The sequence below is a fragment of the Pteronotus mesoamericanus genome, unplaced genomic scaffold (genome assembly GCF_021234165.1).
Source record: "Pteronotus mesoamericanus isolate MK-2021 breed Mesoamerican mustached bat unplaced genomic scaffold, CSHL_Meso_final contig_269, whole genome shotgun sequence".
Taxonomy (NCBI): domain Eukaryota; kingdom Metazoa; phylum Chordata; class Mammalia; order Chiroptera; family Mormoopidae; genus Pteronotus; species Pteronotus mesoamericanus.
The window spans coordinates 3,903,265-4,046,606 of record NW_026555114.1 but is presented as its reverse complement, the minus strand read 5'-3'; the positions used below and the strand labels follow the sequence as shown (position 1 = coordinate 4,046,606).

At 44.0% G+C, this 143,342-nt stretch overlaps 5 protein-coding genes across 7 annotated transcripts; all 5 read right to left on the bottom strand.

The window, feature by feature from the left end:
* Positions 1-16,993: 16,993 nt before the first annotated feature.
* Positions 16,994-27,293, bottom strand: METTL2A (methyltransferase 2A, tRNA N3-cytidine). Its single transcript, XM_054574823.1, has 9 exons — positions 27,167-27,293; positions 26,867-26,958; positions 24,667-25,025; positions 23,560-23,609; positions 23,180-23,240; positions 21,621-21,760; positions 19,901-20,007; positions 18,490-18,555; positions 16,994-17,730 (listed from the first exon to the last, which is right to left on the bottom strand). The coding sequence occupies exons 1-9, from the start codon at positions 27,277-27,279 to the stop codon at positions 17,573-17,575; spliced, it is 1,146 nt and encodes a 381-aa protein (XP_054430798.1). The 5' UTR covers positions 27,280-27,293; the 3' UTR covers positions 16,994-17,572.
* Positions 27,294-30,070: 2,777 nt separating this feature from the next.
* On the bottom strand, positions 30,071-30,979 carry LOC129071527 (60S ribosomal protein L6-like). The gene has a single exon (XM_054574822.1). The coding sequence runs from the start codon at positions 30,963-30,965 to the stop codon at positions 30,099-30,101; it is 867 nt and encodes a 288-aa protein (XP_054430797.1). The 5' UTR covers positions 30,966-30,979; the 3' UTR covers positions 30,071-30,098.
* A 1,193-nt stretch (positions 30,980-32,172) lies between these two features.
* EFCAB3 (EF-hand calcium binding domain 3) lies at positions 32,173-49,747 on the bottom strand. Its single transcript, XM_054574821.1, has 9 exons — positions 49,665-49,747; positions 47,275-47,351; positions 45,029-45,172; positions 43,911-43,982; positions 42,700-42,820; positions 40,171-40,364; positions 39,651-39,835; positions 35,270-35,392; positions 32,173-32,499 (listed from the first exon to the last, which is right to left on the bottom strand). Exons 1-9 carry the CDS (start codon positions 49,736-49,738, stop codon positions 32,173-32,175), a joined length of 1,317 nt encoding a protein of 438 aa, XP_054430796.1. The 5' UTR covers positions 49,739-49,747.
* A 17,651-nt stretch (positions 49,748-67,398) lies between these two features.
* Positions 67,399-113,121, bottom strand: ITGB3 (integrin subunit beta 3). Of its 3 annotated transcripts, none has more exons than XM_054574900.1 (15): positions 113,033-113,121; positions 101,295-101,380; positions 91,072-91,267; positions 90,398-90,650; positions 89,462-89,624; positions 88,437-88,598; positions 86,807-86,902; positions 86,309-86,398; positions 85,461-85,595; positions 83,878-84,307; positions 78,242-78,464; positions 76,883-76,983; positions 75,338-75,457; positions 70,552-70,718; positions 67,399-68,990 (listed from the first exon to the last, which is right to left on the bottom strand). In XM_054574900.1, the coding sequence occupies exons 1-15, from the start codon at positions 113,103-113,105 to the stop codon at positions 68,925-68,927; spliced, it is 2,361 nt and encodes a 786-aa protein (XP_054430875.1). In that variant the 5' UTR covers positions 113,106-113,121; the 3' UTR covers positions 67,399-68,924. The 3 variants fall into 3 exon arrangements, with proteins under 3 accessions (XP_054430875.1, XP_054430873.1, XP_054430876.1); XM_054574898.1 differs by lacking the exon at positions 113,033-113,121 and adding an exon at positions 111,497-111,555; XM_054574901.1 differs by lacking the exons at positions 101,295-101,380; positions 113,033-113,121 and having other exon boundaries at positions 91,175-91,197.
* A 17,513-nt stretch (positions 113,122-130,634) lies between these two features.
* Positions 130,635-142,358, bottom strand: MYL4 (myosin light chain 4). Its single transcript, XM_054574820.1, has 7 exons — positions 142,123-142,358; positions 138,953-138,980; positions 134,117-134,266; positions 132,521-132,694; positions 131,958-132,035; positions 131,346-131,390; positions 130,635-130,807 (listed from the first exon to the last, which is right to left on the bottom strand). Exons 1-6 carry the CDS (start codon positions 142,249-142,251, stop codon positions 131,362-131,364), a joined length of 588 nt encoding a protein of 195 aa, XP_054430795.1. The 5' UTR covers positions 142,252-142,358; the 3' UTR covers positions 130,635-130,807; positions 131,346-131,361.
* Between the last annotated feature and the right edge of the window lie 984 nt (positions 142,359-143,342).

Here is a 143,342-nt window from a genome sequence, read left to right as displayed (position 1 = left end):
TATTGTGTTTCCTTGGTGTCCCTGGGCTCTATCCTAAGTCCAGACTTAGTTGCAGAGTAAATGTGATGCTGTGAAAGGAACAGAAGACACAGAATCCTAAGTCCTGGGCTGGAAACTGAGCTCTGCCATGCGCTCTTGGGGAGGTACAGCCAAGTGTCACTCATCTGCCTAAGCACCGGCCTCCCCAATGGTAAAATGGGGACCTGCCCCTCCGAGTTACTGTGAAGACAGGATGAGGTAACCTGGGTTAAAAAAGATTAGCATAGTATCTGGCATGTGGAAGAGACTCTAAGATGCTTGTTTAAAATAATAAAAATATCGGACCATGGGCATTGATTTGTCTGATGAGAGAAAACAGTTTATTAGTAGTCTTCTCTTCAAAATGCTTGCTTTCTTCAGAGGTTTCAATTTTGGCCTGGCATACCACACTCTTCTTTTGCTTGTTCAGTAAGAATATATTTTGTCTTCTTATCCTAACAAAATATTTGGATGCCAAAATAGGTAACTGGGCTGGGGGCTTTCTTGGTTACTGTTTTGGCCACTCAGAGAGGGGTGTTTAGCCTTCAGGTTTCTGACATGGAAGTAGGGCAAGGCTTTACTTTTGCTCTGACTTCTAGTACCCAGCATCGATGTTGCCAGGATGTCACATAGTAACAGGTTCCCCAATCTGATTACGAACTTGGCATCTTACTGCCCAGCTGAGTCTGTGCCACTCCTGTATCAGAGCAGGAAACACACTGATAGTCCTCTCCTCTCACAGGGACGTAAGACTCAACATACCACCCAGTATTTCTTCCCTAGGGGGCGCCCTGATTCAAACCCTCACAATGACAACCTGGGAACTGGACAGAAGGAGCTGTGTGGCCTGTGGTACTGGTATGTAGCACCAACTAAGCGTTCAGCTTGTGCCTGTGAGAGCTGGTCCTGTGCCTCTGTGGGCCCTCCATCTCCAGTCCTTCCCTCACTGCGCTCCCCCAAACGATTGCACACCCCCAGGATACAGGCCTGAGCTGAGCTTCCAGCAGCTGCTGTCCTGTCTCCTCCACTGGAAATAGTATGAAAAGTGTGCATGTTGCGTTAACAGAGTCCTGTGAGGTGCCCCACTGTCCATAGGGGAGTTTCTGTCTTATAGAATTGTCCTCTCTTTCTCATTTTAAAAAATTGTCCTGGAATTGTCCTCTCTTTCTCATTTTAAAAAATCCACCTTCCTAATTGTGTTAACTGTTATATATTTATCATGCATAAAATTTTCTGTATTTAAAGTTTTCAGGGAGTCCCCAAACTAGAGCTGAGCCCCAGCACCTAGCTGACTTAAGTTTAGCTGCCAGAGACCCTAGCAGCACCAGCCACAGAGGTGGGATCCAAGGGGGAGAGGCACTAGCCTCTTCCCAGCCCCTACTTCTTGGGGGACAGCAATTTTTTCTATAAAGGGCCAGACAGTAAATATTTTAGGTTTCGCAAGCCACGTTGTCTCTGGGACAACTACTCTACTCTATTGTCATGGAAGGAAAGTAGCCACAGACGATATGTACAGAATGACTGGCTATGCTCTAATTAAACTTTATTTGCAAAGATAGGCTGCTGGTTGCAGGGGACTTTGCCAACCCCTGCATGATTCTCAAACTTTACCATGCATCAGACTCACCTGAGCAGCTTCTTCAAACACAGGTTGCAGGACCCCACCTCTAGAGTTCCCGACAACCCCCAGGTGAGGGAAGCAGCCTTTCCTGCCCTCTTCTTTCTCTGTGCACCTAAAACACCTCATCCCCGCTGTGCATACAGCATTTATTATGTTCTGTAATGGTCAGTGGTTGGTGTATGGGTCTCTGGGATCCTTAATCACCCTACTATCCTACAACGACAGCAACTGCTCATCACTGACTCCACTCAACGAGGGTCCTGCCCTGCTCCTTGGAGGACTTTTCTCTCTGGAGCTCTGTGCAATGTGAGCTCAGCTTTGCCACAAAGAGGAAAAAGGGACTTCGCCCCCTCTGCCTGTCTAGAAACAGACCAGGAGAGGAACCATTCCCTGCTCAAACTAGACCTTGAACCTGGACTGTTTCCTGAGGAAATAAAAGGAAGGTGAGTGGGGGGTTTGGTTTAATTTTGATACTTTTTGCTTCTAAGCAGACTATCTTACTTTGTGACATGTGAGGTTAAATTGAGATAGCTGTCTGCTGCAAAAAAAAAAACACTATTTCTGAGTACAGATTCAGAAAGCATTTAAAATGACCAGCAATCAGGACAAATCACATCTGGTCTTCATAAAAGAATATTTGAGTCCTTTCCCCATCTTGAGTGGCATGAGCCACAATTCCTGGCTCCACCTCCCTGTCTTGGAAATTACTGCCTGCCTCCTGCTTTTTATTCCCAAGGATACTCTGCAAGGAGTGCCAGGTGTGGACCCACACATGCTCCCCACGTCTCTTTGCTGGTGGGCATGGAGGAGGCATTGGCAGGAGTTCACCAGAGACAGGGGACCACTTAGTCATGGACTTGCTGCAAACAGCAAGAGTAACAATGACTTCTCTTTCCAATTCCCAGGTCTGTTTGATGGAGGCTTATAGAAGAGTTCCTTTGATCTCTGAAGTTTCAAGACTATCCCTACCTAACTAACCTTCCATGCCTCACTCTTTCCATTCCAAAATAATAGACAAAGCCAGGATTAGGGACTCCTTCCCCTTCCCGTCTATTGTTTCCCCTCCCCATCTTGATGGGCTCCGTGAACAATGTCCAAGGTACAGACATTTGCTGCTCATTTAGACTGTAGTGCAGAGGAGCTGGGACACGGAAGTTAGCACAGCAAAGGAGCAGCACTGACCCCAAAGTGGTTTCTGATATTCCCTGTCCCCAAAATCTTGTTACTCCTGCCTGCCAGTCAGTTTTGCATCAATAAACATTATGCTCCCAGCATTGCCAGATGAATGAAAGGAGGGCAGCCAAGGACTGATCTCTGACCTTGGCATGTAAACAGCCTATGGATTGCACTTGACAGTTAATAAAGGAAAGGCCCAGCAATTTTCTGATGCCTTTTTGCCTTAATTAGATTGAGCATTCATAAGCTATGGGGAAATCTTCAATTTTGAGAGAAAGACCCCACAAGACAGGAATTCACATTTCCCCTCATTCATCCATTCTAACTGTCAGTCCCTGTGTCAATACTGATATTTGTCGGAGTGTCCGATTACCTGTGCTCAGCACTAGGCTAACCTCTTTCAAGCAAAGTGGATGCAAGAACTCCCAAAGTCCAGAGGATGCTCTCCTGGAGGACAACGTCCAGCCAGGAAGTCAAGAGCACAAGCTTCCATTCAGACATATCGGAACTTGAATCTGGTTCTGCTGGGTGATCTTTAGCAAGTTATTTAACCTCTCTGCCCTCAGTTCCCTCTTGGGGTTAATAATATCAACCGCCAATGGTTGTCTTCCAAACTAAGTGAGACCATCTGCATAAAGCAGTCTGCACAGAGCCACCCCATCACAACGCCCTTGGCTCACGGGGCTGGCTCTCAGGCTGAGAGTCTCCTTCCCTTCCCTGGCACCCTGCCATTCACCGGGGAGCAGATGACGCCCACGGTATCTGCCTTCAATGATAGTAGAAACCTGCTGTTGACAATGCTCTTAGTTTCTTCATCTATAAAATGGGGTAGCGGTGATAGCCCCCTGAGAGGATCTGGAAAGAGCGTTAGTACAGAAGCCCGAAAGTGCGCCTTGCCTGAGGAAAGGACTACAGGAATATTAGATTCCGGTAGCAGCCTGTGGCTTGTCGTCAGATGCCACTGCAGCCCTGAGGGCTGTCTTTAATAATAGATATTTTAAAATTCCTGAACCCACTTCATACTATATTTGCTCACACACAGAGGTTTATTCAGTGTTAATCACATTAATGTGCTGTTTCATTTCATGCTGTGCAATGCCAACTTCAGCAACAGCCAGGAGGGAACACAATTTACTCTCAAAGGGACCTCGTACTGCGTTCACCCAAAGGCACCTCGTCAAAACATCTCAGAACCCCAGTGACCTCCAGGCGACCCCCTCAATCCCCCAGGGTGCCCAGAAGCCTTAAGCAGCCTGCCTTTCAAGTGTCTCTGTACATATTAGTTTTTACCTCAACTGGGAAATTCTTAGGCTTTTTACTTGCTATCTTTAATTCTTTAAACAACCCAAATACATGCTATGCTATTCAGTCAAAGCTCCCCATCAGGTGTCATGAAGGGACTCTGAGGGTACAGGAATTTGGAGGGTCCTGTGAGAGCTCCCAATTCAACCCCCTTGTGTTACAAATGTAAAAACTGAGGCCCAGACATGTAAGGATTTAAATCTCTGTTGGCTCCTTCCCTAAGTCAATATAGATAATCTTTATTCAGTTCTTAAACATTAAAAAAAAAAAACCAAATTGATCAGTTTTTTTCTTGGCTGTGTGTTCCAACCTACTTGCCCTCCTGGCCTTTGTCAACCAAGAGCCTCAGATCCTGCTTTGTGAAGAAGACATCGTGGGCCCTCCACATGCTCAGGACCGTGACTTGCCTGCCCAAGAGCTTTGCTCTGAGGTCCTGGCCAGGCAGTTCAGTTGGGTAGAGCATCGTCCTAATACACCAAGGCTGTGGGTTCCATCCCCTGTCAGGGCATGCACCAGAATCAACCAATGAATGGATGAATAAGTGAAACAGCAAATTGCTGTTCCTCTGTCTCTCTCTTAAATTTAAAAAAAAAAAAAAAAAATGTAAGGAGCTTTGCCCTGCATCTCTCAGTCCTTTCTTGTATTACCAATTTTCCCTTTCCACAAAACCATTCCTGTGAACAAAATACATGCTCATTTTTTAAAATTTTGTATAAAACCTCCCTTGACCTCACATTCCCCTCCAGCTACTTATTATACCATTTTTCACTCTAGAAACTATGCTGTTTCCGCTTCCCCATCACCTGCTATTCACTCTAATATACTTTTTCCCATTTTTTGAGGACAAATTTAAGCCTACAGCAAAGTTGAAAAGTGTTAAAATATGCTCTACCTAGATTTTTTCAATGAGCATTTTGCCACATTAGCTTTCCTTCTCTGATAGATAACATGCTTATATATAAGTGTAAATATAATTTATATATAAATAATAGATATGTAGATACATGTACGTATATATGTTTAGTTTGTTGTTATTATAACCACTGGAAAGTATCAGGCACCCTGCTCCTTCACCCGTAAATACTACAACATTTGTCTCCTAAAAACCAGGATTTCCTCTTACATAACACACAGCCCATTATCACACACAAGAAATTGACGCTGATACTATACTATCTAATATAAAGTCCACTTTTAGATTTCCCAGTTTGCCCCCAAACTGCCCTTCACAGCATTTTTAAAATGGGATTCCAGTCAAAGATGTGGCCCACCCAATTTTACTTCCAGATCCACCGCTCCACCCAGATTGTCCAAGGTCAGGGTAACTTCATTACCAGATATACAGGGGTCCTTCTCTGACACAGCAGGGACTCAACCAGGGCTAAGTGGTCTGAGTTTTCACCCTCCTTCTTTGCCCCTTCCCCTCTACTAGTTGGGGACTACAGGCCTTTGTGCTGGGCTCCCAGGTGCTCTCATCTAGATCCTGCCTTCAACACCCGTCGCATGCTGCTGCCACCCGCATTCGCAGCATCCCAGGGCCGTGCACCTGTGACCCATCTCCTCCGCTCCAGACTGACCTGCCCCGCTGTCTTCTTCTGAACAACTCCCAGGGACGTACCATCAACCCCAGACTTAACATGTCTATATGGAAGACTCGATGTCTTCCCTTCTTTCTCACCTCGGGAACAGCATCACCATCATCTGCCTTCTGTCCTGATTCCACCCGTCCCTGTCCAGGCGTCCCACCATTGAGTTCCGTCTGGACTCGGCTCCCTCCGTCGTCACCACCCTCACTGACTTCGGGTGCGGGTGCGCCGTTACCTGCCTGGAGACCGCAGGAGCCTCCAAACTGCTCTCTACTCTTGCCCCCCACCCCTAAGTACATTGTCCACCTGTGCTAATCTTTGAAAATGTCATCCACGTCAGGTCAATCCGTCTCTTAAAACCCTTCAACAGCTTCTCACTGTAATGAGAAAACCCCCAACACGGGAGGGCTTAAGAGATCGTGGTCCACCATTTTTCCTGGTAGCTCGATACTGCCCTTCGTTGGCTCCTTGCATGAGGAGGCTTTCACCCCTCCGGGCTTTTGTTGTATTGGCTTTTGCCTTCGTCTGCAATGCTTACCTGGAGTCTCTGTGGCTGCCTGTTCCTCGGCTGTCATGGCTGTCCGCTCAGGGATGTCCCGGGAAGGGCTCTCATTGGCTTAGCCAGTGTCACATGCACACCCTTGTCCAATCATTTGTGGCCACAGAACAGGTCACTGGGCAGAAACATGGCTGCCACAAGCCGCTCTGGTTCCTTTCGGGATTGGAGGGCCTGAATGGGGAGCTGTTCTCACAGGAGGGCCTGAACGGAGTGCAGTTCTTATTTGACTCCCCAAGCTGTGTCTACCTATCCACTCAGTCTTCAGGGTCCTGGGCTCTCTATAGCAAGTAACCTATTAGGAAACCTCCCCCCCTCCCACCGGCCCCGCCTTCTATTTCCCAATAAAGTCTTGTTTACGGCTCATTACATTCCCTCGGCACCCTCAAGCTCTTCTTCCTTATCTTCATTGAAGCCCTTATCATGGCATCAACAGTCGCCCAGGGTGAAAGCCCTGAAGCGTTAAGATTATTCTCAGTTTCTCGCTCAGCCTGCTTCCCACACCTCACACCCATCACCAGGCCCATCCACTGTGTGGGTTCAATGTGGCCCCACCCTGATCTTGCCTTTCTGCCCCCATTTCCACAGCATTCGTTCATCCCGCCTTCTTGCAACTAGTGGAACATTTTGTTCACTGACTTCCCAACCCTGGTCCCTGTCACGCTCCCCACTCCCCACCCCCCACTTCCACCCCCCACCCCCGCACACAGACCCCTTCATCTCCTGTGATTCTCTCTCCATCTGAATTGCTTTCAGAGGTGACTTATATATCCATGTAATGATCCTGTGTCCTTTTTCAGTTTCTACACTGGCCTTCTGCTGCCTATAGGATAAAGCCCCAACTCCTCAGCAGGACACCTGAGGCCTCCACCCTCTGCCTGGGAGGCACAGATTGGAAGACAATTCTAATTCTCCTGAGATCTCAGCACTGCCCCACCCACTGTCCTTCTGGAACAGCCCATGATCCTGTCCATTAGCTACTCCTCCCTATACAAGGGTTTTTGTGAAATTCTATCCCTTTGGCCAGACACCACCACCCCATCCCACTCACCTGGAAAAATCTTTCGTCCTCCAAGACCCTGCTGGAGGGTTACCTGCTTGGTGACATCCTCCCCTGAGAAGTCCTGCTCTTCTGTGGTCCAGGAAAATGCAAGTCATAGCAAGAAACTTATAAATAGAAATCATTTCCATAAGAATAAATGTAAAAAAGCCCGGATTTCACTCCTCGATGCTCTGAATGCCATCATTCCAAACTCCTTACCTACTGATATTTCTCCCACAGTTAGACTGCCCACATGCATAAAGAAATGCTAAAGACTTTACACAACAATTTTTCCCACACATTTCCCTGAGACGGCATGACTTGGGCAGAGGGGGGAAATGTGGAGTGAAGCGTTCACCTGCCTCTGCTTCCATCAACTCTGCCCCTCCATTAGGGAGGCTGATGCCCACTGAGGCCACATTTGTGACTTTCGTGGGGCCTGGGCACTTAGGCTTTCATGGGCTCTTTCTTCCATGAAAATACATACCATGTTTACACACACACACACACACACACATACACACACACATAAACATGTATATATACACATGTATATATATACACAATTATATATATATAATTTTTTTAAAGATTTTATATTACTTTTAGAGAGAGGGGAAGGGAGCGAGAAAGAGAGGGAAAGAAACAGCAATTCTGCTGTTTCAAAAAATTCTGCTGTGCAAAAGAGATACATCAATTGGTTGCGTCTCACACTCCCCTAAATGGGGACCTGGCTTGCAACCCAGGCATGTGCCCTGACTGGGAATGGAACCAGAGATCTTTCAGTTCCTTTCTGTTTACAAGGTGGCACTCAATCCACTGAGCCACACCAGTACCTGCCTCTCTCTCTCTCTCTCTCTCTTATATTTTTTAAATCTTTTTTCTCCTCTCTTTATATATTTTATAATCTCGGTGCTGTAAAAACAAACAATCTAGGCTGCCTTCTTTATCTCATATTCATTGCTCTCATATTCATCTTTCCTCTGGATTTAAAATAAATTTAAATTAAAATATTTTCCAGGGCCTCTAAAGAAATGGGCCTCATGCGCTGTGCCCTAATGGAGAATGTGCCCTGTGCCTCATAGAGAAGCTGATGTTGACTGAGGACAAAAACCTGAAATTCATTAGAAGCCCAAAGGTCTTACCTCCCTCCTCACTGTTCTTTACGACCTTAGAGAAGAAATGCAGATTAGTGTTTTCTGCTACAACCTTTTCAAGACTCAATGTTTATATTTTCTCCAGGCAAAAGTTGCCAAGGGACATACCATTGATCCATCTGCTAAATACACAACTTATAACAAAGTGTGTCTTACACAAATAAGTCTTGTAAATATAGGATAGCCCAGAGAGGTTGGCATTTGATGCTGTTCTCTGTGAGGAGTTAGGATTGAGTTATGGGGGCCTCTAGGGCTGCGGGATTATTATTATTATTTATATCTGATTCACAGTTAAGGAAACCAAGAGTCAGAGGAATTTTGTAACTGGGCCAAGGTGACACAGAGAGCAAATGAGATCCAGGATTTCAATGCCAGTCTATGCTTTTATGAGTTGCTTCGGACATTTTGAATTTGAGGTGGCCAAGGGCCTTCCAAGGAAGAGAGAGAAACAGGAGGTATTTAGATAAACTAGTTCAAGGGTTAAATGAGACCCTCAGCTTGTGACATAGACTTGGAAATTATCTGAGAACTGGTGGCATTTAAAGATTCAAAGTGGATCAGCTAAAAAACAAAAAAACAAAAAAAAAAACAAAGTGGATCAGTTCATTCATTCCTTTGCATGGTGGGGCCCAGGCCAGTGGGCATCCTTAGATTGTTTCTGCTCCTTTCAACCATCCTGATCGGGCCTCAGCCCTCAGGGAGCTGAACAGCTTTGCTCTCTTGCCAGATGTCATCCTATTCTTTCCCAGGTACACCTGGCTTCTGAGAAATATTTAGACATCACTTCTGTCCACAGATCCTGGGTTACCAGGTGTGGGCTTTCTGCTCTGCCCCCATTATTTCTCACTGGGTCAGATGACAGAACTTGACTTTTCCTTACTTTGATGCCTGATGCTGTCTACAGACCCAGCTCCTGGGTGGCATTCTATGTACTCACCCCGTACTCCATAAATATTTACTGAGCACCTACTATGTGCCAGACACCATTGTAAATACTGAGGATACAACTGTGGACAAAATAAACAAAGTCCCTGGCCTCAAGGATCTTATAGTCTAGAGGAAGGAGGCAGATAATAATAAAAACAGTGTGTCATGAGGGCTCTGGCTGGTGTGGCTCAGTGGATTGAGTGCCAACTTGAGAACCAAAAGGTCACCAGTTCAATGCCCAGTCAGGGCACATGCCTGGGTTGTGGGCCAGGTCCCCATTTGGGGGTGTGTGAGAGGCAACACATCAATGTATATCTCACACATCGATGTTTCTCCCCTTCTCTTTTCCCCTCCCTTCCCCTCGCTCTAAAAATAAATAAATAAAATCATTAAAAAAAAAAAAAAACCAACAGTGCGTCATGAGGAAGATAAAGCCACATAAGTAGGATGCCTGAGGGAACAGAGAGAGTTCAGAGGGACAGTGGAGATGCTGGTCAAGGGTTTCATCAGGGAAGGACTCCGGGGAAGAGGGAGGCTGTTCGAGCTGAGACGTGCATGAGGAAAAGTTACCAACCAAGAGAACACGGGGAACATAGGCTAGAGCAGAAAGTCCCGAGGCGGGGTCCAGGCTTGGCATATCTGAAAGGTTTGCCTGATGGGAGAGCGCAGAGGGACTGGGAAAGGCAGAAAGAGCCAAAGGTGGGCAGAGGGTCCTGTCCTGAGGAAGAAGGTCCAACCCAGGGCAGCCAAGAGTCAGCTGAGAAGGTGGGAAGGGAAAAATAAGAGTCCAGAGAAGACATTTTCCTAAGGAAGGAGAAAAAGTGAGAAAGGAGCAAGAAAGAAGCAGCAGCAGGACTGGCTACACAATTTGCAGGATCTCATCTTTAAAAATTGTCAAGAATTTCAAGACAGGAACAGCAGAGCACTGAGCCCAGGGTGAAAGAGCCTGGCACTGTGCGACCGAACAGGACACACACACAGTTTGTGATGCTGGCTGCAGAACTGGGTCCTCCCTTCACCCCAGGCTGAGCTAAGCCTCACAGGCACGGCCCCCACAGGGTAAAGGTGGAGGATGAAAAATTTCTAATTTGATGAAGATGTCGTGATTTGTACTATGTTGTAAAACTAACACAATTTATGTAGCTGATTTCATGGACTTTTTAAAAAAAATTTATTTATTTATTTTTAGAGAGGGGAAGGGAGGAAGAGAGAGAGAGAAACATCAATTGTATGTGCCCTGATTAGGGGATGAATCCGCAATACAGGCATGTGTTCTGACTGGGAATTGAACCTGCGACCTTTTACTTGACAGGACAATGCCCAACTGAGCCACACTAGTCAGGGTTGGACTTTTTTTTTTAAATAATCCTCAGCTGAGGACATGTTTCCATTGATTTTAGAGAAAGGAAGGGAGAGAGAAAGGGAGAAACATCAATGTGAGAGAGAAACATGGATTGTTGCCTCTGGTACACTCCCCAACTGGGATCAAACCTGAAGCTTAGACATGTGCCCTGACTGGGGATCAATGCAGCAACGTTTCAGTATACAGAATGGTGCTCCAACCAACTGAGCCACATGGCTAGGGCTGATTTCATGGACTGTTGATAGTTATATTACACTTCTGATAGTTGTAGTTTTTCCCTTTTTCTTAGGAGGTTTGGCGGCGGGGGGGGGGGGGGCGGTGTGGGTGCAGGCAACGGGGCACAGGCAGAAGCCAGTGCCATCTCTCTTCTCTTTCCCCCCAGCCCTGCAGGCAACAAGGTTAACCTCTGAGCAGATGTACCATTTTCTGATTTCTGGGCAGGCACAGTTGTTTGCAGCCAATTATACTGAAATCCATATATTATGTCAAATATCATTTATATCAAACTAACCCTCCTTAATCTTAGGCTAATTACCTTACGATTAACACTAGTGTCTGACCTTGGTAAACCATTTACCCTCTGTGAACCTCAGATTTCCTCATCTGTAAAATGGAGATAATTATACTCCACAGGGGCACTGTGAGGATTAAGTATATGAAAAGCTTTTAAAAGAGCATTAAGGGCTAAACAAATGCCCATTAGTGTTACTACAGATCTGCTCAGCAGTTGCTTCATTGGTGCAATAGGAAACCTCGGAACAGCCAAGGTTTGAAAGAAACCTCTCTTGCTATCCTCCTCCCAGGCTTTGGTGTATTCTTAACAATCAACTTCTGATCTTCAGTTCCTCAAGCAGCTTTCTTTCATGGGGAGATCCCCTCAGCTTATCAGTTATGTCTGAGATCACAGGCTAATAATCCTGGTTTTTACCCCAGACTCTTGTGAGTTGGTCTGGCTTCATAATTTTAACGATCCGAGAAGAATCCAGACTCTTACTGGACGTGAGGATCAGTACTAGACACATGATCATTCTCACTCATTTCTTAATAAATAGTATGCTGGATGATACTCTTATTAAAATCTGCTAGAGGCAGATACATTGATTACCAGAGTGAATAATGGCTCCATAAGCTTATATCTGTGATGCAGTGTTCCCCACGTTGCGGGGTGGAGAGTGTGGAAGTCTATCATGATTCTCGGGCCTTTGCAATGAATGACTATTTCTTCTGCCTAGAAGGCTCTTCCCCGAGACATCCCGAGTGATGTCAGCTCCTCCAGGAGACCTTCTTTGACTACTCTGTCCCAGAGAGTGCTTTCCTCTGCTCCCTGCCACCTCTCTCTGTTTCCTACCCTGCCTAATTTTTTCTAGCACATGCCTACCTGATACACATTTTATGGATTTGTTGGGATCACCCCATCCGAATGTGACCTCCAAGAGAGCTGATCCTGTCTGCTCTGTTCACTGCTGTTTCCAGGTCTATGGATCAGAGCCTCTGACCAGCAATGGGATCCAGCTAGAATTTATACTATGCTTTTGTTTTCATTCTTTTTATTTTTTAAAAAGTACCTTCTGTTCATGACAATTGATACTGTTTTGCATTTATAGCACTGATAATTTCCTTAAAAATAAATTTAACCATGTGAGTAATTTTAAAAGATCAAAATTCCCCTGGCTGGTGTAGCTCAGTGGATTGAATGCCAACCTGCAAACCAAAAGGTCTCAGGTTCGATTCCCAGTCAGGACACGTGCCTGGGTTATGGGCCAGGTTCCCCAGTTTGGGGTATGCGACAGGCAACCAATTGATGTATCTCTTGCACATAGATCTTTCTCTCCCTCTTTTTCTCTCTCCCTTCCCCTCTCTCTAAAAGGTAAACAAAAAAATTTTTAAAGATCAAATAATTGTGGTACTTGGAGGTCAATATTTAGGAAGATGAAACAAAAACAGTACTCTGCGATTGTTTTTGGGGGACTCTGCCTGGCCTGTAAACCCACCTGGGAACTGAACACATCACACCTAAACATACACATACACACCACAAACACACACATGACATGCCTGTATTACTGAGACATCAAGCCTTCAGAGGTAGGTTATGGTCTCCTCCTCCAAATAGTCTGAGGGCAAGAGAGAAGAAGGTCCTTAGAGAGCCTAGTGGAGTAGTGGTGAGTCACACTTCCAAGGGCTCTTCTGAGGCCTCGCTACATTTCTACCCTGGGAGTCCGCGAGACCCTATCTTCTCCTACCTTGTGTTTTCTCATTCAGCCAGCTCGAGCTGCTGGTGCTTGCGACCACAATCGCTTATGCTGTGGTCTTCTGTAGTTAAATGCAAACTGTGTCAGTGGGTGTCTCTGGAGATAGGAGGGTACTGGCACAGCAGGAAGAAGGAACTAAGTCATTCAGTTCTCCTTCATGAGCTCCAACCAAAGGCCAAGTGCTGTGCTAAGTGTTGAGAATACAAACATCCCCCAAGGAACTCATCATTAGTGAGCTCCATTGAGTGTCAGCCTTAATCACCCAATAAATAGAGTAATGGGAAGCAAGGTTGAGGAGGGCGTGGGGGCTTACCAAGAGCAGGGTACCTCAGGGATTCCTCCAGTCCTGGCCATCCCCTGGGAAGTATTTGTCTAACATGCCATTACTGATCAATGTTTAAAACAATGGCTCTTTCTAAGGCTATTTCAAGTTTTAATGGAGAAATCCGAATACAGAGAAAGAAAAGTAGGGAATGAATGAATAAATGAATGCAATTTGGGGCTCACCTCAGGAAGAAGATGCCAAGCTTGAGCTTTTGGTCAAGGCTTCCGGCTACTGTGTCTTAGGGTCCCCGACTGGAGCATAGGATCTGATTGTGTGGCTATTTGTCCTGTAACTTGATTACACAGTGCAGTCCCCTATAGTCGAGATAAGGTCCAATCTTGAACCTAGAAATTCATTGAAATAAAGTGATGTGACTGTGACCTATTTTTCAGTGTTTTTACCTGTGAGACTCATCATCAGCACTTCCTCCACCTCTCAAATCATAACCTGCACACAAAATTAAGAAACATACAAAAATCTGTAATGCTTCGATGCAGCCAGACTCTGAAAATAGCAGCTGCAGCCACAAACCAAAGAACAGGCCTTTGTGAAGAGTGAAAGAAACTATTTGTCCTGAGCTCACCTTGTAAGGCACAGATAGAACTCACTATTACTAAAGTAACATCTTTAAGTAAAGAGAGGAATCAATTAGAGGAAAGTAGGATGTCTTAGTCCATTAGAGTTTCCTTTCTTACTAAGTTTCCAAGGTCCTAATTTTCCAACCAGAGCCCAAGAGAGTATGAACTTATATGAGGGCAGGTAGTGGACCAATTACAAAGCATAGGTTTGACAGTATTAGCAGAGGCCAGGCTCAAAATACACAAAATCAGAGATGAATCACTTTTGTGGTGTAAGGACCCATGCTCTCGGGGTGATTGTGTTACACCCTGACCTGGACATCGTCTTCAGGAACATGGCTCCACTCCAATCGTTCCAGTGCACCTGTTTTAAATTAAACTGTCTCTCATTTTTCAAACATCACAGAACTTCATCTCCTCAGCTGAATTAACACTGCTTAGGAAGATCAGTCAGTTTCAGAAACACTTCTCTATTATACTCGAATCTAAACCACACAACTTCCTGAGCAGTTTCACACGTGGAGCTACCTTCCCAGCCAACGCAGCACTTTTCTTTTTTCCATGAAAAATATCAAGAGATGCCATTAAGAGTCAGCATGATAGTCCAGTCTGTTTTTTTGAGTGGCACTAAGGTCATACTTCAATCTACCCTGACCATGTTTAATTGTCCTCTGCCCACCATTAGCAAGTCTAAGGCTGAAAAAATTATGCAAAATCCCTTAGGGAGTTCAAGTTAGCCTGACAGGTAAGTCAGATAGCAAAGGGAGAGCTTAGCAGATGGCGAATAAAATGGAGCGGGGCGGAGGCGGGGAGCAGGAAGAGGCTCATCTGTTTTACCTAAGGCCCAAGTCAGGTGTTAGGAACGCGAACTAAAACCTGTTCCTGTTGCTTTGAAATGCTTCAGAGATGCCAAAGGAGGGTCCTCAGTGGACCACTGAGTTAATGTATCTGTTCTTCATTTCAAAATATATATAAAATACCATTCCAGTGACTCAGTCTATTCCTTTTAAATAAATTCAATGTAATGGAAAAGACAGAGCTCCCTTGCCTCCCACCTTTTCACTCATTAAGTGAAGCCAGGCAAGGTAGATGTTAGCACAGGGGCCAAGGGGTGGTGGCCCCAGGGGATTACTGGGCCCAGGGCAGGGTGAAGAGGGTGTCTATATAAGGAAATGGTGGCGACAGTGGCTTGGAGTGTCAGAGCCTGAGAGAGGTGAGAAGGTCATCTATGTGTGGGTGGTAGCACATTGTTATGTATGAGATCGGCCCAATACACTATATTTTGCTGTGTTTAATGCACATTTTTTTGCTTAAAATTTTGAGGGAAAAATAAAGATCCACATTATACATAGGTATGATTACATAATCCTGTGCATGTGTGCAAAAATGTGGGTGCACATTATACACAACAAAATACAGTAATGGGGATCATGTGAGTTTGGGATTGTTGGAAAAGGGAACTCTTATGTATAGGGGGAGAGAAAGGGAGAGAAAGATCTATTGGTTGCCTCTTGCATGTCCCCAACTTGGGACCTGGCCCACAACCAGACATGTGTCCCAACTGGGAATCAAAACAGGTGCTCTATCCACTGAGCCACACCAGCCACAGCTGAACTGACGGTTTTCAATACATATAAGTATAGAACCATAGATGCAAATGTTTATATACATACATACATCTATTCCTCGGCTCCATCCAACTAGGTGGCCTAGGAATGGAAACATCCCAATAGTAATGAGCACATTTAGCTTGGTTTCTAAATACCTTTCTCTGCTCAAGAAACAGAACTCCTTAAGGAAAATGGCCGATTCAGACTGGGGCAAAGTGCAAGATGAGCCTAGAACAACCTGTGCAGTTTTCAAGAAATAATAGGAACGTGTCAAAAGATTACAGCAGCTTTGCAAGGGGCTCCCGCTGGCCAAATCTGGGATACGAGCATCAAAATAATGATAGTATATTCTCATTGCATTAAAAGTACCCCATCAGTTCATCTTAAGCAAATGGATGAAAAAAAGCACTCCTTATAGAACACCAACAAATAAATATAGAAGCGATGGGATCAGGAAAGACAGCCCTAGCTGGTGTGGCTCAGTGGATCGAGTGCCAGCCTTCAAGTTAAAGGGTTGCTGGCTGAATTCCCAGCCAGGGCACATGCCTGGGTTGCAGACCACGTCCCTGGTTGGGGGAGTACAAGAGGCAACCAATGTATCTCTTGCACATTGCTGTTCTTTCTCTTTCTCCCTCCCTCCTTCTCTAAAAATAAATAAAACCAAACCAAAATAAAATACACTGTGACAACCATCAGATGAGTAATAAGCTAAGAAAAAGCAAAAGCTGAAACCAGGGGGTAAAGTTTGGTAAGGAATGGGGTTTTTATAGTTTCAAAGCACTACTCTACAAAATGCTTATTAGTAGCTTTTCAGTGGAGAATCCCAGCAGACAACACCTCAGTGAAGTGATCGAGGTTAACATCACCAAAGGGGCAATTCAGAAGCATGTATCCCAGTAGGAAACAATGGAAGAAGCATAGCTTCACTTCTGATATTCTTGCCAAAATGGTAGAGCTTGAACCAAATCATGAGGTTATAGCAGTAAACCCAATTTGAGGGGCAGTCTGCAAAATAGCCTGTAATCTTCAAATGTCAAAGTCATGAAAACAAGCTTGAAGGATGCTGAGACATGACTACTAAGCAACAAAATGTTTTTTTTTTTTTTTAAGTGATAAAGGATATATTGAGAATATTGAGAGAACTTGGTTTTCTGTGGATGGCAGTGTTTCCACGTACGTTTCTACTTCTGATGGACTTATTTGGTTATGTCCCATAACAGGAATTACATATTAAAATATGTACTAGTACTGAGACATTACCTTCCAACTTACTATTAAAAACGACTCAGAGAAAAACTATCCTTGTAATATTCCTGATACTATACTTTTCTGTAAGTTTGGCCTTATTTAAAAAATTGCTTGTGTCTTTTCAGATTTTCACATATGTAACTACAATAATAAAACAATTATGAGAATGTTAAAGTTTAAGTTGAAAATCCAAAATGAAGGAATGAAGAATTGAACATATCCCACAATTTATGGACCACAAGAGAGAAACATGTGAAAGTAATAACTGAAAAAAAGCATAACATAGAAAAAATTAACACTGATATCGATCACATTCAGAAGTGATAAAGTTCTCTCAATTTCTTTGCAGCAAACATTTAAGAGCATAGCAATGCCAAAAATAAACGAAAATGATCCATTCAGTTTTTAGACACAGGTTACTTAGAAGGAAAGAAATACTTAATATACTTTGAAACCACATATTTGAATTCCCAAATAAGGTAATAAATACAAATGACACTTTATCACAGATGATACTTTCACATGGAAATAAATTCTTGATGCCTTTAAAATTCCTAATTTCCATGAATATTTCAGTTATGAAGATATTACAAAATGGCAAGAGAGATTCTTTGAGATCTCAAATTAATAAAAAGCTGGAGAAAAGTATACATTAAAGGTCTTGACAAATATGAAGCATGATCGTTGGAATCTTGGTAAAAAGTAGTTTTTCCTAGCTTCAAGGCTCAATTTTGATTCCTTGAACTGTCCAACATCAACAAGACACCATCGGTGGATGTTCTTTTAAGAAAGCCAAGGAGCTGCCCTCCTGTCAGGAGCCCGTGTTGGACTGAAGAGGTTTGCGATATTTGCACTGAATCCAGACTCGGTACATTGTCAGCTGTTTCCCTCGGTTCACTTGCAATCGGCGATCCACTAGGTTCTGAACCTTTTCCAGTCCAGCAGTCGTGAAAAGTGTGTCCAATTCATCTAGTTTGGAAAAGACATGTTTATTATATTTTAAGTGGTTTCAGTGGGGCTGTTTAGCTATAAATGCAGCCGTGACATGGAAACAGCAAGTTCATGTTTAGGTAGGGAAGTCAAACCATCCGTGAGGGGTGGCCTCGAACCCGGGCGAGAGCCTCTCTCAGAGTCAGCTGATGGGGAGGAATTTTCACAAATAAACCCCTTAATATTACATGTAAAAATCTACATATATGTATATCAAAGCCGTGGGTTTTTTTGGGTTTTTTTAAGGGGAGAGGTCCCATCACTTTAACCAAAGGTTCAGAAAAGCCCTGCTGGCCGGGGGCTCAGCAAAGGAGTGATCCTAAGGCGCTGGTGGAGGAGGAAACCTGCAGCTGGGCAAGCAGCAGAGGAGGGCGGCTCTGGGGGGCAGCTGGAACCCAGTGAACGCTAAGTTCACCCTAACGCTCCTGGGGCACAATCCACTTACACGGTGAAACAGCGGCTCTAGAGTCTTGCAAAACGGGCTATTTTCCCATTTTGAACACAGTGACAGGGAAGGACAGAGAGCATAAGAACAAGGTGGAAGACTGAAGGCTTATGAGCTGAGCCTATCTGGAGAAGAGGGGGTGGTTCAGGTTGGCTGTGAAGGACAGAAAAGGCCAGGAAAAGGCTGCAAAAGGTGGGAGGAGGGCCGGATGGTCTTACTCCTGAAAGTCCACGGACGAACATTTAATATGATTTTTGGGAGTGTTAGCATAAAGGTAAGTGTTGCTTTCATACCTTGTGTGAAGAAGTAAACTCTGGTGCCATCACCTCTCACATAGAAATTTTCAGATAGACATTGACCTGCAGAGCGATGTGGCAAAAATCAGAGAAACTTTAACACATGCGACTGAGCCCCGTTAGAGTTCTGTTTTGTGCTCAAGCAGGTTGTGTTTCCCCCTTTCCCTGATTAAATAAATACCATATACTTTTTGTTAAAAAAAAAAAAGAAAAATAAGCAAACATGAAGCAATATAGCTACATTTAAGGAAAGGAAACTTAAAACAGCCACCAGTATCATTTTAGTGACTGCCATTTTGCATGTCTCTCCACATGTCCACACACATATTCATAAGTATGATGACACACACGTCGTTTTTATCTTGGACGCATTCTCCCTTCTGCTGCTCACCGCCCCCTGACTTTATGCTATTTTGACATCCTGGTGTGCAATCTTTCACCTTTTAAATGTCAACATAATCTTATTTGCTTTACTTACTTGTGTATCTCTCTCCAGCCAGTGCTATCTGTGGGATCAAGTTTGAAATACTCGTCTGCACACTGCTTTTCTCAATTGGTAATACAATGGAACCCCCGTCCGACACCCACCCAAGACCAGTGGAATGGGATCTACCTCAAGTGACAAGCATTACATTCCCCTATCCAGAAGCATTCACTTTGTTTCCAAGGCTTAGCTTATGTATATATTATGGGCTGGTTCTTGAGAAATTCCCCAAAGGACTGTTGACTCGAATAGATAATACATGGTGCTTTTATTTATTATTTTAAAAAATTACTTATTTTAGAAAAAGGGAGAGAGGGAGGGAAACATTGATTTGTTGTTTAGATACACCAGGGTGCTTTTAAAAAGGTTGTTAACAATTCTTATTTTACCTGTAATTGAAGAACATATCTCTTTGATTTGGCCAGCAGTAGTTTTAAGAACTGGTATCTCATTGTTATTTTTATTTCCTCCAAGTTTTGTTTCTGGCCACTTAAATATGTTCTTCTGTGAATCAGTCCTAAAATATCCCTCCCTGTGTTTTGGGTGGGTCACTGATCTTTTCCGTATCAATTTGCTAAGAGTCCCTTGAAAAGCACAGATGTTATTAAGTCTTTATCTGTTTTACACACCAAAAATATTTGTCTTTTAACTTATTAATGGCATCATTTGCCATACCAGATTTAAAATTATTTATGTACTCAAATGTCTTTTTTTCTACAAATAGCTCTTGTAAAAGTAGCTCTCTTGGTTAAAAAGACCTCTCTAATACCTAGATTATACAAGTCTTCAAAAACAGACCAGCCCTGTAATGTATTAAGTGGCTTTGTATGTGGAGCTATAATTCTAGAGTCTCTATTCTGTTCCACTGATTTTTATGTCTATTCTGATGACAAAACCATTGTTTTGAATATAGTAGCTAAATACCTTTTTTAAACCGAAGCTGAGCCATATCATGGCGGCCATAGTCTCGCAGAAGTATCATCCCTCCAGGCTTCAGAAGCCCACTCAGCCTGTCGATAGCCTTCTGCATCCTGTGAGGTAACAGGGAGTGAACATCAGGTCTCTTTAGGGACAGGATTCCTTTTCCTCACTGCATATTCTGAAAACCCAGTGGACTTCGTAACCCTGAAATCTTAGATCCTCTGTCCTTGCTTTCGTTAGAACTGGAGCACACATCCGAATTTACGATGTGTCTTCTCACAGCTGCGGATAACATGCTTCTGCCTTAGGGCTCCACAAGGGGAGTACATGCTCTGCCTGGCTCATTTCCCACGCTTCCTCGGCTCGCCTCCTGCGGAGCCATCTCTGCCCTGACCACTCACTGCGGGACTAACAGTGGACTCATCTGCCTGCCCCACCAGGCCCAAGCTCTTTGAACACAGAGACTGAATTTTTCCATTCGTTAAATAAAGACTGAACCTTAAGAACTTAGCATTTACATAGTGACAGTCAGTATGCAAATAAATACCATGGCCAGAGCGTTTCACATTTCCTTCTACACCTTCTATATCGAGGCCTGGGACAGGTTTTGGCTTTTCTTACTTAGAAGTATAAATGCTGTAAAATTACAAAAAAACATTTGAAAGTTTATTTAAATAGTTAATAATTTATTTTTAACTTTAATGCTTTGTTTCAGTCCGTGTCAGTTTTTAAAAGTTTGTAGCACTCAAGCTTCTGCAGTCATTCATGTTTTGAGCCAGACCAGGCCCTTTGGGCTGTGCTCCATCGGCCTTCACTGCACACTCACAATATCCCTGTCAGGTCAGGGGACTCAGTGCTATTCTGGAGGAAACATGGGCTAGGGAAAACCAATCACCGCCCCAGGCTTCCAACCAACACTGCTTCTCTGAGACAGTTACTTCACCAGGAAGACAAGTTGCCTATGTCTATGAGGCTTTAATAGTGTCCTTTAGAGTATAGTAATTGTCTTTTATCTAAATTGATTTTATGAAATTCTACTGAACTTCAGTTTTCCATAGAACTTAAGTATCAGAGAACGGCAGAGTTAAGCTTCACTGTAAATGTTATGCTCTTGATAAGTTTCACTTATTCGGAACATTTTAAAAGGCCAATAATGAGGCACTATCTAACAGTGGTGGCACTCACAGTTCTAAAACAGCATGCTGTGAGATAACAGGAAATTTCTCCATACACCCATTAAGAATGGCTCCCTCCTTTTTTGGGGATATTACACCATAAAAATGAAAAGAAGAACCAAACACTAAAGTCAATAAGCAGAGGTTTAGAAGCTGAAACAAAAGCTGAACTTCAGGACAAATTTAGGAAAATGGTTGAGATGCTTCTATTACTTTAGATGGAGTGGCTTCTGTCTATCAGCCTTGGCTGGTGTGGCTCAGTGGACTGAGTGCTAACCTGAGAACCAAACGATCACCTGTTTGATTCTCAGTCAGGGCACATGCCTGGGTTGCCGGCCAGGTCCCCAGTAGGGGGTGCATAAGAGGCAACAACACATTGACATTTCTCTCCCCCTTTCTCCCTCTCTTCCCCTCTGTCTAAAAGTAAGTAAATGAAATCTTAAAAAAAATAAAAAAGAGGACTTTTTATTCAGGGTCCAACTCTGATAGCAAGGCCCCTCACTAAAGCTGTTTTTGTTACACTACTAGTTAAGGGACCTATAACTTACTTGTCTGGAATAATTGCTGAAAGAACAAATATGAGGACGATGATATCAAGACTATCCCTGGGAATTGGGTAATTCTTATCTTCATCACACAAGTCGTGAACAAAGGCAAAACACCGAGAAGGATCATATGCTAAATTTGTCTGCAGACAGTTGGGAGAGAGAAACACGGGTTAGAAAATGTTCACAGAGCCTCAAGACAAGTTAATCTTGCTTTAAGTATAACTGTGGCTACTTTCCTCTGAGGGGTAGAGCTCGAATCATTAAGGCACACGTTCTTACTCAAAGGCTAAGAACCAAGAACAACTCTAGTGAAGAGCCTGTGGAATCTAACTGGTGTTTTTAAAATGGACTGTTCCCGATTCCTCTACTTTATACTGATGCAGAGATAGATCTGAGGACTAGAAAATGATCAGGTAGGTAAGTGACCAAGAGGAAGAAGAACCTCATAAGGAGAAAGACAAAACATATTGAAAAAGCATGATTTAAAATGACTCCTGATCCAACTATAGCATATTACACTGACCACAGAATTCTACAGGAAAATGTTACTTGTAGCAAATGCAGTTCAGGGAAACTTTTCTTTTCACATCTCTTTTCTCCAAAAATCTGACTTTGTTCCTCATTGGTCACAGCTAATTAAAAAGAGCAAGCAGCTGGGCTGGGTCAGCCGGCCTCTTCCTGGGGACTTTGGATCAGGGACAGTCATTCTGGTGAGATTCTGAGAACTTCCGAACAGGGTGGACCTGCAACAGGCTGGGAGGGACAAACATGTTGGGGCCACGTGCAAAACCAGAAGAAACCTATTACTGAAAGCTAGTCTGCAAAAAGAAAACAAATTTTAAAAAGGCAATGGAGCACTGGGCAGCGAGAGATAAGACACTGTGAACTTGAGGGAGGTGTAGTAATAGAAGGGGTGGCAACATCTTACTGGCCAGTCAACTTGCCTTGGTATATGACACCTTTTCATGGCTGAGTTTCAGTCCTGGCTACACTTGACACTCTTGGGTTCTATGACATTTCACTTTATTGGCTGAATTTGTCTACATGTTTCTGTGACTTGCAACTCAAAGAAACTTGACTGAACAATCATCTCATTTCAGTTCTTCAAAAATATGTTTGGAGAGGTCAAAAGACCTGCCCTGGCTGGTGTGGCTCAGTGGATTGAGTGCTGGCCTGCAAACCAAAGGGTCGCTGGTTCGATTCCCAGTCAGGGCACATGCCTGGGTTGTGGGCCAGGCCTCCACTGGGGGATGCTCGAGAAGCAACCACACTTTGATGTTTCCCTCTCTTTATTCCTGCCTTCCTCTCCCTCTAAAAATAAAAAAAATCTTTTTTAAAAAATTAAAAACAAAAAACAAAAAATCCTGCCCAAAGTTCTACAGCTGGAAAGTGGCAGATTCCATATTTATGTCTGACCCTCTCCCTTATTCCAGGTTGTTTCAATAAATCTTTGACTTTCAGACCACAGTACAATAAGAATATAGCTAGAAACCATGATTTTTTTAGGAGACCCTTTCCCTTTAATTAATGAAATTTACTGATAGGGTCACTGTACTTACCTGAACCAGTTGTATAGCTGTGGAAGAAAAATCACAACAGTAAACAAAGAGTCTTGGGTCACTGAAATGGGCAGGAAAAACAAACAGTAGAACAATTACATTACAAACTGGATTATGCCTATTTTCTCTCCTGATTAAGAGTGAAACTATAAAAGGTATCACAAATTAACAATGTGACAGGTTTCAAATCTCAATGGTTTCCCTAATGATAAAGGTAACTTATAAATCAGATTAAATAAAAACAATCCATTAACAGATAATGTAGAGATCCAAATCCCCTATAACCCACTGTTATAGTTGATGCAGTAAGAGCTTTGATAAACAAACCCCACTTTCCTCCTCTTTGCTGTCATAGTTAAACTTTATTACAACATACTTACTTGTTGGTTTGTAAAATTGGAAAGACTGTGTTTCCCACTCCACAACCAACCTGCAGACAGAAATGAACTATTAATCACAGAGCTTCCCAAATTAATTACCTGAAGCTAGGTAAGTAATCAACAATAGGTAACCTTACCTAACTGTATTTGGGATGAAGTGGTGGTCAGAGCTAAACAGTACCCATGACATTTCCTGACCTTGACCTCAGGAGCCCTTAAAGAGGTAGCATGGGCTTTCATTAGCAGGAGGAAGCTGGTCTCAAAAAAGGGCATGGGTTGTACTTTCTGAATTCTAGTGAATGGTCCTGTAAATGAATTCTTTTCTTACTGAGCTCCATAGTATCGCAGAAAAACATTTCTAATAGACTGGGCTGAAAAATTGATGAAAAGGGAACCATTATTTCACTGTCCTAAATAGTGTGCTGGGTGTGATAATAATAAAAACAGTGACTATTTACTAAAGGCTTACTACATGCCAAACACTGTTAGCTATTTTACATACATTATTTCAATTAATCTTCATAAAAATTACGAGACAGAGAGAGCCAGAAGTCCCCTTCTGTTTGGGGATGTGAAGAGACTAGTACAAGGTCATACCACAGGACTCAGTCTTAAGCCTAATGAGCTTCCAGTGGAGTATGTAGTCACCATTTGTGAATTTACATTACAGTACCCACCTAGACACTTTTCCAGGTCTAGCCTTGCCTCTGCAACACTGCGCAAACTCAAAAGACAAGGATTCTCCCATGTCTGAGAAGCAGGCACCATTCCAACTAACCTCTCCACTTTATAACTGTATCATAAGAGAAGTAACAGAAATCATCTTGGGACTCTTGTCACAGATGACACGTGCAACATGACCTACAACTTCCAGATGCAATATGGTGTTCCCAGGGAGCCCCTTGGGAGATCTTTCTTTCTTTGCCTCAACCACCAGGTATCTTGGTCTGCATTTAGGGCATTTCAGTTAAAAAATGGAGGTGTTTCTTGGCCAGCATTAAGAGTCAAATCTTCATCAGACACATGTCACTTACGGTCGGCCCCTCTATACTGACCATGTGCACATTACTTTGCTAACCCTACTACCAGACAATAAAGGGAGGTTACCTCGAATATGCGGTAGGTGGCTGAGGATCCAGGAAACTCATCAGCAGGCATCTCCAAGTGACTGAGTTTCTGAGTTACATTCTCTACCACAGGTAGGGTCTGTGTTTTATGCCCAAGGCTGTTTGAAGAGCACTCGTGCTGTTCTTCTGTTATGAAACCGGGTCCATCCTCACTGCTCTTACATCCAGGCACTTGACTCCTCTTGTTCTCTGAGAGCAAATCCACCAAGTGATTCTGGTTTTGACTAGGGGCTAGCTCTGGGAATTCAGTGAAAAGCCAATGTCTGTCCTTGAAAAAGCCATTTTCGTGGATTTTGTAGAAGTCATTCCAGTATTTGTGGGCATTTATCTCATAATCAACTGTAAATGTTTAAGGGAAAAAAAATTTAAGAACCATTTCTCAGTATTTTATTTGTATCTAATGTCAATTGTCACCTTGCTTCATCGAATATCATTTTATATTAAAAGTATGCTCAATTAGAGCCATTGCCTTGGAGATGGAGATCATTTAGTCCTACCACCTGTCCTGCTTGAATTCTCTCCATAACTTGTCCTTCCATGGAATCCAACTTCTGCCATGACACTTACTACCTACCAATTATTTTCCCACATCTTTCAACGGCTCTTAACTATTAGAAAATTCTAATGTTAAACAAAAAATTCTGTCTAATCACTTTTGGTAGAAAGGCACTACCATTTCTCAAGGCCAACAAAACAACTCTTTTGTGTTTGAGGGCGATTATTTTCCCCTCTAGATCTTCTTTCACAAGCTAAATATCCCAGGTTACTCAGTTTGTTCCCATGTGAACTCAATGGTTCTGATATAGGCAGTTCTTCAAATATGTCTGTGGTTCTTTAGAATGCAGAGCCTAGAAATGAATTCTACTACTAATAGATACTAAAAATAGAAAGAAGGCTAAAAGAAAAATAGAGAATGCTAACAAGGAAAAAATGTCTTCAGATGAGAAGAGTTTTGATGTCAGAGAACAGACTATACTAAAAAAGTGTTGACTATTTAAAGGAAAGCTGTTGTTTAAGGTGACCAAGGTTGTCCTAGATTTCAGTTTTCTACTCTTTGTTAATACAGGATCTTGATTAACGTCGTAGAAAAGAATAAAAATCTAAGAAATTGGCCCTGGCTGGTGTGGCTCAGTGGACTGAGCGCCAATCTGTGAACCAAACAGTTGCCGGTTGGATTACCAGTCAGGGCACATGCCTGGGTTGCGGGCCAGATTCACAGTAAAGGTGAGTGCGAGAGGCAACCACACATCAATGTTTCTCTCCATCTTTCTCCTTCCCTCCCCCTTTCTCTAAAAATATACATAAATCTTATTAGAAAATATCTAAGAAATTGGATAGTTCCACCACTGCTACTACTAACTGCTTACCTCTGGGCAAGGCACTTAGTGTCCTGCGGTCCAAGTTTCTTTAACTGTAAAAAGAGGATATTGGACCACATGATTTTCAAAATCTCTTTAAACTTTAACTTGCTTTGATCTAGTCCCTGTCAAACTATGTAGGGTAAATATTTTGTAACTGGAATTTTTTAAAATGTTGTACAAAAATCTTTCAGTGGGTACTACTCCCCAATTTCTAGTCCTACCTTCAATTGTCTCTTAGGATATAGGCCCAGCCAGTCCTAGTTTTACTATCTAGGGATATTTTTCAGCGAAATCATCCACCTCTTCAGAAGCAGTTTCTTTTTCTTTGGCTAGACTTATCTCCATTCTGTTTCACCCATCCTTCCTTGGCCTTAAATCCTCACAGCCGACACACAAGGAAAAACACGTAATTCGTTAGTCATTAGTCCCCTCCTCCAAAAACACTTAGAATATAACCACTTGAATCTAGCTTCATTGGTAGGTAACATTTCCTCAAAGTGTAATCATGTGTTAAATACATCCTCTAAGACAATCTTATGGAGGTTGCCAAAGGCCAGCCATATGAATATGGGTCTAATCGATGTAACTAAAAGCTAAAACACTAGAAAATAATATCAACCGAAAACAAAACGTCCTCTACACCCTAACAAGATTTTACCTGTTTAACCCTTTTCCATCCTTGCACATCCCCTCCCTCTCCGGTTCTATCCCCGAGGCCAGTAACAAAGGCTCTTAGCAGCCTCGGTTCTCTGGCCTCCCGGAAAGCGCATTCAGCAGCACGCTGGCTATGGATACCATCGAGGGTCGCCTTAGGCTCACCTTGTTTCTCCTGGCACACCCGCTGGGTACTGTTCTCCTGGACTTTCCTCTCCGCCGCCTCGGCCTGCTCTTTCGACCACTCCACATTGTCCCTGGGAAAAGCAAACAGGCAATTTAGGGGCCTCATGTTCCAGCTGCCGGCAGGGTGAGTGGCTGCCTTCGGGGCGCCTCTTCTGGGGAAGCAGAACGACTCGAGTTAGGGCAAGGGGACTCGTAGCTGGCGGTCAGGGGCTTCTCGGAGGGTCCAGGGCGGAAGGACAGAGGACGAGCCGCAGACCGGAGGAAGGGAAGGGCGGTTACCAGGCATTGTAGTGGAAGACACGCGCCGGATCGCTCAGCAACCGGTTCCCAAACTGCTGCCTCTTCCCGTTGTCCGCCGTGGGCGCGCCTTCAGGACAGGAGCCTGCCATCATACCGGAGCCGGAAATACCTGCCTCTCGGTAGGGCGAGAACTTCCTGCGGGACCACGCCCCCTTCCGGAAGGCCCGGGATCTGGGCGGGAAAAGACGGAGGAGGGGCCGGGCTGCCCGGGCCGTGGGTGTCGCGGTGGCGCTCGAATTCTGCCGTGCGGGGCTTGTCTCAAGTTGGGCAAGGGTTCTGGTGGGCGTGCGTGGCGGCAAGAAAGTGAGAGACGTTTTTCGCTTGAACCTTCTTTCAATGCTGGGATCCTCTAACAGGTTCCCCTGTTTCACTCAAGTTGTAAGACAGGAAAAATTTTGAATCACATTGAGAATTATGGATATCAAATTCCACTGTAGAACTAATAATGGCCAAAAGAAGTGAGGAAGATAGGTCGCAGAGTGAAGAAATAGGGCAATTTTCCAGCCTCTAGAATCAGTTTTTCATAGTGTGCAAAGCTATTCCTTAGGCTTTTCTCGGGGAAAGATATGAAATAAATAACAGAAAGGTCGCCGCTTTTATTCCCAGTCAGGGCGCATGCCTGGGTTGTGGGCGAGGTCCCCATTTGGGGGCGGGCGTGAGGGAACCCATCCGCGTATCTCGTACATCAATGTTTCTCTCCCTTTCTCGCTCCCATTCCCTCTCTAAAAATAAAATAACATCTTTAAAAAAATGTACAGCCTAATAACCTGTTTGAATTAATCCATACCCAAGCTTATTTGCACACTCAAGATTGTAATTCATACACAGATACAGTTTTGTTAATACATTTCAGCCTTACATTTCTGTTTCAATAATTGCTACAAACTGATTCTCTGAAGAGCCTCTAAGAAGAAGGTATGCCGTCAATATAAGGTTAGTTGAGAAGACTTCTAGAAGAGTGATGATTACCATTTGGAAGGAGAAAAGAAAAGGGTTCATTATTTGAGTAGTGCGGTACTGGACTTAGCGCATGATGATAACCTGTGGTCATTTACTCCATTGCAGATTCTTTTCCGTGGTCAAAACTAGGGGGAGCAATGAGAGATTTTATACCTCTCCCACGAAAGAAATGGGAACAATCTCCAAATCTTCTCTGATCACAAAGAAAAATACATGAGTGAATTAGAAAAGATAGTAAAGAACTTGTATTTTATTGGAAGACAAAATAGTTTTGCCATTGTCGTGGTCTTTTGAGCTGAAAAATTTTGAACAAAACCTCCCTTCCAAGTAAATACAAGTATTCCTATCTTTTCTCAAGGCCAGCTGTTTGCAGATATGATGGTTCATTTATACTTATTCTTGGCATCTTGTTCTCTCATCTAAAAGCTTTTCTTCTCCCCACGCCAAAAGCCGTTAGGTCTCCCAATCAGCAGTCCCACTGCATAACTTCTTGCAGAGAGCTTACTCTTGACTTTACTTATTATTGTATTAGTTCCAACAATTAGAATCATTTAAAATGTCAAACAACTTGGGCTCTGTTGATGAAATGTGTTAAAGTATCCTAAACTTAACTTTTATGCCATTATCTTTGCTTGGTCTGTACAACTCATTTTTCGTCATCTTTTGAGGCACTTCAAATATTTTTTTCCCCCAAGTAGTTTGGAAGCCTAGGCTGAGTCGTGTGTGGTGAGCCGACCGCACGCCGCACTGCGTTTCAGAGGAGCTAAGGGGCCCCCTGCTGGTGAGTAGTGAGAACTCTCCTAGCTCAGCGGGTGACATGGGTTCAAAGCATGTAAAAGGTTTAGTACTCCAGTTTGGATTACTGCCTTGGGTGTCAATCCGGGACAGCGTAGTTAATCGTTTCACGTTTTTCTTTCGGTTTCAGTCAGTGGAAATTCTGGTCTCTGGAGGTCTGCGTTCTGGAACTGAAGAGCCAGGGAAGGCACCCTTGGTATCCCAAATTGCTCTCCTTAAGGTTTCACAGAACCTGGACAGCATTTGTAGCAGCCCTAGATAATTGAATAAGCTGGTTTAAAAACTTTAATTTTAAAAGAGGTTTTCTCCTTTTTTCTTATTGCAAAGTAAATGTTTATTGTAGAAAATTTAGAAGATACAGGTAAGACAAAAGAAAAAAATACGACATCCCATATGTAATTTAACCCATTGAACACTTTGGTTTATATCCTTCCAGTCTTTTTTTTCTAATTTACTTATAGAAATAACTTATAAGTTAAAGTATTTTTAGAGCAAATTGCTTCGTGCCCCTATTTTTAACAGCTTCATTGAAGTATAATTTACCTATAATTAAACCCATCCATTTTAAGTGTATGGTTCGATGAGTTTTTGTATAAAATCTATATTTGTGCAACCACCACTATAATTAAGTTTAAGAACTAATCCATAAAGTTTCCCCATGCCTCCTAGCAGTTGTAGCCTGCTTGTAAACTTAATAATAGTTTGTGAATATCATTCTTTTACAGCATCATTTTAATTATTATGGTATTGTTTTACATAGCTGTACCATGATTTATTGGACATTTAGTCTTCTTTAAGTTTCTTACTTAAAAATTCACATGATAAACACCCTTGTAACAAAATCATTTTGTATATTCATGATTATTTCTTTAGGAATAATTTCTAGAAGTGGAAGTACTAAAGTCAGTGGTTATAATTAGCTCCATTATTAAGCTCTGTGAGGTCAGGGTATTTTATCTGTTTGTTTACTGTTGTTTATCCAGATCCTATATAACTCAATAAATAATTGGTGAGTGACTGGCTGAGTACCCGTTGCTATCCTGTATTCCATCAGAGAGATGCCAGTGTATACTGTCACCAACAGTATATGTCAATTTATTTTTTTTTATTTATTTTTTAACAGATCAGTTGTTTAATTAGGTTTCTCAAAAGAAATTTAGAACTTCATTTTGTGAGGATAAAGCCCGTTTGTAAGAGCAAACACAGAGCAGAGATAGCCTTGGAGCTGAGGGACAGCTTTGATTTTTGGCAGAATTTGTGAGTCCACGGCTTTCTGATCAACCTTGCGTTGCTCTGTAATCTCATATTTCTCCTTCTTGGTGTCGAAGATCTCCCCCTCCTGGTGCCTGGGCTTGCGCAGCTTCTTCTTCTTGAAGTAAGCATCAGTGAGATGCTTGGGGATTTTCACACCACTGATATCAATTTTGGTGGAGGTGGCGATGACAAATTTCTGGTGTGTTCTACACAGAGGAACTTGATTAAGGGCCAGAGGTCCAGTCACAAGTAGCAAGCCACTGCTCAGCTGCTTCAGGAAAACCACCCTCTTGCCTCTGTGGCGCCCAGTGAGGATGATGAGAATGGTTCCAGGAGTGATGCTGGCCCGCAGTTTTCTCACATGTTGACTGAAGGGTTTCTTGCCGTGGCTCAACAGCTTTCGAGGCACATCTTCAGTAGGATAGTATCTAGGCACTTTGCGAAGTTTAACCACTCGGGTACCACCATTCTTGTCACCACCAACTGGCTTTGTGACAGTAGCCATAACTTTCTCCTTCTTTTTCTTTTCAATCCTGGATTTAGCTGCGGAATACTTCCTCTTGTACATGGCCTTTCGGGAATACATGGCTGACCGGGAATACCTGCCAATTCCTCTGACTAGGACAGGGTTTCGGCTGCAGAGGGGTTTCCCCTTCTTAGGCGTCTTGGCCTTAAGGTTACCCTTCTTAACCTTGCCACCAGCATCAGCCTTCCTGGCTTCAGGTTTCTTCTCCTTGGTATCCGGCTTCTCAGTTTTTTCGCCTGCCATCTTGCAAGATGGGAAAAAGATATATGTCAATTTAATAGAGAGAATGTATTAGTGTACATTTTAGATTTTCCAGAAGAGATCTACTTAAAAATATTATGTTATTATTCCATTGATTCAAGGAAATATTTCAAGAATTCTAATATCTTGGCATCCAAACTATATCTTTTAGATTTCCAATTACACTTGCAGCCATACCCCACCCCCCAAAAAAATCTCTTGTAAAACCATAAATCGTGTTTTGTTTGGGGGTTTTTTTTGGTCAGAAAACATCATCATTTATCTATAAAGTTAGTTATTTTTCCAAACATCACAATACTATAAAGAACGGCAAGTATATTTATATGGTTTTGAATATTCAAGGTAACACAAAATTACATCAAGTCTTTTTCATTAAACAGTTTTGGGAGTCATTGCTTTTTCCTGGAATGTTATAATTTTAAGTTATAAGCCACTGGCACTATCAATATGGAACATGTCTTTTCCTTTTTCTATAAGAGAAAAAATGGAATGGATGATATACACTCAAACATGATTCAAATAGCAAGTTATATATATATTTTTCCACAATAAAACAATTACAACCACCCAACTTGTAATGTAGTTATATATGTGCTGCTTTATTAAGTACATTAAACAACAACAACAACAAGAAATGTAATGGATGATATCAGCTATTTTTAAGTGTGTCCCAAGAGATTGTTCTGAAGATATGTGGCTAAGGAGCCTTAGGAACACCCAAATTTAATCAAGATTCCCTGGGGGATGTTGACATCATAACCTGAAATTGAAAGGTCATTGTCATCCCCTGCCTCCCGTCAGTTTGACAGATGATTAAAAAACTTAATGCCATTTATAGTCCCATAAACCAGATGCTTATTGCTGGGAGGGCCCTCATGAGCTCTCAAGGGCAGCCTTCTGTCAAGGTAACAGCCTGCTTTCATCTTCCCCTTTCTGCCCAGGCAGTGTTGAGCCAGGTGGGGGCCCCAGAGTGCAGCTGTCGCTAGGGGAATAACAGAATGGCATCTATTTATTAGTAAGAATTAGAAAAGGGAAACCATATTATGACTTAAATTTTTTTACTGGTCAGAATTCAAAAGATACCAACATTTCCAGCTGCTAAGAATGTACTAGACAAAAGCAAGAAACCATAATTTTGATATCTATGAAAAAGTAGTTTGCAATGAGCTGCTTAGAAAATGTAGAAATTTCATTGTCGAAACCCTTTGAAACCTTTCCATTTTCTTTTTCTTTCTGCCTCTGTGTCACATTCACTGATATCCGAAGAGGAAGAGAATGAAGAATTGTGGAAGGAATTTCTATTCACGTAAGCATCATATAACCTTAAGTCCTTTGGGGAAAGTAATTCTTGGCAAACATTCCAGGACCATGTGTAAGTAGAAAAGGCGTCATAAAAGGACTCATTTTTAGTGTCCATTTCAATCAAATCTCCTCGGATCTTCTGCCAGAGGTTTAGCATTTCTTTCCGGTGCTCAAGAGCAGTTCCTAAGTTATAAGTATCTATAGCTCTCTTCACCTGCAGTGAGAAAGCAGAAGTTTACAGTAGTTACCTTAAAATATCTTTGCTTTGTGGAGCACAATTCTAGATATTCCGAGAGTTATGTTCCCAGGCCACTTGAAAGTCACTGAGTTTATACATTGGGTAGTGCCTCTTGAGGAATTAGGAGTTGACAGAAAATGAAAATAAATTATTTTGGATTAATGAGACAATACATTTTATAAGAATATTAAAAACACAAGAGACTAAAACAAGGAGGAAATGCAGGAGGGTAGTAGGTTCTGAATATAATAGGAATTGCAAGGATGGCTCTCAGTCCACCCTAGGTCAGGGAGGAGAAAATGCTCAGCGGAGTAGGTCCTCAAAGATTCAATTAAACTGAGGGAGTGGTGATGGGAAGGTATTTCAGGAGATGGGAGAGCATAAGCAAAGGCTCAAAGGCAATAAACATCCTGGAGTTGGTGAGGGAAGCAGGTAAAGCGCTTTGGGATTGGTAAAGTGTCAGGTTCAAAGTGGGAGGGAGTGATGAAGGCAAGGCAGGCAAAGCCTGCGGTCATCAGGCCCTTAGACTTGGTTTCCTGAGGCTGGGAGGTCCTTTCCTCAGTGCGGATCATGCTGTAGTGAGCCACTCTTTCTGACGGAAATGAGATAAATTCCTCCGTTGTGTATCGTTGGTGAGAGGGAAGCATTCATTCTTAAGCAGGACAGTGACGTAGTTGGGTCTTCCTGTTAGATCATTGGCAGCTGTGTGGAGAATGGGCAGAGGGGAGCAGCTGCGAGGCAGGGACACAGGGGCGGAGGCTGTTATCCAGGCTGGCCCTACTGAGGGCCTCAGTTAAGGCAGTAGGGAGAGGATGGAGTGAAGGGGACAGATTTGAAAAATCTTCCGGGGAATGAGAGTACCCAGACTTGGGGATGGTGCATAGAAGGAGTGAGGAAAATATGTAAGTTAAGACTGGCTCCTGGCTTTCTAGTTTCAGTGGTCGGGTAGATGGTGGTATCAACAACTGAGATACAGATTCCCTAAGGGATAGCCACTTTGATGAAGATGCTAAGTTTGGTTTTGGACATGTCAAGTTTAACATGCTATGAGACAGCGATGTCTAAATGTCAGGTAAGACAGAAGTACTGGAAAGAAGTCTAAGCTAGTGACAGATTTATGAGTTATCAGTATATAGGTGGCAGTTAAAATAAGGAGGATAGATTGACAGTCCAAAGAATACTTGTCCTAGTTTTTCCATTACTTAATGCAGAGATCCCCAATGTTCTGCTGTGACTGGGTGACAGGTATGCCAAAGTACTGATCTTCCCAAGCATCTCAGCCCTTGGGGCAGCTGCTGCGCCAGGCTGGAAGCCTCGGACTATAAGTAACGTCCACTTAAGCCAGTGTAAGCTGTGCCATGATAAGACAGAGGATGGGAGCCCACTCCTTTGTACTCCTGTGACAGGCAGCGCAGACCGCCTGTGGGTCCATTTATCCCGGCATGTTACTATTGCTCATTTCTTTCTCCATGTCTTCCATCCTTACTCTAAGCTCACTGAAGGTAGAAACTGTGTGGGGTTTTTTTCCCTTCTGTGACCTCTAATCCCAGAACTTTGTTAACACTGGATAAATATTTACTGAAGAAATGGGTAGATGAGTGTATATAGTGCAAAGAGCAGCAGGATAAGACTAGAAAACAAGGATGTATCAAGACCTAGGGGATGAACATTCAGGAAAGAGAAGAAAGAGGAAAGGACACAGAACTGCAAGGGGAATTGAAGATGCAATTTGTAAAGGCTAAGGAAGTAGAAAGTGTCTAGGAGAGTTTGATCATTAGTGTCAAGTACAGAAGGGAGGTGACATAAAATAAATATGCCCCAGTATGTCTCTGTGAAGTACAAAAGTTGCTAAGAAGTCAGGACACAAAAGTAGACAGGCAGCATAGAGTTGTGGTTAAAAGGGTGGATTCTGGAGACAAGCTGCCCATGTTTGTAATTCTGGTTCTATTATTGCCCAGCTCTGTGTCTTTGGGCAAATCACTTAACCTCTCTGTGCATATCTGTAAAATGATAAAGAATGATAATGGTGCCTACCTCAAAGGGTTGTTGTGATAAGTAAACGAATTAGTACATGTGATTTAGAGCACTTGTAGAATACACTGCTGGGAACCTAGGAAGCTCACTTAAACTATTATTACTACTCTTTTTTAAAATTCTCACCTGAAGACATGTTTACTGATTTTTTAGAGAGAGGAAGGGGGAGAGAGAGAGAAAGAGAAACATCAGTCGATTGCCTCCTGGACATGCCCCAACCACAGATCAAACCCTCAGCCTGGGTATGTGCTCTGACTGGGAATCAAACCCACAATCTTTTGGTGTCTGGGACAATACTCTAACCAAATGAGCCACACCATCAGGGCCTATTTTTCTTTTAGCTGCTGTAATAAAGATTCTTAAACTCATTATGATTTCCTGCATACACCACTCACCGTGACTGCCAGTTTAATATCTTAACTAGTTGCCATTTCCAGCATGAAACAAATTAATGTCCCAGCAATGATGCAGGATATGGCTCCACAGGTGAATAACAGGATGATTTATAAGTTAACATTTGAATCCATTTGATTATAGAGCAAGAAACCTCATTACAACAGGTAGAAATGAGGAATGATCTTGTCTCATTTCAAAGACATAGAGGAGAAACAAAACCTCTTGATTTTACGGTTGTAGTAGTACGGTTTTCCACTGAAGTGGAAAATACTTTTGTCAGTGCTTTCTGGGAAGGCATTCAGCAGTGACTACTCACATGCGGTTTAATAGTAGCTGCTTCAGTCACTGTCCAGTTCTGTTTTTTCCTGAGTATTTGGTCAATGGCGAGGATGTCAGTTGGGTAGCCTGAGGCAGGGTCAATAGGCTTTATTTTTGCTGCCTTGATGCACATTTAAAAAAGAAGATTAGTGATGTATTTTAGTTTGAATTATGTAACAAAGACATAACAGACAAGTATATTATATTATGAAAGAGTCTGTATATGATTTATAAAGTCATTGCTTAAGCAGTTACCAGGTGTTTTGGGGCACCTGGTATTTTCCCATGTGTAGATGGGTTTTTAGCAAATTCCCTTTCATAAGGATGAAGGCTACTCCTAAGAGAAGTATAGACCAGCAGATTTGGAGTGGATATGGAGGGTAGAGAGGAGCCAAATCCATCCTTACCCAAACTTTCCACGCCATCAAAAGCACTGAAAATGAACGTGCCCTCCACAGAATACAACCTATATTACTTCCAGATTTCTCATGGGAACCAGCCATGTCTGCCCTGCTCCTAGGCTGCTGAGCAGTGCGGTGGAAATCATGAGGATATGCCAATTGCTTTCTTTGAAAATGTTTATTGCCTCATTTCGTCTAGGCCCATAGTACTGTTCAACATTACCTTTCTTCATTCACTCTTAATTCTCTTATAATCTTCATAATGATCATTGGAAAACCAGACTTTTGACTCCCTCAGCTTGTCTCTTCAAGGCCATATAATCTAAATTATTTTTTCCTTCTTTCTACTTTAGGATCTCTCCATCCTTAACCTGTTTTTTCCTCCTTCCCTCTTATATGCATTTCTCTTAATTTCCAAGGCCAAATCTCCCCCTGTATCTTCTATTTATTTGCCTCCAGGACCATATCCCTTCGGTTGTCTTCTTTCCAGGCGAAACTTCACGGATGTGTGACCTATGAAATTAATTACATAGGACCTCAGGCTCAGAAGGGCCATGAATTTGGTTTAATGTTCTGCTGTTGCTATCTTTATATTCTTAATTGTTTTTGGACAAGGCGCCTACATTTGCATTTTGCTCTAGGCCTTGCAAATTATGTAGACAGATCTGCCCCTCTGATCCTCAGTTTCTCTTTTCATTGGGCAGTGATTTTCAGCTTTGGCTGCATGTTAGAACTTTAAAAGATACTGAGGCCAGGGCCCCATTCCCAGAGATCTGGTTTAATTGGGTAGGGCTGTGGCCTGGGTATGAGGTTGTTTTTTAAAGTGCTCCCATGGTGCATCCAGGATTGAGAACCATGGCTCTAAGGGTCCTTCCCTCCTGGCTACAAATGCGCTCAAGTCTCTCATGTCCTGAAACAACTTTTTCTAGACTATGATTCTACAGCAAGCTGTATTTCCCCATCTTTCTTAACAGTTACATTTTTTGTAAGAGGAGTTGATTTCCTTCATTGGGGGCAAGGTGGGGGTCTGCTTTATTAGTTTCTGGAGATGCATGATAAAAATTTCCCTTTGTAATGATGGATTTACCTATTCATTTAGCAATTATCCTTACATTGGATAAAAGTGAGAAATTTTAAGGCATGCATAATGCCTTAAAAAGTCTAGAGTTAATTCTTCCAATTTTGTTAGTTATCTTATCTGTCAATTGGCTAGGTACACACAGGCTCAGGATAGTAGTATCTTCCTGATGCTTTTAAAAAATCTTTTTTTAAAAAGATTTTATTATTTGTTTTTAGAGGGAAGGAAACATCAATAAGTGAGAGAAACATCAGTTGCCTCTTGCACGCCCCAACCATGCAACCCAGGCGTGTCCCATGACTGGGAACTGAACCAGTGACCTTCTGCGCTAAAGGATGATGCCTAATCCACTGAGCCACACCAATGAGGGCTTAAAAATCTTTATATAGCATATTTATCTTTAGCTATTTTTCCTTAAATTTTACTTCTTCCATATTAATCTATCGCTGCCAGCTTATTTTGATTTGTATTTGCTCCATGTATTTTTGCTGTCCCTTTACTTTTAAGCTTTCTGAGTCATATTTTAGGTGTGTCTCCCATAAAAACTTCTATCTGAAAATTATTTTAAAAATCAGAATTCTTATATTCTATTTGGAGAAGTTGGCAATAAATAGTCAGGCATCACAGGTGGAGGGTTCATCATTGGGAAATACGTTTACAGGGAATGAATGTCCTCTATTTCTGTCTTGTCAGTGGTACTTGCCTGTGGGTGTGACTTCACTTGGAGAGATAAAGACAAAGTCTTAAACTTTAGATCATTTTTGATCATCATGGACTGTTTATTTTATTTATATTTGATTTAAACAATGTAAGAAATGTACTGTCTCATTTATGTGAAAATTCTAGAAATGGGACTTCAGGCATGGGTTTGATCCAGATGTTCAGAATGTCATCAGGGTTTCAGGTCTATTTCTTCCTGACCCTACATGTTTTGGCTTCATTCTTAGATTTTCTTCTCTTCTGTCACATGGCTGCCTGCTGCTCCAGGGATATAGTTTCCTCATTCACATCCAGGGGGAAAGACAGTTTCTCATGCCCCAAATATCAAACAATAGTTATAAACTTACCTCTGGTTAGACCAGTCTGTCATGGGCCCCTCACTGAAATCACTGTGACTAGGGAAATCTAATTCCTTGATTGGCTTAGTTCAATCAAGACTTACTTCTGCAGCTGGGGGTAGAGTTAAAGCCTCTGAAGCAACAAAACTGGGAAATTTCTGGTCTTAAGGATGCGGGAGAGGAATGGATATTGAGGAGAGAATCCACTGGCAAATCCACTTCTTTGGTTCCCTCTTTTCTTCCTACACATACACCTTTCAAAGTTCATGCCTCCATGAACCACATGTATCTCTTTTTCAAAAGGAGTTACCCCAGGTCTCATCTTGAACTTCAAATCCAAGATCTGTGGTTGATGTGTCCTTCTCTAGATCAGTGTTTAGATGGAGCTCTTCAGTCATCGTGGGACTCTTTAAATTTTTAAAGAAAGTTTTACTCTGGTAAGAACTCTTAACATGAGATTGACCCTCAACACAATTTTTCGTCATCGTCTTCACTCTCCTGTATAGTGTACAATACAGTATTAATTATATGTGCAAAGTTGTAGAGAAGCTCTCTATGGCTTATTCAGTTTGCATAATTTTGACTTCATGCATGTTGATTAGCAGCGCCCCATTTTTTTCTCCCTCCTCCAGCTTCTGGGACTCTTAAACGTATGCCTGGAGGGAACTTTTAGGTATTTCACAGTGATGTGAACAACACGTGGACCTCTGGAACCCAGAGATACTCCACAGGGTAGGCTGGTCTCCAGTCAAATTTTAAAATTGTTTCTCAGGTGGCAGGACATCTGATAAACCTGGATGAGGCCAGAGCTTCCTGAAAGAACATCCAGAAACTAGGGCATACTTGCCTGGGACCTTAAAACTTGCGGTGATAAAGTGTATCTTTGGCGGGTGGTGGGGTTAGGGTTAGGGCAAATAGATTAGAGGCAGCAGAGCTTGAAGCAGGGTCAGAAGGTTCAGCTGGGATTATAAACAGGTTCTAGCCCAAGGGCAAGCTGGCCCCTCCATCACTACGTTGCTTCATTGCATTGTAGACCTGGCCCTCTCATCCCATGGTGTGTGGCTCAACTGTTTAGAGCCAGTTGAAGGAGACCAAAATACAGCTTCTGGTCCCTGAGATGATGGGAGAGCAGTTGGAGGTAGGACCTGAAATCCACTTTATTATTATTCTTATATTCCCCACCCCCCACCACAAGCCTAGGATTGTATTTTTCAGTAAGTTTAACTCTGTTGAAAGTAAATGATTTATATCTGAGCTTTAAGTTAGGAATATGTCTGTGGAATGTGGTTTGAAATATAATGACTGAAAATATTTGTCATTGAAAAGCATGTTACGTCCTGGTCAGGTAGCTCAGTTGGTTAGAGTGTCACCCCGACATGCCAAGGTTGTCTGTTCAGCCTCTAGTAAGGGCATATACAAGAATCAACCAATGAATGCATAAGTAAGTGGAAAAACAAATCTATCTTTTTCTTCCTTTCTTTTTTTCCTTCCTTCTTTCCTTCCTTCCTTCCTTCCTTCCTTCCTTCCTTCCTTCCTTCCTTCCATCCTTCCTTCCTTCCTTTCTTTCCTCTTCCTTCCTTCCTTCCTCCCTTCCTTCCTTCTTTCCTTCCTTCCTTCCTTCCTTCCTTCCTTCCTTCCTTCCTTCCTTCCTTCCTTCTTTCTCTCTCTCTCCCCCTCTCTCCCTCCCTCCTTCCTTTTCTCTCTCTCCCCCACTTCTTCCTTCTCTCACTCTAAAAAAATCAATCAATAATTTTTTTAAAAAGCATATTACTAGTTCTATTAAGTTAGAATTTAAAAACACAAGTATTTAAATGAACTGATGTGACACAATTGAAATCCCACCTGCATTTTCCAATCTCTTTTATGGAAAAAATAGTTCTCAAAGAATTTCAGAGGCTCCTTTCTCCTGAGCATTTCTAATTTCTGTATGTCTTTGAATGGCTTTCCCATTACCAGCCCATCCACATTAGGAAACAATGGAAAGATGGGTATTTTTGAATATGGATTATCTGAAGGAGGACTGCATCCTAAAAAGATAAAAAAAAAATGTTACCACAAATAAGAAATTCACATGAAAGACATACATGTATTTTGCTTTCTGTCCATTCTTCTCAGGGCCATGACCCATCGTCTTCACTCTCCTGTGCCTCCACCCCCCGCCCCTCCATAGACTCTCAGCTTCACTTAGGTGTCTGAGGATTCAAGTAATATATACATTTGCTATCAAATGATAGCTGAGTATTGGAGACCAGTCACTCACAACAGGCTGTGGTCCTGCTCTTATAGCACTTGTCCTCTGGTATTTAGTTTTGACCAGTAATATACAAATAAATCTTTACAACAGTGGGGAAATGGCTCTTACTCTTGAGCTCCTCAAGATATTTAAATAAATCCTTTTCTTTCATTATTGCAATCCGGGCAGCATTAGCAAAGGCGGCTGTGCTTGAGCCCAGAGGTATGCATATGTCTGGTTTAAATCTCCTTTTTCCATAACCCGCAGTGTAGGGACTCCATAGTATTCCTGAGGTGGTTTCTTGGAATTTTCTTCGGAAATACCTAAAAACATAATCCAAAAATGAATACAAAGTGCTATAGTTCTACTGAAAAGGTGCCTGAGTGTTAGACAAATAGGGGAAAAGGTTAAGTTACAAGTTATATATGCTGAATAAATTTATTTTAAATTTAATTTGTGTATTCATTCACTATTATTTATTGAGTGTCTGTTTCTGTGACAATTACAGACTATCCACTGATAACTGTCACAGGCCATTTGGCTATATATTTTTTTAAAAGAAGATTTATTAGACAAATTTTGCTTGGCACCATACACCTAAAAACAAATCACAATACAATGAAAGGTTTAATCAAGACCTCAGAATTTCATACAAACACCAAGAACAAAATCTTAATGTATTGGTATTTGCATTTCAATTTTTTTCCATTAACTTAAAAAAAAAGCTTAAATTTACGCACCTTAGAAGTTATTAAATGAAACTAGAATTAACAAACATGCCAAATGTTTCACTTCTGATTGTAGCCACAGCTCCTATACTGAGTTTTCCAAAAAATAAACATGTCTTTCAACATGCGTCCAAACAGTGTTCAATGTAATGTGATATAAGAGCAACATAATTCAACCGCTTTAACTTAAATATACTTACGGCTTAAGTACATCCTACAATAGAACTAACTTGAGAAAAGCTAACAGTTTTTTAAGTTATATTTTACTCAAATTAGTTGTTATCCATTTTACTATTTTATAAATGTAGTCCCTGGGCTTTGGCTTCCTCTCCCTTCCCCAAGGCATCCCAGTCTTGTCTAGAAAAATATCTATCAAGTATGATCCTTGGCAAACCCTTAATTGGTACTGGCTTAAATACAAATATTAATCATGTCTACTTTGTGTTGGATTTTTAAATGCAGTTGTTTTGGAGAATTTTTATAAAAATATTTGAGCCAACTGATGACATACGTTGGTTGGGGAGCAAGATCTCAAGTAAAATGCAACATTTTTTAAATTAAAAAAATTATCATTGCAGAGTGTTTGGAAAATAGAGAAAACTATAAAGAATAAAACATTACCAGTAATCTTACTATCCACAGTAAATCACTATTGATTGCAATTCTTTGCAATTTGTGTATGTGCTCATGTGTATGAATACATCTAGGAGATATGTTACAATGTGTTTTAGGTTATAAATTCTTTATGTATAAGCAGAGCAGGCTACATGATAAAGAACTCTAATTCACAGTACAAACATCCCCAAATGTGTAAAGATCTGATTTACAAACATGCACAGCTTATATATCAATGACAGATCTTTTTTTATTTATTGGCTGATTTGAGAGAAAGAGAGAGAGAGAGAGAGAGAGAAATATCAATTTGTTATTCCACTTATTTATCCATTCATTGGTTGATTCTTGTACGTGCTTTGACTGGGGATCGAACCCACAACCTTGGCATATTGGGATGATGCTCTAACCAACCAAACTACCTGGCCAGTGTCTGCATTTGCTTATCAATTATCCATACATCATACTAGTGCAAAGTGGCTGACTACCACGGCTGATGTGTATTTTGGGGACACTGTTACATCAGTGTCACATTTTCCACAATGAAGAAGCTCTGATAACAGACTCTTCCTTGGGAGAGGAAGGAAAGTGGGTAGGCGTTCTGCTCATACAAGCCACAGCACCAGGTGAGATTTTAACTTGAGCCTGATAGAAAGCCATAGGACACTTACAATCTGAATTATGTTTTAAGAATATCACTCTGACTGATGTGCTGAGAGGTATTTTGGGAGGTATGAATGAGTAGAAACCTAGTTGTTGTTTTTTTTTGTTGTTGTTGTTTTTGAGATCAGACAAGAGGTAATTAGGTGAGGATATTGGGGCCCAGAAAGTTTGCATGGCTGGTTCCAAGTCACCCTGTACAAGTTTGGTCCCAGCTTCCAGGGGTCTCAGGGTTGGCTGCACACAGGTTTGGGGGATACGGCACATTCTCTCAGAGGCCCTCACCACCCTGTCCCTCACAGCTGCCCCTTTGAACTGGGACAATTCTAACATTGGATGATAGACAACAAAATTGAAAGGGCGTGCAAACTGCACGGTGCTTCCAGGGTAGAAATGGCTGGACTTTCTTAGCTGTCTTAGGCCCCCAGCGGGGAGCTGAGGTGGTCTGAAGTTAGCCTTGCAGTTTCAGAGCTGGGCAGCACTGTGTGATGGAGGAATCAAGCCTCATGCTCTGGCATGTGACCATCTGCCCCGCACCTTCTCCTTTGTTTTGGAACAGACCCTGTGACATAGAATGTTAGTGGGAGGTGACGGCCTTGTTAGTATCCTCATATGTGCTTCTGAGAAGATCATTTTTGCTCCTTTCTTTTTCACTTACCTTACTATTTCCTTTATAGCCTTTTTGGGTAAGGCTGAAGTCTCTATAAGCTTTGATAGGATTTCAAATAACAGAATCCCTGGGTTGCCAGCTAAATCTAAACATTTATCTTTTTCTGGAACTATAAAGGAAAGAAAAGATTCAAAATAGCTTCTGAAAAAATCATCTATCAAAAAAGCACTAAAATGACAGCCTTTTTATTGTATTTACAAAATTAATACCAAACCAAGGACTTGAGAATTATAGAAAAACATTTAACATTTGTTCTATTGCAGAAGGTAGAAAGGTCATTTTTATTACTGAACAGACAAAATAATCATGAGATGGAAACACTACTTTTAGTTCAACAGCTTCTAAGTAAATATAGTGATACATTTAACATAAACATGAATTATATGTTAAGGACTGCTGTCCTGTTCTAAGTAAAAGAGTTGTTGGCAAATATATCTCAGGTTTGCAGGCAAACCCTTGTTACTATAGTGATACTTGAAGGAGTAATTCTGTTTGTCCTAAGGACAGTTCATAGCCTACAAATGGGTATATTTTCAAAATAATACACAGCATCTGGAATTTGGAATACATTTATCCTAGAAAACATGATATGAATAGGATTAGATTTTCCAAGGCGCCTGTTAAACTCATAAACAAACCATTAGAGGACTAATAAAAATATTTCAAGTTTACCTGCACATCATTTAGCACCTTAGGAGAGAACCTGCTCTTTAACCTGCAGCAGGCAGACTCCCCGGCCCTCTGCACTGAGGGCGGAGGCTCCGTCCGGCGGAGGAGGATATTCTTCAGGAACAGTAGTTTGTCTACACCCAAATCGTGTGAGAGAGAGCATTTTGCTTTTTCTAATTTTTTTTTTCTTTTGTAAAAGCAGTGCCTCTTGCAGTGGCTCATGCACTTGGTAAAGAATTGAAATGCTATAAAGGGTAACCAAATTTTTCTACACCACTGCAGAGTGCTCTCATTACAGATCAAAAAGTAGTATCTCCTGCAGAAGGGCTTGATGCATTTAAGTTAAAATTCCAAACCTGTATCAATTTGCTTAGCAAATGCTGTTTTGGAGAAGCAGTACAAAAGTAAATCACATTCCAGAGCACCCATTCTTGATTTGTCTCCTGATTGGAGGTTGAAATGAATAATATTTACTTTGCAGTGAATTGCAACTACCCATCCGCTATCTATTCAGTAATGTCTCTACTTACCCACAGCCTTTAGGAAGCGGTTCTTATCTGTTAGCACCTTTATAAAGTCTGAGAAATTCACTTTCCCATCTCCTGCAACAGAAATCTAAGGCTTAGGACAAGAACATAAGATGTATTTTCATTATCAGATTATATATTAAATATAAAAATGAACACACTATGGATCATTCAGGACTTAACCCCAGAGCATTTTCGAGCTGGAGAGATGCTTGGGGAAACACTGGTCTTCGTGAAGCGGCCTTCGCACTATCACACCAGCCCTCCGCGCCCGCTGGGGCACCGGCGGGCTGCACGCGTGGACCCAGGGGTTCCCAGCCGCGGCCGTCCTCTCCATTCTCCTAGAGACTAGTCATTTCTGCAAAGCACTTCTGTTATTATAACATCCCCAAGTTGTACCTCGTTTCCGCTAAAATTAAGCAATATTAGAGTCATGTGTATGTATTTCCAAAAAATAATAGAAAAATTGGGCAATTAGTGGCAAGTGAAGATTTAACTCACTGGTGCCTTTAACTCACATGTGGAACGGATGCTGATTGAATGGGGCACTGGCAAGCTGGGTGGCGAGAGGTGCGAGGAGATAATATGCTGAATATATTTCCATACAATGTGTCGGTTTGGGCTACCAATCACTAGGTTGGTATATTCAAAGAAAACATTTTCTATGTGCTGTAAAAATACCAGCAAACATGCCGTGGCATTTGAAATTCAGTGTAGGTGGGTTGTAATGATGGAAGGAAGATTTGAACTAATATGATTCATACGGAAACAAAGGGCTTGGATTTCCTTGGCAACGTGGCAATTTGAAATCATCAGTGCCTTTGTAAATATCTGTTATTTAAAGGCATCCTCCAAAATGTACATCATGACAGGTCACCTGAATTCGATATTGAAATATGACAGCCACTTTTAGTTTCCACACAGGCTTTTTCAAAGAAGCATTAAATTGATTGTATAACTTGTACATATACCTCACTGATATCCTTAAAGAGGAACACATATATATGTACTTTTGGGAAATAAGTGAGGTTTATTTCTCATATTCATACTGTATATGAGAGAAAACTGTATATTTACAAAAAGCTTTTATGAGGAAAATAATGATAAGTCAAAGTACTCACGATCAATATCAGCACATTGTAATTCATTAGAAACATCATGCTTGTTTAGATTCATTCCCAACTTAGCTAAAGTACACATCAATCCATGTAAATCAATAGAACCAGTTTTATCCTTGTTGAAGAAGTTGTAGGCATCTTGGAAAGCTGGAGAAATGGAGTTAAGTTAGTCAGGACAGTTATTCAATCATAAATATTTATTCTAAAGGAACTAGGACAGACAATACAGTTGATTGGAGATGCTGTTCTGAAAATACATTGAGAGAAACATGAGTACTTAATAGACATTTCTTAAGAAGGACAGTGAAGGGGGGGGGGAAGGCAGAGACAAATGTATTTAAAAAGTAAATAAATTAATTAAAAAAAAAATAAAGCCTATTTTATGATTTTGAGTGGGAAAAGGACAGTGTCCTTCTATAAGATTTGAACTGGAATAACTTATTGGTGGAAAACCAAATATGTAGGTGAAATGACCTTTGAAAGGTATCCCACACCCTAATTATTGGAACCTGTGAACATATCACTTCACATGACAAAAAGGATTTTTCAAATGTAATTAAAATAGATTACCCTGCATTATCTGAGTGGGCCCAAACTAATCCTGGGGTCCCTTATGCATCTAGAACAAGAGAGATGTGGCAGGAGAGGTGAGATATTCAAAGCAGGAGAAAGATGTGACCCACCGATGCAGGTTTGAAGAGGAGAGGGTGGTGTGATGTGGAAGGCAGGCTTAAGGGGCGGAGAAAGGCTCCTGGCTCACAGCCAGCGAGGAAAGGGGGCTCTCAGCCCTACAACCATAGGGACTGAGTTCTGCCAAAAACCTGAATGCGCTCAAAAGCAGATTCTCCTCCAGAGCCTCCAGAGCCTCCAGAGACTCCAGAGCCTCCAGAGCCTCCAGAAAAGATGCCAGGCTGGCCAGAGCCTCCCTATACCCCAGAGCTGCTGAAATTATTTGAACAAGCCAATTCTAAGCCTGCTCATCCTGCCTTGCTTGCTTCTTCCTGCCGACACCACCGTGAAGGCTCCTGCGCACTTCCCCCGACCGTTTGCCTCCTGCCCAACTCTGGGGCTTCCCTGTGTGGTCCTTCACAGTTTGTGGGGCCTCTTATGTATAAGGGTCAGTGAGTATAAAATCTTCTTCCTCCCTGACAGTCATTTCTGTGTCTATATGTCTTAAAATACTTGATCCAAACAAATCCTGGGTACCCTTAAAACAAGCACCAGTGCACATTAATGTACTTTAGAAACCTTACAATTTATAAAGCCATAAACTATTATTATTATTATTATTATTATTAAGGCATGTATCTCAGTTTATAATAAAAAAATGCAGTTTTGATCTTGACAATCTTTTGTGTTCTTTAAACTAGCTTTCCCAGCAATAAAGGTGATTCTTTGATCCTTTTCTGTCTCTGGCCAGGGCATTGGGGAGGGCGAGACAGGGTAGCGGCGCAGCATTCGCCTTACTAGAACCCAAACACAGCCATGCTTGTTTTTAGTTGTTTTCATGTGTCATGCTTTCTCTTTTCTTTGGCCCTTTTCAGAGTCCTCCCTTTCTGCCCAGGATCCTCCCCTCTGGGCTCTGACTGACTGATTTCCCCCCTCCTTAGTCAGCCTTCGCTGAGACTCCCTTCCTAGCCTCACAAGGCTAAGTTAGGAGACTTTCTTTTATGCTCCTGTAACATTCCATACTTCCCCTATCATAACTTGGGTCATATTATAATTTAAATGTTATAATCAACAATTTCCTGGCTTAACTGACTTCCCTGTAAGACTTCCTATTGGGACAGGGTCCACATCTGATTTGGTGCCTTCCTCTTGCCTAGTACAATGTTGGCTTTGAATAGAATTTTATTGTTTGGATTAATGAACTGTAGCCAATGTAGCTCATTTTATCATTATAGTTTTTTTTTCTATGAGAAATCCCAGGATTTTAGTTGTGGTTATACTGCTTCATTACTTGATTTGTGTTTGACCTTGCTTTTGTTCTTTTCCACATCCACAAGTTCTTCTTTGAATAAAAATATTTGGCCAGTACTGTCTCAGTTCTAGGAAGATGTTTATTTCAAAGTAATCTCCTTTCCTTCCCACAAATTAGACATTGAATTAAAAAAAATTTTTTTTTGCTCTTAAATAACAGAGTGCTGGAGACAACCCGTGAAATCTCTAATCTCTCTTAGAGGAAAAAAATGGCCAGACATATTAAGAGGCTTTTGTTATGTTTCCATTTGGGGGATGATTCTCAGTACCTCGCATCTGTGAAGCACTCAGCTTCCTTTCTTTGTGCCCTGATTGGCATGGGAGAGATCCTGGTAAATCTTTATCCCTGAGAAAAGACATGAGAAGATTTAATGCACATCTGAAACCAGCAAATGTTAGTTGCACTCATCAGTTTTTGCCAATTGGAATAACTAAGTATCACAATATATCTACTGTCATACCACCTAAGCGACCTGTTGCTGTCACTTGCCAGTAGCTTCAGGATGGACAGTGAGAAAGTGCTGGCCATGGGAGGTCCGCCTCTGTCTACCCTATACTTGCCCATCACTCTAGCCCCCTTAAAAAAATCTGATTCCTCCCACTTTCCAAAAGAGAAAACTGAGCCTCAGAGGGATTAAACAACTTGTCTGAAGTCACACAGATAATAAGTAGAAGTCCTGTGAGTGACATCCAGGTTTCCCTGGCTCCAAAGCTCAAGAACGTTAGCCTTATACAGTTTCTATTTTTAGAGATAGCAGTTGTTTCAAATTTTTAACTAATGTAAATAATCTTATGGTGAATATCCTTATAGCAAAATTTTGTATTCATGATTATGTTATGACTTTGCCAAAGTATATTCTTAGCGGCAAAGATGAGAGGCATAGAGATAGTTCAGTCTCTCGTTCTACCCGTAGATATTCTGTATAAATTTGCAGTATTTATTAGTTTAGGGACATGAAGGTGTATTATGAAAAAATGGGTTTGCTTAAATATGGTAATTTCAAAGTAAACTTATAATAATCATAATTTTATAAGTTAACTTTATTTAAAATACACTTAGTTTTGATATGAATAGAACTAAAAGTTTTAAAAATATGGAATTTCTTAGTTTTTGTTTTTACAAGATGCAGTTTAAAAACAAAACTAGTAAAAATTCTAAACATGGTAGTTACATTTAAAACTTGATGGTTTATAAATTTGGTATCCTCTACAGTATATAGTAGATTCTACTTATTTTCAAAGAGAGACTTAGGGGAGGAGGCAATAATTTCTCATAATGCATCATTCTCAACTTATTCGACATGGAATTTTATCTAATTAGTCTTATTTTCTCAGCCTTTACTAATACTGATTTCTTCTTCTAGTGTTTTCTTTTTATTACCTACTTAAACGTCTGAAAACTTAAATTTGCTTTTATTTGGATAGATTAGTTCATATTTGTTGTATTTCTAAATATAAATAAACTTTTTTGCATTAAATGAAAGATGTAGCTGATGGAAAAATAGGAAGTTCTCAAGAAACAAGAGGAAAATAGAAGGCCAGGCAATGTACAGTTTTTGTTTGTTTTATTTTGTTTTAGCTGCATTAAAAAAAGGATAGCCTTGGCAGGAGTTCAAGCCTTATCTTGGATCAAACATGGGAAATAGTGTTATTATTTTATAATGTTTTAAAGGGTTGAAGAACCTTAGATTTGTATCAAGCCCAGTCTAGCCTCTCATCTCATGTAGGAAATCAATCTACATGTGGCGTTACCTAGTTTTTGCTTGCCAACTTTCAGTGACAAGGAAGTCACTACTTCAATTGAGGGAAATGAGATCAAGGGACTTGTATACTCTAAGGTTGTCTTACCCACATCCCTCTAAAAAAGTAATATATTCCTGCAGCAATGGCATAGTCAAGGATCCTGGGAGAACTACTCTTACAGTGACAAAGAAAACGGATAATTGTGAGAGAGGAGAGAGGTTTTTTTCTTCTTATGATCTGATAAAGTATAGATCAGTTATCGGCGGCTACTGTATATTGGAATTTGTTGTTATCAGACTAAGAAGAAACTATTGCTAGTGTCACCGGGCACACCTCCCTTCCTAATTTTAGTACAACCTTAGTCATCGCTAATTTACTGGATTTCATTTTTTTATGTCGTCCTGCCTAAACGTTCACACGACAGCCCATAGTGCTGCTCTTCCCACAAGCCCGCCACCTGCCCTGCTGCCACCTTACGCCAGATTTCACTTTACTGGCTGTATTTGAGCTCCAGGTCCTTTCTCTACTCTGACTTGCTTAGGGGTTTAGTCCTTCTTTTTGATCCTCAAATTTATTCTCCTTTAAATTGGCACTCAAAATATCTTACTGTCTAATTGACAGCTTCTTAAACCCTCAATGGTGCCCTGTCCCTTCACACAACAATAGCCTCTCATTTGGTAGAACAGGAAGGATAACTCTTTGTCTCTGTAATCAAAAAGGGTATATATATATTTATTTTCATAAAAATCATTGTCTTTGATTTAGATGTTTACTTTATAAATAAATTTATCACAGAATAAATATTTGAAAAGCATTCTAACATTTCTTCCTAGCCTTTATGGGTATTTAATATATTTATCATCTTAATAATTCTTTATCTTAATATATTTATCACCTTAATATGTTCATTACTTACCTCTTGCCATGGGAGCCGGGTACTTTTGTTAGAGGATTCAGCTTAAATTTTGACTTGATACCAGAAACTTCCATGTGGCCAGTAACTCTGTCTGGAATTCAGAAGGTACAATTAAAGATCACAGATTAATTTCTTTATATTCTTTTGCAATCTTCCCAGCTTGAGACCTGGAGTTTGAAGTCCAGGACCTCAAGGAATGGTAATATATATACATTCAAGTTAGAGATTTGTGCATAATTGGAAAGCATGTAGAAGAACCCCTTATTCTATTTCAAGGTCTCTAAACAAAATTTCTTGCCATTGTTCTCCCTTTGAATAATGTCATGCTGATTCTATATAAATATAAATGGCACCACATGACACAGATAAAGTATCCTGGGAATATGTGGAAAGAGTTAAGGACATTTATTTTTGAAATCAGCAGAACGTTTCATGCCATAATTCACAGAGGATAAAATGTTATAGCACTTCCAAAATATTTACCTAATTGTTTGTATCTTGGATACCTGCCTAGTAATAAGGACATTTTCCCACAGTTTCCTTCTAGGAGACCCACCGGTGCCCTGTCATTTATTATGAACACACAGGTCTTAAAAGTAGGAATGAAAGCGGGATACAATGCTGTTTTGCTACCCTAGACTCTCCTGAATGGATTCTACCACTATTTCCTCCCCAGTCCTTCTTTTCCACTTCTGCATAGTTAGAGAATTAGGGCCTATGGCCCAGAAGCTGGGTTGGTAGGGCTTCCCACTTTTATTGTTGGTTTTACCTCGCCAATGATCTTTTCAAAATGTAGAGTGTATTAGGTGGTTCACTGAGAAGAAAACTGGGTTCCTAACTCAGGAATATTAGACAGTCATATACTATTAAACGGTGAAGAAGTACTCTCTGAATGTTTGGTTAGAGATCAATCAATTTTCCCAGGTCTTCATCTCAGTGCCTAGAAAGAAGTTGTTTCTACACAACTCAATGACGTGTGCTGAAAATCTGGAAACCTACCACAGAGCTGGGCACTCCGGAGAGGCTCAACCATTTAGGCACTTGACAGGTGCTGTGAAGTCATCCTCGTGGCTCAGAATGATCGTTACTTTAAAACACTACCTTCAATCTCTCATAGAGATGATAGAGTTTTGAAAAAGGACTCAGTGTAGATTCCCACAAAATTTGGGTATTTGCTTACTTGTAGGCCATGCTACTTACCACTTCTGGGCTTCAGTCAGATCAAGAATCCCATAAAGGGTTTGTTCCATCATACAACTGTGACCTCATTCACTTCTCAGGCTCAGGCCCAGGGTAAGAATGGCCCACATGCTCCTCTGGCTTTCAAGCACCTGTGTTTTTAATGTGGCCCATTCAGTACCCTTGAGGTATGTGTAGGTATGAATTCCAGAATCGGAACATTTAACACTGTTGGAATTTCAAGGAAGGTGAAAATGTTTTTAATACTGTATTAATATACTTTCCTGTTAAACATTAATGAATTGAAAGTTGTTTAAGTAAAAAATTTTACCTAACTGCTGTGACTGAATGACGATTGAGAATGATTTCATTAATTGTTTAAGCCTAGGAAGGGGGACAAAGAAAAAAATCAGACTTTTAATAGTCTATGGTATTATTGAAGTGATTTAAAAAGAGCAGTTATAGAAAGGATTATGATTGTTTTAATGAGAAACATTAATATTCAAGATCAAATATGTCTCATGGTATTGTAAATCTCCTAGCCCGGGAGTTAGGAGTGTCTTTAGCCTTCATGATGGCTAAGCATAGATACCTCTGGCACCCAAAGCTTAGCTTGAGCCCCACTATTGTTTCAGGCTTCACTTAGTGGCTCAGTCCTAGAGATTTCCTATTCCTGCTCTGGGGCCTTGATTATCATGAGCATAGTTAGACTTTTCCCTAGTCTTTCCAAATTTGGTACATTGCCTCCCATTCTGGCCATGGATACACAGGGAAGAAAAGGAAGGTTTAACTTGCAAATTAATTAAATATTTAATAATGGCCTAATATGGTAAGGTCTACCAAGATTTAAAGTGGGGATAATAGCAATTCTTATTGGATGGGGTTGTTGAGAAATAGAATTTTATTATTAAAATTAATTTTTAAAATTGTGGTAAAATACACATAGCATACAATTTACTATCTTAGCAATTTTGAGCATACAGCTCAGTATTGTTAAGTATAGTTACATTTTTGTACAACCAATCTCCAGAACTTTTTCACCTCGCAAAAATGAAATTCAGTACTCATTAAACGATAGCTCCCATTCACACATCCGCTCCCTGGCAACCACCATTCAACTTCCTGTTTCTGTGAATTTGACTACTCTGGAAACCTCATAGAAGTGGAATCACACAGTATTTGTATTTTTGTGACTGGCTTACTTCAATTAGCAATAATATCTTCTAGGTATATCCATGTTATAGCACGTGTCAGAATTTCCTTCCTTTATCAAGCTGAATATTCCATTATATGTTATATATAATGTGGTATATAAAATACCACATTTTATTTATCCATTTATCTGTCAATGGACACTTGGGTTGCTTCTACCTTTTAGTTATTATGAATAATTAATAATGCTGCTATGATACATTGGTGTGCAAATATCTCTTTGACCCTGCTTTCAAGATTTTAGCTATATAGTCAGAATTGGAATTCTGGCCATGGATACAATTGGATAGTAAACTGGATCACATGGTCATTCTATTTTTAATTTTTTGAAGAAACATTATTTTCCATAGTGGCCACCATTTTACATTCCCACCAAGAGTGCACAAAGGTTCTCATTTCTCCACATCTTCACAATACTTGTTGTTTTCTGTTTTTTTGATAGCAGCCACTCTGATGGGTGTGAGATGATTCCTGTGTGATTTGGATTTGCATTTTCTTAATGATTAATGATGTTGAGCATCTTTTCATACGCTTGTTGGTTATTTGTATCTCTCCCGTGGAAAAATGTCTACTCATGTCACTTTTTAATAGTTTTATTGTTGTTGTTGAGTTATGGGAATTCTTTATATATTCTGGATGCTAATCCCTAATCAGATATGTGATTTGCAAATATTCTCCTGCCCTCATTTCAGAACTCTGAACATTTTTAAAAAGATTTTATTTATTTATATTTAGAGAGGGGGAAGTGAGCGAGAAAGACAGGGAAACATCAATGTGTGGTTGCTTCTCATGTGCCCCTTATTGGGACCTGGCCTGCAACCCAGACATTTGCCCTGACTGGGAATCGAACCAGTGACCCTTCCGTTTGCAGGCCAATATTCAATCCGTTGAACCACACCAGCCAGGGCAGAACTCTGAACATTTTATCTCTAACATATTTATTCCTTTCCCCCCAAAAAATGGGAGGCTGGAACCTGAGGAATAGAAACAAAAAAAATGAAGATTCCCCTAAGGTGGGAATGGTGGCAGAATCTATTCAACTTTAAGCAGTTTCAGCAAAATAAGCTACCCACTCAGCCTTGAGCTGGAAAATGAGGGAATGAGGCAGTTCAGTGGAATAACTATAAAACGGCAGCAGCATAATTGAAGAAATGCAAAGCAGACTGAGAATTTGAAGTAGAGAATCTGAACCATTGGTGAATGGAAGAATATACATTCCCCCAACCTACCCAAGAGTCTCTAGATATTAGAGAGATGTTGGGGTTCCTTCATACATAGTAGAATCACAAGTAAGTTTGTTTGTGAAAATTGTTTGCTATATGAAAAACAAGGAGGATCCTTGTCAGATACAGAGATGGTGACAGATGGATTAAAAATGTAAGGGTGAAAGGTAAAACTATACATTTAGAAGTAGTAGTAGAACAAGAAAATGAAATGGTGGCAACTTTGGCAGCCACCACTGGGGCAATGGTAAACTATGGTAACTGTACCAAAGGGATATTGTGTAGCAACCAGAATTAGACTGATTTACAGAAACATGGGTAAATCTCAAAAACAAGAGTGCTGATTCACACCCACTGGGATGGCTAGAATAAAAAAGTCAGTAACAAGTGTTGATGAGGATGTAGAAAAATCAGAACCTTTATACATTGCTGGTGGGGAAGCAAAATGGTGCAGCTACTTTGGAAAACAGTCTCTCAGTCCCCCAAGTGGTTAAATATAGAGGTACCTATGACCCAGCAATTTCACTCCTAGGTATATACCAAAGAGAAATGAAAACATCTGTCCACACAAAAAATTGCACACAAGTATTTATAGCAACATTATTCATAATAACCAAAAGGTAGAAACAATCCAAATGACCATCAGCTGATGAATGGAAACAAAATGTGATATATACATACAAGAGGACATTATTTGTCTATTAAAATGAAATACTAATATATATTACAACATGGATGTTATTTTTGGGCTGGACTCGTGCCCTCAGGCACAAATTAACATATTGGTTGTACTTGTGGCTTAAGAAATGAAAGGTCAGACACAATCTTAATGTATTATTTTTTCATCTTTTAGGTCCTTGATTGGCAAGGTGTGGTCTATGGACCGGTAGCATTGGCATCATTTGGTAGCTTGTTAGAAATGCAGAATCTCTCAGGTTCCACCCCAGACCTGAATCACACAATCTGTGCTTCAACAAGATGCCCAGGCGATTCATTGGCATAGTCAAGTTTGAGAAGCATTGCTTTATGTAACACAAAGATAAAGATCATTGTGAGGATTTTATATAGAAGATAACAGTTCTGGCTGGTATGGCTCAGTGGATTGAGTGCTGGCTTGAGGACCAAAGTGTCATCAGTTCGATTCCCAGTCAGGGCACATGCCTGGGTTAGGAGCCAGGTCTCCACTTGGGGGTGTACAAAAGGCAACCACACATTGATGTTACTCTCCCTCTCTTTCTCACCACTTCCCCTCTCTCTAAAAATAAATAAATAAAATCTTTAAGAAAAGATAACAAAGATACATTTGTAGGAAGACAACAGCGTTAAAACAACCTCACCCTTAAGTGTCAAGTGAGGCATCTGTTCCTTCATGTCTTCTTTTGTGAGCTCAGTCCCCTCACTTGCTGGAAAGTTGTTTATGTCCTGGGTATCAATCACCTCTCCTTAGAAAAGGTGAGAAATAAATTACAGAAACATTATAGAACTATCTGTAAAGGATGAAAAACACTGTCTGTGCTTATTATTCCATTGTCCTTATATGCCCAGAATAGGAAGGTGAGAAAAAAAATTCTGTGTCTTCAATTCTGGTTTAGGGAACCAGAGGTGGCTACAAAGAATAAAGTACATCATGGGTTAGAAATTAACTAGTGGGTCATTGCAAAATCCATAGCACATTAAGCTATATATAAGGATTTGGTTTCATGTTTTCTCTTCCTCTTTGCCCCACTTGAAAATTCAATTTTCACAATACAATATACAGATGATATATTATAGAGTTGTGTGCCTGAAACCTATATAATTTTATTAACCAATGTCACCCTAATAAATTCAATAAAAAAAGCAAGTTTATTTTTTTCTATAGATTAGTTTTTATATTTTTATCTATTTAAAAAAATTTGCTTAGAATTTGCTTCTTGTCACTATGTTTTCCATGAATTTTCTTCATCTCAATACAGTCAGAAGTAATTTTTCCTCATTCATTGTAAAACAATGTAATGACATTAAAAATTAAGCTAAAAGGGAGGAAATATAATTCCACCATTCTACCACAAAAACATTTAGTTTTTCATATTCCATTTCTGGTCTTTGGCAATAAGACAGTTCCTTTACAATGTGGAAATCTAATATTATGCAATTCTGTATTTTGCTTTTCCAATCTAAAGTCAGTGCTTTATAAACTTGTGTCCAAGTTGCCACATAAATCTTACAGTCAGCATTTCAACACAGGATATCACACTAGGCTGGCATGCCATGAACAGAGAATTGACAGCAAAGCTTGGCAAGCGCTAGGTCACTGATGGCTGAGAGCTGGCTCAGCTCAGCGGCAGGGGAGCAAGCGCTGAGAGTGAATGGGAGGGGAGGAAGTGGAGACAATGAGGAATGACAGGGTTTTGAGAGGTTCTGTACTTGCATTATTATTGGAGAGGTTAAACATATTCCAGTGTTATTGGGCATATACAATTCCTCTTTTTGTGAATTATGTATTTATATATTTGCTTATTTTTCTACTCTCAATATGCTTTTTATCAAAAGGGATTTTTTTTTCTACTTTAGGGGTATTAGCTCTTTGTCTTGCAACCATTCTGTGCTCATCATTTGACTTTTAACTTCCTTAATTTTTATCCTAAATGTTCCCATATGCATGAAATAAAAGAATTCATCTTTTCTTTCAGCTCCTTAAGTGTGTGGCATTCCCAGTTCTCCAACATATCTTTTAAAAGACATTTTTGACCTTGGCTGGTGGGGCTCACTGGATTGAATGCTGGCCTGTGAACCAGAAGGTCACTGGTTCAATTCCTGGCCAGGGCACATGCCTGGGTTGTGAGCTAGGTCCCCAGGTGGAGGCGTGCAAGAGACAACCGATGGATGTATCTCTTGGCACATAGATGTTTTTCTCCCTCATTTTCCCTCCCTTTCTATCCCTCTAAAATAAATGAGTAAATAAAATATTTTTTTAAAAAGCATTTTTGGAGATACTATTTCTTCATGAGTCAGGACTAAGTCTTTATATTTACTTCATTATGATACTAAAAGGCCACTTTCAGCAGTTGTAATGGAAGGGCTCAATGTTTCTCTGAAGGGGATAATAACTTCTTTAACACTCATCATTGGCTGACACTTGGGTCATTTTTAGTTACTCAAGTTCCTTATCCTTGAGTCTAATTCCCATGTTTTCCATAGGGTTCTGCTTTTTTTATTTTGTTTCTTGGTCCTTAGGAAAGAAGGGCATGGTTGAACATGAGTGTTGATGTTTAAGAGTAAATAATGCTGATCATGGTCCTGCATCATAAACCCCAACTGGAGATTCAGTGCAGGGCAATTAGTATTACTGAATAAATTGGAAAATGGGATAAAATACAAACAGCTGAAAGCAGAAATCCTGCATAGTGATACTCAGGCTTAGTCACTAGATGGCACCACTTCCCCAGAGTGGGAAGACATTTTAAATCTTCAAAATGAATTTCACACACATGGTTCTACCCCTCTGTAGTAAAGACGTAAGGCTAAGATAGCTTTCAATTTATTTGCACGTGAAAGTTGTTCTAGACTTAGGGATCAATAAGGGAGAAGATTAAAGCCTAACATATCAGCAGTAAGCCAGGCATGTATTCTCCTGATGACCTGCAGGATGACTAGCTCTTCCAGTATGTTATACTGTTCTAAAATCTGTCAAACCATCTGGCCCACAAAAAGCACAGGATGGGAGTGGGGAGGGGACACTGGATGAAAGAAATAGGGATTAGCTGAAGGGATTAGCTAAAAAAAAATATGTGCAGAACCCATAGACTGACAACAGTATGGTGATGGCCAGAGGGATTGGGGGGTCCAGGGGAGGGAAGTGGGCAAAGGGAGGTGGGGATGGGGGCATCTGTAATAGTGTAAACAATAAAAATAAAGTACAAGAAAGAAACCACAAGATATGGTATTCTTACATACATTAGCTTTCAGAGAAGTGCTCCATGTTGCTCATCATAGTATCCTTTAAAATTCACTTTTTTTTGTTGCTAAAGGAAAAATAAAACATTTTCTTCAGTATCTGCAAATATCAAATAATTACAAAAATATTGAATTGTGTAAAATAAGTTATATATTCAAGGAGATAATAATTACATTCATCAGCTAATATCACTAAAAATATATATTTTTAAATACATATTTAAGGTATGGGAGAAAAGCAATTGAACTTACCAGCAAAAAGTAAATACTGAAAAACACCAAGAAAATTAAAGTCCTACTAACAAGTGTACAACATATTAAACTTTTAATGTACATTGTCTTGTCTTAGCCTTGCAACAACTCAGCAAGATATGTAGGTGAAGAATTAGTGTGATACTTTAGTGGGGGCAAAACCCCACTTATATGCGGATATAGTGGTTTTTTCCCCCAAAGTCACAAAAGGAAATGCAAGCTCAGACATTAGAAGCAAGCTCTTGACTCCTAGTGTCTTCCACATGAGGCTTCAGGCTCCATTCACACTGATATCTATTGAAACCATTAAATATTTTAATAGTCATTTTATACCTAGAAAATATCTTTTCTTGATTATATATAATTGCTCATAATATCCCAATGTTAGAATGGATTCAAAATTTTCAAAGGCCACAAATAAAGGTTTTATATAGATATGATGAGCTTTTGACAACCTTAGTCCCTTGCTTACCTCACTGAGAAAAACAAATCTAATGCATTACAGAAGATAAAGCACAGTTTATTCCCTATTCCCAGGAAACTTTGACCAGTTTACTTCAAGGAGCAACCAAATCACTTTGTATTCTTAGTCAAATATTTGGAGACTTAAAAAAAGAATAAGACCTTGAAAAATTCTATGGGAATGTTAGAGTTAGTGAAGATTTACAATCCCTAACAGGAATATGAACTTCTAAAGTAATAAATTCCCCTATTTTTGATAATGTATATTTGAAACATAGAAAGAATACTTGCAAACTATGTTAGTTATGAAGGAGGATAACAAAGCAAACCACTATGAACCCACCACCCAATTAAAAACCATTATTAATACCATTGCACCTGGGCTTTTCCGATTTCATTCTCCTGCTTCCTCCACAATGAGCACATTGCTGAATTTTTAAAATTTACCAATATCTTGATTTTTATCCATAATTTTAAATAGGATAATCAAATTATTCCTTAATTTTGTTTTCGAACTCTATAAATTTCTTATGCTATAGCAATCCGAGACTTGCATATTTATTCAATATTATATGTCTAAGAATCGTCCAAATAGTGTATCGCTACAATTCATTTTCACTGCTAGTATTGCATTATATACCAATGGTATGTACAAAAATTTACTTATATATTCAGTCACTCACTGACCATGTTGTTTGCGGGATTTTTTTGTTTTGTTTTGTTTGTTAATTGTTCATTTTTGCTATTAAGATCAGTGCTGCCCTGATCATTCTTGAACATGTCTCCTTGCACCTTAGTGCCAGAGATTTTCTGGGATTTGTAGTTAAGAGTGGATCTTCTAAGCCATGGGTATTAAAACTTTAAGAAATACCACATTATGTTCTTCAAAGTTGTTTTTACCACTTTTGCCATATTTATTAATACTGGAATGAACAGATTTCTTAATTTTTGTCAGTTTAGCAGGTATAAAAAATATCGCATTGTGACCTAAATTTTGCATTTCCTTGATTACTAATGATATTGAGAGTCTTTTCATGTAATTATTAGCACCTTGTGTTTCTTCATATGGAAATGGATATTCTTTTCATTTAGCCATTTTTCTATTGGGATGTTAACGTATAGGGGTGTCCTATATATTCTCCAGAATAATCCTTTGTTTTTCTAAGTGCTGCAAATAAACTTCCCTCTGTTTTGGTTGTATTTTCATTCTCTTTGCATTATCTTTCAATAAAGACAAATACTTAATTGTAATGTGGTCAAATTTATCAATCTTTTCTGGTCAGTGATTTTGTATCTTAAAAAAAATCCCTTTTGACTCTAAATCAGAAAATTGTTCATCTTTGTTTTTTTCCTAAAACTTTTACTGTTCACACATGAAATCATTACTGAATATGATATATAGTTGAAATCTAGTTGCAAAACTTTAAAATTTGAATAATTAATTATTCCTATACATTTTTAAATGTTGCATCTTTTCCCTTGATGGTCCGCCACTTATTATATGTCTCCATATGTATGTATGAATATGTTTAGAAGTCCCTTCTCTTGTCTTATTGGCCAAATAATCTATTCCTGTGCCATTCGCACCCTGATTTAATTACTATAGCTTTATAACAAGACTTGCTATCTGGGAGATCAAGTTACCCCCAACACCACACACACATGCACACACACGTTTTTCTTCTTCAAGAGTGTTTTAGCCATTCTTGGCTTTTGTTCATGCATATAAATATTAGAATTAAGTAATCAAAAAAAAAGGTCATGGTTTTATCAGACTAGCTTTGGATAAATAAATGAATTAGGAGAATTGACAGTCTGGGGTTCTCTGAGTCCATGAACGTGAGTCATATCCTCATTTAGGTATTTTTTAATGTCCTTTAATGAAATCTTATCATTTTCTCCACATGGGTCTAATATAACTCAGATTTTGTTCTTATTTCTTTTTTACTTTTTAATTGAAAATTTTTAAATATAGGCAAAATATAAAGCATATTGTAATAAACACTCATGTACTCTTCCCTATCTGCAAATATTTATCAACTCATAGCCATTCTTATTTTGTCTAACACCACCCACTTGTCTAACTCACTTTCACCCTTTCCCTTTAGGAAAGCGGTTACCAAGGTATAAGAACACAGAGACTGAAAACTAGCATTTTTATATTGAATTGTGGTCTTTGGCATTATTTAGAGTCCTTCTTGGCCCCATTTAAGGCCTTTTGTCCTAACTTCTACCTTGTCAGAGAGCAAAATTATAAGCCCTACTTTCTCTTTGTTTGCACTTTTAACTAGGAAGATATACCTGAAAAGACAATTCATACTGGTTATTTCTGGATCACGGAATTTTGTTGTGCTTTTGAATATTTTCATACTCTTTTGTATTGGTCTAATTTTAATGGGCTTTTTTCAATAAAAATAATAAAGTCATTATTCTGAGGGGAAAAAAAAAGAAAATGACCTTCTTTACAGATGCATCAACCCAGTTTTCATGAAAATAAAATATGTACTTTATCATGAGCTTCAGTCAACTCTGTGAGCTTCTCCAATTCTTTATAAAGGAAAACTCCAAAATTTTGAAGACAAGTATTAAGATCCTCATAATCAATATTTTTATCTTTAATTTTTATCAATGGGATTAATGACATTAATCAACAATTAAAGCAGTGTGCTAATAAGTATTTAAACATAGGTCAAAAGAAAAATATCAATAGTAAGATAAATCTTAATTCTAACACTAAATTAACAAATACTTAAAACATCAGAAATATTATAAACAAAAGCATTACCAGAATCTTTAATAATACTGAAATCAATACATTACAAAATTAGAGTAAAAAATGTATTATTCTACTTTGTTGTAGTCTCTGTATGTAAGTGCCAATTTAATTGCACTGACATTACCAAAACTAAAAGTACATAAAAACAAAAAAAAATACAATTTCCCCCATTTAATTCTCTAAGAATTATAATTCCTAGGAGACTGTTTCTCAGTAGCAGCAATGATGTGAGGAAAACTAGATTTCACATGCAAAAGAATAAAATTGGACCCTTATTAAAGATCAATTCAAAATGGGGAACATAAAGGAAAAGCTTCATGACATTAGTCTTGACAATTATTTCATAGATACAACACCAAAAATATAGGCAACCAAAACCAAAGTACTCAAGTGGGACTACATCAAAGCTTCTGGACAGCAAAGGAAACCATCAGCACAATGAAAAGGCAGCCTATGGAATAGGGAAAAACATTTGCAAACCATATATCTGATACTGGGTTAATTAATCTCAAAAATGTAAGGAACTCATACAACTCACTAGTAAAAGAACCGCTAAATAACCCTATTTTTTAAATGACTAAGGACTTGAATAGATTTCTCCAAAGAAGACATACAAATGGCCAACAGGTATATAAAAAAATGATCATCACTAATTATCAGGGAAATGCAAATCAAAACCACAATGAGCTATCAACCTCATACCTATTAATATGGCTATAAAAAAAGGAAAAAGACAACCAGCATTGGTGAGGATGTGAAGACACTAGGACACTTGCACACTGTTGGTGGAAATTCGAAATGATGCAGCCACTATGAAAAACAGTATAGAGATTCCACCCCCAACCCTATTTAGAGTCACACCTATTAATGGACTCAGCCCATTTTCCACTATTCATAAAGCATCAATTTCCAATGTGTAAGAATTGTAATGGGTTCAGTCTGTATGCTGATGAACAGATTGTGGATGATTAACAAATCTTGAACACTTGTATCTTTTTAGCACTGAAATCTATTGATACACTTAGTCACTTTTACAGACTCCACTTCTACAGACTCCCAATAGTACCAAAGGTATATTAGTTAGGATTAGATTCTTTTACCAATAACAGAAAATCTCTAAAAAATAGAAACTTAAGCATGATAGAATTTTCTTTCTCTCTCACACTCCAGAGTTTCAGAGATACCCTCCTGGGCTGATCTTAGGTAGCACAGCTATTTTACTGCTCCACTGGCTTTCATTTTAACAATGGTTTAATGGCAGTACCTCAGGGTAGCTTTCAGTCAGACAATAGACTCTCTAAATACCACTTTTAAGGTTAGGTTTCTTAGATCCTCTCATTCAAACAATAAGTTTTCTAAAAAGATTAAATAAAGCCTTTGTTCTTTAGCAGAAGCCCAAAGTAGAGAAAGATTTATCTCCAAGATATTTATGGATATGGCTTTTATCTTATGGAATGAAATCCGATAAGATTCACAGGAGGTTCACAACATTTTAAAGAGCATTATATTGTCAGAAACACTGTCACCTTGGTTTGAAAGAGACAGAGTACAAAAAAGAAAGTGGTCTTTGGATCTTCAAGTTCTACAAGCAGGAAGCAGGCTGAGAAAACTGTTTATGTGTAAACACATGCTACCCTTCCTGAAAAAAAAGGATGACTTAGAGTGTGAAACCAAGCACCTAAAGGGTAGAAACAAAGCCAAGGGGAATTATTATCAGGCCTTGAATGTGTAATTGTAAAACTGTACTCAAGTGAATTTCAGAATTACTATGGACCAGGGACTCGTGTGCACCTCCTGTTTTCTGCCTGTTGGAACAGGAATGTCTATAGCAGTTATCCTTCCTGCTCCACCACCATTTTACATAGGTTGTTTTAGGAAGGGAGCATATGGCTTTTTTCTTTAGTTCACAGGGCTTCAGATTGAGAGGTTCTATACCCAAGGAGCTGTATAAAGGAACTGCATCCAAGAAGCCTCATCTGCGCCTGGACCTATTTACAGGGTAAGACCCCAAACTTTGAGCTGATGCTATAATAGAATAAGACTTTGGGGCCTTGGAAAGGGTGGGTATATTTTGATATTATAAATACTTTGTGGCCAGATGGTGGACTGCGTTTTCAAATATGTTCACAAATACTTTGATGCTTGTGTTAGTTTCCTATTGCTACTGTAATAAATTACCACAAACTTAGTGGCTTAAGCAAAATTTATTGTCTTACATTTTTGGAGGTCAGAAGTCCAAAATAGGCCTTACAGGGCTAAAATCAAAGGCTGCATCCCTCTGGAGGCTCTAGGGGAAAATCTATTCCTTATCCTTTGCAGCTTCCAGTGGCTGTATACATTCCTTGACTCATGGCCACATCACTCTGACCTGCTTCCATTACTGTGTTTGCTACTTTCACTCTGATTCTCTTGCCTTCATCTTGTAAGCACCCTTATGATTACATTGAGCCCACCCAGATAATCCAAGGAAATTTCCCTATTTTGAGATTCTGATTACATCAGCAAAGTCCTGTCTTTAGTCCATGTAAGGTAACTTCACTGGTTCTGAGGACATGGCTATCTTTTGTAGGGAGGGGAGGAGAGAAAGCACAGGCAATGCTTCAGTCTACCACAATGCCCCGCCCCTCAAGGAGCAGCATTGCGACCCCTCCCCTTAAGTATGGGCTGGATTTGGTGAGATAGTTATAATACAGAGAGTATGGCAAAAGTGACGATGTGACATAAAACACATTTCAGTTCCCTGCCTGCTCTCTGGGATTACTTACTTGGGAAGAAGTCAAGTGATATGCCATGTGGACACGTAAGGAGTCCCATGGAAATGTCCAAGTGGAAGGAACTGAGCCTATTGCTAACAGCCAGAATGGAACTGATGCTTCCTTCCAACAGCCATGTGAGTAAACCTTCTTGGAAGAGGATCCTCCAGCCCCTTTGAGCCTTCAATTGACTGTAGTCCTGACCAACATCTTGAATACAACCTCATGAAAGGCTCTGAGCCAGAACCACCCAGCTAAGCCATTCCTGGATTCCTGACCACAGAAACTGCAAGATAATGTTTGTTGTTTTAAGCTGCTAAACTGTGGGGTAATTTGTTATGTGGCAATAAATAACTAATATTACCCTCTAGGTCACATCTTGCTTGATCCATGATGTCTGCTTAAATTCTAGCTATTATTTCTACATTCCCGCCTGCAGGAAGTAGGAGGGGGAAAAGACAGGCATGCTCCCTTTCTAAATAGCACTTACTGGAAGGTGTATGCCCCTCTTTCATTTGCATCTCACTATCTATGAGATGGCATGGCACACCTAGCTGCAAGAGAGGCTAGGAAACATAGTATTTATTCTGTGCAGCCATGTACCCAACTAAAAATTAGGAGTTTTTCGAAAAATTATTTTCGCTATTATAGATGTCCCCATTTTTTCTCTCTTTACCCATCTCCACCCTGTCCTAGGTGTTTTAATAATATGTGAGAAGGGGAAAACAGATATGGGGGCACAATAAGCAATCTCTGTCACAATGGGTGATTACAAGGGTCAGGAAAAGCACAGTCCAGCATACATCCATCAACATTTTTCCTTTCTTAACAAAGCATTTCCACTGACCACCAAATGATATTTACACACCCATCATTCTGACCTCCTCTCCAAAGAATCATGCCAGTTGTGTAGTGAGTCATGGGAAAACCATGGGAAAGTTCTTTTCAGGGACACTGATCAAGAATAACCTACAGTAGAGGTTTTTTGCCTACAGGCTCTTAAATATCTTAAATGTTGCTTTCTAGATACTTATATTCTGTGTGCATTCTTTGGTGTATTGTCAGAAAATATACAACTGATAAAAATGTTGTGCAACCTCTGTGCAAGAGGTTGGAGAGACAGCCTTGTGATAGCAGCTTCATGGAATGCAATCTTGTTTCTTGACCTATAATTTTCCTTCCACATAGAAACCATTCTTGGGTAGCCTCATTCAGTGGACTTTTAAATTTTTATTTATCAATATGGTTAACCTAAATCACAAGCATTTAAAACTGGCTCCTTGTGTGCTTTGGTCAAAATAAACAAAAATGAGGAATATGTATTTCCAGAAATATATTACAAAACCAAATAGAAATTATTTTTCAACAAGTACTAAATGGCTTATTTGACATTTTTTCCTTACATCAGTATGAAAATGAGTGCACTGAAGATCTAAGACAACCTGCTTGTAATTGGTCCCAGTGGTTATTAGATGGCTGTAACTCTAGAGTTTAGATCATAGAGGCCAAGAGTTAGTTAAAGGATTACAAATATGATTTGACATAGAGCTTTTCATTTTGTTTTCACGTAAGGTCTCCCATCTTAATCCAGACATTTAGTCATCAGTTACCATGATGTAAATAAAATAGTTGGTCTTACAAAATTTCACCATAAAAGGACTCAGTCTGTGTTCACCTAATCTTTTTATGATGTCATGCATTGTATTGATAAAAAAAACAAACAAACCTATATTAGTAAGGAGTGTAAGACTCAAAGGCAACAATTATGAGTGTTCTGTAAAGTACTTCAATCCCACACTGTTGGCGCTCAATACATTTTAAGTTGCAAAAGGGGAAGTAACGTACTCTAAAGTCTTATTCTGGCATCCTATAGGATGACAATGTTAATGATTAAGATTCCAATCCCATCTCCTGTGAATACTACCTGTCAGAGTATTTTCCTGCTTCAGCTTGATACTTGTAGGTTTTCTCAGATGCCTGCTAAGTATCCTGTTAGCTGTTTTTTCTCCTGTGATTCTGATCTATTACTTCTTTTAGTTTTCCATGGGAATTGGTGGCTGTGAGTGAACCCAAGAGCCTCTGATCGCTTAACTGGGAAAATGGATCAAAAGTAGATTTTCATTTTGTGAGTAGGTATTTGGTTTTCTTAATCTATCAGCCAAGGTATCTTCTTAATCTTTTAGTAACTGAGCTGACTTACTGGGAACTTCTTCCTAGGCCAGAAGGATAGGTATGTGAATCCTTAAATCAGTGCCTTTCAAATTCGAGTGTGCAACAGGTTCACCGGCAGGGCCTATTATAAAACACAAAATGCTGGGCCCACTCCCAGAGTTCTGATTCAGCAGGTCTGGGGGGAAGTCTGAGAATTTTCATTCCTAACAAGTTCCCAGGTGATGCTGATGCGGTGGGTCCTGGGACCATTCTTTGAGACCCACTGCCTTAAATAAGTCAGGCATTTAAATGATCCTGTAAATAAATTGCCATTAAGCCTTTATTGTACTGATTTATGCTTCCTGTAAATAGGACCTAAGATTAAATTGACAGTCAGTTCTGTTGTGCCTCCACAAGTTCCTAAAAATCCCCAATTAGAAAACAAACCAGCAAACTCTTAACTCTTAGAATGGCAACGACTTACGCATTTTGAAAATGTTATTAAAGTCTAAAGAGTTCTAGGCTCTGAAGCTAACTTTAGTTGTGGTAATAGTCATCATTCTGTTACATTTGGAAACGTGCTTATTCTAAAATAATCGTTATTTTCACCCAAAGGAAACAAAAACAACACCACAGGAAGCACTGGGCAGCCTTAGGCCACTTTTTTTTTGGAAAACACATTTAATTCATGGTTGCACAACTCAAACAAAGGAGGTGATTAGGAACGCATTTAAGTCATTTCAACCAGGAATACTTACTGAAGAGGAGTATCTTGAAATCATGGATGGCCTACAAGTATCCGAATGGTAAAGAACTGAACCCTTATGTGACTTGTCAGGAATGTTCAAAGTTTCCCATTACTGTCCACAGATCCTGAGACTGAACATGAAATATCACCAAAAGAGCTACAGGTTCTGCCCACATACAAACAGTGCTGGTCTCCAAGGTGAATGAGCCTCATTCCAGAAGCTCACACAAGATTCTTACTGATGTTTTAATCCACTGGATACATATTCTTTCTCCTTTGATAGTTTCTTTATATAAGCCATCTTATCAACAGAAAATGTCCAACTGCTACTCTAAAGGATTCTTGTCTCTTTAGCTGAAGGTTATAGTTTGGTTCCAAACTTCTTGGATTCCTTAGCATCCCTCCCCTCCGCCATTTATCCCTCCGCTACATTACCGTCCCCAACAGTAAAGGGTAATCCATGGGTGAGGCAGGCCTTGGTCATTTGCCCCATTCCTAATTCCAAGGCTTGTTCTCAAGGTTAACACTTGGGTAGAGAACACGCATTTCAGCTACTTCTTATGGACTCTTCTTCCCTAATACATGGATGCAAATGTGTGCAAAGTGAACTAAGAAATAGGAATTAAGTGGAGCTTAAGTGCTAACAAAAGTTGGAGAAGGGGCTCTATGACAGGACGGAAAGAAGCTTTTTCATTGAATAAAGTGACATAGAATGACATCTGTTCTTGCCAAAGCCAGGTCTCTCAGCTCTCCCAAGTGAAAAAAACAACAAACGATATCAACATCCCAGAGAATCTTCACTGCGCGTTTGCTGTCACAGTAAGTCCCAATATGCTAGAATGCTGACGACTTCTGGACTGGCTGGTCCAAGCCCATCATTTTTCAAACTAGAGAGCTGAGCCTCAGGGAGAATAGAGCAACTTGCCTTAATTACAGTTAAAGGTTCCTTCGCTGCAGCACTGAGGCCAGGACTTAGATTTTCTGATCATCGAGCCCCTGCTTGTAGGCCTCCCCCCCTTTCTTGGGGGTGGGTGGGGGGGTTGTTAATGTAAACACCAGTGGAGCAACTGCTATTGCTGTTGCCCATCCCTGCTCCTCAGGAAGGGTCCAGCGTGTCCATGTGTCCATGCCCACAGGCGTCCAGGATGAGAAAGCCCTTACAGATCCAGCAATGGGACAGTGACTCGCTGAGGATGATGCCACATGGGGCTGTCTGTATCCAGCCCAAGTCTGTGTGGTTTTTTTATATCCTCCTTTCTTGTCATCAAATAAAATTACAAATATAATACAAGTGTGTTTATATACATGCTCCTTTAGTGTAAGCAAGCCTCACTGTGGTTTCAGGTGCTCCAATGAGAAAAATAAAATAAAATTGCACTTGTGGCCTCTCAGATTAACGACTGAGTTAAAATGAGGTTTTCCAGCCCTCAGGAGAATCGGCCACACAAGCTGATGCTATTGGGCCATCAGCCTGTGTGGCCATCGGCACTTAGGCCCAGCAGACTCAGAGACCTGTGGGAATGACTCTTTCACAAGACACCCCAGAGGTAGATAAATGCAGTCAGCCCCATGGATGCAGCACATAAAAGCACCGGGTAGGGTGTGTGGAGATGCCTTGGACAAGGGGCAGCAGGCCAGAAGGGCGGGCCAGACCTCTGGCTCTAACCATAGTACCCTCCCTGGAGGGAAACATTTTTGGTCGTGCAAGTCCCATTATGTAGCGAACGTCTACAGCAGTGAGAATGTGGAAGTGAGAGTAAGAGGCGGTGCTGGTCTCAGGGTGAAACACTTCTAAGCAAACCTCTAAGGTGGAGCTGCCAATGAGGCAAATCTGAAGGGTTATCATTTTGAACTGAGGGACCCTGGCACATTCCCCCAGGCCATGTATGACCCCTGGGTGGCCCTTCCATTCTCTCCCCCAACAGATCAAAGAATTAGGTAGCCAGGACTCCCCTTCCGATAGAGCCGTGCTGGACTGAGGTGACTGCAAAAGGCACAGGCAGCTCTGATGGTTCAGCTCTCCCCTGATTTCTCCCTCAGCCAGAGGGAGGGGAGAGGGGACAGAGGTACAGGTGACAGAACAAGGCTGCAGAGCCCAGCCGTTGCTACAACAGCTGCTGAGAGTCAGGCCCAAGAAACGTCAACTCAGGGTGGAGTCAAGGTCCTTTTCTCTGGCATGAGCGGCCTTGGCCCTGCTCTTTTCTTCAGGGAGAATGGCCCAAGAAGGCTGGCTGGCTTCTCACTGAGGTAATGAAGACCATCTGCTCAGCTACGTAGGTCACCCTCAGGTTAAGCAGGAAGAATCCCTGAAGAAGGCGTTGTGAGGACAAAGGCTGAGGAGCTCCGCTGATCTGGGACATGGCATGTTTTAAATGACACATTCCCGCATACACAGCACACTCACACACTCACGCATGGAGGCCCACACTTCCACGTACTGACATTCTCCCAATCCCCCCTCCAAGTCCCCAGTCCCACCCCACGGATGTTGTCCCCTGTAAACATGACAACAGAGATGCCCATAATCCTGGGACAGTCTGACAGTGATCTGAGGTCAACTGCTTGTCATTAAGTGCCCCGGTAGGTGACGTTGGTGAAGGTGGATACGGCCCCTTTATACAGTGGGTTGTTGGCCTGAGGAGAGAACAGAAAAGGGTCTTACAGTGAATCTTCAATTCTACCCTACCCTCAAGGCTTATGTTTCATCTGAGAAATTTGCCCAAGACACCCTTCTGTGGGAAATACCATCGATGAACTGCTTACTGCTCGTTGTATTTGCACATTCACTCGTAAGAAGGGAATGGAGAGGAAATAAGGGACAGGAGAGGGAATGCCTTCCTGCCACTATTTCTCAGGGGTTAAATTCATCCTGTCCCTTTCAGGTGATCCCAAGACATTTCAGGATAGCTTTTAACTGACAGCTTCCTCCCTCTCTCCAACAGGCTCTCTTTTGCCTTCTCCCCTTTTTCCTTTCCTGTGACCCTGCTGGGGGATGTGGGCAGGGGGAGAGAAATGGAGAAGGTGGTGTTTGGAACATAAAGGACAGCTTTTGCTCAAACACTTCTGAATATGTTCTCATCTCACCCCTTCCAGCACTACCCACAAACTGTCATGTTATCAGGAAAGAGTAAGACCCTCACTAGATTTCCCAAATTATTTTCCAATAAAAAGTGACAAATCCTATGAGTTCTGGTAGTCCTCAGTGGTAGCTTCAAGAACCATAACATGTTCTCACATGCCTCAGAGGTTCAGGATTTCCACACCGTCTGAACAGAAACATCTCAGTTTTTTGGGATCCTGGGGTACAAAGGCCTGAGGCCACCATCAAATGGGGACAAACTTACAGCCTAAACTTGGACAGTCAAAGAGTTAAATAGCCATTTGGAAGGTCCAGGAAAAAGTTGAAATGTAGAAAATGAGCCAAAGGAAAATAGAGTAAAATTAAGTCCATACAAAGTTCTCAAAAAATGCTTGTTTGGATTCAATCAAGATAATCTGCAGGGAACACAAAAGTGGAGTCTGATTTGGAAGTTATCATTACTTGAGAAAAAAAGGAAAGACTGTGATGGAATGACAACTTGCTATTATTTCTAAGAGGCTGACCCAAAAAGGGATAGTGTAATTCCCTCCCACTCAAAAAGAGATAGTGTAATTCCCTCCCACTTCTCTGTGCTCATTTATCTACAAGTGGGTATCATAAGTGACCTTTCACACAGGGATGTTATAGTTATGAAATAAGTTATTCATAAAAAAGCATTTTGAACAATTCCTGGTACATGGTAACATCTCAGTAAATGTTAGCTATTGTTATATTTTTCCTGTTTGTCTTTAACGCATTAAACCTCATTAGTATATAATGTATGCTAGTTATTATATGTTCTCTGTGTGGGAGTCTCAAGTTTGTCCTGTCTCCTTCAACTGGAGATCATTTCCTATTCATCTCTTCACAGCGTTCGGAGCAGAGTTGGGCCCTATCTGTGCTCAGTCAGTCCTCACTGATGTGGCTCATGGTCAGGTGGTTTCTGGGAAGCATAAGGACCCCAGGACAGTTAGACCATCTTCCAGGGTCCAGATGAGAGACTAACTGGAAAACTACTGGCTGAACCTGGCCGCTGTGAGCATCTGCTGTGTCCACTTCAGGCTCCAAACCAATGACTTAAGAAAACGCCCGGTGTCACACAGCCCCGCCTCTTACCGTGTCCCATTTTGCTCTGGCTCGCTCTTCCTCAAACTTCGCAAACTCCTTCCGATCGTGGATGGTGATGAGGAGCTTCCAGATGAGAAGAGTAGCAAGGCCAATGAGCAGAATGGCCCCCATCACTGAAAGCAGGACCACCAGGATGTCTGGGCCCTTGGGACACTCTGTCAGGAGACAGCACAGAGCACGGTGGCTGTCACTAGAGCAGGAATCATTTGAATTGGCTAAAAAGAAGAGCTTCTTGACAAAGCAGTAATGTACTAGAAAATTCTCTGAAGGAAAGAGGACTTACCAAAAAAAAAAATCAATTAATTTTTTAAAGGAGAGGGGGCAACTTTTAGGACAGCAATAATCTGTCCTGAGTGGTTTTCATCAGGCCATGAACCTGTCTCCCATGGGATGGACCTAGTCTACTTGATGTCAGTTCACACAGCATGAATTAAAAATGATTTTATTGGCACCATTGAATAATCAGGAGTCTCCCCTTGAAATATCAGGTTGTTTTTTATTTATTTTTATTTCTAAAAGATTTTATTTATTTATTTTTAGAGAGGCGGGGAAGGAGGGAGAAAGAAAGGGAGACAAACATTGATGTGATGTACGCCCCCCGACCGGGACCAAACCCACCACCCAGGAATGTGCCCTGACTGGGAATTGAACCAGCAACCTTTTGCTTTGCAGGACGACGCCAAACCAACTGAGCCACACCACTCAGGGCTCTTCTTTAAAAAAAATAAAAAAAAAAAAAGATCAAGAAACATGGAACCTATATTCCTACAGGGCAGCAACTGGCGAGGGCTGAGGAGCAGCTTCCCATTTTAGGGACACGTTGGCCCATCACTCTCACTTCTCCACAAAACAGCAGCCAAGTGTGGCTTGTCAGTGAGCCTGTGCTACCGTGGGCCCTGGGGACAGGCTGCCTGCGTCTGAATCCTGGCTCACCACTTACTTTGCTATGTGACCTTTGATAAATTATTTAACCTTTCTGGGTGTCTGCTTCTTGGTTTTACCATCTTTAAAATGGAGGAAGCAAGGTGCCTTATCAGCACAGTAGGCGACATGTCAGTCTCATAAAATGGGGAAAATTGCAGCAGTGACTTCAAAAATTTGCTCTGAGAAACAATTAAGGAATTTGAAGAGCTCAGAACAATGCCTGGCATAGAGTCGGTGCTCAACAGACATCAGCTACCACTATCGCTGATGTTCTTGTTACACCTGGCTGTTTCCCCTAATTTGTTTGCCTAGCTTCTGTAGGTATTTGAGTCTGTTACCCTGGTTCAGATGTTTACAACCCTGAAGACTGGGAACCTAATGACTTTCTTAGCATACTTAGACACCAGGCAGCCTGCCAAACAAGACAATATTTTGGGTTCCTTCCCAAAATATTTAGTCATTTAAAATCCTAACCCTATTGAGAGCCGACTTCCTCTTCAACGCCAGTCAACAACCAACACAGACAGAGGTGCGTCACACCCCTGAGGGCCAGGATAAGTAAGCTCAGCAGAGCTCTGTTCCCATAAACCGCAGGTGTCTGATGGGTGACCTCACTCTAGTTACTTCTCAGGTGTTGTGTAATTAAGTGTTTGTATATATGCCTACTGATGGGTCTGGGGAGGAGGCCACACCCACTTTCCACACTGTCTCCCACCTTCTCCTCTAAACATACACCCTATGCTCGCCGCACACTACCCCAAAACAACCACCACCACACACCCAGGCTGGCGTTTTCCCAAGCCACCAAATTACAACCTGTCTGTAATTAAAGGAGCTCCTGGAGAGAAGTGGTGAGGTTCCAGTGTCTCAATTCCCAGGAGTGAAGGGCCCCAGTTTTTCTGGGAAAAGCAATTACGAATTCTCTGGAAGGCTGAGGTGGGGCGGACCCTCAAATCCCAAAGTGAAATCTCTTCCCTTCTGCATGTCAATATAGGCAGGACAGAGAGAATGCCAGGAGGTCTTTGTGGGGTGGGGGGATATCTGTTAGCCATCTGTCCTGAAAGAGATGGATGGCAGGCTTCCTGCAGATAACATTGGGGGTCTCTGGAGAGCCCTCCCAGCCACCGTGGTGGGGACCCTTGGTGGTGTCAGGAAAGACTGGGTAGGGTTAGCAGATTTGACAAACAAAAGTACAGGAAGTCCAATTAAATTTGAATTCATAACAATGAGTAACTTTTTAGCATAAGTATATACAAGATACTGCATGGACATACTGTGTTTTATCAGGTAATCATGCCCAATTCAGGGCTAACACCACTTAGCCAAGGCCATACCCTTTGGCTGTGTTCTCTTTATTACCCTGCAGTGTCTTGGCCCTTCCAGGAGAGCCTCCGCAAGGCCATGAGTTAGGGAACAGAATGAAAAGACTCTCCTCCTCTACTCTGGGACCCCAGATACTACATTCTGCTCAAAGACAGAGCGGCTGAGAATGGTTTGGTGTTGGGGTGAGGCGGGGGCAGAACTTGGGATTCCAGGGCAACAAGACTGGAAATGTGGGTCTGGGTCCCATCTCCTCATGTGGAGGAAGGGGCCTACTGCCAGCGAGCAGGAAAAGTTACCCCCCACCCCCAGGGGTTACTCCTCCCGCCCCAGGTTACCATCATCTTTGTTCTAGCCTCAGAATGCCCAGACCGAGATGTTGGTGAGTAACACAGCAGGAGCACCAGCAAAGATTATCACAGCAAAGAGATTAAATCATCTGCAAGATTATATGCCCAGAGCTAGGTAGCTAAATTAATGAAAACAGCCGAGTATAAAAGCAAGAACATACCACGCTTATGAAATGAGAAGGGGCAAAGGTGTTGATAAGGTGGGTGTGGAAAAATCTGTGAAACGTGTTAACACAGATGGATGAGAAAGTGTGAGAAAGTTACGTGCAAATAATCCACATCTGCTCTCCACAGATCCAGCCCCAGCCTTCCTTCTCACTCACTTCCTGTGCCAGCTGTCCCTTGAATCAGTAAGTAAAACTAAGGTGATGCCCTTTCTTTCTCTTCCTTTTCCCTTATGAAGGCTGAGAGCCCTGGGAAAGGCCGATGAATGATATCACAGATGGGGACACCTTGCCCTCCCCTACCCACGGTGACAGCCACACCCTGGGTGACATCAATTTAGCAGCCGTTTGCCTACTTTCATCCCTTTCCTTCTCCAAGCAGCCAAACTGTCCTAACAGAAATCAAGATGCGTATAAGTCCACCCATCTCCTAGGAATAATCAGCCCTATTATTTCATTCACAAGTCATTTATTAAGTATCTTCTTTGTAGATGACTGAGCCAAGCAACAGTATATAACAATTGATAAGACAGACAGTTCCTGTGCTCACGGGGCTTATGATCTACTGAGGGAGACAGGCGATTGGAGAAGCAATTTAAAAGTGTGGCCAAGGCCCTTTAAAGGAAGCAGGGCTGCTGTGACAACCAAACAGGAGCACCAAACCTAGTCAGCAGAATGAGGCTCGAGGAGGTCTGAGAAGGCTCACTGGGGGAAGTAATGTGTCTAAAGCATTATCAACTCAATAGATTGGGGTACAGCCCAATCACCAAGAGAATTAATAAGGAACACAAAGGCAAAGGTTTGTGGAAGCCGGTCAGTGCTCAGGACTCGGGGGGTTTTTTTAACAAGGAAACACAAAAAGTTACACTGCCATAACACAGGGGCCAGCAAACTGGCCCATGAGCCAAGTGCAGCTTGCCACCTGTCTTTGTAAATAGAGCCAGACTCCTTTGTTTACATATGGTCTATGGCTGTTTTCCTGCCAGTATGGCATTGTTGGGTAGTCATAGCACAGAGACCATATGGCCCCTACAGCTAAAAAATATTTAACATCTGGCCATTTACAGAAAAGTTTGCTGGCCTCTGGTCTAAAGAATGAGATGAAGGACTCTCTAGCTGTAAAGAGTGTCAAGTGACCAACTGACTTAGCCTCTGCCTTCGGAGGTTGTTCCTTCACTCCCTTAAGTTCTTGTCCCCCCCACCCCCCGCCCACACATGGCCCTTACCCCTCTGTGGTGTCATTATTGATTTACATGTCTGTGTCCCCCAAGTCTGTGAGGGCCACCTCTGCCTTATTTACTCTTATATTCCTAGTGCCTAGCCCAGTGCCTGATATAGAATAAGTACTCAAAACTACTTTTTAGTGATTCCTATCTTAATTTCTTGTTTAAGGGAAAGGAAGGAGATGAAGGGGGTAAGGAAAAGCAAGCCAACTTGCTGTGCTGGCTGGTGGCAAACCTGTGGGTGGGCTGTGTGTGATGATGTGAGCTCACCCCGCACCCAGAGGGCCTGCAGAGCAAGCTGTGAACTCTCAGTGCCTGGGGCAGCCCTGGCTTGGTGACCCAAACCCTCTACCACGTGTCATGGTGAAGCTGGCAAGGTCAACACCTCAGACCACTAGGCCTTCTTCTGCAGCAGCAAGCAGGCTGCTCTGGGCAACCATTGAACTTACAGTGGAGCAGATGCCTTGCGCTGAAAAGTCCTAAAATGTAAATTCTTTACTTAATATGATCACCTGAAAAACTGCCATGATATATTTTGTCCCTTAATGAGATCCATATTTACCTTTTTCCTCTTACACACCTTATTTTTCTAACTCCTCAATTATCAAATCACTTTCTTGCTAATATTTGTATTTATATATCCCCCACGCCCAGATGACAGGTCCTAACTCATCACCTGTAAGGTCAGGCTTAACCTGGCTTTCCCATTTAAGAGGTGTGATAGGTGAAATAACTGCCTAGTGTGGTTCTCCCTCTCCCTGGGGCAGGGCTGGGGCCCTCAGGGTCCGCTCACCTGGTTCTTCCACCACATACAGGACAGACTTTCCACTGGAGTCTTCAAAGTACTGGAATCTGATGACACAGTCATCCTCATTCTTGTAGGTACAATTCACTGCATCCTTGCCAGTGTCCTCTGGAGGAGACGGGAAGATGGGAGAATGAAAAAATGAGTCATTCCTGGAAAAAACAGGTCAATTCCTGTAAGCTAGGTCACTCCCAAACTCCAGTTGTGGAATTTCTCCAAAAGTATGTAACTTTATGCTTACATAGAAACCATTATGCTTGACATTAGGCAAGATGTCCAGATTTGAGATGGTTGTCGAGCCTGGCAATTGCCTCCAAATGACCTGGACTGGTGTATTTTTTCCCTCACAGGCCCTTTTCGGTTCTCATTCCTTCCTCCGGAAGGGACATGATATGTAGTATTACACAATCTGATTCAAAGTTGGGCTCCGCCACCTACAAGCTGTGGGGTCTTGGGTAAGTTACCTGACCACCTGCACTCCTCTTTCTTTGTCTATAAAAGGAAAATGATACCCTCACCTCACAGGGTTGGTTGAGAATTAAGTGACATACAGTAAACAGGTGGTGTTTCCTTCCCTCTCTTTCCTTTCTCTGCTCAATGGTTCTCAGTAGTTTGTTCACTCAGCCCTTCGAGTCCCTCCATTTCTGCCTCTGTCCCAGTGTTGCTCTTCAGAGCCAGCCTCTCTCCCATCATGTTTTGTAGGCTTCATCCGTCCTCATTCTGAAACCTGTGATTCTAGCAATGAAACCATCCCCTACACTGATGAAACTGACAGGTAAAACTGACACACGATGAGAATGAGCAAATGTGCCAAGGTCACACAGCAAGCGACAGAGCGGGATTAGCACGAGTCTCCAAGCACAACCTATAAACTTTAACTCAGTAAGCCTTTAATTTAGTAAACCGGTGGTATTCTCATACCAAGGAAAGAGTAAGAATTTCAGGAATTAAGATTAATTAATTAATATTAGAATTTAATTCTAATCTTAACACACCACTAATTTGCTTGGGCAAGTTACTTAACTTTCCTGAGATTCAATTTCCTCATACTCAAAATGAAGACGACTGTAGTTCTACTTCAGTAGGTTGTTGGGAGAAGAAGAATAAGATAATGTGCATGAGAAGATACTTTTATAACTTCTGCAAGTAATAAAATTCTGTGCCTCAGTTTCTTCATCTGTAAAATGGGGTGATTCTCTTCCTTTCCTCAAGGAGCATATAGTTAGGATTGCCTGACATCTACACACATTGAAAGTTATTTATAGGATTTTGCTGAGTCTGTAGGCTTCAGTAAGCAGAAAGGTGAGGGTCTGCTCAACAAATCAGTAAAAGTGCAGGGAGAATCTCAGGGAAGTCAGTTTTTGTTAAGTGCCTACTGTGCATCAGAACTACATGACATGCCTTTGAGGTCAAAATTTTACAGATGAGATTTGGATAGTTTCTTGCATTAAATCAGGAAATAAAGGAAAATCAGGAAAATAAAGGAAAACTGAGAACCCAGGTATGTGCAACACAAAGCCATGCTGAACTTACTAAGCTCCTTCACAGACTCGATCTCATCTCGACAGTAACGGTTGCAGGTGTTCTCCTCATATAGGATTCCGCGGTCAAACTTCTTACACTCTACACACTCCCTAAGGAAAGAGGACACAGGAGTTAAGGCAAGGGAGGAGCAACCCCGAGAGCGTTTAGGTCTGACTCTGACCTCCAGACACCCAGGAAGCACCTCTGTCTCAGAAAACAAACATACAAACAGAGACATCCTGATAACCCTGGGGCCTGAGACATCCAGACAACCCTGGGGCCTAAAGAGTCGGGCCTGGAGTTCAGAGCCTGGAGGCCAGGGCCTGGCAGGCAGATGCCTCCAAGTAACGTCATGAAATTTCTCCATCCAGGCCTGTGACAGGAGGGTGAACCCTATGGCACTTCCGGGAGCCTCAAAGTCAGAACCAGTCACATAATTTAGGGACCCAGTACAAAATGAAAATGTCAGGTCTCTTGTTCAAAAATGACTAATAATTTCAAGACAGTGACAGCAGAGCTTTAAACCAATTTGGGGGGTGGTGGTCTTCTAAATACAGGGCCCTATACAAATGCTATTACTCTTACCCCCCCTGAAGTGGAAGGAGAGCTCCTCCCGTAAACCAAAAGGTTGGTGGTTTGATTCCTGGCAAGGGCACATGCCTAGGCTGCAGGTTTGGTCCCCAGTTGGGGCACATGCAAAAGGCAACCAATCAGTGTTTCTCTCTCACATCGATGTTTCTCTCCTTCTCTTTCTCTCTCTCTTCCCTGTCTCTAAAATCAATAAGCATATCCTCAGGTGAGGATTAAATAAATAAATAAATAAATAAATAAATAAATAAATAAATAAGCAAGCTTTAAAAAAGTAGGAGAAATTGTAGTGCCATGGACTTGGGCTGCTAGAAGCTTCCTCTGACCCCCAAATGGGTGTCTTTTATACTGGCGGATGTCTGTTTCACACAGTGTCTTTCGTAACTGCAGCTCCATATCTCCCACAGAATCCGAATATCAGCACTGGAACGTTCCCCAGAAGTTATCTGGCTTAGCCTTCCTCCTAACTCAGGGATTCCGGATGCCACCCTAGAAGAGCGGCTTCTCCAACTGGACTCCGGCTGGTACTACTTTGGCTCCTTCACTATTGGCGATTGGCCTCACCTCCAGCTTTCTCCAAGGTTTTCAGGGAAAGAGGAAAGCTAGTCATGTGGCTGGAGCAGACTCCTCCCCCTAAAGCTTTGGTGAGTGAGAGACCTGGAGAGGGGATTCCAGTCTAGTGGACCCTCTCCACCCTCCAACCCTCCCCTGCACCGCGCCCCCGCCCCCCTGCCCAGTCTGACACCCAACTCTCCCAAACTCACTTCTCTGCCCACTCACTTCTTAAAGGTGCAGGCATCAGGGCAGGTGGGACACTTCTCACAGGTGCTGCCGTAGGAGCCCGGCTGGATGCAGACGCAGCTGCCGCATTCACACTTGCCCCGGCCGCTGCACAGCAGCCCGTTACTGGACATGCAGGTGTCGGTGCGTGTGGTACAGTTGCAGTAGTAGCCGGTCCAGTCGGAGTCACACAGGCAGTCCCCACAGCTGCATTGGCCATGGCCTGAAAACAGACAGCCCACAGGGGCGGAGCGGCTGGTGAGGGCCCCAAACCCCATGACCGCGGCTCAACCTGCTTTCCAGCGGTGTCCCATCATCTGCCGCACATGGGCCACCACGCTGCACTGCTCACCATCCTCACACCAGCCTTATACCCTCATACTTCTTTCCATGCTGTTCCCCCTGCCCAGAGGCCTTTTCCTCCTGTGACCACTACCAGGCTCCACTCACCCTTTACGGCCCAACTCAGACGTTCCTGGCTCTCTGCGACTTTTTTCTGACCTCCCCGGGCCAGGTCAGCTGTCAGTCCTGTGTTCTGCCAGCACTTACATATCCCTCTATTTTAGCCCCCAGGATCAACCCTTTTGCTTGCCTATTTGTTTCTCTTTCCAGATTGTGAGCTTCTTGATGGGAGAGCACATATGATATTAATTTTGAATTTTTTCAAGTACAGTTTACATTCAATATTATTTTGCATTAGTTTCAGATGTACAGCATACTGGTTAAACAACTAGAGACTTTACAAAGTGCCCCCCCCAATATTTCCAATACCCAACTGGCACAAAATACTAATTTTTGCTCAATAATAATTAGTATAATATCTGATATCTGATACAGAATAGGCTTGCGATTAATGTTTATTTATCCATTCATTCAACAAATATTTATTGAGCTCACATCACATGCTGGACACTGGGGATTCAGGCAGGAACAAGCAGGCAGGGTCCCCTCTCTCACAGAGGTTACACTCTAGTTAAATTCCTAGAAACACGCACACACCCACCAACATGTGCCCTGTGTGGTGTTATCCTTTTATTGCAAAGAGTCATTATCCCTAGTAGAAAAGACCTGTCCCCTTTACTACGTGCATGTAGGAGCAGCAGAGAGACTGGGTTGGGGCTTATACTGCTTAAATGCAGGCAATAACTCTAATGCTATATTCCCCTAACACTCCTGTAACAAGGCTTTAAAACTTGGCTCCTAAACCTTGCACAAAGGTGACTCATTCTTCAGGACTCTGAAGCAGGAAGAAGTGGACGAATAATAAAAATCTGATTGATAATCAGAGGAAAGGCAGGAAGCAAGGCAGGAGTGACTTGAACCGGTCTGCGCACCACGCCACCATGTGAGCAGACAGGCTGCGCGATACTGAAGGAGAGGGTGTCAGCAGCCAGGCTCACACAGCACCGAGCTGGCACCTCCTGCTCCCCAGCGGGCCTGACTCTCTTGACCACTGTAGGTCCTTCTGCCAGTGACCCCAGCACCATCCTCTAGTAACCACACTGGCATTCAAGACTCAGACACACCTGCACTGCCTTGGAAAGACATGTCTGTTTCCTAGGAAGGATGGGAAACACAACCCCATCTGCCACAGCTGCCCAATATATATGCAGAGCAGAAACACTGGGCTGGCAGAGGGTGGAAAAAGAAGACAGACTGCACTTTGAGGTTGGGTTCCCTCGAAGTACAGCTTGTGGTGAGGATTCTTGTTTAAGTGACTTAGTGGAAGGGAGGGAGGGAAGCAGACAGGGCAGGAGTCAAAGGCTGGCAGGAATGTGGTTTCAGCTGGAGACTCCCTTCAGCCTGACCCCACAGCTGGCTCCGGGCTCTGGGGCGGGAATGGCACCACTCAGCGAGCTCCTCCTCCTGCCCTTTAAAAAAGAAAAATCCTCACCCAAGGACACTGAGAACATGCTGACTGATTTTAGAAAGAGGGGAAGGCGGGGGAGAGAGAGAGAGGGTGATCAGTTGCCTCTCATACCACCTGACAGGGGACTAACTGAACCTGCAACCCAAGTACGTACCCTGACCGGGGACTGAACCCGGCTTTCCATTTTAAGGGACAATACTCCAACTAAGTGAGCCACACTGGCCAGGGCGCTATCCCCACCTTTGAGGCAAAGCACCTGGCCTTGGGTAACCTCTTTCCCATCAGTCACTGTCAAGGTCTGAAGGCAAGACAGCTCCTGTGAGTGGAAGGTAATGCTCTAGAGGAAGGGCAGCTGCGAGCTATTATAAGCAGCCCCAACAGCAGCTGGGGCAAGGATGTGCCAGCCGGCAGAGTGGGGCCCCGCAATGCACCCTGCATCCAGCCTCCCGCCATGGCTGCCGGACAGGGAAAGGCGGACACCACAGAGGCCTGGCGGCACTCAGGGGCCTCAGCCTCCTCACGAACCCTGGCCCCATAGTGTTTCCTTTGTGAAGCTAAACAAAGCCATCTTTGAGAAGCCGGCCTGCCAGGCCAGCCAGGGAGTGAGGATGGGAGTGGAAGTGGCAGGCCAGAGCCAGTGGGCTGACCCCATGCCCTTCCTGGCAGGGAAGCCCCAGCGTGGTAGTGTTACAGGATCGCACCCCTCCCGCAGCAGGGTGGCCGTGCCTGAGTTCAAAGGAAAGTCAGAGGAGGGGCGTGTAAATGGAGACAAAGTGTAAGAGAGGGAAGGAAAAGAGGGAAGAAGGTGCCAAGGGAAGGGAGGGAGGAAAGGGGGAGAGGACAGGAGGGGCCTGTAGTTCATGTCAGAGAAAACACAATTGCTCTTTCTGTAGAGCTTGACCTTCCGCGCTGATGCTTCGCCCCGCTGTCACATTGCTCCTCTCCTTCGGGAGCCAGCCCTTCCTTTGACATCCCACCTCCTCCGTGAAGCCACCTAGGCCTCCCCTGTCTGCAGTCTCTCCAGGGGACTCCTATAACACTCCTTGAGGACACCTCTCTCCCGGGGTCTGGCAGGTTGCGCCCAGTGCTGTGAATTACCCTTAGGTAAGTTAATGAAGGGCAAAACTGTCTTATTCATGCCTCTCTCTGCCATGACGCTATAGCACACAGCACAGAACCTGGCTCAGGGGGTGCTTGATCAACCTACGCTCATGGATGTGGCAGGTGGAAGAGTCCCTTGAGGACTAGGAAGCACTCCCTGTGTTTGAGGGGTGCTGATTGTGTGCAGCCACGAGGACCATGCAGGCCTCCATCGGGAAGGAGAGGAGAAGGATGGCCAGGGGCTAGAGAAATAGCCAAGGGATAGCCCCCATGCCTCATGAGCCCCCACTTGCAGCAAACAACAGACCACAGGCCAGCAGCTCTGGGGAGGGTCAATGGCAAACTGGGCTATAAGCCCTGAGAGGTCAGCCATCATCATGCATGGTTCCTGCTCACCTATATGGACTGAGTGCCTGGCACAGGGTAGGTGCTCAGTGATTGTGTGTCCCTGAGCATCTGTCCCTGGGGCAGGTGATGCCAGTGTCCAGCCCCGAGCAGCAGGCACCCAGCACTGGCAGGAAGTGGGGGAGGGAAGCCTCCAGAGGCTGCAGTGGCTGCCTGTGGTTCCCTCATGAATTAGGCTGCAGCACACAGAGGACAGGTTGTTCTCGAGCTGGCGGGAGGCAGGAACCAGGCTGCTGACCCCGGCAGCTATGTGCCATGGCCTCATGGGGGGCGGGCAGCCAAAGGAAACACTCTGGCTGGGATCCCGCCCACACTGCCTCACAGCAGACCAGGACAAGCAGGCCATGGGGGCCCGGTGGGCCTCCCTCTGTCCCCAGTACCCGCAGGGGGCTACCTGTAGGCCTCTCCGCGGGAAACCCTTCAGCCCCTTCACTCCCAAACTTCCCCCACAATGGGTTGCCTAAGTCAAACTTAGCCGTTCCCTTTCGTACTTTGAATATGATGTAAATACCATTAAATATTAAAATGAACTTAAACTTCTGCCTCATCCCATAACTGAAATGGCTGTTTGTGTGTGTTTGTGTGTATACCTGATCTCTCTCCTCAGTTGGTCAGATACCCTTTTTCTTGATCTCTCTCTCTCTCTCTCTCATATTTTGCTGGCATGAGTGAAGGAAACAATGTTGTCAATAATAAAAAGGAGCCATTTTTATATTACTTGGACGTGCTTTAGAGTGACACAGATTTACTTTTCTAATCAAACCTTTTTAAAGGCTGATGTCCTGGTTGGTGTGGCTCAGTGGATTTAGCACCAGCCTGCGAACCAAAGGGTCGCTCATTCGATTCCCAGTCAGGGCACATGCCTGGGTTGCAGGTCAGGTCCCCGGTGGTGGGCACATGAGAGGCAACCACACATTGATGTTTCTCACCCTCTCTTTCTCCCTCCTTTCCTCTCTCTAAAAGTAAATTTAAAAACTCTTTTTTAAAAAAAGGCTGATGTTAAAGTAAACCTCTGGTGGATTAGCTCAGTTGGTTAGAACCCTAATGCAAATGAAGCCAACCTGGGTCATGGATTTGATCACCAAAGAAGCCAATTATGTTATCTCTTTGATTGGCCACATGATATACCCATACACCAGTCTCAATCAACCTGCAAATATCTCCAATCAGTCTGTCATAAGAGGGATTGAGCCACAGTGATTACAGCCTAGCAAAAACCTATCCCCAACACCCCAGGAACAGCTCAGGCTGCCTATTTGCCTCCTACAGTGTTGTGAGTGCAGATAAAGATTACATTAACATCGGTTCAGCCTCTTAGAGCTGGAGAAGTACCCCAGGACTGGAGATTACCAGCAGGCCTCAAGATATTATTGAATTTGTGTAATGAGAAGGAAGACTCAGTATCCTGCAGGTAGAAGGACTTAAAATCATACTCTCCATTCAGCAGGCTGGATACGCTCTGGCGGTGCTATTCCATAAGCGTCTGTGCTGTCCAACACGGCAGCTACTGGCCAGTGTGGCTCCTGAGCAACAGAGGAGCTGAATTTTTAATTTTAAATTAAATTGAATTTAAATGTATTTTAATTAATTAAAATCGATTAATTTACATTTAAATAGCTACGTGTGGCTAGTGGCTATCTCTTAATCAGCACAGATCTAGAATCCAGAAAGTAATAGTAGTACCAATAGTGATAACAAAGCAGTGCCAATTTAATAAGAGCTTACTATTTTCCAGTCATTGTTCTGCACGGACTGGCTCATTAAATATGCTTCAGTGTCTTGCGTATATATTACTATTTTCCAAGTCTTTTTGTGATGAAAAGATAAATTCACACAAGGCAATTTTTCCTGACTTTACTATGTATTCTGTAAATATGTACATTTACATCATGTATTTTCCAAATCTATAAATACTGAAAATTTAATTATCATCAGTGATTTTTTTTCTTTTTTTCCCACATCCTCAAAAAGATTTGGAACCAGCGACTTAAAATATTAGGGGAAGTGCAGGTGAAAGACAAGAAAAAAAAAATCTTCACCTTCAAGCTTCCCCCCCCTTCTCACGCTTCCCTGCACACAACGAGCAAGGACGTGGAGAACAGAGAGGAATTCAAGAGGCCCTCGCTTCTGCTCTCTCCCACTGGAGTGGAACACCACCTACTCGCCTCTTCCCCGCGGGCCCTCCTGTGCCCACCTCAAGCCCTGATGTGCGCGTGTGCGTGTGGCTCCCAGGACCCGAGGGGCATCCAGTCCTACTCACCTGAGCACATCTCCCCCTTGTAGCGGACACAGGAGAAGTCATCACACTCGCAATACTTGCCCGTGATCTTCCCAAAGTCACTGCTATGGCAAAGGCACTGGCCACAGAGACACTCGCCCCGCTGGCTGCAGGCAGGCTGCCCCTCCTTGGGGCTGCACTGGTCCTGCTCGGAGGGCCGGTAGTCCTCCTCTGAGCACTCACACTGGGACCCCAGCCAGCCGGGCCCACAGCGGCACACCCCGCACTCGAAGGTCCCGTTGCCATTGTTGCAGCGGTGGCTGTGAGGCTCCGCCTGGGCCTCGCAGGCACAGTCACAGTCGAAGGTGACCTGGACTACGAGGTTGTCCTTAAAACCCACGGGCTTGATGGTAAAGGACTTTTCCTTTTCCTGGGGGCAGCCACGCACCTTGGCCTCGATGCTGAAGCTCACCTGGATGGAAAATCAGATCGCACTCAGACACAGGTGGACCTCGTTAGCACTCCAGCCCTGGAAATCAGCTGTTCTCTGCCCTGCCAGGGAACACCCAAACGGTGCCTGCAGCTCCTCGGCCTTCCCACTACCAAGGTCTGCAACGCGAAAACAAGAGCCCTGAATAGCGGTGCAGTTGTGACATACCAGGCTGGGTGCAGAGACGTGTGTCTACAGTCATGATATAGAAAGTTGGGTTTTTTATTCCACGTGGGAAGTAAACCAGCTCATGCAGAACAGAACTGCAATCTTGTGAACTCTGCTCTGGACAACTAAACTACCTTGACTGATTATATCACATAAGCAAGACAGATGTAGTCCTCTTTTGCACCACACAATGCCACACAGTGGCCATCCACGGGCTCAGGGTCTACTGTTCAATTTATACACAGAACATTTCATCACTTGTGCAATGAAACATGTTTCAGGCCAATATTTCTTACATGGGGTATGTGCACATGTGCCTAGAATGGAGAGAGGGATGGATGGAGGTAGATATAGATAATGTAGATAATCCAAATACGGATGACACAGATATCCCGTCTTTCCTCCACCCCCCTTCACCAACCCTTCTCCCTTTAGGCAGAAACAGAGGGGAACCAACCACTAAGGAAGGAAAGCCACAGAGGGACTGAAGGGGCAAAACAGACATTTGCATTCTGCAATTCCGTCAGGGTGGGTATTTTTGCCCATTCCATTAGCCTTTGAATCTTCAGCAGCTAGAACGATGCCTGGCACCAGTCAGTGCTCAATAAAGGTTTACAGAAGACACTGCCATTTTACACAGTGGAGGAAAGAAAGGCTTTTTCCTGGGCAGAGGTCGGAGACTGATTAGGGGCTGAAGGTAAGAAATATTTTCATTTGCCATCAACTGTGCATAAAGAAACAGAGGTAACTCAAGTGCACATTTTAAAAAATCCTGATAATGAAGTTCCCTTAACAGAGAGAAAGTTTAGACAAGAGAAGCCTCAGAGGAAAAGCTTAGCAGTTCCATGACATCTAAGCTGTAATGGCCTTCAGAAGGAAGGTTCAGGGAGGAGGGGTGGAGAGCCCATAGACACTCCAGGGCACGGGCCAGGGTCAGGGCTACAGCCTCAGCCCCTGTCCACCTCACCGTGTCTCCAATCTTGAGTCCCACACAAGACTTGAGGCCTGGGATGACCTCGTTGTTGAGGCAAGTGGCGTTGAAGGATAGAGACAACTCCTCAGGAAGGTCACGCACCTCCAGCTCTACTTTAGAGCGGATTTTCTGAGCAGAGAAGGGCAAAAGACCGTAAGGAAATGGACTGAGAGGAAACGGGTAGGTTCCAATTCTATCCCAGGCAGAATCTACCAGGCGGCCCTGGACTGACCCAGACAGTGCCTGCTGTTGAGGTTTCCCTGGAAGCTGCTAGATCCCCCTAGGTGGCTGCTACCTGCTACATCTCCAGCCCAGGCCCTGCTCCCTCTCTCTCTCCCCTCGTGTGTCTACGTGAGTCTGGTTAACATCAAAACCAGTACACCCTCCTGTAGGCCTCATGGGTGTGCAAAGGGTAGTGCTAATACTGGTCACCTCGGATAGTGGCAATTTCTACTTAATTTTAATCAACCTCACCTTCCCTGTGACTCATTTCCTTCCTCTCTCTCTTGTAGGAGCCCAGCTCTCCCTCACTTTCCCTCCCCTTCTAATTTCAGGACTCTTTTCCCCACCCCCCATCCTCTGCCTTCCACCTCCTCTAAGCTCTTTGTCCCTTGTTCCTAAGCTCCCTGGCCTTCCCTGGCCTTCCATCCTGAGCCATTGCTTCCTCAGAAGGCCGCATTCGTCCCAGGGCTGGCCATCCCTGGCCCCTGGAAGAACAAGGGGAAGGCAGGGAAGGCTGCAGGGCAAACCAGCAGCCAGGACTCCCAGATCTGAGCCCTCCAGGGTCAATGCCAAGTGAGGCCGAATTCCTAGCAGGCCCCTTCCCAGGGCAAGACACTTACCCCATAAGCATCAACAATGAGCTGGAGGACATTGCTGGAATCGGCAGACAGAACTCCCACTGTGGTTCCTGGGATGAGCTCACTGTAGTTCTAGAAAGGAAGACAAAGATGTCCAGGGCTGACTGAACGAAGCTGGTGGTCTCCAAAAGCCCTGCCCTAATCAGATGAAGGGCCGTCAAATGAAGACTGAGGGGGGAAGAGGATATTCATCTGGTCACTGCGAGGAATAAATCCACCAGTTTTTCAGCACTGAGCAAAATTAGAGAACACCTCTCACACCCCCTGCCCCAGAGAACTGTCCCCCTTCCCCACTGCAAACAGCCACACACCCATCCCGCTAGGTTTAAGGCTGGGGAGGAATCATTAGCTCCAGGGAACAGGTGGTAGGAGTGTCCTTCCTGGTTGGGAACCATGGCCATTGCTGTGTCCCTGAGGCAGGTCCACCCATCACAGGCCCCCTCCCAGTCCCAGCCCAGGAAGCCCTGACAGCGTAGTTACCTGGTAGAGTTTGACTACTCCTTCAGTCACTGCAAAGATCAGATTGATGTTTTTCTGGGATAGCTTCTCGGTCATCAGTCCCAGAGAAGGATAATCCTATAAAAAGGGAGGATGTGGAGGTTTGTTAAGAAGTCTATTCACATCTATCCGTGGACTCTAAGCCTTAGAACTTGGCTGACTTGAGCCATAGCCCAGACAGTGGTGGTGCTTAAACTCTTCGATCCCGCGATCAATGTTAGGCACACAGGTAACCAGGAGCACAAACCCAGTTGTAAATTCTGAGGATAGAGGAAGAGGTACAGGCTGGTGGTGTCAAAACTAAGCACCTCTTTCCTCCTACTCAAATTCAATGCATTCATACCAAGGAGCATGCAAGGAGCAGCTTCCATGGGCCAGTTAGACCTTGTTGTTTTGAAGCTTCCTCCTGTTTTGCCTTGACTTGGTGCTCGGCAGTTGTCCCTCAGGGGGTCCTTCCAACCTTCCTTTCCAGTCATCGCTAACCTCTCTCCTTCTTCCACTTACGACTGACCTGGCCCATTCTCTTCCTCCCCCTGCCCCAGAGTGGCCTTCTTTTTGGTGATCCTGCTCCTGCCTAGGGACCCAGTTCGGATCCAACCTTCTCCAGGAGGCCTTCTTTGACCACTCCCACTCATGATGAGCTTACCTCCTTTGAATACACGAAGACCCTCTTGACTATGCTGCCCACTTAACACTCATCATGCATCTGGTGTTATTGGCAACACACCTCGACTAACCCAAAAACTCCCTAAGGGCAGGACCTCCATATAGTCTCTTTATCTCCCTCAGCCCCTGTGAAGGAGCCTTATCTAGATTAGGAGCCCCTGGGACCCTAGGCCTTGCAGGGAACTCATGAGATCATCCAGCTCAGGCACCCGCCTTTACACAGGTGTACCTTTAAGCCACCTAGACTAGGCAGCTGTTATATTGTCTTTAAGAGATAAAGAGTTCACACCTCCCCCCAAGATACCCAGAGTATTGGCATTCTGAGGGTCTCTGTATCATATTTCAGTACATTTTCTTTAGGGCATATATCAATTTCTCCTGTTTCAATTTAAACTCCTTTCTTCTTATTTAACCTTCTATGACCATAGAAAACAACTTGTAGAAGTCTTCTCATGTTGCAGCTAAATCATCCTGTAGCCTTCTTTCCTTTGAGCTAAATGATCTTGAGTCCTTTAACCTTTCCTCACAGGACCAGCTCTCCATGCTTTTGATGACTTTTGCTTCTTTTTCCTCCATCTCCTTCCAATAACCATAAATGAGCAGGGTATTCCCAGAAGGGGTTGATCCCTGCACAGTAGGCGAGAAGGCCTCCTCTCCTGCAAAAGTCCTTTGGATCCATTCCGGGGACTGTGACACGACAGCTGGTGCCGGAGGCAGTGGAGATGGCGGTAATACCGACCACAGCCAGGCCCACTTCTAGTGACTGTGCAGGCTGTAGCCCGAATGGGGCTGCACCATGAATGGGTCTGGGGGAGGGCGGGCTGAAACAAGCCCCAAACGCTGCCCGGAGGAAGGGCTACCATTTTCTCATTCACACGAAGACTCTGCCTAGACAGGGCAGCCGGCCACAGTGAATAGGGACCATAGGTCATGTCAAGAATCTCACCATGGTGGTGGAGGCAGAGTAATGGTTGTCACTGCCAACATGACACTGCCCGTCATTGGGCTGGACAATGCCTGCCAGCCTTCCATCCAGCGCTATATGGGTTTTGGCATCAGTGGTAAACACCAGCAAGTGGGACGCATCATTCCTCCAGCCAATCTTCTCCTGTTTAAAAAAAGGCAAAAGAGACAAAGTAATGTTAACTGTGTCATTGGCAGAAAACAAAGATCCATGGACGTCCCTACCTGAAGGTCTGAACATGCTGTCTTGGGGAAGGGCCTCAGTCCCAGTCCTTGAAACACAAGCTGAAACTTCCCAACTCAGGGCTTTCTGTTCTCTTAGAAAACAGTCTCTGCCCTGGCTGGTATGGCTGAATAGAATTCTGTGAACCAGAAGTTTACCGGTTCAATTCCCAGTCAGGGCACATGCCTGGGTTGCGGGCCAGGTCTGCATTTAGGGGCATATGTGAGGCAGCTGATCGATGCCTCTCTCTCACATCTATGTTTCTCGCCCTCTCTTTTTCCCTCCCTTGCCTTTTCTCTAAAAATAAATTAATAAAATCTTTTCTTTTTAAATAAAACAGTCTCATAGCTGATTATTTCAAGCAGCTGAGAGACACCTGATTCGATTCCAAGTATAACTTTTCCAGTGATAATTAAATGGCCCATCTAGAAACCCACCTGCATCGGCAGAGCTGGGCTGGGCTAGAAGAAATTCTTTCTGAACATCTTCCTACTTCACTGAGGTTAAGTTAACCCAGCTTGACTCTGAATCACTTCCAGAGAAGATGAGAAGATGCTCTCCCCAGAGAACATCTGGTACTATGAGGTTCAAAAGATTGTCAGCTCTGGCCAGGGAGCAGACACAGGCAAAGGATGCTTATCAGGAGCAATGTATTGCTTACAGTGTTTGAAGCTGTGCTTAGTTCCCATCTCTTATTTCAGACAGAAATCCCCACAGTTGAGCCCCTTCCTTCCCCATTTGATCAGCACTAACTACACCTGGCATTCCATGCCCTCCAAACTCACATCACAGACTGTAGCCTGCATGATGGCATCAAAGCCACCCTCTGGGCCATCTCGGTTCCGTGACACACTCTGCTTCTTCACCTCCTCATTGAAGCGGGTCACCTGGTCAGTTAGCGTCAGCACATGTTTGTAGCCAAACATGGGCAAACAGGGGGTCTTCACACTGGGAAGGGAAAGAGAGAGTTGAAGCAGACAGCCGGAAAAGGCTGCATGGGGAGTGGCAGGGGAAAAGAGGGGGACAAATATGCTTAGTGGCATGCCCAAGCCAGTTTTATACAACTGCAATTCCCCCAGCAGTTCAGTCTCCAAATCCCTGAAATTACATTGACCTTACCTCTGGCTAGCCTAGAGGATAAGAGAGTGAGCTATAAAATGAGATTGCCTTGGTTCAAATCTCAGATCCTCTACTTACAAGAAATGGGACTTTAGGCAAGTTTCTCTATACTTAACCTGTAGAAATGGGAAATGAGAGCTCATATCTCATGAGTTGTTGTGGGGCTTAAATGAATGAGTTAGCACATATAAAGCACTTAGATCAGAGTGAGGCTCTTGTTGTTGCTATCATCTTATATTAAATACTTTTCTAAAGTAACAATGCAACAATAAAGCAAAAGTTTCACCGATAATAATGTCCCTGAACCATCAATAAATTGATAGATCTGGATCCCAAGAGTCTATTACATGGAGTCATAGAAGTGGTGGCAGTTACTACACTTCAGACCATAAAATGCTGTAACTATGTCCCACCCTGAATCCCACAGCACCCCTATGCCTTGTATAGAAGGTACTTCTGTAAATTCTTGATTTAATTAGAAAAGTCACAATCCATGCTTCCAAAAGCCTGCCTCTTAGCTCAATCCTTCCTCCCTCTGAAAGTTTCCTGCCCCTATTTTCTTTGTCCTCATACTCAGCTTTGGCTTCTGGAGGAGCACTTACTCATAGCAGGGGTTCTCGAGGGCCTCTGGTGGGGAGATGAACATGTATGGTGATACAGGCTTGTCCACAAAGGCCCCAAAGCCAATCCGCAGGTTACTAGTGAGCTTGCGCATCTCGGAGGCCAGCTTGGTACCCAGGTTCTGGATGTTCCTCAGATCATCCTTCATGGAGTTAGACAGGTCCATCAAGTAGTAGATGTCAACAGGGTAATCCTCCACCTGTCGGACTTGGACGGAGAAACTCTTCGAGTCATCTGGAAGGCAGAAGGATGTTAGTTTTTCTCTTCTTCTATAAGACTGAATAAGTTGATTTGGACACGGTTAGGATTAAGTAACTTCTTGATCAAACTAAACTTGAAAACCCTGGCGTTAGGAGAAAGAAGGAACAAACATTTTTTGAGTATCTACTGTGTTAGAAGGGTTGAGTAACTTGCCCAAGGTCAGATAGCTAATACATGGAAGAGTCAAGATTCAAACTCAGATCTTCTGACTCCAAGTCCCAATTCTTTCTATTTCCTTCCATTCTCCTGACCATATCTTTCCCCACATCCTTCTCTTCTGGCCCCATTTCCACTGTGAGCTACTTCCCCAAAGCTTCCTGGTCCTGGCCAGATCTCCACCTCGTGCCATGTGCCCATCTGTCTGGGGTCTCTGGGAGATGAGTCCCATCCCTACCTGGCCGGAGCCGGAGTGCGATCCTCTGGGGACTGACTTGTGTAATCTGGGCACTGTCTCCAGAGCCCCTGTCGCTGAGAGGCCTGGCCTCCAGGGTGCTGACCTCACTGACGGGGAACTCGATGGACTCCAGGGTGCAGTTATCCTTCAGCAGGTTCTCCTTCAGGTCACAGCGGGGTGAGCCTAGAGGCAGGGTCTGTAAAACAAGAGCCCAAGGGGCAGCCCTGCGGTTGGAGCAATGGTGGTTCTCTGCCTCCTGCAGGCTTTGCTGTCTTTCCATGACCTAGAGCTTACCTAGCATTTTGGAGCTAAGCAAACTTGTGTGGTCCATTATACAAAAGTGGGGAACTGAGGCAACAGAGAGATTGGGGGAGTACCTATTCATGGACTGGGAGTTAGGAAGAAAGCCAGTGCAGTGTGGTGCCTGTTAAACTACTGCTTTTCTTTTTTTTAATTATATTTCATTGATTATGCTAATACAGTTATCCTGATTTTTCCCTCTTTGCCCCCTCCACCCAGCACCCCCAACTCCCTCAGGCAGTCCCCACACCTTTGTTCATGTCCATGGGCCATGCGTGTAAATTCTTTGGCTACTCCATTTCCTATACTGTACTTTACATCCCCATGGCTATTCTGGAACTACCTATTTGTACTTCTTAATACCCTCACCTCTTCACCCACTCCCCCACACTCCCTTCTCATCTGGCAACCATCAAAATGCTCTCTGTATCCATGATTCTCTGTTCTTCTTGTTTGCTTAGTTCATTTTTTAGATTCAATTGTTGATAGATTTGTATTTTTTGCCATTTTATTGTTCACAGTTTTGATCTTCTTTTTCTTAAATAAGTCCCTTTAACATTTCATACAATAATGGTTTGGTGATGATGAACTCCTTTAGTTTTTTTCTTGTATGGAAAACTCTTTATCTGTCCTTGGATTCTAAATGATAGCTTTGCTGGGTAGAGCAATCTTGGCTATAGGTCTCTGCTTTTCATGACTTTGAATATTTCTTGCCAATCCCTTCTAGCCTGCAAAGTGTCTTTTGAGAAATCAGCTGACAGTCTTATGGAAACTCCTTTGTAGGTAACTTAACTTCTTTTCTCTTGCTGTTTTTAAGATTCTCTTTATCTTTAAACTTTGGCATTTTAATTCTGATGTGTCTCAGAGTGGGCGTCTTTGCATCCATCTGGTTTGGGACTCTCTGTTCTTGTATATCTATTTTCTTCACCAAATTAGGGAAGTTTTCTTTCATCATTCTTCCCAGTAGATTTCCAATTTCTTGCTCTTCCTCTTCTCCTTCTGGCACCCCTAGGATGGGAATGCTGGACCTCTGAAATTGTCCCCGGGGCTGCTTATATTATCCTCATTTTTTTTTTATTCTTTTTTTCTTCTTGCTGTTTGATTGTTTTTTGCTTCCTTGTGTTACAAATCACTGATCTGATTCTCAGCTTCAACCACTCTCCTGTTGTTTCCTTGTAAATTGTTCTTTATTTCAATTAGTGTATCCTTTGTTTCTGACTGAATCTTTTTTATGTTGCTGAGGTTCTCACTAAGTGCCTTGAGCATCCTTATAATCAGTGTTTTCAACTCTGCATTTGATAGAATGTTTATTTCCATTTCACTTAGCTCTTTGTCTGCAGTTTTGATCTGTTCTTTCATTTGGGCCATGTTTCTCTGTCTCCTGGTTTTGGCAGCCTCCCTGTGTTTGTTTCTATGTATCACGTAGAGCTGATTTGACTCCGTGTCTTGGTAGTGTGGCCTAATGTCGTAGGTGCCTTATAGGGTCCAGTGGCACAGACTCCACTGCCACCCAAGCTGGATACTCAAGGTGCACCCTTTGTGTGGGCTGAGCACACTTTCCTCTTGTAGTTGAGCCTTTGTTGCTCTTGGCAGATCAATGGGAGGGATTTACCCAGGTCAGTCAGCTGCAAGGATTGGCTGTGACCACTTACCACCATCCTCTTCCCTTTGTGGAGGATCAACTGTGCAGGGGCAGGGTGGTGGTGCTCCAACATGGTCTGTAGCTGTTCCCTGGGTGCACAGCCCTAGGGTTCCCAGGATGATGCAGATCAAGGTCAGCCCCCAACTGTGTTTTGCCTGGGGCCACCCTGGCTGAGCTATAAAGCAATCTGAAATGGCTGGTACTTGTGCTGGACTTGGAGATTCCCAGGCAAAGCCAAGCTGTGAATCTAGGCTGGCTGCTGCTAATGTGAGCCTGGGGCTCACTGAGGTCAGCTATTGTTTGTTTGAGAGGATTTGGGAAGTTGTGAAGCACAGCTAAGACCAGACGTTCATGTGGAAAAGCAGCTTGGGTGGGCTATAAGTTGGGTGGGGGGAGTTCCTGGGGATCTCCAAGGTGGGTCAAACGATGTTAGCCAGGTTAATAGAGTCTCAGATATGGCACCAGCTTGCCGGCTCTGTGGGGGGAGGGTTTAGAAAAGGGACAATGGCCTCTGCTTGTCTTGATGCCAGACACTTCAGTTCCTCGCTTTATGCTACTGGTGTCTTTCAAGCTGCTACCCCAGTGCTGGCGCTCAGAGGGAGCGAGTCTGAGTATGTGAGAGAGTGTGTGAGTTCTTTAAGAGAAACTGCTTGGGGTTCCAGGAGCTTCTTCTACTGACTTGCTGGTCCTAGTGTGGAGCTGGGACTCCTTGCTCCCAAGATTTCCCTCCCAAATTCTTATCCACCACACATGGGTGAGGGACCAGCTCGTTCTGCATCTGCGCCCCTCCTATCAGTCTGGATGGATGTGGTTTCTTTAATTCTGTAGTTGTCAGACTTCCATTCAACTCGATTTCTGATTGTTCTGATGGAGTGATGGTTGTTCCATGGATGGATGTGTGTGCCATGTCTGCCTGCAGTGCTGTCTTGACTGGAAGTCCATAGTGTTTTTCAAATTCTGAAGTACAACCCACTTGTGGGTCCCAAAAAGCAATGTAGTAGGTCTCAATCCTCTATCAAATGGAATGGAATAGAATAGAATAGAATAGAATAGAATAGAATAGAATAGAATAGAATAGAATAGAATAGAATGTATCAAAGTATATAAATAGTAAAAGTAAATATTGTTTTGTGAAACATTTCTATACTGGGGGTAGGGGTAGAATATATATAATAAATAATGATACACAATGTATTTCTTTCTGGAGGTCATGGTCAAAACAGTTTGGAAGCCAGTGTGTTAAGACAGTGGCTAGGAGCTAAGATGCATGAGGGCAGGGACTGTTACCTTTCTATTTCGAGCACCCAACCTAGGATTTACCACAGAGGTGAAGGGGGAAGAAGTACGGGGAAGCAGCAGAGAGTAGGGGCGAAGCGCACAGGACTACATCTCAGCATTGCCTCTTACTAGCTGGTTACTAGCATGAGTTGCCTAAAGTCTCCACACTTTGTTTCCTCAGCTGTAACATGAAGATAATAATAGCCCCAGCTTCCCAAGGATGTTATGCAGGACCGAGGAAGACAATGCATGTAAAACACATAACCTACCATAGGATAAGTGCTCATTAAATGTTAGCTATTATTATGAGATGCTCTATAAATAATTTCTGGATAAATTGATTTTGAATCAGCTTCACAAGCTTGGGAAAATCCCACAATGCCAGGCCACTGGCCCGAGTCTATGCTATCACTTTAAGCTTCCTTCCTCATGCTGGACAAAGAGCCAACTGAGAACCCTTCCAAAAGCCCTGGCATGTATTCCACAGCCCTCTGGAGCGCTGTGTGTGTTCACACCTGAGTAGTGAATGGGACACATCTGCACTGGGAGGAATGTGGGAAATCAGGAAACCGGTTCAACCCCAGGCCTGCCACTAACTAGACATGTGCCCTCAAAGAAGTCATTTCACTCCTGTTAACCTCCGATCCCTCACCTATTAGATGACGTGGTGTTTTCAGTCCCTTCCTGCTCTGACATTCAGCAAATTTAGCCAGGACTGTGTGGGCACAAGTCCACGAGGGCTCCTTGCCAGGCTGGGGGGACTGGCGGGAAAGCTGGAAAACCCCACCCTGGACCTATTTCACAACATCTAGGCTTCCGGCCCTCAAACCACCCCCACCTCCACCCACCCCCTCTCACAACCACTTGCAGAAGTCCGCTGAACAAGCCACTCCAATTCCCCAGAACAACTAGTGTTAACAGTTATTAAGCATTTACTGCATGGAAGACTCTGTGATAAGCACTTTGTGTGGGTTACTGCAATCTTCCTGGTCACTGTTCTTTGATGCTGGAACAATTACCATCTTATAAGTGAGGAATTCTGAGGCTGGGAGGCTTCACATATGAGGAACCCAATCTCACAGGCAAGAAATCTAAGGCTTAGAGAAGTTAAGGTACTTGCCCAAAGTTACAGAGCTAGGAAGTGGCAGAAGTGAGGTGCTAATTCGATTGTCTGACTTCAATTATCCTTACAAAGTGATCAAGTTGTATTATGTTCTGCATAGAGTGAGAATCAAGGCAGAGAAGCAGAAATGTGGAAGTGATGGGCCCTGGAAGAGCCACACCTGAGAACACCCCAGGTAGGGAAGAGAATGCAAGATGGGGATGCGGGAGGGGTGGGAAGGGTAGGTAACATTCTGCCTCCTCAGCCCCCTCAGGTGACTGTAGTCATATTTCCAGGAGAAGGAGTGGGCCACAAGGTGTTATCTATGTTTTAAAAATCAGAACTCTGCCCCTGGCCAGGTAGCTCTGTTGGTTAAGAGTATCATCCAAATATGCCAAGGTTGCAGATTCAATCTCCGGTCAGGGCACACACAAGAAACAACCAATGAATGCATACATAAGTGGAACGGCAAATAGATGCTACTCTCTCTCTCAAAAATCAATAAATTAAAAATATTAAAAATCAGGAATCTGTAGCCCAAAGCTCCTTGCGATGCTCAAAGTCTCTGTCCCTCTCCTGCCCAGTCCTCCTCTGATAGGCTGAACAGCTTCCTGGCATGGATGGGAGGGTGAACAATGCCAGGGGGCTACACACTGAATGTCTGTGTCCCTCCAGAAGTTATACGTAAAACTCCAAACCCCAAGGTGATGGTATTAGGATGTATGTCTTGGGAGATGATTAGGTCACAAGGTAAACCCCCTTAAATGGGATCAGTGTCCTTAAGAACAAGCCCCAGAGAGCTCCCTGGACTCTTCTGCCATGTGAAGACATAGCAAGAGGATGGCCATCTGCGACGCAGACGGTACCTTGATCTTGACCAGAAGGATTGTAAGAAATAAATGTTTGTTGTAAAGCCACCCCATCTACAGTATTTTTGTTATAGCAGGCTGAACGGACTGAGACAAACGGCATGGGGACCACCCTGGCCCAAACGAAAAGTAGAGAGAGCTTTTGGAAGTCAACAGCCTCCTTCTTCCTCTCCCAGCTTCCCAGGCATGGCATCAGCAATGGGAAACAGTGCATAAGACTCAAGCTTCCTGACTCAAAAGATTCCAACAGGGACCGTGCAGATCCTCCAAGCCTCTGAGAGAAATGAAGATCCCCCTGAACACCCAACTCTGGCCAGGGACAGACTGACACAGGGCAGGACACGTGAGCACTTTGTGTTTTTGTGCCCAACTCCTCTTGCTGGTCCTGCCCATCTCTCCCGAAGCTTCTCCCTCAGGAAGCAGTCTATCTCTTTTGCTCAGAAAACTCCTTAGCTTATCTCTAACTCCAGTTGCCCACCGAGCCCGAGGGGAAAACCTTTCCAAAAAAGGCAATGATTGCATAGACCAAGATGCACCGAGGAGCTGAGCCTTTCCAGGACTAAGACAGAAGCTGAAGGAGAGAGGGAAGGGCGAGGCCAGGACACTGAGTGAGAACAGCAAGGCTGTCCTGTATCTTCAGGCTGCATCAGCGAAGACAGAGAAGGGTTTGAAGTTTGGAAGGGGGTTTCTTGACTTCATCTCCTAATGTGACAGTCCTTATTAGAAGAAGGTTGGAAGTGCTAAGCCTTGCTGACAGTCCTTATGGCTTGTATATGAATTTCCTTAGAGATATAAACACTAACAAACAAGAGCTGTCTCCATCCCTCCCGTTGTGGTTGCTGGCATCAGAGATCAGGAACGTAACAGGCCTGCTCCTCAGCCACATTCTCCTTGAAAGCCTTTTGTCCCAGAAGAATACCAACACAGTGACCTCAACATACTTGGGCAATATTCCCTCTCTTAATAATGCGGACTGAGTAGGTAGGAAGAATGTCTCCAGGTTACTCAGAAAGAAACTGGAAGGAGGGGTGAAGAATATGAAACCGGATGTTACACAAAAAGGGCAAAAATAACCGAGACACAGGGGAAGACTGAAGCAGAGAGGTGGGAGGTTCCGGCCAATGTGCTCTGTGAGCTGATTGCCTCCCTCTCCTGGGAGAGTGACACATGCTATTACTCCCATTCTTCATTCATCCCATTTTGGACACTGGGAAAGTACAGTGTGAATAATTGTCATTATCCACCTATTTCACAGGGTTGCTTGGGATAAAATAAGACTGTGGATGTGAAATGTTTTCAAAATATAAAAATCTCAATATAAGTCCAATATATTCAAGTCCTTTTGATATGATATAAACAAATAAATGCAAATAGAAGGTGATTCTTTTTTCTTTTGTTTTTTTAATCCTCACCCTGAGGATACATTTATTGATTTTTTTTTAGAGAGGAAGGCAGAAAGAGAGAGCTAGAGAGGATCATCAATTGGCTGCTTCCTGTAGGAGGCTCGATCAGGGATTGAATCGGAAACCTTTTGGTATATGGGATGATGCTCCAACCAACTAATCCATCCGGCCAGGGCAGAGAGTGACTCTTCTTTACTGCTACCATTATGCCATACTCTGTTCTGGGAGCACACGGCATACTATGTCCTGGTACTTACTTTTTTCCCCAGAGAGGTATTAAACATCCTCAACCCAAACAAATGTTGTTCTCTAGACCAATGTCCAGTGACAACAAGAAATCACTTGAATGTGCAAAGAAAAAAGTGTGGAGAAGACAAGAAGAAGGAGAGGAAAAGGAAAGCATTTTAGATCATGGTTATTAGTATTCATGTCCTATTATTTCCAGAGGGAGGAACACTTCTAATAGTAGACATTTTTTTTTAATAACAAGTTAGAGCAAAACTCTCAAAATAAACACTTATCCTCCAGATTTTAAAAAAAGAAAATGTAAAAAGAAAAAGAAAAGCAGCGGAGAAGTAAGCATGAAGTCATGTTAGAAACGAAAAAGAATTAAATAGTGGCCTAAGCCTTTCCCTCACAGATGCAAAGAAGAGAAAAAGAAGTGATTCCTCTGGGAGTCCTCTCCATGCTGGACCCAAAGCCCTTCTTCTCCATCCGTGGAAGTCAAGTAGAGTGTGAGCTGGTCTACCTTCTGATATGTCCTCAAGACAACATAAAAATTCCTAGTTTTTCCTTCCACCTTAGGGTTGCCCAATTTAGCAAATACTTGGGACATTCTTATACTAAAAATTATTTGTTGTTTAATTAAAATTTAACTGGGTGTCCTGTGTTTTATCTGGCAACTTCAACTCTGCCTCCACCCACCACAACCCCATGGTCGGCCCTTTCGATTAGCAGTATTTGCCAAACTTGCTATCATACCAACCCCTTCTGATGCAACAGGTACAGGGTTCATCCTGGGAGTCTTTATATTTAACAAATGCTCGAGGTAATTTTCACCACTGGTCAAGTTTGGCAGGGTTTAGATTGCAACATGGCGCCAATGAGGCCAAGAGCACAAGTTGAATCTCTGTGTGAGGCAGGCTTCTTTGCTAGGTTCACAGCTCACGGACAGCACACCACCCCAACCCATGTCAGTATCCAGCCCCCCCAAGAACACACCCTATGCAATGGGCCCAGAACTTTGCACTCACACACGTTGGCTATGGTTTCTTATAACTGGGCCAATGCTTGCTATACACACCCAGAGCTGCTGTCCTCTAGGACCAAGGGAACGCTGAGCCCAACCAGTTGTTTTTCTAGAGGCTGCCAATCCTGCCTACAGCAGCCAAGGCAGGGAAGGCAGAAGCAAAGTCTCTCCAGGGTCAACTAATCAACAAATCACATCCAAAATGGCTCACATGGCTCACTTTTGGCTTTTTAAGTCAGCAGCCAAGACACTTTTAGCAGTTAAATTCAGCCTGTGCAGGGGAAGCCCCCAGGAAAAAAAACAGCAGCCATGCTTGCTTTACAGCCTGGGATTCCCACCTCCCATTCCTCCCTGGCTGATGCGTTTTGTCCCACAGGGGGCTCCTCCGACACCCTGCACCCTTCCTCCCCTCCTCTCTTTCTTTCCCTCTCTTCCCCTTGTCCCTCTTGCTCAGAGAGAGTTGTAGCCCTTCACTAGACCTTTGACCTTTCCCACTTTCCTGTTTATACCCTGTTCTTCCAGAGACTATCTGATTGGACTTTCTTCCTCCCCTCATTGTCTTTGATCCTAGAGCACTCATTTTCTCTCTGATTCTATTCCCCCTTTCCTGGCTGGTCCTACCTTATGTTTTGATTCTACCCTGTACTTTCCCTGCCCTGCCCTCCCCTGGTTTCCCCATGGGACAAAATTCACCATGGTCATCCATTAAAAATTTGCATTTGTATCTCTGAAATCTGGTCATGAGACAGAGGGGCTTCATCTGGTCAGGTCAGGCCTCGGTTACATGAATTGTCCCTATGTAGTTCAAGAGAAGCGACAGACACTCTAAGAATATGTTTTCTTTTCCACTACAATCCTCTGGGCCACAGTAGTCTTCATTTTCTCTCACTTTGGGAGAAAAAGGAGGGAGAAAAACAGTAGGGCTTCTCCCCTGACTACACCTCTGCTCCAGCCAGCGGCAGGCTACTCATCCGCTAACGCACCCTCCCCATCAGCTTTCCCTTCGCCCACGATTCAGCGGCAGAATTCCCACCTCCTTGTAAGAGAAGCTTGATAATATCAGGATGGTGACCAAGGGAAGAAGGATATGGCAAATGCGAAAGGAGGAAACCACATCACACTCAGCAGCGGCTCAGCCCAGAGGGGTGGAGAACCTGCGGGGGTGGAGGGGAGGGGCTCACCCATCCCCCTCTGCACTCCCATTCCCAGCCCCAGGGAAAGTTTCATTTGCTAAATGAAGTCAATGTGGCCCAGATGTTGGGCAGCTGCCTCTGGAAGCAGTTCCCGTGCTGAACTGCACACAGGCCAAAGCAGTGTGATGAGCTGGCCTCTGCCTCTGGCGGTCCTCTCTGCAGGCACAAACACAGCCTCCCACTCCCACCCGCCCCCCAACCTACCCCTAGCCTGTCAGGGAAGTTGCCTTTTTAGGAAACTCAGCAGATTGGGAAGAGAAGCAGACAGAGAGACTGAGGGCCTGGGTTAGAGCAGTTGGAAAAACTGCGGAGCGCAGGAACCTGCTGCCCTGCAGCGAGGGCGCCTCCACTGGCTGAGACGCAGCCAGGCCAGGAGTTCAGGTAACCACCTGCCGGAGCCCAGCCAATGACTCAGCCTCGGGCTGTAATCACTGGAAACTCTCCAGCCACACTCACCCCCCTACCCCGCCCTGCCACTGCCACCACCAGGTCTTGCCAGCTCCACATTCCCATTCCAGCCACAAACACAGCCGTTCCCTCAGACACACTCATTCCCTAGGGCCCCAGACACAACAAACCCTCTGCCTAGACTCAGCTAACCCTTTCCTGTCACCCTCTGATCCTCATCAAATTCCCTCAATGACACCTAGAAGAGAGAAGGAAGGAGAAAAGGAAGAGAAAGAGAGAGAAAAATGTAGCCCAATAATTAGAGAGGAAAAGGAAAGAGAAAAGACCTGATGAAACATCCCCCCACACAAGGGCACGATCCTTGTTTATTTGCCTTTTAAAAATCCTGGCATGTCTATAAACCAGCCTCCCCTGGGACCCCATAACCCTCCCCTGCCTCTCCTTGGAGACCCAAGGCCCTGCTTCCCTAGGATATTCCACCCCAGCCAGAAGTAAGCGAAGTGTGGCAAAGGGTGGTAATGGCTGCCACAAGTCCAGGAGGGACAACCAAATTGGCCAAGGCCATGGGCCATACAGTGGACCCTGGATGGCATTCCCACCAGCAACATCTTCACATCATCTCACTTCAGCATCCATCAGTGGGAACGCTTCACCCTAGTTTTGTGCAGAAGGGACACGGGGCTTGTGTATTTAGGAGGGAGAAGCTGTCCCAGGGGTCTGTACCTTCACAAACGCAGGCAAGTCTGGGGAATAAGTAAGGTTAGGTGTCTGCTCCTTACCTCGTCTGCGCACCAGGCACACATGGGACTCACGGCCAGACATTGCTGGCAGGAGCTCACACCTCGTGTGGTGCAGATGTTTGGCCCTGCAACAGAGAGACAAAGCTATGAGCCCTGGTCTTACTTGACAAAGTAATGGGCCTGCCCCACCCTTCCCAGCTTTCCCAAATGCGCAGTTTACAGCTCTCAGATAGATACACACAAATACCCTAACCCGACCACAGACCTTTATCCAACACATGCTGTTTGATAAAACAGAGACTGCAGAAGGTTGGGAGAGACCCACCACTGGCCTCCATTAGTGAGACCATAGGAGCAAGGCCGAGCCATGGGCCCAAAGTGTCAGCTCGTAACTGACGGAAAGGCTTGAATTAACAACTAACACCTCCATTGTGCAAAGAAAAATCTGAGGTCCAGAGCGATGTGTCCTCTCTCCAAGTATTCCGATGATGTATTTGCAGTCTCTACAAAGGAGATCCAAAGCCCTGATGCCCTAACATTAATGTGCAGCCTAAATATTGGGGGGGAGGGGGTGACCATGGCAGTGTCCCTGTGGAATTCTAGAATTTTATCAGACTTTCCAATACATATATCTTAGGATCCCAAGCATAGACTGCTCCAGAAAGAACTGTAGAAATGTTAGAAAAGGCTGGCTGATATAAGCTGGAAGAAGATGGAATTTTGGAATTGGAAAGCCTGTATTTGAAATCTGAATGCTCTTCTTACTAGCCATGTCCTGATCTTGGGCAACTCAATTAACTTATGTGAAATGATAATATCTATCTCACAGGATTTGTGCAAGAATTCAGTGAGGTAAGGGAGAGGGACCTGGTACACTACAAAACACTACTCAAATGTGAACAGTCTTCATACTGTCAAAGGATAGAGAAAAATCAGGGGGGAGGAACAGGGACAATGAGAGGGACCAAAATAGCCCTGAAAAGTCCAGCCTGGAAGAAGACCTGAGGCTTTTGCTTGGACAGAAGCCCCCTCCCTCCATGCTTCCCCTCGCTCAGGTAAATCTGGCCTCAGGCTGGGGAGCCCTTCAGTGCTCCCCAGGAATGCCTTTTCCAATATAAGGGGCAAATGGGGAAGACCTATTGTTCCTCATGACCCAGTTATCCTGACAGTTCCTTTGTCCAGTTTTCTAGAGTGGCCCCTTTGCCCCTCCCTCTACCATGGCACCCCCTCCCCCATCAAAATCTTCCACCAAGGGCAGGTTCCCGGAATACAGTGGCTGAAATAGACTGACTTGTCAGAAGTCTGTGCCTGGGCCATGCTGATTCAATGAGCTGCTGCTCTGACGCCACCCCTCCCTCCTGAGCATGTGGAAGGGGCCTGGGCTTCTGTTTCCAGTCATTCCTGAGGCCTGTGTTCCTGTTCAGTCTCAGGGGCCCAGACCCAGCCCTGCTGGAGAAGCAGGGATCTTCAGCAGAACTTTGTCATTGTCCAAAACAAACATCTCCTACCACCCCTTTCCTCTCTGACAGTTTAGCCTTGGGGCGGGGGGCGCGAGGCGGGTGGACATGACTGGCCCTGTTCCTCACAGGGTGATTATAAGGATTCAATGAACGAATCTCTGCCACTCTGAGCGCAACAGCTGGCACACAGAAAGGGCTTAACAAATGCTTCTGCAGTTGCTGATATATTTGTTGTTGCTGTTTTATCCTGAGTCCTGAGCTGTTCAAGACAGGTGAATGTTTTACTTTCTTTTTTCCCCCCTGAAGATGCAGTTCTACAGGACAGCTGACTGTGCTTTGAACACAGGTGGCGAGGGCATGGAGCCAGGGAGCATCAGCCTGGGGAACAACGATCAGTGTCAGCCCTGGCTTCTAAATGGAGTTAGGAATGTTGGTGTTCAAGGAGGCCAACCTAGGAGGGATGGCCAAGAAAAGAAAGCCAGTTAGAAACAAGGGCAGCCAAGAAGTTTGCCTGGAAAGTCGAAGTAGGAGCCTCTGGTTTGGCACCTCAGCCCCATTCACAGGACCAGAAAAGAGACAAAAGGTGGGGGAAATGGAGAAAAAAGAAAAACAAGGAAGGGAGTTGGAACTAGTGGAAGTCATCATGCGTCAATGAGAGCTATTTTGAGGACGCGCTGTCCAATGAGACAGGATGTCAGCACACAGAAACAGGCCACGCTCGCGAGGCCAGGGGACTGAGGAGAGGGCTGTCGGAAGGAGAGGTGTTCGTGGGAAGGGAGGATGGTAAGTACGGCCAACGCTGCGGACATCTCGCTGACTGCCTGCCAGAGAGGGGTTCTGGCCTGCCACTGACCTTTGACTCATCATTAATTAGGTCCGTGGGGACAAAGGGGACTCAGGCAGTGCCTGGTCTTCCAGCGCAGTCACCTGGCTGGGTGAGTCATCCGAAAACAAAACATCTCATGCTAACTGTGGTACGGGTGCATGGTGGTTTCTCTAGAGCAAGTTGCTAAGAAAGATTATTTTATTTTTGTTCCTTCATTAAATGTAGCAGCAACTCAGTAACACAAGGAAGGGGAAGGAGACAGAAAGGTAGAGTTCAGGGTAACACAGACCTCTGTGCTCTGAGCAGAAAGCTCCAGTAAGCATTGCTCAAAGCAGTAGGGAATCCAAACTACCATGTAGGATACATCCTGATTTTATAGATTTAAGAATATTTTTTAAAGTGCATCAGAGCAGATTAAATATGATATTTAACATCAGAAGGCATTTGTGTATAATTTGCCTCCACCAATATTAAAATGTGTTATGGGTTGAACAATGTCCTCCAAAAAGATATGTTGAAGTCCTAACTCCCCCAGTACCTAGGATTGTGACCTTATTTGGAAACAGAGTCCTTGGAGATGTAATCAAAATAAAATCATTAGGGTAAGTCCTAATCCAATAAGACCGATGTCCTTATAAGAGGAAAGTACTACATGAAGACAGACACAAAGGAGGGAGAATGCCACACAGTGACAGAGGCAGGGACTGTTGTGCTTCAACTGGAAGGCAAGAAATGCCAAGGACCGCCGGCCACCAGCAGAAGGCAGGAAGATGCAACGGAGGATTCTCTCCAGAGTCTCAAAGGGAGCACGGCCCCGCTGACACCTTGATTTCAGGTTTTCAGGCTCCGAAGAGAAAAAATTTCTGTTGTCTTAAGCCACCCAGTTAGGGCAGCCCTAAGAATCTAATGCAAAGTGGAGCTGCATTTCCACGGCAAATATGACGTGATTTTGAGGAACATGGCCCTGAAATACTCTGCATGATTGAGAAAAGCCAGCCAGGAATGAACACTTTGCTATGGTTAATCCATCTGTGGACAATGGAAAAGGGATTAGTTTTACACTTTTCTACTCCTATACATCAATGGTGTCCGCATTCATTCATTCACTCAACAACTTTTTATTGAGCACCTAACTGTGCCCTGCACCCTCCTAGGCACTGGAGACACATTGGTGAACTAAACAAACCTCCTGCTTTTGTGGAGCTTAAATTTTGATGAGGAAGATGAAAACAAAAACAAACACAACAAAAGTACGGTTTTAAAAAGTACAGGGACAGGCTTCCCTGAAAATAAAGCAGCAAGAAGGAATAGGGGCATTGAGAGGAGGCAGTCTCCTTTAGAGAAAGGGGTCAGAAAAGACCTTTCTGAGTTGACATCCGAAAATGACATAGAGAAGATCACGGGAATATCTAGGGGATAAGCATTACAGGAAAAAAAACATGGCAAGAGCTAGATGGACCTCAGTCTCTTAAAGAAATAATAGGAAGAGACGGGGGGCGGGGAGGAGAGGCACAGAGAGGTGGTTGGAGAAGCAATCAGGGACCATAAGTAACATTAGGAAACTGTAGCCATGGTAGGGAGTGTGGCTTTCATTCTCCATGTGCTGGGAAGCCACCGGAGGAATCTGAGCAGAGGTGAGCAGAAAAAAGATCATCCTGGCTACTGAGAGGGAGCAAGACCAGAAAGAGACCAATTAGGAAGCTATTACAATAGTCCAAGCAACAGAAGGCAGAGGTTTGGATTTGGATGGTAGTGGTGTTGAAAGCGTGGTCAGACCCCAGATGCATTCTGGGACTCACTGATGAGTGGTACGTGGGGCATGGTGGAAAGATGGGAAGGATTTTGCCCTGAGCAAGTAAGTCCCCTTGGACAAAGTTCAGATGTTTTGATCGCTGGTTATACCCGTTCACTGACCCTGCGGCCAGTAGTAGACCCTGCCCTTGTAAGTGAAGCCAGGTCACGTCTGGTTACCATCTTTAACTGGATTAATTAGTTAGCCATGTGCCGAACACTCCAAAAAGCCCGTCCTCAGACAGAGTCCCGTCTTCTGTACGGTTGTGATAACACAAGCCCCTGGGAAACACTGAAGGGCAGGGGCCGTGAAACAATGACCACTCTCATCCTGTATGTAACAGTGGGAGTGGTGGAGAAAGCATACAGACCCTGGCAGGCAGGACAGGCCTAAAGCCACATTCACCATCTAAATCAGTGTGACCTCAGACACATCCCTTCATCTCTCTGGTGCTCTCTCAAAGGTCCAGTGACCCTTTGATTCTCAGGCACATCAAGAACGTACTGTTCTTGAACTTACTGTTATTCCCTAGTATGTAACAGGTCTAACCCAGCCACAGCAGCTGAGCACTGGAGACCCCACGCAGCGGCTTCCTCTCCCCCATGCTACCAAATATGGGCAGAATACTTATCTCATGAGTTGTTAGGTTTAAATGAGATAACTTGTGAAAGAACCACCCATAGTAAGTAAACCATAGTACGCTTTGGTTTTGTTCCTCCTTACCCTGATAGCAATCACTTCCTGCACTAGAAATGCCCATCCCACTCCCCTCTATCTCGGGGTCAGAGAGAAGAGGGGGCCCTTTGACTGTAATAGGATATAGGGAAGAAATCACTGGTCAGGAGACAGGAGCCCCCAGGGACAGACCCCACCAATGCCACTAAACTACTTGCCACTTCACCTCTCAGGGCCTCCCTTTTTGCTTCTCAATAAAACAAATGGTGTTCCAATAGATGACTTGCAAGGTGCTGCCAGCCCTGAAAGTTTATATTCCAACCAGAAAGCACCAAAAGGGTGACCAGCACTCTTGGAAGCCTAGTTTCCCAGGGCCCAAGACCCCTCAAACAATGAACAAGTGTCCATTTCTTCCTGCTGGCCTAACTGACAGTTTTTTTTTCTTTTTTTTCAATTACAGTTTACATTCAATATTATTCTGTATTAGTTCCAGGTGTATGACATAGTGTTTAGACAATCATATACTTTACAAAGTGTTTGCCCTGATGTTTCCTGTACCCAACCGGCACCATACATAGCTATTACAGTGTTCTTCACCATACTCCCTATGCCATACTGTACATCCTCAACACGATTCTGTAACTACCCATCTGCACTCTCAATCCCTCCACCTTTTTCACCGGGTCCCCCAGCACCCCTCCCCTCTGGCAACCAGCAGTCTGTGCTCTGTGTCTGAGTCTGTTTCTGGTTGGTTTGTTTTTATTCATGTATATTGTTCTTTAGATTCCACATATAAGTGAAATTATATGATATTTGTCTTCGTCGAATTGGTGTTTTGGGTTTCTGCAGATACATACCCAGAAGTGGAAACACTGGGTCCTAAAGTAGTTCCGTTAATTTTTTTTGAGGAACCTCCCCCCTGGTTTCCAGAGCGGCTGTACCAATCTACATGAGGGTCCCCTTTTCTCCAAATCTTCCGTGGCCTAACTGATGTTTGATTCAAATGCTGAATCTCAAGCTCTGGAAAATTTCATCAGTACAGGCCCCGCCCCCCGCCGGTTTCACTCGGGGTAGTGAAGAGGCAAGCCTGTACCAAGCTCTGCCGGAGGCCAGCCCAGCGGTGCCCTGCGGGTGACCTCCTCGGCAATCAGCTGTGCGGTTCTGCTGCTTTTGCTCCTCCAGCTCCTGCCTTGTGGATACGGACAGTGGACAGCGGTGCTGTCAGCAGTCCTCACTGCCAACCTCTCTCAGTAGGAAGGCAAACTGGTCGCACCATTTGGGAGGACAATTTGGCAAAACCTATTAAAATTTAAATTTAAAAATATTCATGGACTTTGGCCCAGCAGCTTTAGTTCAAGGAGTTAAGCCTGCAGAAACACTTGAACACAGGGGCATACTAATGAACAAGGGTATCCCCTGCAGTTTTATTTTATAGTAGCAGGTAACTGGGAATGATCCCAATGTCTGCCAACAGGGAACTGGTTAAGAAAATTCAGTCTGTGTATATATAACTATGCCTTCTGGTTTGAATTATAGCTCTTAGGGTAAATAATGCGAAACCATAAACTGACATAAGAATATGCCTAGGGTGCGTTATTAAGTGGCAATGATCCTATTATAGATAATCCTGCTAGAGAAATAACAATAATGATAAATAACTATATATATCCAAGAATTCCATTAGCAAAGAGATTTTGATTTGACCACATGGATTTTTAACGTGGCTATTAAATGTGCTATTTGCTGAACTTCTGGAGCTGTCTTCTGGGATGAAGTTTTTCAAGCATGTTTTTAGCTGCACACCTTCCTTTTTTCCCTCCAAAAAGCCTTATGTGAAATTTCATGTTATTAATGTTAAAGGAAAACTTCTCCAGTTGATGGTGGGGAGGGGCAGAAGCAAACCAAAGTCTCTCCTTTCATCTCCTCCGCCCACTTTCAGCCCCTGAGACACCAAGGGACGGAGGCCCAGAGGTAAGATGACTTGTTCAAAGTCAAGCGGCAAATTGATGGGAAAGCCGCAGGGCCATGAATCAAATACAAGTTTCTCAATTCCAGACCCACAGTTCTTTTCACACTGAAGTGGTTTTTTTCTATATAAAAGGAAGTGGCTTTTGTATGTTTAAAAAATGTTATATAGGTTTAGGTAAAGGGATACATATATGTGTGAATTGTATGTGCAAGAGGGAAAGACCTGAATAGAAACCCCCCCCTCCACATCCAAGCAATAGTGGACATGAGGGGAGAATAGCATTAAAGGGGAACCAGCCGTTTTACTCTCCAATGTTTGACTTTCTCATAATGGGCATATATCATCTCATTCTCTCCTTGAATATTTGACTATCTTTACTAACTGAACCGAGAGCCGAGAGCCACTGAGAGGAAGGAGAGTGGTCTTTTTGTGGGAGCATGACAGAAGGCAGAAGACTTACAATGGGATTTTTTTTTTTTTCAAAGATGCTAACAACAGATTTTTAAAGGCAGAATAGCCCCAGGTTTACTTAACAGCCTTTGGTTCCAAGGACTGTGACATGCCATATTTGGCCACAAACTATCCATTGGTTTTAGGACCAAGAATAATAAGTGCTGGTTGCTGCAAAACTCTCTCCAATATCCTGAAGATATTACTACCTAGCACGTGGGAAATCTAATGGCTTAATAGATATGGCCCAAATGCATCTACCCAATTGAAAAAAAATTTAGAAATTGGAGGCTGGATCCAGGTTTAATAGATGTAGCCCCCTCCTTCCTGGGCAGCTAGCTTAACACCTGAGGAGGGTGAAGTAGCCTCGGGTAACCTCTTAGACTTCTGACATGCAACAACAACAAGGAATCACAAACGTATTATACTGCGTGCAGAAGCCAGACTTGGAAGGACACATACTGTATGATTTCATTTATGTGCTATGCTGTAAATGGCAAAACTATAAGGACAGGAAGCAGATCAGTACTTTCCAGGAACTAAAGATAAGAAAAGAGAACTGAGGACAAAGGAGCTCAATGGAACTGTTTAGGGTGATGGAAATATCCTGTAATCTTGATTATGGTGATGGATACTTGAATGTATGCATTTGTCAAAATCCATAGAACTGTCCACCTAAAAAGAATGACTTTTACTGTATGTAAATTATATCTCAACAAAATTAACTTTTAAAAAAGAGTGCTCCTGGAGATACTGTGTGTATGGAGAGAAAGGCAGATTTTATCAACTGTTTTGCTGGAGAGTTTCACATTTAAATAAAACCCAGCATTTTACACAGGGAGAATAGGCAGTGTGATTGCCCTGCTCCAACCTGCATTTCCATGTGTGACCTGAGCGCCCTCGGGCGCGATGATCTTCCCGCTGGAGGGGTCAGGCTCAGGAGATGGGGGAAGGGGCGATGGGGTGAAGGAGCCGGCAGGCAGCAGAGGGAGCCGGGTCAGGTTAAGCGGTTTATCCCTGAAGCTGCTCAGTCATTCCCCCAGTTAATTATCTGTCTGCTGATTCATGAGCTGTGGTTCCTGCGGGCATGCTTCCTCACTACTCCTGCCAACAAGGGCGGAAGGATTCTTAGAGCTGGGAAGGGATGATAACCAGAGATCCTGAGGGGCGGGGGGAGTTGCAGAGGAGGAATTTCTATTAGGAAATTCCAGAGTCATATCCAGACTCCCCCTCCTTGTTGCCTCCTGGTCCCATCTTACGCTGTCCCCAGGAGACCTCTGCCACTTGTATTCACAACTTTGAGGGGGATAAAGGAGAATGCTGCTCTCCTGTGTGTCTCCCCCAGGAAGAGAGGGGACAGACACTTCAGAGAGGGTCCCCTGACTTTCCGACACCCTCAGATCAGAGGTCTAAATGGTACAATAGTGCAAAGGTCCAAATGCCCAAAGAATTCATGATCTCAGCTGTATTCTATTATCCTCCAGAATGCCCAGGTGGAGCACTTGAGGACATTTTGTGAATGAAGGCAGATATTTAAATACTGAGTTTCTTACAGTGAAACACATCACCTATAGATGTCTTTTCCTAACACTCCATAGGTATTTATGTTGCTGCCTACGTGCCAGGCATTGGGCACAAAATGCTGACCAAATAGACATGTCCTTCCCCTCATGAAATCTGAAATCTTGTGGATGTCTTTTCCTTTCCCCTTTAGTCAGAGACAGGATTTAAGGTTTTCTTATGGACAAAGCAAATGTATAAGCCTCTCTCCTCTTTGGCTTCTTCTGCGGTTCTTGATGGGTCAGAGTGGCTGAGATATGCTGAGCCACCGATAGGGAATGGCTGAAATCAGAAGGGCCTCCCAGTTATACAGGTGTGGGAAAAGGGACCCCATCGGCCTCATCCTGGGAGCCTGGGCTGCACACACTCAAGAAACAATGACAGCTCTTGCCTCTCATATATAATAGATACCATGGATAGCAAGAATGATGACAACAGTAGTTGCCATTTATTGAATACCTATTTTGTGCCTTTATCTCATTTAATTGGCATAATCATAGAAGTATTGTTTTCTTCACTTTACGGAAGAGAAAACAGAGGACTCAAGAAATTAAGTAACTTGCCCAAGGTACCACAGACAATAAGAGTTAAAATCAAGAATTAAACCTACATCAGACTGGCTTTAAGCCATAGCTGTACCTTTCACCAGTCAACAAGCTTTCCTCCCATGTCTCTTCAGGCCCCGAGGGTTGCTGCAGAGGGCTCAGGCGTAGTTTCCGAGATAGAAATTCAGGAGGAGAAATCAGCACCTCAGCTCAGAACTAATCAACTTAGATGGGGTGATAGCAAACAAAACTCATTACCCATTAGGTCCTAGGGTAGAATAAAGACCTACATATGGAGAAGCCACAAAACTCAATACTTCTTGAGTGATGCTAAAAAGATCACCTTTGTACATAAATCCCAAAACTCAATTCTACCCTCAACCAACTTCTCTCCTCCCCATACCAGGCTCTACTCTTCTGGGACAGTGTTTTTTTGCCACCCATACCCAGTCCTTTCTATGGCCCTTTAACACTGTGTGTCCCAACCTAACCCTCCTACTCTCATCCTACCACCTGCTTCCCTGGGGGTCTGATGACACCTGCAACCCAGCCACCAACACTGGCATGGGCGGGGCAGGGGGGAATTAAATATAAAAGGTCTGCTTTTACTGGGGCCTCATTACTCGGGAGGTCTGGCTCTAGAACCCGTGCCCTTCAACACTATTCTACCCTGCGTCTCTGAGGGAGCCTGGGGACTAGCTCAGCACAACCAGCCCCCACGGCTGAAATCACAATGCAGCTGTGAACACATCGCCTACTGGACAGCGGAGGCAAACTTAGGTGTGTCAATGCAGTGGAACCCTGCATGGGTCATGACAACTGTGTAAACCAGATCAACAAAAGGTATGCTAATGTTGAGGGGTGGAGAGAAAGACACCAAAATAACATATAGACTCTTCATCTTCACTAATACTAAGCCATGAACCACACTAGGCTCTATCTGATGTTGCCTTATTATACTTACTTCTGGAACTGTTATATATAATGATTAGACTCAGAAATCATCCAGAAAATCAGAAAGCTGTGGATGTGAAGGGAAAAGAAAAAAAATGATTTAAGTTCACAGAAGCAGGCTCTTCACAAGAGACAGCTGAGTTGCCCTTCTGTATTTCTCCACTGGCGCATCAACAGCAGACAGCTGAACCAAGGCTCCAACAACGCCCCCGGCAGAATGCTGGTGGCTCTATTTCTGTGCCATGGTCACTAGGTGCTCACTGCAGCCTAAAGGAATCAGTTGACTTATCTGAGCTTCTATGACATGTCTTCAGCAATAACAACTTATCTGTAACTCTTCCATCAAGATTATGGTTCACAGGATGCGGTCATGGGTGTATACTTCCCTCCAAACTCATCAAGTTTTATACATTAAATATATACATTTTGTATGTCAATCATATCTCAGAAAAAGTGATTTTTAACAAAGATACTGTTGTCCTGTATAATCTTTTTTACACACACAGGTCTTGAAGGCAGTTATCAAAGTACTTCTGATTAGCTATGTTTGAAATGGACTTATCAATAAATCTTATTTTTTTTTAAACAAAGTACTTTCTGCAGGGTTTAAATTGTTACAATGAGCCCCGCTTCTTTCATTGAAAGTACGTAAATGAACATTTGTGCCTCCTCTGAACACTTGAGCCTCCTCGGCAAGGGAAGACCCCTGAGGACCAGGGGCCAGCGTTCTCTCTGGGAAGCTCGCCAGGGCCCCGGAGAACCACGCGCAGCGCCCCAGGGCTGCGCTGCGCACGGGCCCTCCCCAGCACCACGGAGGCCAAATGCCAACCGCCTTGGCCGCTGACAGTGTGTGCAGAAGCAGGGGAGACAAAGCCAGGGATCCACGCCAGCTTTAGGGACCCTTGGCGTGGCTCCTCGCGTGCACTGGAGATATTTCGAACGCGTGGTCTGTACCGGAAGCAGAGGCATCTCTGCCACCCGGGAACAGAGCCCTCATTCTTCTCCGAATCGCTCACGCAGGGAGCCACCGAGTTAAAAAAAAAAAAAAAAAATCGGAGAAAGTGTAACACAAAGAAAAAAGAGGAATGTCGACTAACTGGCAAACCCGCGCACGCACACTCTCCTGAGAAACTGTTCAAGCGCCTGCCGCAGCCGACGCGCGGCAGCCGCCCCGGGAAGCCGCGGTCGCCGGGCTGCCGCGACCAGCCTCCCCTGCCACGGGCCAGAGCACCTGTGAGGCGCGCAGCCCGGGCGAACGCGGGGCGCCGCGCACGTCGAGGCCGCCCAGATGCGCCTAACCCGGCTAACGGGTTAGGCGTCCGGAAGGACCAGCCCTAGGTAGCCCATCACCCTGCCCCCCCGGGGCCCGGAAGGTCCCCAGCTCCAGGCTCCGACGGCCCCAGCCTGGCCCCGCTCACTCCGTGCGCGGCCGCGCAGGACCCGCCCGCCGGGTTTTCCCGCTCCGAGTCTGCCAACTTGGCTGCGGCAGGATGCGCGGCGCGGATCACTGGACAGCCGCGTCCCCGCCGCCTGGGGCCTCACTCACCTCCGACGCCCACGCCGACGCCCGCCAGCGCCCCCAGCACCAGCACAGCGGCCCAGAGCGGCCGCGCTCGCATCTCGTCTGTCCAGCGCCGCGCTCCGCCTCGGCCGCGCCCGCCCGCCCCACAGCGAGCAACAGCGCCCGCGGCTGCTTTTCCCGCAGCCAGAGGGGAGGGGACGTCGTGGGTGGGACGCAACGGGGCGGGCCAGGGACTTGCGCTTCCTCCCCTAGGGCCCTTTTCTGCACCCTGAGCCGGAGAGGGGGCGATGGAAAACCGCGCCTTCTCTCCCACCGCCTCGATCCGCGGTGGTTGGGAGCAGAGCGAGTCCATGGGCAAGGCACATACATCTTCCGCAGACATCAGAATCCCAGGGTCCACGCCCGCGCACTTGGTGTGCTTAGAAAAGCCAGGAGCATGTGGCCCCTCTCCTGATCTAGTCCCACATCCTCAGAGACATCCACACGGCTTTCTGTTTTGCCTGCATCGCTCTTTCCCTCTGGCCCTTGTGTATCATGCATTGACACTTTCATACATTTAATTGACAAATACCTATTGAATATCTAACTCTGTCTGTCACTGGTTTAGTCCTTTATCAGTCACAAATTTCTCCTTTGTTAGTTTGGTTTTCACGTAGACTGTAAGTCTCTTGAAGACAAAACCACATCTCAAGCTTGTATAAGCAGCGATGTTCCTAAAGGCCTCTCTCTCGACAAATTCTTGCTCACACAAGTAAGTATCTGATGAATATTTCAGGACACAATTCAGTAGTCCCACCCCCTTACCCCTTTCACATGGAGGGATACTTTCCAAGCCCCCAAGTGGATGCCTATAAATGTAGATAGTGCCAAACCCTGTATATACTGTTTTCTTTTCCTATATATGTAACTTTTCACTTAAAGGAAGCACTTTATGACTTCTCTTTTACATATCAAAATTGCCAGCACCATCACTCTTGCACTTCGGGACTGCTAGTAAGTAAAATAAGGGTCACTTGAATACAAGCACTGTGATACTGTCACCATCTGTCTGATAACCAAGAGTGGGCAATACTGCAATATAACCGGGACAAAGGGATCATTCACGTTCCTGGCAGGACAGAGGTCTACTCAACACAGCACCCAATGTAAAACTCACAAGTTCTTTATTTTTGGAATTTTCCATTCAATGTTAATATCAGACTACACATGATCGTGGGTAACAGAAACTATGAAAAACTAAACCATTAATAAGGAGGGACTACGGTATATTCTCTCCAAACTCAAAATCACTGGCTTTGGAGCTTTATCATATTTTCCTCACCCTCGCCCACACCCCACCAAATCCTTCCTCTTAGTCTCTGGGTCTTCCCCAAATGAGAAACATCAGGAAGCTCAAAGGGGCAAAATGCTAGTAGCACTGGAGGCAGAAGGCCACCAGGGAGTGGCTGGGGCTGGGCTGGTGCAGGCTGTGGAATGAGTAACTCTAAAACAAAGTTTATGGTCTGGAAATCTCTCCACATCCTGGGCTCCTCTAAGAACCTTCAGGCTGTCCCTGAGCTTCCCTAAGCCCTCTCCTGAGACCCACAAGATGTCTGAAGACTGGCCCTGACTCAGCTCCGCCTATCCCAGGAAGATATCTTTCCTAAACATTCCATGCCTTTCTATCTGACTAATCTAACTTCTTTTTTCCACCTGGAACATTCCACTTATCTTTTGAAGCCTCTCAGATGTCATCTCTTTCATGTAATCTCATCTGGTGTGTTCCCCGCCCCACCCACCCCCCCACCCCCCCACCCCCGTCCTCCAGCCCCACTCTCTGTAGAGGTGGACACTCCCTTCTCAGACCCCGCAAAGTTAGGATACACATAGAGGTAACACTCATCAGCAGAAGTGCCACTTGCAATTTGCAAGGGGGCAGAGGAGGAGCCAGCCCACAAAGAGTACCTGAGCTTCCTAACCTGGGCTTTGAGCCTCCAGCTCCACATACCTCCCATAGCTGGTGGAGTGCCTTTTGACCAGAAGCCATTTCAATAGCATTGTCATTGCCCCTGGAGAAAAATCCAAGTCACACAGCCTAGTTACATAGCTGCCTAAGTATCTAAGTATTTGCTTATTACATATATATGTGTGTATATATACATATATGAGGTCTGTCTGGTAAAGTCTAGCCACTGTTAATATAAAGAGAACAGTTTGCACGGCATCGATGTAGTCTGGCAGCCAAGGAGAGTGGACTGGAATGCATGTGCTTGAACAATGACGACTTCACTGTACTAGTCAGTGGGGACAGTAGACTTCATTGAGTGAGCATGTGTACTGTGTGGCCATCCCACTCAAAATGACTGAGCAAGTAAAGCAATGAATCTGCATCAGATTGTGCGTTAAGCTTGAACATTCCTCCATGGAAACTATTCAGATGATTCAGAAGGCCGAAGCTATGGGCAACTGGTGATTGGCAGCTTCATCAGGACAATGCACATGCTCATGCATCACGTCTCATGCAGAATTTTTTGTTGAAACATATAATCTCCCAGGTGACTAAGCCCCCCTACAGACCAGATTTAGCTGTGACTTCTGGCTTTTCCCAAAACTAAAATCACCTTTGAGAGGGAGGAGATTTCAGGTCATCGACGAGATTCAGGAAAATACGATGGGGCAGCTGATGGAGACTGGGAGAACCGTGTGAGGTCCCAAGATGCCCATAGGACAAGAAACATTGTCCTATGTACAATATTTCTTGTATCTTCTATCTTCTTCAATAAATGTCTCTATTTTTCATATTACATTGCTAGATACTCTCTGGACAGTACATATGTGTGTATGAGGTATGTCCAGAAAGTATTGGTTAATAAAATTATATAAGTTTCAAGTGCAGAAGTCTATGATACAGTATCTGTATATTGCATCGTGTGCCCACCACCCAAAGTCAAATCTTCCGTCACCATATATTTGACTCCCTTCACCCTTTATTAGTCCGCCACCACCATACTATTGTCTGTGTCTATGACTTCTTGTTTTTCTTGGTTGTTCAATTGCTGATTTTAGTTTTATATCCCACATATGAGTGAAATCATATGGTTCTTAACTTTTTCTGTCTGACTTATTTCAGACAGAAATAAGCTTCAGACAGACTTAGCATGATATTCTCAAGATCCATTCGTGTTGTCACAAATCACAATATTTCATCTTTTCTTATGGCTGAGTAGTACAATGGAATACTACTCACCCTCATTTTTAATATTTCTTACATATAAATTCCTAGGTTGACAAGTGTTTTCCTTTCAGTACTTTAAAAATGTGGTTTCACTGTTTTTTGGCCTCTATTGTTTCTCTTGTTTGTTTATCTAAAAACCACCTTTATGCTGTGTGAAGACCTAACAGAATACATTAAAGCAACTTAAGATACAGTATCACTAAATCTGGAGCTCACACAAAGTGTTAAGGAGGCACACACGGTCCCAGTTCCCTAGCCCTGGCCTCCGTCGTTTCTAATGGGAAGTCAGCCATCGCTTACACTCTTGTTCCCTATTCTTCCCCTCAGGCTTTTTTCTTCCTTTTTAATTTTTTATTTTGAAATCATTTACACTTACAGAAAAGTTGCAAAATACTAGAGTCACCTGTTATGCTTTACTCAGTTTCCCTTAAAGTTAACATTTTTTATTACCATAACATAATTATCAAACACAGAAAATTAACATTGATACAATACTATTAACTAATCTAATTTCCTTATTTGAATTTTTCCAATCTTCCCATTAATGTCCTTTTTCCAGTCCCAGTATCCAACCAGTTCAGGACCCCACACTGATTGATTTCTCATTATGTCTCCTGTCAACCAATGTTCATTGATACCAGTTCAACATGGTTTAGTTCTTTTTAAAAATTATTTCTTGCCTGGCTGGGTGACTTAATTGGCTGAAGCGTCATCCCGTATACCAAAAGGTTGAGGGTTTGATTCACAGTTAGGACGCATACCTAGGCTGAGGGTTCAGTCCCTGGTTGGGGTGCATATGGGAGGCAAAAGATGGATGTTTCTCTTTCACATCAATGTTTCTCTCTCTCTCTCTCTCAATTCAATAAGTATAGCCCATATCCTAGAATGAGGATTAATAAATACATATAATTTCTTTGTTTTGCATGTTAAATAGTCTCTCTTCAAATGTCCTAATCCTTTCTTTTGCAATCTCTAATATGCTGTTAAGTCTATCCAGGGAATATTTTGAACATTGTGTTTTTAAACTCTAGGATTTTCCTTTATTCTCTTTTATATTTTCAGTTTCTCTGCTGAAATTCCCCATATCTTCAATCATTATGTCTACATTTTCCTTTAAATCTGTAAACATGTTCACAGCAGCTATTATAAAACTCCAGTCTGCTAATTCTGACTCATGTCAGAGTCTGTTTCTCTCTCTCTCTTTTTTGTAAATTATGAGTCCCAATTTCCTGCTTCTTCACATGTAGAGGAATGCCATATTGTATACTAAACATTGTGGATTATTCATTTTGGAGTTTCTTGTCTTTCCTCAAAGACTATTTGAGTTCTGTTCTAGTAAGCAATTAAATTCCTGGCAAATTATCTTCACCTAGTTAGGTGTGGTTTTACTCTTTTTCAGGGCTGCTCTTTTTTTTTTTTTTTTCTTTTAATTTTATCCTTAGTCTTAGTGTGTGGTTTTGTATTATGGAGCATGGTCCTTTCTACAAGAGAAACTTTCTGTATCATGTAAGTACCCTGAGTTGTTCAGCGAGGTCTCTTCACTCTCCCTGGGCTGAAACTCTAACACCTGTGTCAGCCTCCAGTGTCCTGCTCTAGCAGCTGCTCTCTGCTAAGCCTTACAGAGCCTCACTATGTGCCTGTGCTGCCGCCCTCATCTAAAAACCCTGGGGAACACCCACACAGGTGTGAGGAGGGGGATCCCTCCCTGTTCAGCTCCTTTGTCTTTGAAGCCTTCCCCACCAATCACAGCTCTGCAGCCATCCTGAACCTGTGCTTTTCAGCTCCATGAGACAGACCATCAGGCACTTCTTAAGCTCCACCGTTTCTCCCTGTATTCCAGAAAGTTGCCCCCGCCGAAAGCTCGGCAGACGTAGGGCTCACCACCCATGTTTCCCTTCCCTCAAGGATTATAACTGCCTGCATTCAGTGTCAAAAGAAGTTCCTCAAATATTTTGTCTGCATTCACCGTTGTTGACTATGACAGAGCAAGTTCCATAGCAGTCACTTTGTCGTAGTCAGAAGCAGAAGTTCTGTGATTATCTTATTATCTACCTCTACTTTCTCTACCACTTCTGGACAGTGAAATCCTTGAATGCATGGGCTATAGTTTATTTTCTTTATATTCTCTGGTAAGCTCTCAGTACACAGAAGAATCACTTCCTTTTTTTTTTTTTTTTTACCTTCTTAACAGCCTTTGATAGTTAATTTTAATAAAATATTAATCAAGCCAAAATGTTGGGAGACCTGAATGTCCATTCTATGATTTGCTGAAGTGCCACACTCCCCAGCTGTTAGGTCCACGGAGAGGTAACTAACTTATAACAGCTAAAAATCTTCCCCAAGATCCATCCAAGAGGCAAAAGTCACATTATCTGGCCCCTTGCCCAACCTTGGCCAGACTGACACCAAAATAGAACTTCTTTCCCTGCGCTCTCATTATGAGTCTGTCCCTTTGGGGAAGCCCCCCTCTTCCTCAGCTCCTCATCGTTGCCCCTGTAAGCTGGAGGAACCACGTCCGTGGCCATTTTCTGGACCTCTTGCCTTCAAGGTCATGCTTAATTCCTCTTTGTACTAACGGTCAGAAGGCCTCTGGGTTCAGGTCCATACCCTACCTCTTACCTGTTAGATGGTCTTGAAAAAGTCTCCAAATCCTCTCTATAGTCGTTTTCCTGATCTGTGAAAAATAACTCTGTTTCCTGCCCTTTTCCCCACCCCCAACCCCACTCTGTACCTTCCTAACACTCACCCTTGATTATGAGGTTCTCTGAGACCATGGATATGAAAGCCCTTTGGAATCTGAAAAGTACAGAGAAATATATTATTTTTATTATTATTATGGAGAGATGGTAGGCATCTCAGTGCAAATCCATTCCTCTGGTTAAGGAAACTTAGCATGGAGTAGTGTATTGGCTCAGAATCTTCCTCTCCTACATGTCTGGCAGAAGATCTTCTGTCCATTGAGAGAGGGAAGACCCAGCTGTTCCTTTGGCTTGAAGGAAAATGGGCTAAAAAATGCTACAACTTGAAATTCTGGGCTCCAGGGAGCTTTGTGAGAAAGTACTCCTAGATTTTTACCAAGGTGCGGTGGAGAGATGAACTCAGCCTTGGCATTCAGCATTCATCCACAAGCATGCCTCGGGCTCCTCCTGTGTGCCAGGCGCTTCGCAGCACAGTGAGGATGCAGCAGTGAAGAACTCCAGGCTCTGCCTCCCAGAACCTGGGCCAGACCTTCCCTGCTGAGAAGAAAACGTGACAGCCTGCGGGTCTTTCATCCCAGCTCAGCAAACAGGGAGCCACCTGGCCAGGCCGGTTCGTGCTCTGTGCCCGCAGGGGGTATCCCAGGACTGCCCACACCCCTCACAGAACTAACCAGACCCTTCCCCGACCTAAGCCGCGAGCCAGGATGATGTCTCATTCTGATAACAGAGCTGCTGCTTTGCGTCTGGCCCCAAATTCCTGTTCTGGTGTCTTTCTGAATCTCTAGTCACCCTCCCTGGGGCCCTGCTCCGGTGGATCCAAGCTTGCAGCGGGGCTCAGGCCCTCCTTCCTCACCTTCTTGCACACTAGTCAGGCGGCCAGGATTTGAATCCTAGCTCCAACATTTGCTAGTTCCATGATCCTGGGCAAGTTACTTCACTGCACTAAGTTTTAGTTTCTCCATCTGTACAATGGAGATTTAATGGAAAAATCATGCACACCATTTATCACAGGGACTGGCGTATAGTAAGTATTCAATAAATGTGAGCTATTTTTCCCCCTTACAGTCAACTCCTTTGTGCTGGATTCCAGTCTATACCTAAACTCTGCCTGCAAGTCAGAATTCCCACGGCTTCATCGTTGCTGCCTATCACTGGGTCCGCGGGCAATGCTGGCCGAACTGAGGCAGGAAGACCATCCTCTGTCAGCTCCTTGGACAGGTTCCCTGACCCTACACCAACCCGTGGCTGATCCTTGGCTTAATTAGTGCTTCTGGGACAAATCCCAGTTTGTCCCAAGTTCAAGGACTTCTTTTCATGCCAAGGCCTAAAAGCATCAGGTCCCTTATCCCTTCAAAACCCAAGGACAAAGTTTCCTCACCTGAAGTCTCTAGGTGAGAGTCAAGAAATCTGTGAGCTCTCTAATATGCAAAAGTTTGTTTTTCTGTAGAAATGGTCCTTAGTTTTCACTAGCTTCTCAAATGGGTCTGTGATCCCAAATGTTAAGAACCATTGTTCCCGGGGAATCCTAGAGTCTAGAATCCCATGGGGCTGGGAGCCCTTCTTCTTCTGGCCCGCTGAGGACGCAGGCCCTCTCTGGAGCGAGCATCTCCAGTATTGACAGCTCCCTGCCACCCTGCCGGCTTCTCTGCAGAAGCAGGACCTAGTCAGCGGGGCCCCTCAATCTGCCTGAATCCAGGGCCAGTCCATCCCCCCATCCCTCAACCCTTCGACTCAACGGAGAGGGCACTCTCCGCAGGCCGGGAATGGCTCCCTTCTCCCACTCCCTTGCCCTCATCATGACAAGCACTGACCTGGGTCCTTTCCTTCAGAGTATGAGAATTTCGGAGTGCTTTCTTTACAAATATTGATCATCCCACTCAATCCTCCTAATAGCTCATTGTACAGAGGCAGAAACTAAGGCGTGGAGGGATGAAGGGACTATCTATTGTTATGTTTATTATGATTACGGTTGATTATTACTTTAGCTGCCATTTATTTTGTGGTCGTTATGGATAAAATACTATGCTAAGAATCTTTTTATATTTTAGTCAGCACAAAATAAGCATGGAATCCTGGCTGTATAAGCATAAAAATGGAAACTCAGAGAGATGGGATAATTAGCTCAAGATCACCCAGGTAGTAAGTGCCAAAGCAGGGATTGAAAAAGCAGGTCATTCTGACTTTACCACCCACTGTCTTCACAACGCACTGTCTTCTTACTTTAAGTGTGGGCATTGCTACATTCATGGGAGAAATTGGAATGAAAACACTCTCAGATTTCCCATTTCTGAGATAAAATCAGGAAGTCCATAAAGAAGTTAATCCCCAGGGTCCCCACAGCCCACGCCAAGCCCAGCAATTCTGTGCCCTGAACTCAAGAAGGCACCGGGAGCCCTTTTCTCAGAAAAAGCCTTTCTGTACCCTTTCACCCACTAGGGCTGCTCTATTTCCAGGTCGTGACCACTTCCTGTCTTGGCTATTATAAGAAGTTACCAGCCTGGCGCAGCTGACTCCCGAGATATGACAGCCACACTGGAAAAACCTGGGTATTAGACAAAGGTCTGGGCCAGACAAAGAGCTCCTGGGATTCAGCTTTTCCCTGAAAGAATGACAGAGGGGGATGACCGGGAACTGAGAGTCTGACCAGCACTGTGCCTCACTTCCCCATGGCTCTGGGTGTTTCCCACCCAGTAGGACCTGCAGACTTTGGGCCTGACCTGGAAGCCAAGAGGCCTGAGGGAGGAGAAGAGGGGGAGCCCACACCTCCTTCACTCTGACTAGGACCCCTGGCAGGAGACACCTCCACTTCCCAGACTCTCCCTCCTCTCCACCCCTCTTGCTCCATTCTCCTTTCCTTAGGGCCTCAGACACCTGTGACTACCTCTGGGTAGTTATTTGCAACCGCCGTCCATCTGCCTTCCTGATCCTGTGTCTTTGGTCCTTTCCAAGGAACCCTCACGCCCTTCCTCTAAATAGAGGATTTTGTATGTGGTAAAACCTGCAGACTGGGACCATCCTAGTTAATGAATGCCCTGTTTTTCTGGAGTTTTCTTTTGCCCAGATCACAAAATGAAATTGTTCCCTACTTCTTCAGAATTCTGCTGGGCAATCTACTGAGTAAGATTTAATCTATGTGCCAGGCACTGTGTTAAATGCTTCATAGATATTACCTTGAAAAATCCTCACAACTCCCTTAAAAGGGGTACTGTTTTTATCCTTATTTTACAGATGAGGACACTGTGGTGCACAGAGGGAGAGTCACTTGCCCAGGGTCACTCACTGGTAAATGGTAGTCCTCAGTTCCAAACCCTGGCATTCCCCATACCCAAGAGTCTTCAATGCCTGCCCTCCAAAAAGGTGATTAATAATGGACATGGGGACACTGTGGCCGGTGACCATGGGTACCCTTTGAGGTAGGGGGACAGAACTCTCAAAGTCTTTTAAAAATTAATTGTAGCATGCTAAAAGATGGGCGTGATACACAAGATAGAATTGCAAAGGTATGTGAAATTAGCTACATAGGTAAGACATAAATCCCAGGCCTATTTATCTGTGGTGATTTTTTAATTGTATTTTTTTTTTTATCATGCTAGGGGAAAAAGCAAGTAAAAAATATGACAGTGATTATATAGCAAAACCCGACAAGTCCAAACCCTCAGAAAGAAGTAGTGTTATAACATGTCCACCTAGTCTGCAAATCATATCTCCCAAGTGACTCACCGCCTCCCCTCTTAACCCTCAAATACTCCCCTCCTGCTCCACCTCTCCCTGCAACAACCCACAAGATTCACCTCAACCAACCAGATGCCCCAGATGCCACAAAGAAAAAAACTAGAGGGACGGGGTCACCAGGGAACTGCCCCTCGTTCCACCCCACCATCAGGACCCACAGCAGCCCCTCCACTCCCTTTGAGGTCAGTTCTTAAACTCCTGCTCCTGGGAAGTGTCTCTGACTCACATCCCAGCTCTGGTCCCTTCTTACTCCAAGTCACCTTGGAACGTCTGCTCCGATTTTGTTACCTGCTGGTTTATTTTCTTTTCAAACTGCTGGCAGGTCTGTACCAAAGGGACCCCCGTGCTTTGCCCTCTTCTTCCTTGCGCGTTGCCTGTGATCAGGATGGTTGGTGGCCAGAATGACACACGACAGCCAAATAAAGACAAGGTTTGAGGACAGGGGAGAAAAAGAAATCAGACTCCTTAGAGCTAGAAGGGACTTTCAGAGCATCCTTGACTCTTTTATTTTAAAAAGAAACTGAAACCTGGAATGAGAAAGTGACCTGATAGGGGACAAACTGCAAGCCCAGGGGCCGGGAAGAGCCAGCAAAGGCAAGGGCTCTGTAGCTGGCGCATAAGAACACAGGCTGAGGCAGTGAGGGGACGTGGGTCTGATGCCTGACACTTCCACCCACTCCCCGAGTGCCCCTGTGAGGGCTGCTTGGCCTCTATCAGCCTCAGTTTCCTCATTTGTAGAATGCAGACCATTGCGCCTGCCCCGGGGGAGTCGCTGGGAAGGGTAACAGAACAATGCAGCAGAAGCCCATGGAAGAACATACGCACAGGGTAAGTATGCAGTGAAGGCAGTAATGTCAGTAACGATGAGCATTATTTCTCTATTTGTTTCCTGGGTATTTCTATTATTTGAGGGTTACCCCCCCCGCAAAAAATAATAGTTGCTTCATTTCCCTTCTTCCCCTAGAGCTGTTCCCTCTGCCCAGAATATGCTTCTCCCCTCCAGAGCTAATATTTATTGAGTCCTTACCACATATTACAGACATATTACAGACACTGTTTAAAGTGTTTTACAAGTATTGAGTCATTTATAATAACCCAACGGAGTCAGGACTCCTATTTTCCTGATTTTATAAATCAGGAAATTGAGGCCCAGAGAGGTTGAGCAACTTGCCCAAGGTCCACACAGCGTGTGAGTGTAGGTCCACCCTGACCCTGAGACCGTGCTCTGAATTCCGCTGTCCACTGCCTCAGTGTGTCAGAATCACCCTCTACGGTTTCAGTGCCAATGCCTTCTCCTCCAAAGAGCCTTCTCTGGCCTCCTAACTGGAAATAGTCTTGCTCCTCCCTTTAAAATTCCTCAACTTCCTTCTTAGTATCTATCTGACAGCCTTTGCCTTCTACTTGATATTTTTATATTTGTGCACAGTACATGTCTTAGCTTACCTACCAGTCTTGATATTCCTTGAGGGCAAGGACCAGGTCTTATTTGATAGTATATACTCCAAAGCCCTGGCAACATGCCAGCCACCATGATAAGAAATGACACCCTGGCCAAATATCACAAAGACGCAGTTCTAAATCAAACCAAAAATTTGCAGTACCACCAATAAAATGCATTAAGTAAATGATTGTGAAACTAAGTACCAAACATAAGAGTTTGCTCCACATTCCAACTGGTAACCACACTTTTGAAAGCTAGACCTTTGACCTCTTGTTTCCCCTTCACACGCAGAGCACGGAGGGGCTGAGCTGAGAGCTGAAGTGTGAGTGGGAATGGAATGGGAGAAAGGGTAGGGCCAAGGCGACCTTTTTCTGGAACCTCCTTTGAAGCCCGGGGCTGAGACGTTGAGAGAGCCTTGAGATCAGCTCTGCGAGACAGGCTGTTTCAATTCCTCAGATGCCAAGACCAAGTTCACATGCCACAAAGAAAACTGAGGCAAGGACATTGTCGACTCCCTGTCCCTACACTGACCATGGCCCCTGGTTACAAAATGACATGTTTGTTCCCATAGAAGATTTATATGTAAATGGAAAATGACTAAGGTTTTCTAGAAAGTGCACATTCTCTCTTGGGTATAACCAAAAATTTGTGAGATGGGAATCATCTCCATTTGCCGTTGTACTATTATAAGAAAAGTTAAACTGGTAGGACAGTGGGCGTGTGAGTGCAGACCATCAAGAAGATTTACATCCACAAGGAACTCGCACATCTGAGGAAGGAAGCCCAGTGGAAGCCATCAGAACCTGACAAAGGAACAGAGGAGCAGAAGTGACCACGGGGACGCAATGAGCCCGTGGGCCACGGGCTCCAGTGGGGGTGGGGAGGCCGTGCACCCCCGGCAGATCCAGCAGAGTGTGGGGCAGGGCCCAGAGGAACTTGATAGGCTTCCTTATTCAGCTAAAAGTGGGGCCACAGAAGTAAAAGTAAAAGGTGGAACTTCCTCTCTAAACCTTGGTGTGGCCCAAGCAATGGTTAGCTGAGAGGTGGAAATTAAGAGAGTCCTGGCAGAAGGAGACAAACTATCTGAGAGCTCGTGGCAGCCCTGAAGGAAGGCTGGCCATGGCAGATGCAACGTTAAAACCTTCAAGGCGAAAGATAAACAGGATCCCACAAAAGCTCTGGAACAGAGGTTCTTAACTTTTCTTGGGTCTTTGACCCCTTTGGAAATATGATGAAAATTCTCTCCTTGGAAAAAGAGCATAAATGTTCCACAAGGGTCTTTATGGTGAAGAAGTTCTGTTCCTATCACAGCTGAACTTCAAACAACTAAATAAGGAAACAGGTGGGGAAGGGGAAAGAGGCTGATGGAGCTGAGGGAAGAGAGTTCTGTAGGGTTCTTATCCATAACGGGTGGAAAGAAGGGTAGCCAACAGGAAATTGTGAACCAAAGTTGTGGCATGGGGCTGTGAGAACAGGCCAAGAAGGCATAAGTCCAAAATGAGGTGGAATTTTTTTTTCATGTTAAAATTAACAAAAATGGGCTGTACTTAAGTTCAGGGCTTAACCCTAAACAACCAAGAACAACAGGAAAAGCTAGCAGCAGTTTGATATTAACAGGGCTCCCCAACCTCTATTTTGACCTCAGTTCTATCTTTTCTGTCAAGAAGATTAATTTCCAGACTCTGACTTGTGATACCACATTGCTAAGAAGGAACTGAGCCCCTGATGGAACAAGTTAGATAGCAACTGGCCATGTAAAATGGATTCAAGAATCTTGGCCTAGAATAAGCACCTGCTGGGAGGTGCTGAGCTGAGAAAAGAGGACACTCCTACTTTTGTCATGGGAAATGGTTTTAGATCTTTTTATTGGACACTCTGGAAGACAAATTGAGGATCAGTGGATGAAAGTCTCAGGATGTAAATGTCAGATCCCTATTATAAAGAATAATAATTAGAGTTTTTCTCAAATAGGGTAGACTACCTTGGGAGTCTCATGTCACAGTAGGTATTCAGATGAACACTGGGCAATCAGTTTAGAGGGCTCCTATGGGAGGGTTTGGACTAAAGGTCTCTTCTAACCCTGAAAGCTTATGGTTCTGTGGCTCTAAAGACACAGGGAGAAAAGAATGAGTACTTTCTCAGGCTACCTTCAGAGTTTCTTACTTCACTTCTCTACCTCTGAACTGGTGCACATCACTCCAGAGTGTGACCCCTACTCACCCCTCCACCCTGTGTCTTTCTTCCCTTCTCCTTGTCCCTTGTTCCACTCTTCAGTTCTTGTTCTCACTCTTATTCTTCTTTATTTCTTTTTACCAAAATCCTAAACATTGGTGAAGAAGAAGGCACTTCTCTGCCTCCTGTCTAGAATCCCTCTCTCTGGGTTCTTGTCTATTTATAGCTCATCCAAGCTTGCCACACCTCTTCCATGAAGCCCTCCCTGACCACTCCTGCTCTTAGCTCCTACTGCTCTGATCCCATGCCTCTCCCACAATCCTTAGTCTCATTGGGCCTCGTGTCCTTTATTTTGTCTCATAACATAGTTTCACTTTTCACATGTAGATCGTTTTTTCCTCCAGTAGAGTATAAACTCATAGAATGAAAGATTAAAAAAAAAATCCTAAAGCACCTACTACTCTACATTCCATAATTATTCTGAATAAAATCTAGATTCTACTACCTAAGGTTCTATATTTACAATAAGGATGAAAAGAAAACAAAGGGACTAAAGCTGGATATAGTAAGAAGTTAGTTGAGCCCTAAATAACCAGTATCAGAGAGCTGGAAGGGACATTAAAGATGACATAATCAACTCCCTCACTTTGCATGCACTGGAGCTGAGTATGTAGGTGACCTGGGAGCAGAGCTGGACTAGATGCCAGGACTCTACGTTTCCACAACAGTGTCCTCTCTTTGATCTCTCACTGCAAAGCCTTGGTGAGGAGTACTGAAGCAAGTTAGCAGGTGTGAGTCTTTGAAAGTGAATAAAATCTCTACCTGCCTGCAGGCATGGAGATGGACTAAGTGACTTCTGAAGTGTCTCAGACAGGTTATGTAATCACACACCTGGGCATCTTACTGAAAACATGCTTTTGCAATTGTACCATCTAGTGGTATGAGGCAGATACTGCATCATTAGCCATCTCCGCTAACACATTCTACGTTGAAAGACCTAATAATCATCAGAGCTTTTAGAGAAGCCAGACAGCTGATGGGCTATGCTCATGCTGCTCTCAGGCGATTATACTCTACTAGAAGTCTCCAGGGTCTCCTGCAGTTTTATCTTCAGTTCCAGTTTGGCAGTTGCATTAAGAAGACTAAATTGTGGTCATTGCTAACTAGCAGAGACCTCTGGATGTGGGAAGAATCGTAGGCTTTTGAAGGGTGGAATACTTCCGGCAGAAAGAGGGATGCACAGCCTGAGGGAGAAACAAGATGGATCAAGATGTTGCCAGTCAAGGAGGGAGGAGGAGGCAGCAGAGCAGGGGAGCTAAAGGAGGGGAAGGAGGTCAGCTGGTTGCTGTAAGTGATGTTCCCAGGAGGCTGGGGTGAATAAAGGCAGGCCTTAGAAACTGATGGGAAGGTTTGGGAATGACCATTAGGCCTTAGGGAGGTTTTGTAAATCCTAATTAGGGAATATGTTTTATGCAATTGGTGTTTTACGAATATTATTATTATGCCATTCGTTTGCAAAGTGAACCTGTAACAGTGGAAAATTGTAACAGCGAGAAAGGATAAAGAAAAGGTACATACAAAAAGGAAAGACATTTCCCCTCTCAAGAAAGATAATAGAAATAGGGGGAAAAAAGCATTGAAAAAGAAAAAAAAGACACATAGATACATAGTAAAGCAGAATGATAATTTTAATGACCAAAAAGCCAGAAGCTTCCTTTGGTTTTCCAAAAACAATTGTTATTTCCCAAAAGAAACCACAGGTAAAATGGACAGTTGGGAACAGAGTAATTAATTCCTTAGTCTGATACACTTTCATTTGTAGTTTTTAGTGTTATTTTCAAATTTTGAAAAAAAAAAAAACAAATTCCTTAGTCAATCACATTGTAATCTAATCTATGACCACGTCATTTTAAATGTTTTTTTGTCATTTAAAGACAGTTTTACTCTGATAAAGTTGCAAAAATGTTGCATCTTCTGACTTATTCTGAAATATAAGTTTCTAAGAATATATCTTAACATCATATCTTTGAAATAGATGCGGATTCGTAGCTCTCTGGGGAATGACTGGGTTCCTAGAGATGCTGGTGGGTAGTGATAAACAATAATTGTGGGACTGAATGAACTGAGAATAATTATTGTTCTTGTGACTTTGTTCAAAATATTGCTGATTTTAAAAAATCATTGGTTTCCATAGAGCACTTTGGTAAATTGTAACAATATTGAAACATTTATGTTTTTCTCCTTACTCTATCCCTTCAAAATTTGAAAACATCTTAATGAGTATTATTTTCATGGCAATATATTTATTTACATAAATCCAGTAGAAATCCAGTTTATTCCAGTTTCCAACTGTAGATTGATTAGCCAAGACTTTGACTGGAATGTCGTGTCTGACTCTGGATGTCAGCAAAAAGCTTTAAAAAATAAAGATTGACTTTAAAGCTGATAAAAACCCCTTGAAGTAATGGCCTGGTACCTTGTTTATTTACATGGTTCATAGCAGTCTTTCCAGGTAAGGAGTGAAGGTTGCTTTCCTGGGAGATGGCAAAGAAAAACCCCAACACATTTTGGGGACCTGGAGAACCAGGGGAATTTACCCAAACCTATAGGCATTGAGGGCAAAACCTTATGGCAACTGTGTGGCTTGGCTTCTTTGCCCTGAGAAGCTAATTAAAACTCAGTCTAGAAATTCCTTGTAACATTCCAGCAAAGTAGATTTAATAAAGCCTATATAATCAATTACTATTCCCATTGTGTTTATGCAAATAATCAGGCCAAATTGAAACTGGGCTTAATGCAGTAAATGAATTGGTCTTGATTTGGCTCTTAATAAGAATAATCTTAGAAGAAAAAATATGTTTTGATAAAATCTATTACACATAATTGTGAATATTAGATTCTAGTTCAGTTAATTGACTGTAAAATTTTATTTTTCACCTATGAACAAGACTGGATTCTAAATTTTTCTAGTTTTCTTAAATGTTTTGGCTACAACCTTCTAATTTCCATGGAAATGGAAGAAAAGTTGATAGTAGGGCTTTGTATGGTGGGAAATGGTAGCCCACCCCACTGTTCTTTTTGACATTGTTTCTGTAAGTGCTGACTCTGACTAGTATGTAGCTTGTAGATAAACAACATGTTTGTATAAAAATCCTAAGAACTAACTTTAGAAAATACAGACTCTGACCTTCAGGCATCCCAGCTCTGGGAGATTTGCTGACCTTCAGCCATGTAACCAGGATGACATGAAGCCAGGATGACATGAAGCCAGGATGACTAAACCAGGATGATGCCCACCAAGCCATCACTTACCTTATCGGAGTGGACCGTGCTCATCTGCGCATAGAGAACTTTGCAACTCCCTTCCTTGATGTCTTTGTTCTGTTCCCCTCTCCCTCCTTAAAACAAACAAACAAACAAACAAAAACCTCTGCCTTCACTGAGATGTGGAGATGGGCTTTAAAACGTGACCACCCCCCCCCCATCTTCCAGGTGGCCAACATCTGAAAATAAACCATTTTCCTTTACATCAGTACCTGCCTCTCGAGTATTGGCTTTCGCAGCAGCAGGCGGTCAGACCTGCATTCTGTTACAAACCTGTACATGGAGAGCAAGGAGAAAGACGTGGGCCGCGCTGGGTTGGTAGGTAGCAGGTTTAATAAGCAAGGAAACTTATTCATGAGGCTTGTTTTGAGCACCAGAAAGATAAGTAGAGGCTCTGCCTGGGTATCTCAATTGGTTGTGGGTTTGATCCCTGGTCGGGGCACATACAAGAATCAACCAATGGCCCTAATTGGTTGGCTCAGTGGATTGAGCACTGGCTTGTGAACCAAAAGGTCGCTGGTTCAATTCCCTGTCCGTCAGGGCACATGCCTGGGTTGTGGGCCAGGTCCCCAATTAGGGGCGTGTAAAAGGCAACTGATTGATATATCTCTCACACATCAATATTTCTCTTCCTCTCTTTCTCCCTCCCTTCCCCTCTCTCTAAAAATAAATATACAAAATCTAAAAAAAAAAATCACACTGGATGGTGTGGCTCAGTGGAATGAGCATCACCCTATGAACCAAAAGGTTGCCAGTTTGATTCCCAGTCAGGGCACATGCCTGGGTTGTGGGCCAGGTTCCCCAGTAGGGGGCGTGCAAGAGGTAACTGATCAATGTATCTCACTTTCTCACACATTGATGTTTCTCTCCCTCCCTTCCCCTCTCGCTAAAAAGTAAATAAAACCTTAAAAAAAAAAAGAATCAACCAATGAATGCATAAATAAGTGGAACAACAAGGCAGTGTTTTTCTCTTTCTCTCTCTCATACCCATACACACACACACACTCAATTAGTTTTAAAAAACAACTCAGAAACAGGTGAGGATTAGGGAACGCGGCCCAGCCTTGCCGGAGCTGTTTTATTTACAAGGAGGGCTATGGGCCCATGAAGTCCTTGGGCTGTGGAGCAGTGATAAACCCCAGACTTCTGCTCCAGTTCAGTCATTCAGGGCTTCTCGCTAATGCACCCTGGGCAGGCTAGGTCCAAGGGCCAGGCACCTGAAAGAAAGTGCTAGATGGAAATGGCATCTCTCCCTCCATCCCCACCCCATCCCCCATCACAGAACCCACATCCCTATCAGGATGGCACCAAGCCTGGAGGAGCATAGGGAAGGGAGTGAAGAAGAACAGGGTCAAGAGCACAGGCCAATGAAACTCTCTCCCAGTTGGGATCTGGCTTTCTCATCCACAGGAACCTGGACAAGAGGCTGCAGGCCTCAGGGAGAGGATGGTCTGGCCTTAAGAGCCCCTGGGAGAGGCAGGAGGATGTGACTGTCGAGGGCCGAGGGCCGAGGGTCGAGGTAGGGTGCGAAGATCGGGGAGGGCAAGAGGCCAGGCAGGAAGGGAATGAGGGGAGGAGATGGGCAAAGAGAGTGGAGAGGAAATGATGAGGGGGGCTGGGCTGCGCTCTAGGATCATCCCCTGCGGTTTCCTCTTCAGGGGCAGGCCTGGGGCAGGAGAGCTCTGGGGCACATGCTGTTATTGCAAAGCCCCTCTGAGGTGCCAGAAGGGACCAGCATGGGGAGGCTGTACTCACCCTGGAGGGGTCTGTTTCACCCAGACATGATGTGCTTGACAAACGCTGGGAAAGAAGACAGAAATCAGCCCTTGCATGTGGCCCCTCTCAGCTCTGTATTGTCCTCTTGGCTCCTTAGACCTCTCCCCCCTTCCCTACCCTGCTTGACTTCAAACCTTCCCACTACCCCTTCTCCAGACTGATTCTTTCTCTTATTTGGGTGCTGGCAGGAGGAAGTGGAAGAGGGAAGAGGCTTCACTTCTGCTCTGTGTCTACTCTGCACTGATACTCGACATAGATGAAATGAGATACATGACCTCTAATAATCCCTGCAACCCTGAAAAAGGTGCCTACATCACCGCATTTCTCAGATGATAAAATTGAGGTTCAGAGAAGGTAAGTGACTTCATCAAGGTCACACAGTTCATGTCATAGAGCTATCCCCAAATTCCATGCTTTTTCCATTATACCAGAATATTTTCCAATATACCAGGAAAAGAATAACACTAAAGCCCGTCTGATGTCCATGTCCTCTAGCTCCTGGATCTGTTCTACTTTGCTGACCTGCCCGGCCCACACTGTGCCTGCCCTCCCATCCCTGGGTTCCCCGGGAAGCGAGGCGTGACCTCATACCTTCGTAATTGATGCAGCCGTTAGCATCCTCTTGCCCAGCTAACAGCTGTTCCACTTCGGCCTCAGTCATCTTCTCTCCTGGGGTGGCAGGGGTGGGGGGGTCAGTGGGCTCTTAATCGCAGATGGCAAAGGAGGGACAGGAAAAACCAAAACACCCCCTCAAGTCTGAAGGCCTCGGACTCCCTGCCCTGGTAAGTGGTTATACCAAGACTCTCCTAAAGGCACAGGAGAATGGAGCCAAGGGTCTTGAGGCCCTTCCTAGCCCCCGAGGCCTCTCCCTCTGCCTTACAGGTATCACTGGGTGAGCAGACAAGGGCTCCAGTGACCAAGGCAAAGACAAGGACAGGAGCCCTGGATCCCACCCCTCAGGTCTCAGCTGTCACCCTGTTCTGCCCACCTGCTCCCCCCTCCCTGCAAACCCAGCTGGGGCAGGTTGTTCCCACACAGCCCAGGGAGACAGGGCTGGGTCAGGATGTGATCCTCAGGGACTCCCACAATCTGCCACCTGGGTACCTCCCACCTCCCATCCCCCCCCCGATTCTGCCTGTGCCCAGCTGGCGTACCCAGGGTGGCAAGGACATGGCGAAGCTCAGCACCCATGACCGTGCCATTGCTCTCCTTGTCAAAAACACGCAGCCCTTCCACAAAGTCCTCATAGGTGCCCTGCTCCTTGTTGCGGGAGATGTGCTGCAGGATGGGCAGGAAAGTCTCAAAGTCCAGCATCTTGGCATTCATCTCTTCCGGTGGCATGGGGAAGCAGAGAGAAATGACACAAGCAGAGTCACGAGGGGAGCAGAGGGTCCCAAGGGGGCCTCAACCCAGCTCTGCTGGGCTAGGACCCATCCCTGGCATCACCCAGGCAGTGATCCTGGGCTGCATGGAGCCCACAGGAGTAAAGCAGGAGGCTGGCTCTGGGACACCGGCAGAAGCAAAAAGGAACCATGACTCCTCCCAGACCTCTGAGCTCCAGGTGGGAGCCAAAGATGACTGCAGTAGAATGTGAGGGGGCCAAAGGACCCAACGGCCCAGATCTCACATTCACAACTTAAGCTTTGGACGTATGACAGACATACAGTCATGGAGGTAAACTGATAGGATTGCAGAAAAAATTTTTTTTTGCATAACTCTCCCACATTGCAGTGTGGTAAAAGCTTCAATTTAATAGATGTAAACCATTTTTAAATACCACAAACTTTGGCATTTCTTTCTTCTATAACAACCCAGAAGGGTCCCCCCCCCCCCCGCCCCCCGCCTCGCCCCCCTCGCCCCAAACCCCAAAGGAAGTGCCCAGATATCTTTTGCCTCTAAGAAGCCCTGGCTGACGCAGGAGAGCTCCTGGCCTCTGGCCCTTTCCCGCCCACATCCTTCCTCCTGCACTGTTGTCATCACCAGTCAGAGAAGGAGAGGAAGGGGTCAGAACAAAGAAACAGGGAGGGGACCAATATGGGGTGGAAGCCTCCACAGATGGCTAACGCAGGGTGGGATGCTCCTGCCCAGGTCTGCCTGGTCCCACCCAGTACGCACACCTCCGCGGAGAAGGCCGAGTGTGTTCGGGCAGCTGCTAACCTGACTGCCTCACGTGACCACTGACATGGACCAAGGAGACCCAACTCCCTGGTGCCGCTTTCTAAACTCTCCTCCACCGAGTGCAAATGAGTGAAAGAGACATCATTCTAGAGCCAGTCTTGACTCTGCTCTAATTTATATTAAATGACTAATTTGCGATCTTCAGTGCTCTAACCATTATCGGAAACAAATTATTTGTGATGTAACTCACGAAAGCCGTAGGATGTCTCAGTGCTGTGATACCTGGACCAAGAGCTCCTGGGTGGGGAGTGGGAGCGGGCGGTTGTTTATCAGATTTCCGTCAAGCCTCCCTGCCCCAGTGTCCCTAGCACTTCTTGAGTGTCAGAGGAAGACAGAATGTCACTCCTCTCCAGAGCAAGCCCAGGCCACGTTCTCCAAGGGTCAGCCAAGTGCCTGGGGCTTCGGGATAAATTCTCCAAATAAGAGGCAGGTAACCTGGGGGAGGGAAGGCTGGTTGGTTGTGAAACTCTAAAGGGGGAGGAGGGAGAGAGCGGCCGACGGGAGGCAGATCGGGGCGAGCGCCCCAGGGGTGGCAGGGCAGGTTGAGCCCAGGGCCGGCGCTGACCGCTGACCTTCCGGCTTGGGCTTGCCCAGGACGCGCAGCACCTCCGCGTTGGTGGGGTTCTGGCCCAGGGCCCGCAGCACGTCCCCACACTGCGCGTAGGTGATCTTCATCTCTCCGCTCGCAGTTCGGTCGAACAGCGAAAAGGCCTCTTTGAATTCTGCGGAGACAAGACCCAGATGCAGCCCCGGGGCCAAGTGAAGGCGGTGGCTAGGGGCTGTTCCGCCTCCCCCAACGCGCTGTGGCTTATAAAATATTTCAATATTTCCCTCCCAGCCTCTCCCCGGAGTTCACACCCACCCTATTTTCTTTCAACTGAAGAGGCCGCCCAGTGCCTCTGTGACCTGTTCCAATATCAGTCGGTTGTCACATGATTTGAAGGTCTCCCCTGCTGCCACCCCTCCCATCCACCCATCCCTCCCTGGTGTAGGGGAGGATCCTGACTGTTGAAAATGTCGGGGAAGTGAAAACAGCACTGGTTCAAGAGGCAGGATTCCTGGGCTCTTTATTGGCTTTGCAGAGCATCGCTGGGTAAGCCTGCTGGGTCTGTTTTCTTGGGCACCAAGGGGGGCAACAGCGCCACCCACCGAGCACTCCCAGTTATCGGGACTGTAAAAGGAGGCGACAGTATGTGGAGGCACTCTGCAAAGTGATAAGATCGGCTCTAAAGTCAGCTAATTAATACCCGTACTTCCTGTTCCAGGCTGAAAGGAGGATCCAGGGCCAAACAAGGTGACATGTTTGGTGGGAACAGTCAGACCACTCAACTCTGCCACTGACCAGCACGTGGCCTTGGGCAAACTATTAACCTCTGAGCGCCATCCTTTTCTCTCTTCCAAGTGGGGATACAATGTCCACCTGAGTGGGTTGCTGAGTAGAATTACAAATGGTGGTTATTACTGTATTTCCTGTTCTCAAGCCAGCTCACATCTATAGGGAACTACAACCCCTGAAGGGACCAGGGCAAGTGTTCAGGGGCAAGGTTGAATTAAAACGCTCCTGGGCCCTTACGGAGAACCCTAATTCCTCACTAATTTGGATTCAAGCAACTCATTACTGGGGATAATTTGGGCTGGGAATGGCTCTGAAGTTACCTTATGCTATCCGCAAAGAAACAGTTTACTAAGCAGATTAACGATATAAACCAAAGAAGAATGTGTAAACTACTTAGGAGAAAAACCGTTTTTAATCCTCTCCAAGTACTTTAGAAACAATTATCTACTTAGAGGCTGCATGTGACTATTTACATATCATTCCACATATCAAAGCAGGCTCCCCCAAATTTTTACTTGCAACTCTTTATTGGGCTTTGGACAACTATAAAACATATAAAACCACATGTCTTTCACATTACTGAATAATTGAGTTCAAATTCCATTTCCATTGCTTACTAGTTGTGTGACTTTGGGCAAGTAGATATTTAACCTCTATAAAACCCCTTCTATAAATGGCACCTATGTTACAGGATTTATATTATAAATTACATCCAAATTAAATAATTTATGTAAATTATTTTTACATATTATTTATTTTTACATAAATGACATGTAAAAAGTCTTCACACAATAAATGGCATATAGTAAATTCTTTAACAATGTTATAGTATTATTTTACTGAGTTTAATCTCAATTTTACCACTTATCTGTGTGACCTTGGCCAAGTCAACCTCGATAAACTTTGGTTTCCTCCTCTGTAATAAGGAAGTAACACCGATCTCACATCTTTGTCAGAAGGGTTTAATATTTTTTAACTTTTGGGGCAATTAATTAGCTTGCCTCCTGGCACGAACTCAGTGCTTGAAAAATATATATTTGTTAGTTGAATCTGAGCTCAGACTTTTTAATCTTCTCCTGGTTCATTCAGAAGAGTGAAGTCAAATTTAATAAAAAAAGAAGTCTTCTCATAAAAGAAGAATATAATGATACCTAATAGGAGTATGGAACATGAAGAGGAAAGGAATAAGAACAACCTCTGATTTGAGTATGTATTGTGGGCCAGGCTCTGAACTGACAATTTTGCATGAATCACCTCATTTATCTTTATAAAACCCTTATGCTATAGGTGTTATTATCCTCATTTTAGACCAATGTGGATGTGACTCCTAACCAGCTATTAAGGGAACCAAGGAAATGGCGAGGGGGGAGGAGAGGGACGAGGCCTGCTGTACCTGCTCATGCTCCAGCCTTCTGGGAAACCTGACACACACATGAAAAACAAACACTGGAGTTTAGGATTGCTACTAGAGAGTAACAAAGCCCCTGTGATCTCGGGGTGTATGAGAGGTATGTGAATGGGCTCAGAAGAAACCTTTTCTCAATAGTCTGTGTAGTCCGCTGCTTGCTAGAGCAATGAACAATGGTGGCAACCCCTTTCTAGAAGGACATGGAAATCTGGAGAGGGACCAAAATAGGGAGTCAAAGGTTAGAAGCTAGTTCCGATGAGAAAAAAAGACGTAGAAGAAATTTGGGCCATATCACTTGGAGAAAATAAAGCTACAAAGAGATCTGATACCTGTCTTCAAACAAAGGGAGGGTAGCTGGAGGACGCTGAACAGAGTCACAGAATTTCTGAATTGGAAAGAACCTTACTTTGCAAATAAGAAAATTAAGTTTTAAAGAAGTGACTTGCTTAAAGTCTCATGGTCACAGTGCCAGGATTTGGGCTAATACCAAAGTCTCCTAATTCTAAACAATATTCTTTCCAGTATGAGAGAGCCATCTTCAGCTTCATCAATAAGCAAATGAAGGGGTAGCTGGGGTAAAATTAAAGCAGAAACAATTATGATCCAACATACAGAAGAATGTCTTCAAAGTCAGAGGGGTGAAAGGCTGGGATGAGTTAGGCCCCCAGCCCTGAAAATCTTCACAGAGAAAAGGGCAGCCGGCTGTCCCGATTGGCTTTGACCATGATACCCATTTGAAAAATGAAATATTTTTATCATGAGTTGATTTCCTGGCCTTCCTGGGTACCAAGATGTTTGTATATCCACAAAGGTATATATTTAACTAAAATGCATTAAAATTAATTTTAATAATTTTACAACACCCCAAACTACTGACTGAATGTGAGTATCCATAGGGTATTGCAAAAATGGAGTCAGACTCAATTCACTAGTTTCAAAATGCATCTGCCAGTTTTCATGCCCTATGTATGGGTAACTTGCAACACTTTTCCAAGGGCAATTTGGCACTAACAATTATAATTTAAAATGCACATATCCTTTGGCCCACTGCTAGGAAGGGCCCTAGAGAAAGCAAGCTGATATTCCCCAACTGAAAAAAATCTAAATGTCTCTCAGTGTGGGCCTGATTAAATTAAAAGTTACATCTGTGTGTGAGAACCTATGTAATTGCTTAAAATAATTGAAAAGTAGAACTCTGTGTTAGCTATAAAAATATATCTAAATATATTATTAAATAATAAATTATATACTATTAAATCCAAGTATATAGGGTCCAGCACAAATAACACCCCTTTTATTAACAAAATCTTTTATTACAAAATCATAAGCATGTAATTCTGTAACATAACAATATCACACCGTATGACATTTTAGGTGAAATGTTCAAATTAGAACTATAAATTATTACACCCTTATTATTACCCGACCGACCACACTCAAGCAGGCCTTATTTCTGCCGGGCCCTGTATATTAAATAAAAGGTAGAGACAGTTTGTATCATGTGGTTTGATTTGTGTAAGCTTTATACATACATACATATATGTACATACATACATACTCCCTTATCACTATATATTTTTCTCAAAGGATACGTAGACCTATTAACAGTGGTTGTCTTTTGGGTACAAATCAGCAAGAAAGGAAAATACTTTTATTTTTCATTATTTACTTTTAAGTAATATATGATTATTTCTTTTTACCATGTGCACATATGAGTTTAATTTTATAAATCTAGTATGTGCTTAAAAATCAAGGGGTTGGACCAGGTGACCTTTCAAGGTCCCTTCCAACTCCTCCAGTTTTATGTCCTGGGGGCATCTGGTGCGGGAAACGGAGGGATAAGTTGCCCTGACAGTGAGCCCCAACTGTGAAGTAAATGCACATTATGAAACATTTCATTCTCCAAACACCAAGATGGGCAAAGGGGCAACCATCAAGTTAGAGGGTAGACGGAGACCTTGAGGCTTGTGTTGGTGCTACACTAACTATCCCTTCATATAAGACTGAGGAAAAGAAATTGCCATCATCAAAGATGGAGAAGTGTTGCTGATGGAGATCACAGGCGGACCAGGGCACCCCCAAACCACTCTCGGCCCTGCCACCATTAGTGGGTTAGCATCTTGGCAGGCTAAGGAGAAGGAGAGAGGAAGCTGGCATCCCGAAGGAGGGCTTTCCAAGAAAGGAACAGAAGTGAGGGGATCTAAATATGTTGGAAAGTAGATTTTGGAGATAGAGGGACAAAAAGGCATTTTTGCTGTGCATCTGCTATGTTCCAAGTGGTCTGGTGGAGCAGCTGGGAAATCATGCCTGGAATCAGGTCGCCTGAGTTTGAATCTTGGCTCCACCACCAACTCTGCCTGTGTGAGACTGGGCAAGACACCCAGCTTTTTTGCACCTCAGTCTTATCACCCGTAAAATGGGGTAGCAATAGTCCCTTCCTTACAGGGTGGTTGTGAGAATTAAATGAGTTGATGCATGCTTAAGTAATAACATGTAGAAGGCAAAAGTAAGCAAATAGCTAATCTACAGCAAATATACATTTGCTATTATGATAGTGATGATTACTATTTTGGTGATGACGACAACTCCTCCTCTTTCCCCTCCTCCTCCTCCTCCTCCTGGAAATCCCTCCAGGGTGGGGGAGGTGGGGTTATTAGTACTCACCCTCGATCTGGTCAGCAGTGAAGTCTATCTGTGGGGAGAGAAACACAGAGGAATGAGACTGCCAAAGGCTCCCAAAGGGAAGCAGAAGGTTGACTTCCACCACAGTGGATGAGGAGGGAAGGAGGCTGCGGGCTAAGGGTAAAACACCAGTCTCCTGATGAACGGGACCCGACTTGCAGGCTCTAAAATGATGCAGCCTCCAGATCTCTCTCACCACTACCTGTTAAGTGATGACTCCGAGTGAGAGAGGGAAAGAGAGGGAAATATCTCTGATACCTAGAGCCTACACTCATTGCCTATTATAGTTCTTTTGGATCAAATGTAAATTCCCTGTCCTGGCAGCCATAAGCTAACTCCACTTTCATTCCTTCAGACGCTCTGCTCCACAATCCTCCCACAAGCTGCACTTCCTCTCCCTTTGGGTGGCCCCCACTCCTCACTCTTGGCCTCCCTTTCCTACGTAATGTTGGCTTCAAGTCACCTCCTTCAATGGAGCCTTCCCTCGCCCCATTCCCTCCCGCCCCCTCCTTAGCACACGTCCCTCTTAGGCACTCTAGGACAGCAAGAGCAGTTTGGGTGGACCCTCGATGCTTTGTAACTGTTTTCCTGTCATGCCTGGATATGGGTCCTGACACCTTGGAGCCAGGGCCCCTGAAGAGCAGCAATATTTGTAATTGTCCACAGAAATGCTGGCACTGAGTAGGCACTCAAAGACATAAACTTTGGATTCCCCCTACCCTGCATAATAATTTAAATCGGAGTACAGAAGAGGAAGGTAGAAGGCTCTGAAAATGAGTGACAATGACCAAGCATGAGATATGAGTCACCATTTCTATTTAGGATCTTGCATGTTACTTCATTGTCCTTATCTATCACCATCACCTCCCCCAAATCCCCTCCCCACTGGTGGTGGTAGCCAATCCTGGAGCGCCTTCTTCATGTACCACCATTCCTAAGTACTAATTGTGCCCACCCCAGGCTGACCTCTGTTAATGAGGACCCCAGCAGGTGGCCTGAATGGGCTATTAGAGCAGGAGAGGGGTTACACTGGGTTGGGAAGGGAACTAGCTGTGGCCAGGAATGGACTCTGCCAAAGGTCAGGGGTGGTCAGGAAGTAAAAGAAACCCTAAATGGGCTAAAGGATGCTTTGCATGAACTCTCTGAGGAAAGGGTACAGTTTGCCTTACTCGCAATTCTTTTTTTTTTTTTTTCTTTTATTGACTCTAGAGAGTGGGGAAGGGAGGGAGGGAGGGAGGGAGAGAAACATCAGTTGCCTCTTGCACATGCTCTGACTGTGGACGAAACCCGCAACCCAGGCATGTGCCCTGACCAGGAATGGAACCCGCAACCTTTTGCTTTGCAGGATGACACCCAACCAACTAAGCCACACCAGTCAGGGCTACTTTTCAATTATTTAAGTCCCAGGAGTATAAGTGTAAGAAAATCAGTAGAAAGACATAACATCAGAATGTATGACCAGAACCACACACATTGGGGTTAAGTTACTTTTGCTCTATCTTTGAGCAAAAGATCTTCTAAGCAAAGAAACTGGGAAGTACAAATAATAGGGAAAATAGCCTTTATGAAAGACATCTACTCTTTTTTTCCACTTTAAAAAACAACAACCAGGATTGGAAGATCCAGACCTGGAAAAAAGGATCGAAACCAGGGAAAAGAAAGGAGGGGAGGCGGGTGAGCGGAGAGAGGTGATAGGCCGAGGGAAAGCACGCGTCTGACTCCACTAAGCAGCTGCTGCCCAGACTCCAGGACCGGGCCTGGCAATGGGTGTCCCACAGGACTAGGGCAGTAGCGGAACAAATCAGGAACAAAAGCGTCCTGATGGGAGAGAATCAGCTCTTCTTGCCAGGCTCTGCCCATAGATGGAGTGAGACATGACCTGGAACACCTGCAGGTATTTTCATGCTCTCACAGCAAACCTCAGCTCCCCTGCGTGTGCCATAACCAAGCTCAGGGATGGGGCAACAGTCTCCATCTCTTGGCCAAGCCAGTTCTGCTTATCTCCTGCCATAGACCAACCCCAGGGTCCTTGGCGCAACTGCAGGGTCTCTGGGGCTGTGGCAGCAGGGAGGGTCATCCAATGAGAGCCTAGGTCTTTAGTTTCCTGCCTACTTGTCAGAGAGCCTGGCCCTGAGCTCTTATTTTGCTCTTACTCCTCACCACCCCCAGCCCTGATCTCAGCCTCATATTCCCAGGGGCCCACCACGCCCAGACTGCTATTAATAGCTCTTCATTCCAGTGGCCACTTGACCTCTTACATTCTGGTGCCAAGGCTTAAAGCTGCTTCACTCTCCAGAGGCCTCTGACCTGCTCCTTCTAGGCCCATTCCCTCCCAGTTCCATTCCTTCCCCAGCTGGGCCAGAGAGCTGGGAGGCCTAAAATGACTCAGTCAGCAGGCAGGGCCTACCCCAGCTCCAGAAAGGGGAACCTCCCAGTGTGAGGGGAGCAGGGCAGGGCAGAGAAGGCACAGGGCTAGGGTGGCAGGGGGAACCGGGCCCGGAAGCCTCACCAGGTTAGAGAGCAGCTCTCAGCTTGGATGGGCCAGCGCTCTGCACATGCCAGATAGGAGCCTGGTTGAGGCCACAGAAGGAGGGGCCCACCTGGGTAGGGAAGAGGAGAGGGAACCGGGCTTCTCTCATGTTATCTAGAGGCTCCGGGCCGCCCACCCCCACCCACTGCAAGAGCCTGTGAGCGTGAAGCCTTCTCCAGCACAGGGAGCCCTCATCCTTGCCACCAATACCACTTACTCCAAGTTTCACTGGCAGTTATCATTACGTGTCTCCTCTGCAGATAGGTAGCATACCGCCTCTGAGGACAGGGTCAGTCTCTTTCACTTAAACAAGGTCAGATGATTGCACTCCCTGCCATTCCCAACTCTGTGGGGCAAATTAGGGTGACAGAGCATCGCTTCCTCAGAGCAGAAACCTGTTCTCCAGAGGCAAAGTCGACAACCGAAACACCCCTCAATAGCCCCTACACCTGCTCCATCATCGCCAAACCTGCTCCACCCGCCCCCTGGGACTGTGATCTGGGGCTCGGACACTGCAGGCTCACCCCGAGTCCAGCCTCCGTGAAGTAGATCTCCAAGTTCCAGGCGAATGGGGTCCTGGATGTCATCCCTGCCCCTATCCCGGTGGCTGAGGCTCACTCACCTTGATACTCTTCGGATCAAAGGCAGACTCCTTGAGGGGCTCAGGAGCTGAGGCAGAGGCTGGGGCAGGGGCTGGGGCAGGGGCTGCCTTGGCCGCTTCCTTCTTAGGCTCGGGCTTCTTGGGAGGCATGTTGCCTTGTTGGGGCCTTTGGTGGAGGTGGCACCTAGGACGAAATCAAGAGATGCAGTGCCTGGGAAATGAGACAGGAGACTGGGCCACCTCCCTCTCCTTTTATCTTGGGCAGGAGCCCCCACAGAAGGGCTGGGTGAGAGCAAGAGCAGCTGCTACTGACTATAAAAGGAAGAAACACCAGCAGGGGACAGCTGACAACTGTGTATTGTCACCAGGTTTGGGGCTACCAGCCCCCTCCCCCTCTCCCCAATCCTCACACCCCTCACGGCTTCCACCTCTGGGACAGGCTGACCCCTTCCTGCCAATTGGTGGAAACCAGAGGGGCTGGAAAAACAGGCCCTCTCAAAAATGCCAGTGTCCAGCCAGAGAGATGAGCTGACTTGAGCAGTTGATAACCCTTACACAAAGCCCAGGGGAGGATCAGGCTTTTTTTAGCCCCTCCTGAGCAGAGGCAGCCCACTGCACATTCCTTTCAAGCCAAGATCCTTTAAGCTGAGAGCCACTCTAGGGCCTCAGCTCTGCTCTGAGGCCCAGCTCTCAGGCCCGGAGCCCTGAAGCAACAGCTGGTCGGCCGATGCACACTGTCCCACTCCCTCCCAATGCACAGGGTGAGCTCCCCATCTTCCAGAGCGGGCACCCTAGGAATGCTGCAGACCTCAGATCCCTACGCCTACTACCGCCACCAAACATTCATTCATTCAACAAGTGTATTGAGCACATGTGCCCAGGGGACCAGGGTGTGAGATAGAGAAGTGTGGCTGAATGTTGGTGAGGCGGGAGGTTAGAAATTTCAGGTCTCATTTTTACTATACCTCTGACTCATTCTGTGCCTCTGGATGTGCATGTGTTTAGGGCTTACTGTGTACCAGGCACTATTAAGAGCTGTTCATATTAGATATCATTAAATCTTCACCATAATTCTATAAGGTAGATGTTATCACTCCCATATTACACATGGGCAGATTGAGACTAAAAGTGGTAACATCTTAGATCATCCAGCTAATGAGCTCTGAACTGCACTAGAACCCAGGAGTGTCTGATTCTGAAGTTTATGCATGAATGCTTGATATTAGAATCCCATTTATGAG

Coding starts and splice junctions, on each gene's coding strand:
- METTL2A (XM_054574823.1), bottom strand. CDS start 27,279: ATGATGGCAGGCTCCTGTCCTGAAGGCGCGCCCACGGCGGACAACGGG. Junction 26,959..27,166: donor GTCTTCCACTACAATGCCTG/GTAACCGCCCTT, acceptor TGCTTTTCCCAG/GGACAATGTGGAGTGGTCGA. Junction 17,731..18,489: donor AGTTTACTTCTTCACACAAG/GTATGAAAGCAA, acceptor TTTCCAAACTAG/ATGAATTGGACACACTTTTC.
- LOC129071527 (XM_054574822.1), bottom strand. CDS start 30,965: ATGGCAGGCGAAAAAACTGAGAAGCCGGATACCAAGGAGAAGAAACCT.
- EFCAB3 (XM_054574821.1), bottom strand. CDS start 49,738: ATGGAAGTTTCTGGTATCAAGTCAAAATTTAAGCTGAATCCTCTAACA. Junction 35,393..39,650: donor AAAGAGATTGGAAAATGCAG/GTGGGATTTCAA, acceptor ATGTGCATCAAG/GCAGCAAAAATAAAGCCTAT. Junction 32,500..35,269: donor CAGCTACTATTAAACCGCAT/GTGAGTAGTCAC, acceptor TTCTCACTGCAG/GTGAAGAGAGCTATAGATAC.
- ITGB3 (XM_054574900.1), bottom strand. CDS start 113,105: ATGCGAGCGCGGCCGCTCTGGGCCGCTGTGCTGGTGCTGGGGGCGCTG. Junction 86,399..86,806: donor GAGTAGTCAAACTCTACCAG/GTAACTACGCTG, acceptor CTTCCTTTCTAG/AACTACAGTGAGCTCATCCC. Junction 76,984..78,241: donor GATGCCTGCACCTTTAAGAA/GTGAGTGGGCAG, acceptor CTCTTTCCTTAG/GGAGTGTGTAGAGTGTAAGA.
- MYL4 (XM_054574820.1), bottom strand. CDS start 142,251: ATGCCTCCCAAGAAGCCCGAGCCTAAGAAGGAAGCGGCCAAGGCAGCC. Junction 134,267..138,952: donor CACTGCTGACCAGATCGAGG/GTGAGTACTAAT, acceptor TTGTCTCCGCAG/AATTCAAAGAGGCCTTTTCG. Junction 131,391..131,957: donor CGGCTGCATCAATTACGAAG/GTATGAGGTCAC, acceptor CTTCTTTCCCAG/CGTTTGTCAAGCACATCATG.